General features: G+C 41.4%; 5 protein-coding genes and 1 pseudogene across 9 annotated transcripts; 2 read left to right on the top strand and 4 right to left on the bottom strand.

Annotated features, from left to right (window-relative positions):
• The first annotated feature begins 16,502 nt into the window (after window positions 1-16,502).
• LOC133895847 (glucan endo-1,3-beta-glucosidase 6-like) lies at window positions 16,503-20,385 on the top strand. Its single transcript, XM_062336369.1, has 2 exons — window positions 16,503-17,625; window positions 19,155-20,385. Exons 1-2 carry the CDS (start codon window positions 17,276-17,278, stop codon window positions 20,257-20,259), a joined length of 1,455 nt encoding a protein of 484 aa, XP_062192353.1. The 5' UTR covers window positions 16,503-17,275; the 3' UTR covers window positions 20,260-20,385.
• An 18,970-nt stretch (window positions 20,386-39,355) lies between these two features.
• LOC133895411 (YTH domain-containing protein ECT1-like) lies at window positions 39,356-43,624 on the top strand. 3 transcript variants are annotated; one of them, XM_062335710.1, is made up of 10 exons: window positions 39,613-40,012; window positions 40,147-40,328; window positions 40,497-40,570; window positions 40,650-40,821; window positions 41,123-41,199; window positions 41,270-41,573; window positions 41,697-41,764; window positions 41,945-42,430; window positions 42,586-42,798; window positions 42,904-43,624. In XM_062335710.1, the coding sequence occupies exons 3-10, from the start codon at window positions 40,502-40,504 to the stop codon at window positions 43,258-43,260; spliced, it is 1,746 nt and encodes a 581-aa protein (XP_062191694.1). In that variant the 5' UTR covers window positions 39,613-40,012; window positions 40,147-40,328; window positions 40,497-40,501; the 3' UTR covers window positions 43,261-43,624. The 3 variants fall into 3 exon arrangements, with proteins under 3 accessions (XP_062191692.1, XP_062191694.1, XP_062191693.1); XM_062335708.1 differs by lacking the exons at window positions 39,613-40,012; window positions 40,147-40,328 and adding an exon at window positions 39,356-39,554; XM_062335709.1 differs by having other exon boundaries at window positions 39,613-40,328.
• A 437-nt stretch (window positions 43,625-44,061) lies between these two features.
• Window positions 44,062-50,476, bottom strand: LOC133895412 (serine/threonine-protein kinase STY13-like). 2 transcript variants are annotated; one of them, XM_062335713.1, is made up of 3 exons: window positions 50,274-50,476; window positions 48,673-49,679; window positions 44,062-44,737 (listed from the first exon to the last, which is right to left on the bottom strand). In XM_062335713.1, exons 2-3 carry the CDS (start codon window positions 49,596-49,598, stop codon window positions 44,398-44,400), a joined length of 1,266 nt encoding a protein of 421 aa, XP_062191697.1. In that variant the 5' UTR covers window positions 49,599-49,679; window positions 50,274-50,476; the 3' UTR covers window positions 44,062-44,397. The 2 variants fall into 2 exon arrangements, with proteins under 2 accessions (XP_062191697.1, XP_062191696.1); XM_062335712.1 differs by lacking the exon at window positions 50,274-50,476 and adding an exon at window positions 49,916-50,243.
• A 19,677-nt stretch (window positions 50,477-70,153) lies between these two features.
• Window positions 70,154-84,252, bottom strand: LOC133894856 (cycloartenol Synthase-like; annotated as a pseudogene).
• Window positions 84,253-86,231: 1,979 nt separating this feature from the next.
• On the bottom strand, window positions 86,232-89,079 carry LOC133896118 (mitochondrial pyruvate carrier 4-like). The gene is made up of 6 exons (XM_062336635.1): window positions 88,942-89,079; window positions 87,843-87,962; window positions 87,357-87,455; window positions 87,209-87,261; window positions 86,637-86,710; window positions 86,232-86,552 (listed from the first exon to the last, which is right to left on the bottom strand). The coding sequence occupies exons 2-6, from the start codon at window positions 87,895-87,897 to the stop codon at window positions 86,501-86,503; spliced, it is 333 nt and encodes a 110-aa protein (XP_062192619.1). The 5' UTR covers window positions 87,898-87,962; window positions 88,942-89,079; the 3' UTR covers window positions 86,232-86,500.
• Window positions 89,080-102,894: 13,815 nt separating this feature from the next.
• LOC133895519 (probable protein phosphatase 2C 44) lies at window positions 102,895-107,315 on the bottom strand. Of its 2 annotated transcripts, none has more exons than XM_062335915.1 (5): window positions 107,061-107,315; window positions 104,653-104,904; window positions 104,216-104,498; window positions 103,974-104,128; window positions 102,895-103,473 (listed from the first exon to the last, which is right to left on the bottom strand). In XM_062335915.1, the coding sequence occupies exons 1-5, from the start codon at window positions 107,208-107,210 to the stop codon at window positions 103,333-103,335; spliced, it is 981 nt and encodes a 326-aa protein (XP_062191899.1). In that variant the 5' UTR covers window positions 107,211-107,315; the 3' UTR covers window positions 102,895-103,332. The 2 variants fall into 2 exon arrangements, with proteins under 2 accessions (XP_062191899.1, XP_062191900.1); XM_062335916.1 differs by having other exon boundaries at window positions 104,653-104,897; window positions 107,061-107,301.
• Window positions 107,316-122,153: the final 14,838 nt, after the last annotated feature.

The following is a 122,153-nucleotide window of genomic DNA, read 5'->3' as shown; positions in this document are numbered from 1 at the left end:
TATTGACTTGCAATTCGGAAAAGGGTTTCCGGATAGCGGCCGTTTACACATGAACCTAATGGGTCACACACTTAAGGGGATGGAATATAAAACTTGTACTGACTCTAGTGCAAGTGGAAGATTGTTGGTGATATGCCCTAGAGGCGATCAAGTTTGCAGATTGGATCTGCTAATGGGCTTTAATGTTGATTAAAGGACCATTAGGGTTTAGAGTCATAATGGGCTTTAATGTTGATTAAAGGCCCATTACCGTGCTCTATATAAGAATAGGCAGGGGCCAAGGCGCATTGAGTTTTTCCTGGAAAAACAGATCTTGCCACCAAAAACCCTGGCCGCCTCCTATTCCCGAACTCCCTTCGAAACCCTAGCCGGGCGCGCGGTGCTAGCACACCGGCGCACGGCGATTCCATCCTTGTACGCGTGGATACCGTAGAGGCGCTGCTACTATTGCGGCACTGATCTGCTCGGGAGTACTCGGGACGTACTCGTGAATACTCGGAAGGTGCTCGGGACGAGGTTGACGATCGACTACTTGACGCGCACGACATTGAATTGGTCTGCTCCAACTCTTCTTCCGCTGCACTGCTCGTCAAGTGGTAACGATTCATGATCCCCTACTCGCATGGCTTCCTGGTTGAATGCGGTAGAGAAAATTTATTTTTTGCTAGCGTAGCCTACCCGTTCCCCAACATGATGAAGACAATAACTTCACGGGCCTTGTCATCACCAATGACCTACCACTTTCTCCACCGCCTATGTGCCTTATGGCAAAAGGTAACAACAAGGTGTGTAGCGAGGAAGATGATAGTAGTGATGATGATAGTCTTTCTCCTAATTATCTATCTAAGCTTATGAATGACTATGCTACTATCATCTATAAGCAAAAGGCTAAAATCAAGTCTCTTGAAAATATTAAGGCTAAGCTTAGCTCTAGTCATGATGAGATACAACAATATACTTAAAAAATATAATGAAGTAGTTGCATCTAGCAAGTCTCTTGAAGAGAGCAACATGAAGCTAAAACTTCAGCATGTAGACTTAAAATGAAAATATCAAAAACTTGAGCTAGCTTATGATGCCACTGATCCTAACATTAATGAATTACCGACTATTAGTATTGTTAACATCAATGTATCTACTTTTTGTGATGATCTTCTTGATGTACCTTGCTCTTTTTCTTGTGATAATATATCATTTTCTTAGACTAACCATGAAAGAGAGCAAGAGCTCAAAGATGAGATTACAAGTCTCAATTTGTGTGTGACCTGGTTGACTAAGGGGAGTACAATCATAAGTAAATCCTTATGAAGGATGCAATGTACTACAATAAGAGAGGCAATGGGTGTTTCCCCAACCTGGTAGAGAAGATCACCAAGTCACTGGAAATCAAGAATTTCTTCATTAAGGAAGTTGATTTATATTTTCAACATTGTGAAGTCACCGACCACCACACAACGAAGTGTCCAATTCCTACTCAACCTCTCCCTACATTGACTTCTAACTACAAGTCCACTTTTAATGACAATAATTTCTTATTGCATAAGCTTAAGAGTGGTAAAATTATAGCAAATTCATTGGAACTCAACCTACAGGTAAGGTTCCTTGGCAACTTTGGCTGCATAAAGCTCTTGTATCTCATGTCCAGGGTACTAAACTTGTTTGAGTACCTAAAGAATAAGCTTGATCTCTTATGTTAGGTGAACTACAAAGTCGGTGGTAAGCATTGGGTACTTGATAGTGGATATACATAACATATGACTGGCAATATAAAGATGTTCACCTTACTAAAAGATGAAATGAACGATCATGACAAAGTCACATTGGGTGATAATTCTAAGGCAAATGTGGTAGGTTTGGGTAAGGTGTTAATATCCAATAATCTTTCTATCTCCAATGTTATTTTAGTTAAGTCTTTTAGTTTTAATTTACTTTCCGTAGCTTAACTATGTAATTGAGGCTTCACATGCTTATTTATTAATGTTGATATTGTTATAACTAGCAAGAAGAAAATGATCTAATCTTTAAAGATTTTAGACATGGATATATCTATCTTGTTAAATTTTTCTCTAATGAAGCTAGCTTGACAACGCGCATCTTCATAAAACTTTAATGGGTTGGCTTTGCTATCATTGACTTGTTACACATTGGAATGCACCAGCTCATGAAGGTGTGAAAAATAGAATGATGGTTAGTTTGAAGGATGTTGTATTCGAGAAGGACAAGTTGTGTGGTGCTTGCCAAGCGGGGAAGCAAGTTGAAAGCTCTCATCCATACAAGTCCATAATGTCTACATCAAGACCTCTAGAGCTTCTACACCTGGACCTTTTCGGACCAACTACCTACAAAAGTCTTGATGGAAATCTCTATTGCCTTGTAATTGTTGATGATTATACAAGATACACTTGTACTTCTGCAACACCCCAAATTTCAATTTTTTCAATAATTTAAAATTTTGCTAGAAATTAAATAGGTGTTGTAATTTATTTTAATAGAAAAATTAATTTCTAAATTCAAATTGACCTAGGTTATAATTGTGCTTGTTGCATTCATGCTGTCTTAGTTGCAATAGGTTTTTGTGCTTGAAAAATATTTGCAAAAGTCCGCTAGAAATCGCTCGTTTAAAACTCTTTTGAAATTGTGTTCAAATCTTAAAAGGAAAATGTTTTCAAAATTGGAAAACTCCTCTCGGACCCTATCTCCTCGCTGGCCCAACCCCTTCCCTTTCCCCCGCCCCACTCTTCCTCCTCCCCCTCTCTTTCTTCTCCCACCCGAGCGGGCCGCCCCTTCTCTCCTTGCGCTGGGCCGCGCCCCGAGCCGGCCTTCTTGTGCGCTGAGCCGCCGCCTCCCTCCTCTGTTCTGCCGCCATGCAGGCCCCACCCGAGCCGAGCCTCACCAATCCGCCGAGCCGAGCTGCGTCAACCAGCCCGGCTCCGCTTCTTCAACCTCCGGCGTGCCTGATCCCCTCCGCCAGCTCGCCACCAAATCACCGCCTCCCTGCACCCCCCCCCCCTTCCAAAATTGGCCGGATTCAATGCCATAACTCCCCATCTAGTGATTCCGCATGTTTCCCCCTTCTCTACCTCTCTCTATTGCCCAATCAAAGCAAGAAAACCGACGCCATTGAAGGCCACCGCCGCCAGCCATTTCTCTCCTAATTCCGGCTGGTGCCCTCCCCCTCTCGTGTATTTAAGCCCCAATCCATCTCTGCATTGAGGTTCCGCACGTTTTCATCCCACTCACGCCCCTTTTCCCGCTTGGATTTGACCTCGGCACCGGCTTCTTCTTCATTGCCGGCCACCAAGCTCCGCCGTGCGCCAACTGCCGTGTCCGTAGCCTCCCGGCGACTCCGAGCCCACCACTAGCACCGCAAGAGCACGGGGAGTCTTCTCCGCCGCTCCTCAACGACTCTTCGATGTCGGAACCCGACGCCTCTTCGACCACCGCAACCACCATTGCCGTTGCCCGGCTGCCTCGCCTTCGCTCCGTCGCTCTTTGCGCTCGGGGTAAGCTCGCTGCCCTCCCCTCTCTCTCCTCCACCGCTCATCGTCGTCTCCCGTGCCCAACGATGAGGCCCCGGGCCTTCTCCGGCAAGAGTGCCACCGCCACCGAGCTCACACCGCCGCCTCCTTTATGTAGCCAGCCGGCCAAACACCTCCCTTAGCTCTCCACCGTTGGATTCAATTTGGATGGCCCAGATTAGATCTAACTTACCTCTTCACCGGACCAATCATGTGATGACACGTGGCCACTTAATCCCAGTCAACACCCTTTGCCATGTCAGCCAACCACCTCAGCAAAAGAGCCTACGTGTCAGCCACATCATCGAGCCCTTTATCCACTCATTGTTTCTATTTATTTTAATTCGGGAATTGTGGCTTTCTCAATAGAGAAATAATTCAATAAATCTTTATTGTGTCATAAATCCATTTTTTCAGTATAAAATCAATTCGGTATTACTCTGAAATTCAAGTAAAATTTACAGAATAGCCCCTATAACTTCAAAAGCTCAATACTTTTTGCTGGTAGCTCCGATTTGGGCGATTTTCACGTTCAAATGTTCGTAGCGACGTGTAGAATCTTTTTATAGGGTTTTGCATAGTTTTAGTACTGTTTGATGTACTATTCTTAGAGGTTTCTATTGTGTGCCTTTTTCTGTTTATCGATTAGGAGGTGAGCAGCTCGAGAATCTGCAAGATCAAGGGTTTGAAGACTTTGAGCAACCCTCTACTGAAGGCAAGTGCCCTTGAACATTTTTACCCTGTTTTAGGATTTACAGGTGTAGTTTTTATCCTTCATATGCATGCTTGTCTAAATATGAATCCCATGCTAGGGTTTATTAATTATGAATGAATATTCCTTGTCGCCATTGTTTAGTCATGAGATAAAATGGGTAGTCATGCTAGTGCAGTCAGGGTTGGGAAGATGTTAATCTTGACTAATGAATTATGGAACAAGAATTGGGAAAGGGTAATTTTGCAGCAACATGGTATAGGGATCCTATCAGGATGGATGGTTTGAGGTGGTGCCTATGGCAGGCTTGTGTTTGTTCTTGTGTAGGGTCCTAAAGATCGGTTCTTGGACATGTAACCAAGTTATACCCGCGCAACCACGAGGCCTATGTGGGTACGATCTGGCCAACTAATTAGCCACCCTCCGGTTCTGTGGGTACCATTGGTCGAGTAAGTGGCACAAGAGGGGGCTTCTGCAGCGACTTAATCCTCTGTTAGCGATGAAACCTTAGTGGGTACCTACAAGTCGGCGGGAGCTTTGTAAAGGTCTTATAGTGAGACCCCGACTCCTTACCCCAGAAGTATGGAGCAACATGGGAATCACGACTCATGGAGCTATGCAAACTCTGCAGAGTATCAATCTGGTCGATCAGTCGTGCTCACAGACAAGAGCGAGCTTAGACTTCTTCAAGATTAGTTGTGATCTGGGTTTGGTATGATTGGTTGGGTCGCCAGGTAAGGGGATTACCTGGTGAGTTTTGGGTAACCGGATATGGGATATCTAGTGAGTCTTGGTAGACGATGGAATCCGATAAGTCAAATCCTTGTGCTACAGTTGTGTCTTCACTCCTAGTAAATAGGATGCTTGTTGTTGGAGTCATAGGCAGGTCATAGTTGCTTAGTATTGTTAACCAGTGTCAGCCCTCTCCCTGTCTCAAGCCCCATATCGTGTTTTCCCTACACTTACTGAGTACATTTTTGTACTCACACCCATTGCTCCCTTTCTTTCTTGCATCCTGCTGCTGTTCAGAAGCTGTCAATGAAGCTGCTACCTTCGACGAAGATGTTTTTGATCTGAAGTTGCTGTTCTAGGCTGGCGTGCCCCCGGTTGACGCCTGTGGAAGATGGAAGTACCGCTGGCGCTGAAGATCTCTTTAGTTCCACTGTGCTTTCTTTTCGACCCTCGGGTCCTTTTGTAATAGTTATTATTGTTATTGTAATTTTGACACTATAATGATACACTGATGATGTAGACGCATGTATAAAATTTGATCCTGGCATACATGTGTTGTGTCTGGTTTTGTTCCTTTAAAATCAAGTGTTACAGAAGTGGTATCAGAACCGTGTTGACTATATGATGCAGCCTAGATAGAATGGTCGTGCCATAAGGTCCTATTTTTGTACCTATTTTGAAAAAAAAAATAGCTGTTGAACCAATCTCGGCTACCCTGATCAAGGAGGATGCTCTGAAGATCTCGCTCGGTGCTTCTACCTCGTATGAATATTTCGATGATGAAGTGAAGACTCTCCGTTGTGAGGAAGAATCATCTGCCATAACACTGAAGGAATGAAGATCTGCCTCTGTGCCGCTCTTAGTTTTAGTTTCTGAGTCATAGGAAGACTTTCCCTGTTCTTCAGAAACGCTAGAGCATTGTAGTAGTGTGCTTTGGTGTGGTGTGCTTTGAGTGATTTGGATTTTCTATTTGAGTGCTGGAATGCGTTGAGGGATGCTTTAGCATCTGGTAACAGCAACATTTCTTATATATCTCTATAGTTTAGAGTATAGCTGGGTTTTCTCCTTCTAGTCCTTTCCCTTCTTGCTTTAATCTCCTTCTTCAATCCTGACCGGATGGTGAACACAAAGGAAGACCAGTATGGTGAGGACGCTTTGAGTGGAATATCCATGACGTCCCACATGTGCAACCAGTTCAGACGAAGGCACAACAACAGGTACATATGTGCCATCTATTGCGCCTATTCAGTTATTGAAATGAGGCAAAAAAACGCGAATCTTCAAGTCTAGAATGCACCGTTCTGAACTCTGAATCTCTTGGTTTGATAATCTCTGCTGTAAGGAGATTGATACTCTCTAACACTTCCACAAACTTCCTACTAATTGTTTCGGTTGACCTCTTGAAGATATTTTTAACTTGGATGAATGATTGTGGAGCCCCAATAATCCATAAAAACACACCTAAACATTCAATAGAACTCATAACTCTAGTTGACTTCAAACCATAATTTGTCACCAACAAGTCATGTAGCCTATCAAAAAGTGGCCTACTCATCCTAAACATATTATAACATTCTCTTGGATCATTCAAGTTTTCCATAACCCAAACATGACCTGAAACACCAGATTCCCTCCTTTCAGATTTGTTCAAGAAAGTATCACCATAGGACGTACCAAAAATGCATGCTAATACTCCATATTGTGCAAGGCACTCTTGTTGACTACGAGCAAGCTCAAATATTACATCATCATCATCACTTGCCACATCATCAGAATTACCACTTGAACTCATCTACAAATAAATATAAAGATAGGTTACACAACGATAATAGCACCATTGTTCCATGCAAAATAACAAAACGATAATAGTACCATTGTTCCTAGCAATATTACATAACGATAGTCGTAATACTTCCAAATTAAACAACTACTCCTTTTTCTTTTCCTCACACCATCTTTTTAGCCAATTCAGCCTTCCTTCTTTGGTGGTTAAAGTGAGAAACATATGACGGTTTTTGGCTTTGACAAAAAGCTTGGTAGCCATAAAATGTTCGTCACTTCCTTCAATTACTCCAGACTCGACAGTCAAATGCATCACTTCCTTAATTGACTCATACCTCATTTCACCTTGCAACACCTTGTTGGTTACAACACTAGAAGACTGCATATTTTTAATTATGTCTTTCATTATCTTAATCATAGGGTTCTTTCTATACTTCTTTGGGCTATCATTGTTAATAGAAGCACTTTGCTTCAACATATTGGCACCCTTCCTATTGATGTTGTTTTCCTCAACACCTACATCACCCATTGTTCCTCATTATTGACATTTGCTCCCACTTCTTCACCAGGAACATAAGAGGAAGAACCATTGACATGACTGTTATCAAACATCCTTTCTAGTTTTGAGAGATTTTTAGGGGGACCGTTCCGAAGTTTCTTCCATTCTGCATGTCCCTGGAAATCAAAAAAGGTAATTTTATGTTAAGCTTGGCTATAATAAAATTAAAAGTAACAAATGAGGTAAAAAGTGATTACCTTTGTATTGTCTTTCCACCAATTGTCACTTGCTACAACCGTTCCTTTAGCATTGTCCCATCCAAGTCCAGTAACTTTATTAATGGTTAACCAAAAATTGTACAAACCCTTCGGTGCATCCCATCGGTTTTTGAGCTGCAGTTTAGTGTGTTTTCTTCCCGTCCTAGCGAAGAATTTCTCATGCAGTTATACTTCCAAGGGGCCTATTCCCAGCATCTATTTCCTCCACACAAATTTCACAAAACACCCTATTGTGAAAAGCGTCCCAATTGGCTTTATCCGGCACAAAGTCCTCCATCTATTTTTTATACCAGTAGGTAAGCTAGAATCGAACGTCACATAAAGCTCTATGCAAATTCAATAGCCAAAAAAAGTTCAGTTAAATAGCTCAAGCATGATATAACAACTATTCCAAGGCTATAGACCTGAAAGATGATTGTTGCCAGGCCTATTAAAAGGACATGCTGAATTCAGAGCGAAATTGATGGTCTATACAATTTTATCGTTTGATTTCAAAGCCAAGAAGGACACGAGAACTTTATTTCCAAAGATTGAACATTTGCAAGATGAAACAACTACATATCTCCATAGATGATACGCTTGGCAAAAGAAGCAACAGAAAGATCAGATCGATTACCTAGGCGTCGGGGCCGGGGCGGGCTGGAGGGGCGGTCGGCTGGACGAGCGGCTGCTAGATGGGCGCTGCTGGACGGGCACCGGCTAGAGGGCACCTGCTGGAGGGAGGTAGCTGGACGGGTGCGCCGGCTGGATGGGCAGGGCGGCTGGACGGGTGGGCGCCGGCTGGAGGGAGGCGGTAGGACGGGCGGCGGCTGGACGGGTAGGGTGGCTGGACAGATGAGCGCCGGCTGGAGGGCTGTCGGGGAGGGAGCGGGCGGAGGGCTCCAGCGGCTGCAGATCGGCGATGGGAGATCGGGGGAGAGGGGGGAGCCGATGAGAGATAGCTGATTAGAATAGAAGGCTGAAAGAAAACGTTTCGGAGAACATAATGGCATTGGTGGGTAATTGCATGATGCTTGTGTGGGTATTTTTATTTTTTCTAAAATCACAATCTGCAAAAAAGCTGGTTAAACACATTGTAGATTGTGGTAGAAAAGGGGACCAGATTTTGAAAAGCGGATTGTACAATCTAACTGTTTATTTTAGCTTCAGCTTTTAAAAGCAACTTTTCAGAATTCAAAGCTAAAACAAACAGGCCCTTAGTCTCACAAATATGAAGAGAAATATATGCATTACAATAAGAACAATTAATCATATCATCATAATAAATTGGTATTTTTACACTAGATGATATGCAAGAGTTAACAACACTAATAGATATAGAAATTTCATTGCAAGTGTTGTTAAAGTCCAAAGAGATTGGACACTTACTTATCACACTCATCATTTTATTACCTTGCTTGGATTTGTCAATTGGTGAGGTGGATGACAAAGTGACATCCTCTTAGACAAAGGAGGAAATCATTTGCTGCTCTTCATAATGTGATGAAGTAGAGCTCTCTCCAAATGACATCTCCAGAAGAGAAACCTCTTCATCCCATTTAGGCTTATCATATCTTTGTTTAAGCGTTGTCCAAATGAGATGAGCGTCCTCAAGTGGCATCATCATGTCAAATACATCTTCGCTCAAAATATTAAATAAAGCATTAGTAGCTTGAGCATTGAGATATATGCATTTCTCTTCCTCATCAAATGATACGAATTTATCATTATGAGGAGAAATACTCACATCTACAACTTGTTCTATTTGAGGACCCAAAGTCCTAAAAATTAAGAGCATGCGAGTACTCCACTCAAAATAATTTAGGACATCTAATAGGAGTGGTTCTATATGTAATAATCCACTAGTCGACATCTTTACTCTCTAAGCGGTAAAGCCCTAAAAGAGAGACATGACTCTGATACCAATTGAAAGTAAAATGATATTGCCTAGAGAGGGTGAATAGGCGTTTTTACAAAAGTTCATCCCTTTTATAGTTGATCTAAACTTACAACAGAAATAAAACTAACGTATTTTTCATAAGTGAAAAAATTAAATATGCTAGGTTCAACTAGTGCACAATCACCCTAAATAAGTGTGAAGGTTACAATCCTAGGATGACAAAGATTATTCAATTCTAATAAGGTATACAAGAAACCCAGATTGAAACCAATCGAATGATCTGATCCTAGTGATTGGATATTACGATATGTTCAGAACAACTATAATGAATATCACAAAATTAACTCAAAGCATGTACATATAAGCATGCAAGTGTGGATATCAATGTAATGCATAAGAGTAAGGAAACATATTGATAAATGATTTATTACCGAAGTTTAGATATCCATTGATATCTTATGTCTTCGTTGAGGAAGTTCGATCACACTTGAGCCAGGTCTTTTTTTAACCCTATTCCTCACAAGGTTGCACACATACACTCCTCGTCTCCACTATGACCAACCCTTCCTCCACTCCGGAGATGGTGAGTTCCGCTACCACTTCCAGACCTCCTCACAATCTTCACTTGAGGAGATCACCGGTAATCCACCACCAAACCGTCTAGGAGACAATGGTCTCCAAGAGTAACAAACTCCCGAACTTGTGCATGATCAACGCTAAGTGCTCAAACACACGCAACTAATGCGACACGTACGGGCAATTTAAGCTGCACACACCTCACTATCCTCACTAAACCATAAAGACTTGATTCTCACCAAATCTTGATAGAGAGGGAAAGGGGAGCACTCAAAGGTGGACCACCAAGTTCAAACACCTCACACAAGCAGCACAAAGCTAACCAAGCAACCAGCCCCATGAAATAAGGCTAAGGGGTCTTTATACCCCACTCTAAAAAACTAGCTGTTTGACAGATTCTCTACTAATCGAAAGTTTTGATCCCCAGATCGGAACTTTTGATTCCTAGAATCCTAGTCGTTACAGCCTTTTTTTAGCACACATCAGATGTTTCAATCTCCACGTCAGAACTTCCGATTAGTTCAAAACAACATATTTGAACTTCACAGACTAGATCTGGCAAAAGCTACACATCGGAACTTATGACCCAGACATCAGAACTTCCAATTAAAAACAAATTCCTAACCGAGAACCCCAACCTTGCACAAGACCAGTCCAATCACAATCGAAACTTTCGATCACCACATCGGAACTTCCGATTAACTCCCACACAGCAACATCAAGTTCTCAACAAACCAGACTATCCGACTCATGTCGGAACATCCGATCCACACATTGAAACTTTTGATACCTATCACTCAGCAACCCAAGAATACCAAGTTCTAAGAGACCGGACTGTCCGACCCCAATCAGAACATCCGATCCTAACATCAGAACTTCTGATACGCACAGACTTTCAGAAACACACATCCGATACTTCCACGAGTTTAATCACCAGAGATTAAACTAGATGTCACATGACATACCACATGCCACAAAGGCCAACAACAATAACAAAGAGTTAATCTAAAACACCTTTCAGGTATCCCAAACTTAAAAATTGAACTCTCAACACAAACACATCCCGCGCTAAGCATATGGTTTGAACTCTTAATAGTACGACTATCAATCCTATAATCCGATCTCCCACCAAACTCCTTGAGACTGGAAAAACTATAAAACGTATTCTAGTTATACCTTTGCCTTGAGAAATCCCGTTGTACTTGACGAACACATCATCCAAGCTCTGACGCTTCTCATAAGTCTTCAAGGCTTGTCGTCAACTCTTCTTCTCTTGATGATGATGATCATCCTCGCTTCCATTTTGATCTTCACTTGATCTTCCAAAAACTTGATAAAGTTTACTTGATTGCTTCTCATGCACCAAGCATAGAAGACTTCTCTCTTTTCATCATCTTCATCCGGTTCACTACTTAGGCATTAACCACAAGCATCAAACATACAAGTTATCCACTATGCTTGTCTTGATCTTGTTCTTCCAACTTGGCATATTGAATATCTTAATTTAACTAATGTCTTTTTATGAAACCTAACTCCAACTCACTCTCAAGCACAAAACACATGAGTTAGTCCATAGAACTCTATTGACAATATCATACCTTTAGTCACTTAGTTCCATAAGTAACTTAGTCTTAATGCTTATTGTCAATCTTATTGAGACCATACTCAACTTTTGAGGTCTCTTCCACTCTAGCTTCTTCTTCATCATATGAGCATCACTTAGAGCTCATTGATCTCGATGTATCTCTCTTGATCTTCATGGCATTCATTAATAAATCCATGCTCAATCCACCATGCATCACCTATAGAACAACCTATTAATAATTCTTAATATAATTGTTAGTCCATAGATATTGTCATTAATTACTAAAATCATATTTAGGGCTAGATGAACCTTCAGCAATCAACACGGTGTGTCATACATCCAACCAAGTATATTTCCACCGACTTTTGAAGAAGACGTCATACGAGCTTCTCATTAGGAGAAAACTCAATATCTCATACTTTCGGATGTTCGGGTGTAAGTGCTTTATCTATAAGAAAAGGGAACCTCTAAGAAAGTTTGAGCGTTGTTGTGATATTGGTGTTCTTGTTGCTTATGCATCAAACTCCAAAGCATATCGAGTATTTTACATTATCACCGATTTTGTTGAGGAAACATGTGATGTGGAGTTTGATGAATTTAATAGCCCCTAAGGAGAAGATATTTCTTATGACGATATAGGTGATGAACCTTTAAGAGATGCGATGAAGAAGATGACAATTAAGAATATCAAGCCAAATGATGATGATGAAGATGTACCTTCTACTTCTACTTCCACTCCACACACCTCTATGGCGCATCAAATTGATCAATATGATGAGAAGGATGATCAACCACTTCCATCACAAGATGTCCATATCTCTCAAGAGAAAGCTCAAACTCAATCTCAACATGTTGGACCACCTCAAGATACAACTTAAGAACCATAAGTGAAGCAAACACACATTTCCAAGGATCACCCAATTGACTTGATCATTGGAAGTTCATTTAAGGGAGTAAAACACGATCTCTTCAATATGTTGTATTTTGTGAGTATTATTCATTTGTCTCTTTTTTAAAGCCCACACATGTAGAGAGAGGCTCTTGAGGATTTGGATTAGATGATTGCAATGAAAGAAGAACTCAACCACTCCACCCGTAATGAGGTATGCATTCTTGAAAGGAGACATCAAGATAAGAACGTGATTAAAACTAAGTGGATCTTTCGCAACAAGCAAGATGAATATGGTGTGGCGGTATATAACAAGGCAAGACTCATCGCACAAGGATTTACACAGGTTGGAGGTTTAGATTTTGGCGAAATATTTGCTCCCGTGGTAAGGTTTGAAGTCATTCGTATCCTTCTTGCATTTGCTTCACATCATAACATTAAACTTTATCAAATGAATGTGAAAAGTGTATTTTTAAATAGCTTCATTGATGAACTTATTTATGTTGAACAACCTCTCGGATTTGAGGATTCTAGATATCATAATCATGTTTATAGGTTGCACAAGATACTTTATGGACTCAAGCAAGTCCTAAGAGTTTGGTATGAATGCCTACGTGACTTTCTTATCAACCAATGATTTAAGATCGGAAGGGTAGCCACTACATTGTTCATAAATATCATCAACAATGAGTTTTTCTTATGTCAAATTTATATTGATAATATAATATTTGGTTCAACTAATAAAGAATGTTACAAATAATTTGGTGACATGATGTCTACGGAGTTTGAGATGTCAATCATTAGTGAGATTAACTACTTTTTTGAATTTCAAATCAAGCAATTAAAGGAAGAGACATTCATCCATCAAAAGAAGTACGCGAAGGACATTCTTAAAAAGTTCAAGATAGATGATAGTAAGCTAATCAAGACCTTGATGCCTACAAATGAACATCTCAACATGGATGAAACAGGTAAACCGGTTGACCAAAAGCTTTATCGTTCTATAATTGGGTCACTTCTTTACGTTACCGCATAGCTCTGATATTATGTTTAGTGTATGTGTGTGCTCTTGTTTTCAAGGCTAATCCTAAAGAGTCGCATCTTAGCACGGTTAAAAAGATCCTTAAATATCTAAAGTATACATCTAGCATAGACTTATGATACCCTAAAGGTGCTAGTTTTCTACCTTTGGGTTATTCGAATTCGAACTTTGCTAGATATCATATGGATTGTAAGAGTACTTCGGGCGAATGCCGTGTTATATTGTCAACATTCCAACCTAATTCATATCTTGTATCAAGTGGCCAACAAAATCAATTGATGCAAGCGATAAGTTTCAAAGAGCATTCTTATGACACAAATGAAGTCTTATTGCTTGGCCTTTAGTGCTGCAGCTAAAATGCCAAGGATTCGAGGATTGTGTGTCAGAGACTTAAATTTACACACCAAATATCTCATCTTCAAACTGCTTAGTAAACTTTTATCAAACTCGGATGGCCTTGTTTCAGGTGGCTAAGCAACAACTATCTGCGCAATGGCATACCTCACTGTTGCTCGTGCTCTGGTACTCTGCTACAAGAGCAAATTAAGACGGTATAACTCTCCACGAAATGCATTTTAGAATCATGAACAAAAAATGCTGTATGGATCGACAAGTGGACAAAATTTGGACGGTTGTCACTTCTATTCCCTACTACCTTCACCTTCGCAATCGATGAACATTGTACTTTGGCCCACACAGACACATGTAGGATTTAGATTTGAATCCGAAGACCATCTCTAACTATATTCCTTTCATTTCGTTTTCTTCCCGAATTTCTTTTCTATTTCTATTCCCTTTAATTTCTTTCATCTCCAACAGTTTCTCTTCGAGGAAGATCGTGAAGGGAAAGGAGAGAGAATCCCGTCCTTCCTTCGTTACGGGAACGTGAAGGGAAACCGTTAGAGTACTAAAGAGAACAAAAATTCCATTGTAAAGAGATTCTGATCTCTAAAGGTAAATTGTTGGAGATGATCCAGCATCTCTATAGATCTAGAGAGAATGAACTTCAACAACTCCTCACCATGATACATGGGTTGCTCCTGCAATCAGTCACAAAGATAATCGTTGTATGATCAACCACACAACTGATCCATCCCCTGCGTATTTCTATCGATCATTTGCTATCACTAAGGGGATTTCAATGGCCGGCATATAATCTATTATGGAACATTATAATTTCCAACAAACATAGAGTATTTTATGGCTAGGATAAACTGAACACAAACGAGAATCAAACATGCAAGAAATAGATGAGTGATCCATTCTGCGATTGAAGCCCGACCATGGAATCCACTGCCCTTTTTTTTTCTTTGCACACATATTCTTTTACATTGTGATCTCGCCTCTCAGGTTTGGCACAAGCTCAATCTTTAGCAGACGACAATCCTTTCCCACGGTCGTGCTGCAATTCATTGAAGAGGCTGATACAAAGGTGACTGCACCGCTGCATCGGACAAGTCGATTTGTTTCGCTGCCTATGCCTATGAACTCTGTCTAGCCGGAAATCTACGATTTTAAGATGGCCCATTAACAAGTAGTCCAGAGATCTTCTTGAAGATCAGATAATCAATTATGCTTTGGAGCAACGGGTCAAAGGGGTGAATTGCCACAATTTGCTTGATTTGCCTTTACTCTCTATGTTTCTCTTGTATTTTAATTTTTCTTTTCGTTTTCAGCTTTGCTGCAGTTGGTTTTGAATCACGTAACTTGTTTCGATCGCTGCTTTGCTATTATCAATGAGATTATATGGTGGAGAATCCTCTACCTTTTGCTTCAATTATATACATATATATACTGGAGCTCGCGAGTATCGCCGTCCGATCGACGCCGAGTGTTTGAAATAGTACATGATTCTTGATCACTTGTAGTAACTCAATTAGATTTCCAGGGATGTATGCTTGCATATTCAGATCATGATGTGACATGATGATTGGGTGTGGTATGATGATACATGTACTGAAAGCCGTTACTCATAATTCACTTTTACATGTTTAAACACAGTTTACTGTAGACTTTTCCAGTTTAAGACAGCTACTAGCCACTCCATTGCTCCCTTGGCCTGGCCCCCACCTTGATACTCCTCTCCCCTCTCCAAGGCAAGAATTTGATGGACAGATTGGGGCAGCTTTCGTTGCTTGCTCTTTTGCTGCGTGTGTTTAGTATATGGTTTTGCAAAAGCCAAACACCCAAGCAGAAGATACTTGAGCTCCCTTGCCACTCCAGAACCAGATTCCCACTCAATATTCCTCCAGCCTGCTTTGCATGTACGAAAAACTGCATGCTCTCTAGCTCTGTTTCTCCGGATAGTCAAGAGCATGTTCAGTAAGGTAGGAGTCTTTCATGGGAATTTCATAGAAATTAAGCGTTTCAACTCTGGGAATATCATGGAAGATATCAGCGACCTAAACGGGCCTAAAGCTATTTTCATGTGGGGTGTTCAAATACATTTTGATTTTTCACTTGTGTTGATTTGAACCCAACATTTTCTTTTAATTTGAACCCAACATTACTAGTGCACTTGATGTTTCCCTAGCTTCTGTTTTGTTCCATCTCTTAGGGAGTGTTAACTTGAGCTTACAGAAGTAAACATTCTCAGCAAAATGATGGTAGAAAGGCCAGTGATCCACAAATGGTAGAAGAAGCAAAGCTGGATGTTTGTGCAATGTAATAAGTAAGACTACCAAATAATTCTTTTTTCTCCCGTACCGCGTATATGTTTATCTTGTTCCTACGTTTTTTTCATGATCCCTCCATAATTAACAATTTGAAAGGATTACCTAGCTATCCTTCGTCCTTCTGGTGAGCAGCTTTCTCATTTTTATTTATGCGACTGTATTACACTATTATTTTATATTTATGTAGTTAGTCATGGGTGCGGATTTTTCTCTCGTAATCCTCCTAACGAAGCAATTTCCTTAAATCGCACGAACATGCCGAAGGTACCAGGCATCCAGATCCAGTAGTACGTGGCGAGATTTACCTCTTTTTCTTTTCACTTCCATGTCATGTCAATTCTCTTTTCAAGGATCTGTTTCGTCACACCACCAGCACCGTCCATGGCATCATGCACTGCACCACCTTTAGTCACCACAATCTTTTGCCTAGACCTGACAAATTAAACTCCCCATTCTCCTCCACGTTTTTGAAATACCTCCGCATGCCATCTCTTGCAATGGAAAGCGCCCATTGCTTGTTCTTGTGATCTTCCTCTAGCATACCCTATCGTCCCAGGGCATAAGACACCCTGTTCTTCTTCCTCCAGCTCCCTTTTGGTTGCTCTTTGTAGGGTTCTTGCTTGAAGGAAAGCCGTACTCGGTGACCTATTAATGCCTCCCTCTCCTGTCTCTGTCGTCCTCTTGTTCCTGTGATTCATCGGTAGGCTTGCTCTCTGACCCTTCTTGCTGCGTTCTTTGGCCCTTCTCCATGCAAACGCTCCAGAAAGAACATATGCCTCCTGTGATTCGGGCTCGATCCTGAAGTCATTTTTTATTGGGAGCACATGTTTTTTCGTTGTGTGGAAACAAAATATTTTCTTTTGGTTTCAGTTAGTTTGATGAGTTCTTGACTGCGAAGGCATGCTCTGTTCTGTTTCGTTTTTGGAGGCCATCGATTCGAGCTGATTTCTTGCCCGCTCCTCACTTCGATTCTTGCCCTGAAGCGAAATCGACCTCCATATGATTTCTGTTTGATCGGTCGATTCCTTGTTCAGAAGAGATTCTGATTAGCGAAATTCTCGTACTTGCCGACCTACTCCGATCATTTCTTGATCCAAGAACTGCATACATGGCGGCGCCGGTGCTCGCCGCCGCCGGGCGCGCCCTTGCGGTGGTGCTGGTGGCGCTGTCGTGCATGGCGCGGCGGTCGTCGGCGGTCGGCGTGAACTGGGGCACGCAGCTGAGCCACCCGCTGCCGGCGAGCACGGTGGTGCGGCTGCTGCAGGACAACGGGTTCGACAAGGTGAAGCTGTTCGACGCCGAGGACAGCATCCTGGGCGCGCTCAAGGGGTCGGGGATCCAGGTCATGGTCGGCATCCCCAACGACATGCTCGCCGACCTCGCCGGCAGTGGTAAGGCTGCCGAGAACTGGGTCGCCAAGAACGTCTCCGGCCACGTCCACGACGGCGTCGACATAAGGTCAGCAAATTTTTACCTTTCCACATATGCATATACTGCCGTTGTGAGTCCGCTACGTCGTCGTCTGATTTATTACATTATTAAAAAGTGAGTACATATTACACAGTTAAAAAGTGTAACCACTTATTAAATTATTAAATTACATGTACCGGCCAATTAACCTTGAAAGTCTAAGTTGACCAGAAAAGACGGTAATTCACTTACATTTTAACACCGTCAATTTAGGTTGGTCATCTAAAAATGGCACTGTTAATATATTTGTTCTCAAACTTACTTTCACGTAGTTGAATTTCCAATATTTTTATACATACACTTGGAGAATGCAACGACGAAAGGTATGTGTTGATCATTGCACTCATGTCAAGAAGCTGTAGTAGATTAGTCAATTGTTTTTCTCTTTTGGTTCTTTGTACTTTGTAGTAGGCAGCAAAGCTTAGCTAGGCTCTCCTCCTCCTCTTTAGGGGAAGCCCACAGCTGCAAGCAAACTGAAATTCTGTCTCAACCATTTCCCAATTCCCAGGCCATATGAAAGTTGAGGATGGATGCTTTTTTCTGCTTTTTTGCCCGGTGCTTCTGCACACATAGCACAGCTTTGAGAACAACCCAAACATATTATTCCATTGGCAGTGACTAGAGAGAAAAAAAAAACCCCTAATCATCCACTCTAGAGTTTGAGAGCGTTTGACACGTTTGTCATTAGGCTCACAACATTTCTAGACCATTCTTTCTTTTCTTGAGCATCCAATCCATCCAGAAAGATCATGCACCTGTCTACGTCTCCATGAATTAATCACGTGTCCTGCCATGGATATCTTCCATCTTCAAACTTCCAGAGTGATCTCTCTTGTTGCTACTTTCGCCTTTACTATCCTTATCTTTTAAAAGAGTCATGTTTACAGCGTGCTATTTTCTAATTTCTATGGGAGTGGAATTGTTCCTATGGAATTTCTGCGTTCCGAATGGGGGCATTTAGATGTTTGTTCGTGATGCCAGGATTCTTGGGTGATTATGTGGATAGGTCTAGATGATACTCCTTGGTGACTTTAATTTCTGACTTGGTTAATGAAAATGTGGAGGTGATCGAACAGATAGTCGCAATCACAGTCCTTTGCGGTTTCTGACTTTATTAGAGCCCAAATTCAAAGGCCCTTTGGATTATTGCAGAACCTGTGGAGGCCGTAATGAAATGTGACGATCACATAAACATGGGACCATGCCACAGATCCAGATTTTCTCAGGCAAATTCCTGCCGCATCTATGTCAAGATTTTCTTTCAGTCATGCTTTATCTAACTGTACAGCAATGGCCCTCTGACACCCATCTGCCGCTAAGATTTCCTTTTTCCTAAAGAGATTCTTTTGTTCAGGGGAAATCGTACGTCTTCGAAGTAGAGAAATCGATGATGAAATTCGCGGCCAGTTTTAAAGATTGTGATCTGAAATTTCAATCTCAGTTGATTACTGTAGTTTATTCCACATGGTTGCAAGCATGCAGCACGTCGGTAAATTCTTGTTTCCGTGACGGGGCAGGTACGTGGCCGTGGGGAATGAGCCGTTCCTGGAGACGTTCAACGGGACGTACCTCAACACGACGTTCCCGGCGATGCAGAACATCCACGCGGCGCTGGTGAAGGCCGGGCTGGGAGACAAGGTGAAGGTGACGGTGCCGCTGAACGCCGACGTGTACCAGTCGCCGACGGGGAAGCCGTCGGACGGCGACTTCCGCGGCGACATCCACGGGCTGATGCTGACGATCGTGCAGTTCCTGGCGTCCACGGGCGCGCCGTTCGTCGCCAACGTGTACCCGTTCATCAGCCTGTACGCGGACCCCAACTTCCCACTCGACTACGCCTTCTTCCAGGGCTCCTCGTCCCCGGTGGTCGACGGCGGCGTCACCTACCAGAACACCTTCGACGCCAACCACGACACGCTCGTCGCCGCGCTGCGCCGGAACGGGTTCGGGAACGTGTCCATCGTCGTCGGCGAGGTGGGCTGGCCGACCGACGGCGACGCCAACGCGAACCCGGACTACGCGCGGCGGTTCAACCAGGGGTTCCTCACCCACATCGCCTCCGGCCAGGGCACGCCGCTGAGGCCGGGCCCCGTCGACGCCTACCTCTTCAGCCTCATCGACGAGGACCAGAAGAGCATCCAGCCGGGCAACTTCGAGCGCCACTGGGGCGTCTTCTACTACGACGGCGCGCCCAAGTACCCGCTCAACCTCGCCGGCCGCAACGGCACGACGCTGAAGCCGGCGAGGGGCGTCAAGTACCTGGACAGGAAGTGGTGTGTGCTCAAGCCATCGGCCAACCTCGCCGACCCGAAGATCGCCGACAGCGTCAGCTACGCGTGCGGCCTCGCCGACTGCACCAGCCTCGGGTACAAGACCTCCTGCGGCGGCCTCGACGCCAAGGGCAACGTCTCCTACGCCTACAACAGCTACTACCAGATCATGGATCAGGACGATCGCGCCTGCAACTTCAACGGCCTCGCCGCCACCACCACCGTCGACCCGTCCGCCGGAACGTGCCGCTTTATCATCGAGATCGCCGTCGGTGCAGCGGCGCGCTCCGCCAGGGGCGTCGCCGGCGGGGTGGCCGCCGTGCTGGCCGCGTTCCTGCTGTCCATGTTTTGAACTGAAGCTCTCCCATCGATCGTCCGCGTCTGTCTTTAGCTTCGAGAGGACTCTTGACAAGTACTTCGTTGTTCATCTTATTTGTCATTGTTGTTTTTGGATTAATCTTTCTTTGATTTGAGAATGTCACATGTGTAACTGTGTATGATTAACTTGTTCTTACACTAACAGAAGCGATTTGTTTCAAATATGTTTTTTTCATCATAGTGATGATGTACACCACCGCACATGCACACCATGAATACGCATGCTATCCAAACAACGATTCTCCGGCCGATTCTGGTGGAAGCGTTTTAGAGAAATGGGCCGAATCGCGAAAGGGCCTGGGATGTGTTTCTCCCGTTTCACGCCCCATTCGTTCCCAGTTTGCCCCCACGCCAGAGCCTTGCCGCGCCCGACTCCCCGCCGCAGTAGCTCGACGTGCTCGGATCGGAGTCGCCGGAGTTGGGGAAGAACGGTGCACGGAAGGTCGATTGGGCCTGGGAAAAAGGAGGATTCACGCGGGAAACCGAGGAGAAAGCTTTGCGCGACGTCTCTCAGCGTGTTTTGAGGCTTGGTTGGGGCGGATTCGAGCTCGTGTGAGTGGGATTTGAGTTCGGCAGTGCTGTACTCAGGCTTGCGGTTGAGCGAGAGATAGAGCAGCGAGGGAGAGAGAGGGGAAAGGAAGGCCAGTAGGGAGGAGGATAAGGCCGAGATGGGGTGCCAGCCGTGGGGCAGGTGTCGTAGAATCTTCGGCATGCATGTCTATTCTAGGGTTAAATTTATCGTCGGTTACCGGTCGGTAGTCGTGATTACCGTGCTTATCAAAGCACACCGTATTTGTAGACCAAATGGTTTTTAAATTTAAATTTAAAAAAATAAACATAAAAAATCTATAAAATACTAGAGACAATTCTAAGATCTCCAATGAAAATAATAATAATAATAATATCATTTGTATCATATTTTATAGGGAAAAAGTTTGAAAAAAAGTAAAAAGTTAAAGCTTACAGCTCATTTATTAACTTATGTTAAAAAAAGCTTAACATGTAAACACATATTTTTTTATATCTTAAGAGGATCTTTAAAATTGGTTTCACTTTATTTAGAGTTTTTTAATTTCTCCATGATTTTTACAAAGTTCACACGCATAAAGTGAATATGTTAAGAAACAACATTGTAATTAATTTTTTATATCTACCATTATTTTTCATACATAAAGAATAATATAAGTAAACTAATAAAAGTGGTTTTTAATTTTGGAGGTGTGATGGGTTAGTTATGAGTTAATCTAGTTGCAATACATTTACATAATCCTGCATGTTACAATAACTATTTGATGAATTCATATATTTTTAAAAGATATAGGATCATGTAAGAAGACTAATAAAATTGGTTTCATGATTTTTGGATTAGCAAAGAGTAAACTATGCATTTAACTTGATTTAGCAAATACATTTTCGCATAGAAAATATTCAACTTTTTTATGAGTATAAATACTTTTATCATGTAGATCATGTTACAAGGGAACTAATAAATTTGTTTAGCTTGATTTGAAGCTAAGATGAATTAGTTATGATTTTACAAGGTCGAGTCATTTTTTTGGTTTTTTGTTGAATTTTACTAAAATTTGAGAAAACCACTCAACAAATCGCTAAAACCGAATGGTTACCGACAAGTTTGAACGGTTACCAATAATATGGAAAATGCAAAAAAAAATCGATCGATAAATCATCGAATGCGCTGAGTAACCAGTGTAATTCGACTGGTTACCGAATATCTATTCGGTCGATTTTTTCTCTAAATTTCAAATTTGGTCGAGTGAATTTTGAGCGGTTTTCGTGATAACCGTAAATTTTCAGTTACCACCGGGGACTGGTTTTCAGAGTCCAAACGGTTTTGTGAATCTTGGTCTATCCTCCTCTGTTCTATGTCATGAGGTAGAAGAAAGGAGACAACAGACCTATGTGTGGGCCCAAGATGAATAGTGAACCAATTTTTAATATTTCTTACCTTCTTTCTCAATTTAAACTGAGGCCTTCCCATTGCCCAAAAATTCTAGAAGTTTTTGAAAAGTTACTATAATTCACGTACAACTCATTTTAATTAGTTTGACCTAGAAAACTTGAGCCGAACTTGAGAAATAGAGGATAGTTGTGCAACTCATTTTAATTATGATTCATTAGAGAAGTGTTTTCAGGAAGAATCCAGAACCGAAATGTTTCTGGTATAATATGGATTCCTACCGAATGGGCCCTAACATTGGCAACACTTGTGTGTGTAAATTGTGGGCACAAAATTTTGATGGGTGAAGTTGTGTTGTTTTCTATGTCTTGAGGCAATGTTGAGGCGTTTATTCTATTTTGTATTTCATACGTTCGTTGATGTTATTGTCCTACTAAATTCTAGGCATGATTGGAGGAGGTGAATTGCTCTAAAAAAAATTAGAGTTTAGTTTAAGTTTGTACTAAACACTAAGGATTTGGATCCCAAACCCCCCTTCCAAACAGAACCTAAGACAGTGAAGCAACCAGGGTATGACAAGACTATACGTGATCAAAGGCCGAGCTAGGTCAGGCTTCAGACCGAGCTTTGAAGAGCCTGATGGGTAAACCACAAGCTCGAGTCTGACAACGATTTTTTCGGGCCGAGCTCGGGATTTTCTAGGTTTTTTCAGTTTTTTTGGGCTTTTTCGGGTTTTGGGCCTATTTTTGAAGCCCGAGACTGGCCCAAAAAAAATCCACGAGCTGGGAAGTTAAGCTTAAGCCCAGCCTGATGCACTGGTCAGGCTGGGCTGCCCATGATTATGACTAGGCAAGACTGATGGATGACAACTACAATTCTGACTAGTTAGGAGCAGTTAGAGAGAAGGCAAAGGACTGGGAAGAGGGTTAGTGCGACCAAGCAAAGAGGTCACACCGTTGCCACCCACCATTGGTGGAAAAATAGGAACGGAACATAGAAAAATGCCTACATATGCATTGTAAATTGAGTAAATTTTAAAGACCTACAACTATTTTGACATATGTTATAGAAAACTACAATTTCTGGTGTCTATTTCAAAAACCTACAACTATTTTGACACATGTCGTAAAAACTACAACTTTCTCACTGTGGGCACATTTGTCATCCTATATGACATGTAATAGGAGGATTAACCATGGGTCCACCTGTTGCTAGAGGATGACAGGTCGGCCCACGGTGAGAAAGTTGTAGTTTTTTTGTAACATGTGTCAAAATAGTTGTAGATTTTTTAAATGAGTACTAAAGGTTATAATTTTCTATAACATATGTCAAAATAGTTATAGGTTTTTGAAATTTACTCTTGTAAATTCTGTCACCCATAGTGCTTCACTGATGTTATATAGCATGAAACACTTCATGCACATCTCTCGCTAGATCTTACGTCCTTGGACTAGCCACCAATGGAGGTAAAAAGTGCAGTTCTGAAGCAAATCCTTCTCTCTATCGGTGTTTACCCAAGGACTCTATTTCCTATACCTTCCAATTACGAGCCGCTTCATGAATCATCTGTTAGGGAACGAGTAGGATACGTTAGCGCAAAATAAAATTTTCTACCACGTTCGACTAGAAAATCATACGAGTAGGGGATCATTGGTCGTTACCACTTGACGCGTAATGCAACGAAAGAAGAGTTAGAGCAGACCGGTCCAATATTGTGCGCATCAATGTAGAGGAAGCAATCGAACTCAGCAGGGTTGTCGTAAATGATCGACCTCTAGTTGGGATCAACTTCCAGGTTTGACTTCCTTGTCAGGGGTGTTCCGACTAGTCGGGATCGCCTTGTCTGGAGCAACTTCCTTGTCTGGATCATTCCAGTCTCCAACCTAGAATCAAATAGGAGTCGAATCAGCAGCAGCTTCGAGTTCTTGTCGTCGAGCCGATCAACACCACAATAGCAGTAGTGTCTCTACGGTATCCACATGTTTTGGGGTAGAACATCAAACGTTGGTGTGCTAGAACTGCACGTACGACTAGGGTTTTGAGACATCAAGTGAAGAGGACGCGACTAGGGTTTTGGAGCGGCTCAACTTTACGTGTCCATCCCCACGTCTCCCCTTATATAGATCCTACTATATGCTCCTACGTTGGTATCCCATCAGCACTCTAGTCCCTCATGGATCACAGTCCGATCAAACCCTCTTATAGATTCAATCTGTGTGTCATGTTCCAACCCATTAAATGTGTGACTTGTTAGGTTCATGTACAAACGGCTACGACTCGGAAACTCTTTTCTAAATCAAAATCAACAGGGGTCCCTGGTAGGGCATATGGATTCCCGAGTATGCATAAAGATCATATTGGCTGAATCTTGATATATACATGCACCAATCTCTTTGCCTCACAATACCAGCTAAGCTCAAGACGAGATACGTGTTATCCTTGTGATAGCTTGACTATTCACTCAATCTTGTAGGGAATTACTCAACTCGTGATTAACTCTTTAATCATATTGGCATGATCAAGCACTTTCTAATCCAACCACATTGAGGAGGCCAGAGATATCTCTCTTATTATATAGGAGGGACAAATTCTATTTTGATCGCTCACTCCCCATGACATGTTTTATGGCAAACCTGAAAACTACCTTTATGACTACCCAGTTAAAGAGTAGCGTTTGATAGCCCCAAAGTGTGCCACTACATATTCTGGAAATTAATAACGATCTCAGATCTAAGGATCCTACAGGTATAACATTTTAGATTACAGCTAATAGTACATCATATAACAATCTCATGTGTCTACATTATTGATTTGATATCTCTATATCTATGATCTATGAAATATGACCATCAATCAATATATGTGCTAGTCCATGAATCATTATTATCTTTCATAATGATATAAGACTATGGATCATTTAGAATAACATCACAATAAACAAAAGGCTTCACAAACAAATCACATAATTGCTAATCAATATACATGATAATTATCTAAGGAATCGAATAACATATTATTCAAAAATACATAAGCATAGACGTAATATAATCATCTATATGATTGCCTATAGAGTATATCACCAACATCATCTTTGCTGTAGGGGACATAAACTTTAATTTCTCCATCATCTAGGTAATGGCCACCTATTACCTGCTTGCCCAACTGCAGCAAGATCATTAGTGTCTCCTTCGTGGTTCCAACTTCACGTACGGTGAGATAGAATATGCTTTTCCTTATCTCCATCTAGTTCTCATCCATCTGTGCCCACCCCACTTTTGCTTCCTCCGATGATCCCACCATGGCCTCTAAGATGAACTTGGTCTACACCCAAGGCTTTGGGGGGCAACGTCTTGAATCACTTCTCCAAACCGAACCAACCAAATTAGGATTTCGGAGACTTTGTGATTGAATTTGAAAATCCAATCACATAATCAACCAACATTCAAAGAGGAATCTACGACTCTAGATCAATATTTCACATCGATGGGGACTAACTCCGATACCAAACTATAATGACTCTGTGACTTATGATCATTGGGATGAATCCCAACAACGTAAGTTCAGAAATTAGAAGAGAATTTAGGGGTACAACAAGAAGAACTAGGAAGAGGAACATATAATATATTTTGGGGGTTGAAGCCCTGTTATTAGGAGAAGTGAGTTTCTAATTCATTATCGTTGACTCATTAACCTACATGGTTATGCACTTAATTATAACAACAAATTTGGATCGGATCCGTTTATAGGTTAATTTGGATACGGTGTAGCAATCCATTACTGAGCTCCATGTAGAGATGTGAGGCCTATGGGCACAGGTCGCAAGTCACACCAAAATCCTAGCTGCCACAAAACCCTAGCCGTTTGCAATGGCGCTAGCACAACAACCCAATGTGTGGACTACAATGGACACTGCTGTTATCATTCTTTCATCTATCGACTTCGCCGTGACGAGATGAGGTTGTTCCTAGGACTAGTGTTCTAAATAGCTAGATATGCTATAGCTATTTTTTTTGACATTGATGCAAAGCCACAAAAACCTTAAAAACCCTATCAGCTTTCTAAATAGCTAGCTATAGCTTCACTATAGCTTTTTTTTACTCTACCGTGAAGACATGAAAACCTTGATTGAAAGCCTTGGATAGGATGATCGCCTACTTCCACACGAGGAGGAGACGTTGGCCCGCCATGTTCGTGTTGTGCGGGAGTGGTAATGATCAATGATAACTTACCCTCATTTATGGATGCACATGCTAAACGATTCGACCTCGGCTTACATAGCCTATCCCTTCTCAACACAGGGGACGGACCAGGGGTGGACCCACATGGTAGTCCTGGGCCAGGACTACCCTGGTCCAGCCCAAAAAGATCGATTAGTAAGCCCGATTGTCAAAACTCAAAAAAAACAAGCCCTTTGGTGCTCGCGTAGTCGTGTGCTGGGTTGGCGTCCTCCTGGGCTCGTGTGCGACGGTTTCAACCTTCGATCTTCCTTGCCAAATGCCAACTCGATGCCTCCTCGGTTCACACGATCAGCCGCCAACGAGGCAACGAGGAGTCGAGGATCACGCGATCAGCAGTCACCAGGGCTCAGCCAAAACCGTCGCTCGATTGCCGAAACTGCTCGTCGAGGTCGTCCACTGAGTTTCATCGCAGCTGCAGACCTCGAGAGGTGCCAATCTTCCTCTTTAGATACTAGTTTAGAACGCTGAATTTGGCAAATTGTAGTTGGAGTGGAGCACTGCTGCTGATTGGAGCTTTGCATTGACTGAGTACAAGTTCTTGGCTTCTTGCCCCAGCCTTCACGTTGGCACTTCAAGATTTATCAATCCTGAGTAAATGGAATTCGATCACATCTCAGTTGCTTGGATAAAACCTGACAAAAGGAACAACTCTGACTCCAGTGATTTATCCTTAATAGCTTTCTTGAAAGGAAGCTTTTGGGCTTGAGGTGTGTGCATTTCTTCCCAGTTGGTCTTTGGCTTTTTCCCTTAGTACAATATTGTATAAGTCTGGTTTGATGTGAAGTCTCGACCTCATTGTAGTGTTCTAATTAACCATATAGGAGGCTGAGAGCAACGAGTAGCCAAGGGTCCATCTAATCCACTGTTTGGAGGTTTTAGGGACCGGCTTAGGCTTAAAAAGGGATGCTGGCCTTCGGAACATGCAGCTCTGGTACTTGGCATGTCTCATGGAAAAGCCTGGTAGGAAAGGTGTTTGGAGAGTCTCGATATGATTCGCTCCCCCTCCTGCAACGGATGGAGACTGAGCATATCATGTGGTTAAAGCTGTACAACCTCTGTAGAGTGTAAAACTATTCGAATAGTCGTGTCCACGGTCATAGACATGCAAAGTATGACCCCAATTGACTAGACTCGGGGTGCGTGTGTCTTGATGAGTGAGTGTGTGGAGTAGATGTCCGTGTGATGAGGTTCTTGGCTCAATCCGTCAGAAGCTGTGTGGTACTAGAGGTGCACCAGATGTGACAAAAGGGACTGCAGAGTGAGGTATAGCCCCTCTCAGGACCGAAAACCCCCAGATATAACTTGTTACCCTGGTTCTGGTTTTAAAACTATTCCGACAGTTTTGTTACCAGGTTACCTTTTAATACGTTGGGGACTTTAGGTGATACTCACTACCAACAGAAGATGCATGCATTTGTTACTTTTTAAACTGTTTTCAAAAGCTTTGTTACATTGATTTAAAAAGGTTAACAGTGGAGAATATACCTGGATACTTGCATAAAACCTACTTTACGCTCAAAACTATGCCGTAAAACCTTATCCTTGAAATATCCATTATGCATCTATCAACCCCTTGAAGTATTATAGGGCTTGTTGAGTACCTTCCGTACTCAGTCTTGTTGCTTTTAGATTATTGAGATAGAGATCAACCTCAACCCAGATGAAGTCCAAGATCGCGTCCACACCCGAGTTGCCTATGGCATTGGGTTGCGCCATCGTTTCGCTCCGCTGCGCTGTAGGCTCTTCTGCATGGTTGGTCTGCTGTGGATTCTTGTCCACTAGACTATCTTTTCTCTTTTTAGGTATTTATTTTAATTATTTTATTTGAAGTATGTATTTGATATCATTCTGTTGAATTATGTGCGTATCAGCTACTTGATCTAGGGACTGATATAGGAGGCACAGAGGAACCCGGGTCCGGGGTCCTGACAGGGTGGTATCAAAGTCGTACTTGGCTATAGGTTGCAACCTTAGCATGGATGTTACTTAGACTTAGTTTTACTATAAACTATTCAAAGAAAAAATTCTTTCTTATCCTATCTACATCTTATTGATCTTACATTACCTTGGCACTCTGTTGCAAAACTTGTTGATTCCTCTTTACCCACCTCTTCTCAAAACTTAACGTGGAGAACCCTGACAAGATGAGGGCTTAAATAAGAAGTTGTGTCAAGCATGAACCCTAACCCCTATTCTCTATCGTATCATAGTAACGAGAAATTAATTGTGATTGTTTACATTGTAGTGCTGGTTCTTGTTGTTTGCTTGTTGTGGGTTTCTTGGTTGTGTGCTTTTGTTACATATCTACCAAAAAAAGAAATTTGAATCTTAACTCATCTTATGCTTGCTACCTTATCCCGAAGAACAATAAGCTACCTGATATGTTATTAAAGAAATCAAGCGAAGATGATCAGCGCCTAGAGCTTAAAACACAAGCTGCAAGACAGAAAGCTATAGGCAGCCCATTCACAAAGTCCGTACAAGACAACAACAATCAGACATGTGACAATGTCAAACCAACTGAAGAAGACACTCGAGGCACTGAAAGCAATCCAGAGATATAGGAAGTCCCTGACGGACAGGAACTGAGTAAGGAAGAAGAAGATCAGGACAACAAGGATGAACATCACATGACATTGGCACCTATTGCTGGAGATCTTCTTGTAATAATGACTAACCAAACCCAACTGATGCAAACTATTGCTCAAGGACTCAATAACATCAGTCAACCTCTAGGCATAGGAAATGTTGACCAAGACCACTGAAACACCAAGAAGAGAAAATCTAGACTCGGTCAATGCCATAGGGCCAAGAGATGAAAACTAGAAGACCAACATTCTATGTAGAATGAAGCCCCATGATCCACCTCTAACCAAGCAAATCCAGTTTTCTGCAACCACGATAGTGAAAACCTGCGACAGAAATGAACTCTAAAGACGTCAGACCCCAACAAGATCTGCTTCTTATGTAAGCAGCTCAAGCAATTTCATAGCAAGTTGTCCAGTAGTGACCCAGTGCAACACCAAAAGCACCCAAAAGCTTTGTTAGAATTGCCAGTAACCAGGACACTTTACAAGGAATTATCCCTAGAAGTAACTGACGTTGCAATACTCTACATCATCGAAGTATCACATCAACAACCAGAACTACTGTGGAAGATTATGCAGACCCTTGGAAAGGATTCCCATAACCGAAAAACCCAGAAACCAATGGATATCAATCCCAGTGGATACCCTAGCTAGTTCAACTTGAGATGTTGTTTAGCTTTACATTGGAATTGCTCTTTTGTTCACCCTTCGGAGAGTACCTCCTATCATGGAAATTATGATAGCAAGACTTTTGAGATCCGTGTATTCAGAATAAGTATCAGATATCTTTTGAAAACCCTTATGCTGGAATCTTTTTAAGTGGGGTAGTGTTTTTAGCAAACCCTATGACCTTGGAAAGAACGACAAGCTATAATCTCGGAATTAAGTGTTGACTATCAATGAGGCATGTAGCCTATGAAAATTGGAAGTTTACCTTGGTAAACCCCCTAAAAGATTGAAGAAAAATCTTGATATCAATGATATGAAAACCCGAACTCACAGAAGTTGCAAAATTCTCATGAAAGAAAGGACTTATAGTAACGTAAATAGAAGTACTCCTAGATGAACAACCCGATAGCCAGAAGACCCTATCGAATGATAGTAAAGGATCTACCTGTATATTATCATAAAGGAAATTTAGTGGACAAGACATAGGACAAAGTGATAATCCATGAACGGATAAAGGACTATAGTGTCGCATACCCTATGGAACACCTGAAATCATAACCACTTTAAGTGGGGTAGCCCCACGTGACATGGAAATATTAGAATCTCTTGGAGTCATGACGATATTCAGTGGAAACCCATAAGAAATTGTACGACATGACAAGATAAGTTTACTAATGACAGAGTGGTTCAGAAACGGAAGATAACCTAGGTTAACGTTGTATTGGAATATATTGGATATGACAGATCGTCTAGCCAAAAGGGATAACAGTTACGTTCGACAAGCATCACAAAATTTTGACATAAAGGTTAAAGTAACAGTTGATCAAGAAGAAAATCTGATAGAAGATAGTATTTCTCTGATCCCTTAAAAAAAACCTCTCGAATCTCGGGGTCGAGATTCACTTTAAGTGGGGTAGATTTGTAACACCCTAGGTTTTAGCATTTTAGAAAATAGCAAAATTCGCTCCAAATTAAAAAAATTTAATTATTAAACCAGTATAAAATCGAGGAAATATATATTTGAATGTTTATATACCTGTATGTATATATTCAAATATATTATTTGGTCTAAGTATTGCAAAGAGCACTAAATTAATTTCTAAATAAATCGCTACAATGAATTCATCATATGCATTTTGGTTTATATTTTTTTATGGTTCTTGTGTGGTGATTCGAATTTGAATGTCTCTCAAATTTGAATACGTTTAAGTTACTTCGGTAACTTCCTTTTCCAAATCAATCCGTGAAAATCAATGTTTCAATCCAACTCAAATCTATAATTCAATTATTCAATTGAATTATCCCCATTTAATTTTATTCTACTCGAATTGAGTCTCTGTCCAATTCGAATCTCAATCTTGTTTCAATTCACTGACATTCAATCGACTTCATATATTCTTTTCGGATCAACCACAAATCATATCCAAATCCCGATTCAATCAAATCTTCATCAATTTCATATTCGAATGCAATTCTAATCATTCGAGTATAATCCAAATCTTTCAGTTCAATCATTTCGCAAATTCAATTCAAATCATTTCCATAAATTCAAATTGAATTATTATACATCTCTTTTCAATTCAAATATATTCATTTGAATTTAGCCAATCTGATTCAACTCAATTTATTCAAGTTGAATCTTTACAAATGCATTTACAAATCCATTTCAATTCAAGTCATTCATTTGAATCATCATAGATCTCAATTCAAATGCAATCATTCATTGAATCATCCATTCTGATCTAATACGATTTACTCAATTTGGACATTTACAAATTCAATTCAATTACATTTCGAATTGAATCATACAAAATCCAGTTCAAATTCAAATACATCTATTTGAATTATCACACATTCCGTTTACCATTCAAATACATCAAATTGATTTGTCACACAAATATCTCTCTCATCTCTCTCAGATCTTTTGCCTCTCGCATTCTCCCATGCTCTGCTGATCTCTCACTACTGTCTCTCTCTCTCTTTGATCGCCGTTCACACCAGCCCTCACACCCTCTCCTCTGATCTTTTCACCATAGAGCAACAACCCATGCTCCCATGCTCTTCTCTCTCTCCCTCGCTGATCTTTCATCGGGACGCAAAAGCCATTTCCTCTTCCTCCACCTGCAAGCAAGCATCCCCCATGCCATATACAAGCCTGTGATCATCCCCTCCCACTCCCCACATCAACACATAGGCTCAAGCATACATACACATGCATACAAACAATGGGCGCAAGCCTCACACAAACATGCTGCACTTCCTCCTCTTTCTTCACGGCTCAGGCATGCACAATAGCAGCATCACGGCGTTGCCCTGGCTCCTCTTCACGCCCCCTGCAAGCACCGTCAGCCTCTCGGTAATGCTCGCCGCCGCGCTCATCTCCTCCGCGTCGTGCTGCTGCCACCGTCCCGAGCCCCCGCGCTCCTCCGTTGTGGCTGTGCATGTTGCCGCCCGCGCGCCATCGCCGTAAGTCGCCGGTGAGCCTCCCTCTTCCCCATCTCATCCCCTACTCCTCTGTGTTGCGCCGCCGTATGCCCATCTCCCGGCTAACGTCGTGCGTGCGCCGTGTTGTCGTCGCACGTGCCGCGCCATCGCTCACACGCACGCAGCACACCCGTCTCCCGGCTACCGCAGTGTGCACCGTCGCTCGGCCACGCACCGCACCGCGCTGGCACCGTGCGCCGCCGCTGTTGGTCCGTCCCTTCTCTGGTCGGCCACCTTCCCCTTTTTGGTCGCCATCTCTTCCCTCCGGCGCTGCCTCCCTGTGTCTCTCCGCCGCGGTGGTCCCTCTCCGGCCTTCCCCCGCATGCGCGTCGTCCCGTACGTGCCGCCATGGCCGAGCCTAGCCGGCAATCTCTAGAGCCACCATGCCAGGCCGAGCCATCCTGCGCCGCCCACTCGTCATCCACCCGTGCTGCACGCACGCGTAGCCGCGCCGTCACGCCCTCACACCACCGTTCCGCGCCGCCCGCGCGCCGTCCACGCCCTCCGCGCCGCTGGCCGCCGCGCGTGCCATCTCTCTCTGCCGGCCACCTCCTCCCATCTCCGGCCGACCACCTTCCCTCTCGCGCCGCCGGTCATCTCCCGGTTCTAGAGGTGCACCAGATGTGATAAAAGGGATTGCGGAGTGAGATATAGCCCCTCCCAGGACCGAAAACCTCCAAATATAACTTGTTACCCTGGTTTTGGTTTTAAAACTATTCCGATAGTTTTGTTACCAGGTTACCTTCTAATACGTTGGGGACTTGAGGTGATACTCAGTATCAACAGAAGGTGCCTGCATTTGTTACTTTTAAACTATTTTTTAAAAGCTTTGTTACATTTATTTCAAAAGGTTAACAATGGAGAATATACCTGGATACTTGCATAAAACCAGCTTTACGCTCAAAACTATGTCGTAAAGCCTTATCCTTGAAATATCCATTATGCATCTATCAACCCCTTGAAGTAGTATAGGGCTTGTTGAGTTCATTCCGTACTCAGTCTTGTTGTTTTCAGATTTTTGAGATGTAGATCAACCTCAACCCAGATGAAGTCAAAAAGATGAAGTCTAAGGTCGCGTCCGCACCCGAGTTGCCTGTGGCATTGGGTTGCGCCATTCTTTCGCTCTGCTGCGCTGTAATCTCTTCTGCTTGGCTGGTCTGCTGTGGATTCTTGTCCACTAAACCATCTTTTCGCTTTTCAGGTATTTATTTTAATTAGTTTATTCGAAATATGTATTTGATATCATTCTGTTGAATTCTGTGTGTATCAGCTACTTGATCCAGGGACTGATACAGGAGGCACAGGGGAACACGGGTTCGAGGTCCTGACACCATCATTGAGAGATGAACATGCAAGGAGATATCGTTTCGCTTTTCCGGAAACATGAAGAAAAGGCAAAAAATATTGCGGCTTAAAAGCATGCTCAAACTCAAGAACAAGAACCTTCTCCGGTTCCGGCTGTGGTTGAAGAGCAATCTCAAGAACAATCACATCATGTTCCAATTCCGATAGTGGCTCAAGAGCAACCTCAAGAACAAAAACCACCTCCAAATTGTGATGTTGATCGTCTCGAACATGATTCGGGCTTAAGAGTGCCTCTTGCAAGCTATAATGCCAATGATCAAAATGCGGTTCGGAGAGGATATATTCTAAAAGGTCCATGCCAACCTTATGCCCATGATTACCGAGCCAGGAACATATACAGTAAAGATCGTCGCTTTAGTATTATTTGGTTCCATAAATATCCTTGGCTTGAATATAGTATTGAGAAGGATGCAGCATTTTGCATGGTATGTTATTTGTTTGGCAAGGGAGGTAGTAAATTTGTTAAGGGTGCTTGTAGAAATTGGAACATAGGTAATGATGCACTTGACAAACATGTGGGAGGTATAGATAGTGCTCACAAAGCTGCGCAAGAGAGATATGATTTATTTGTGCAAGGTAAACTAATTGATGATGTTATTCTGGAGGTGTCACCACATGATCTAAGTCTCTACAATGTTAGGTTGACCTATTCACTTAGATATTTGAGGTTTCTTTTGTGTCAAGGTTTGCCATGCCGTGGATATGATGAAAGTGAGGAATCTAGCAATAAAGGAAACTTCCTTGAACTTTTGGACTAGCTTGCAGGAAATAATGAAGAGGTTAATAAGGTTGTTCTGAAAAATGCTCCTAGAAATTGCATTTTGACTTCCCCTAAGATACAAAAGCAAATTATTAAATGTTGTGCCACAGAAACCACTAGACACATAATTGAAGAACTTGGTGATGATCACTATGCAATTCTAGCTGATGAGTCTAGTGATATATCACATAAACAACTAGCTCTTTGTTTGCGTTATATTGATAAACTTGGAAGGGTGTGTGAGAGGTTTCTTGGTGTATTTCATGTAGCTAATACCAGTTGTTTGTCACTTAAGGCAACAATTCAGTGTTTACTTGTTGTTCACCATTTGACTCTTAGTCAAATTCGTGGGAAAGGATATGATGGGGCTAATAACATGAAATAAGAGATTAATGGGTTGAAAACATTGATCACGAAAGAGTTTCCTTCTACTTATTACCTCCACTGTTTTGCACATCAACTCCAATTGATTCTTGTTGCTGTTGCTAAGGAAAATGTTGGTTGTGCTACTTTCATTGGACAAGTTTCTCGCTTGCTGAATATTATTGGAGTTTCTTGTAAGCGTCATGACATGCTTCGAGATGTTAGAGCTCAAAAACTTAAGACTGCCCTTGAGTTGGGTGTAATAGAAAGTAGGAGTGGATTAAATCAAGAGATGATGATAGCTAGGCGGTGACACTCGGTGGGGTTCTCATTACAAAACTATTTTACACATTATTGATATATATTCTACAATTTGAGAAGTACTTATAACTCTTGGAAAGGATCCCAAACAAAGGGATGATTGGCCGAATATACATACTATGGTTGATGTTTTGGAGTCATTTGAGTTTATTTTCAATGCACACTTGATGCTTATCATTCTTGGATACATAAATGAGTTGTCTCAATCTTTGCAAAAGAGGGATCAAGATATTATTAATGCAATGTCACTTGTGACTTTGGCGAAGGAAAGACTGCAACAAATGAGGTCTCATGGGTGCGAAGAATTCTTTCAAGGAAATGTTACATCATTTTGCATTAAACATGGCATTGATATTCCTGCATTGGATGGTAGATATGTGCCTTATTCAAGATCTCCACGGTTTTATCCGGTTCAAACAATTGATGATCATTATAGAAGAGAAGTGTATATTGGTGTCATTGATCAAATTCGGCAAGAGCTTGACAATCGGTTTGATGAGGTAAATATGGAGTTGCTTATTTGCATGTTGGCCTTAAATTCCTTCAATTCTTTTGATTTTATGATTCACATAAAGTCCTTAGGCTTGCCAAATTTTATCCCAAGGACTTTTTAAGTGTGGAATTGATAAGACTTGAACTCCAACTTGATAACTTCATTGATGACATGAGGAAAGATAATACATTTAAAGGCCTAAACAATCTTGGTGAGCTCTCTATTAGGCTTGTTGAAACGAATAAGCATGTTGTTTATGACTTGGTGTACTTGTTTCTTAAATTAGTCTTGATCCTACCGATGGCGACGACAAGTGTTGAAAGAGTATTTTCGGCATTGAGTTTAGTGAAGGATAAGTTGAGAAATAGAATGGGTGATGAGTTGTTGAAAGATTGTTTAGTCACATATATCGAGTGAGATATCTTCTCTAAAGTAAGTGAGGGTGACGTAATCGAGTCTTTCATGGTCATGAGAAAACGCAAAGTGAAGAATCTAGAATAGTATCATAATGATGTAATCTTCCACTTATGTAAGACTTTATGTCATGTTTGGATTATTTATATTATGGTTTTACAAATTTGGGATTCATTGTTGAATTTACGATATTATACCGAATTACTGAATTTGTATTGTCTTTTATCGATTTTTATACTCTTTTACCGAATTTGTGGTCTTAAAAATTTAGATGCCTACCTACTAAAAAATCATGGGTCCGCCACGGGGACGAACACACACACACATACATATACATATATACATACATACATACATATATACATACATACATATATATATATATATATATATAAGCATATTTGGTACTTTCGGGAGTACTCCCACATACGTATCTCATTATATTGGGAGTATCTCATGTGATAAATAGTATGTACATGGAGCATGTGAGTATATAAGATCATTCAAGTGATATGTATAGTTTTTTAGGTGGTTTGCACATATTTTTTCAGTGTATTACATTTTATGTACAAATACAAAGATATTATCAAAATTTAATAAAACTGATGGACTTCTTTTCTATTTTTTCATATAGTTTACATTGAGTATCTTAGAATAAGTATATAAGTATATTTATAATGGTAAAAGAGTATGTCTAATTTATTTATATGGTATGTTATAGTAAAAATATATCCAGCTTTTGGTCCTGCTTTATTGAAAGCAAACATACGGTTCCGCTGGGAGCTAAGTGCCATCTGTGTAAATTGTTTCAAACTCGAAGGCGCATAGTTCCAATAAAATACATCTCTAATTACTCCCACAATATCTAGCTAAGGGATAGGCAAACATTACGTGATCAGCCGTTTCTGTCATTCCACAAAAATTGCACCATTCAGCATCAGGCCAGTGTTTTTTCAATCATTGGTCAGCAGATTGGATCCTACCTTATGTAATTGCCAAAGAAAAACTTCTATTTTCAGAGGCAGATTAGATTGCCATATCTCTATCATTCGATCATCTCTAACCCGTGGGAAAGTTGCTTGCTTATACAGAGATGAAGTAGTAGCAAACTTCCTTGACATTTCCAAGTGCCCATCTAATTGTATATCTGTTACTATTTAATTGGACCGCCTCCACTGTACTCAACATCTCTTTTCCTATTCTGCTAATTCTGAAGGATCAAAATTTCTTGTAAAGTCTAAATGAATTTCACCCAATTCCAAAGCTTTTCCTACACTAATTTTACGGACGCGTGTATATATATACACACAAATGCTATTCTATATCCTAGATGTAGCATATTATTCTATACCTACTAAACAAAATTTTACTATTACCAAATAATACGTTACACCGTAGATATAAAGTAGCACTACGTATACACACATATAGAGCTACACTATTTAACACACTGCACCTTAAATAAGTATTTAAGGTGCCGACCAACCTAACCTCTTTGAATCAACCCACAATCGAAAAATCCCTATTACAAAACCAAAAATCACATATTATAAAGCAGAAAAACTAAAAACAATAAAATTATTAGTACAAAATAGGAAATCACACATTGCAAAACAGAAAAACCTGACAATTGCAAGATCTCAATTACAAAACAGGAAAATAATCATTCTAAAATCAAAAAACTGACGAAAAAAATCCCTATTTAACACGATGGGTGTTAAATAGGGATTTTAACGTGACAACACATATATCACTGTTTAACACGATGCGCGTTAAATATTATTTCACGTGCCGGAAGCTAGACCAATCTGACCCTGCCCGAGCAACCCAACATGATCGCGAGTGAGAAAGTAGAAAATTTCCATCCCACAACCAGAAAATGCTTATAATAAAACAGAAAACACACATATGTTGTCACGATAGAAAATATATATGTCATGACCAAAAATGTATGTCGGAGTGACCGAAAGATATATGTTTTTGTGATTAGGAAAATACATGTTGTCGTAAATCGGAAAATATATGTTGTGTGACCAGAAACCATATGTTAGGGTGATCGGAAAATATATGTTGACGTGATAAAAAATATATGTTACGTGACAAAAAAACATGTTGGCGTGGCTAGAAAATATATGTTGTGTAACCGAAAAATATATATTACAAAAAGGAAACAAAAAAATCGCACTTGTTGACTCGTCGATAATATTGCACCATATATGAAGTAGAAAGACAATAATATCATGCGAGATTTGCTCTCTAGACCAAGAAACTAATCACATAATTAGGGAGCAATCTCCAGTTAATCCAGAAAATAATTTCCAACTAATTTGGTTGGTAATAACAAACTACGAGATTTCCTCTATAAATAAGGAAACTAATCACGTAATCAGAAAAGCAGTATCTAGCTGATCAAGAAAATAATTAATTGGCAATAATTGTATGTGAGATTTTCTCACTGAATAAGAAAACTAATCACACAATCCAAGAAACAATCTCAAACTAATCAAGAAAGTAATCAGTTAAACAAGAAGATTTCATGCACTGACTAGAAAAGATAAACAATGTTACAATATAAGGTTCACCATATCTCTTTCTATACTATAAAATATTTCAGATTTCAATACGGATACGGCCAAATAGTGCACACACCCAGCACACCGCTATAGTTGAGATTGTCGAGTGGGTTGACTGTAGAGATTGTAGAGGTGTGAGCAATGAGCGAATGTGCTAATGGAGATTTCATGTGTACAATCACACTTGTATCGATAGACGATGTTTCGGCTTGTTGGTGAACGTTGGAGAGCGAGCGCAGCGAGACGGAGAGATTCATGACCCTCTCAAATCACCCCCACTGGTATTGGCTATAAATATAAATGTTGAGATCTTCGACGATTTATGTAGGATTAGAAGGGAGAGAAAGAAATAATTGTTATTTAAAGGTTAGTGGGATGGTCTTTTCCAATTGCAGCAGTAAAATTACTCGTTTTCTATCGTGGGATGGCTTTTCTCGTTTATGAGAGTGGAGGATGCGTTGATACTTATTTAAAGTTCTGGAAATTAAATATGAGTTTTATATGTAGGTGTGGGTTGACATACACGTGTACATAGAGACTGGGACTAAATTACCGACTGTCGCAATCGCATCATCTTGAGCTGGTTGCAGCAGCGCGTCAGCATCCCCGGTGGGACCGTGCTGTCAGGCTCACGCAGCAGGGCATATCCAAAATTCTACACTGCCCTCGGGGGCGATCTGCAACAAAAACACGGAGCACAAGCAAGGGCGGAAGGGCCGTACACCTCAAGGCTAAACCCGCACGTGCCGATCGACCACTCTAACCCGCAGGGCCCCTTTATCTGGGCTCGGACCCGACCAGGCAAAGATCCGGGCCGGGCCGATCCGGGCCGGGCCGGGCCGGGTTCCTCTCCACGAAGCTATTATAAAATCATTGGTGGACACAGCAGCTCGTCGTTCCCCCCTCTCCTCGCGACCAATAAAAAGGGGAAAAACTTTTTTTTTTGCATTCCCTTCCTCCTCCTCCCCAAATTTGATGCTTAAACCCTCGCCGGGAGGACTCCAATCCCGACGCACGAGTTCGCCACCCGCCTCCGGATCTCGGCCATGGCCGCCGCGCCTCAGCAGGCCCAGGGCTCCGCTGGTACGTGCGCTCACGGTAGCTGGAGTGGGGTTTGACTATGTTTTTTTTTCTTTTTCTTTTTCTTTGCTCTTGCTGTTCTTGATTGCGCTGGGTTGGTGCTCGAATTCTCTTGCTCCGGGGGCTACGGGGGCCGGATTCGGTGGAGTTGGCGACGGGGGTGCGATCTTGGCAGGAGTTGTTGGTGTGGAATCGGGGCGGGGTCGCGAGCTTTTCTTTGGGGCACCTAGGTCAAGATTGATTCGGGCGGCGCGATTGGTTCGCCCGGGCAGAGTCCAGGAGCTGCGATTTCGTCGTCTGGGTTGCGTTCTTGCAACAAGCGGTAGAAGAAAACGCGCGGAGGAGAGGTGTTTGTCGAGCTGCGATTTGGCCCTGCTGATTGCGTTGCGTCAGGCTCTGCTTAAGGGCAAGAGCGTCTTTTTTTAACCAGGGTACGAACACCTACAGGACGATTTCGAAAGGTTAGTGAACATGCCATTTTACACGAGCTGGCGCGGTAAAGTTGGCGCTGGTACGAGCAGTGTAAAATAATCAATAACCAATGGGGTTAGAAGTTTCAGGAGAGCTCTGAACTTTGGTTGATGATGTGCTGTAGGTTGGAGGAATTCGAGTAAGCTACTGTTCGGTGTAATAAGAGCTTGCTGGTGATGTCCTGAGCATCGCAAGCCTATTCGCACAGTGTGCTGATAGTACGACTTGTGGTGGATTCTGAAGGGGTGTGATTGGGGAGCTGTACAGCTTGTCCGCTATTATGAACACCTTCTTGTTTGTATTTTGGTAATAAGTGCTTATGTTTGTCCTAGAACATGTTGCTGATGTTATTCTGGGTTAAGGTTTATACGATGTAGTCGGCTTAACAGTATGCAATTCCTTTGTTATTTCTAAAGTTTTGATTATGAACCATGACAATGCAACTTTCTGCAATTGCACGTGTATGTTCTGTAGATAGCATGATTCCTCTGCAGTCAGATGTTGTGCTCGAGAATAACCCCTCCAAGAGTTCAAATAGTAAAGAGCAGGTAATTTGCTGTATGGTTTATCTTCCCCTGTTTTGTGCTTTGAATGTTGCTCATGGATGGTTCATTGTTATTGCATCAGATTCTTTCTAGTACAGAGAATACGACTACAAGCAATGTGCGTGGTGGTAGCTCCTTAAAATCGCCAAAAGGTGCACTAGAGAAGGCTAGCTCTGTCGGAAAAGGTGGAGAACAACCTTTTCTGTACCAGCACAATGTGTATGCACCGCAGCCACAAGCACTCTATCCTGGAGGTTAGGTTATATTCATTGTCTGTGTATTAATGCTAGCACAAATATATCCGTAGTTACTAAACGATCATGTTTCTGTTGTTTTCCTCTACATTTGTTTTTTACCCGTTCTAATTGGTCATAGTTTCACTAGTCTGCTTTGTTCGCCTCGATTCGAATTTATTACTGAAGTATATATATCTTGGCCTTCTTATGAGGGCACAGAGCAAATTATTCGATTCTGGACCTGGTTCTGTAACAAGGCAGCATCTTCTCACTTCCATGGAGTGCTGTTTTAAATTTGATGTTCTTCTTTCCACTGTAGGATACATGAATCCTTCGGGACAATGGGAAGAATATCCCCATTACATGAATATGGAGGGACTCCATTCAGTATCACCTGTAAGTAGCTGGATTACTGAATTTATTTCATTTTTCTTGATAAAATTTTCTAAATCTTGTTTTTCTGAAGGGAATCTATAATGACAACCAGTCATTCATGCTATCTCCTGGATATGCAAACAACCCCCAAATGATGTATGGAACTTACTCTCCAGTTTCAACCGTTGGAGATGGCCAACAATACTTCCCTATGCACTTTCCCTTCTCGAGTCCTTACTACCAACCACCGGCTTCTCCTAGCATGGGATATTCAAACTCTGCGCCTGGAATATCTCAAGGAGACCCTATGCTGCAGCAAGAGTACTTCCTTCCTGATGGCCTTCTATATTCACCCACGGCAGGGTATCATCAACCGTTCAGTTCGTTCGACAGAGGTACCATTTCTCCTTTTCAATTCCTTGTTCTGCTGCAGGCAAACTTTCGATGATTGCAAGCAATGAGTGTTATAATATATTGGTCAGAGCCATGTCGAACTAATTTTGGACCTTCTTTTGCAGCACCAATACAACAAAATAGCACTCCTGGATTGTTTGGTCAAGGGAATGTACCACTGGCTTCTGGAATGGTATGCTGTCATGCAATTGGGTTCTGTCACATACATTAGTTTACTGTATTTGATTATTTGTTATTAGGATTCAAGTGTGGTTCAATATAGAATGTCTAGGTATTAGGAACTCAAATTTGCTTGTTGCTTATGCTAACTGTACCCCTTACTTTTTAATGCTAAGAGTGCATCTTTTTGCAGCATCATGGATCACTGTATGGCCTTGGATCCTATAAGGCACGCCAGCAAGGTAGCAAATTTGGAGGGACTACTCCAAGTTGGAGTTCTGTTGGTCGCAGATTTGGTACTTTTGATTTGAGTGCCAATCAACAAAGGGGGAGCATGCCATTTGGTAGTCACAATGGCTCTCTGGAGTTTATGAATGAGCAAAACCGTGGGCCACGTGCTACAAAACCGAAGATACAAGACACAGAGAACTCAGGAGATGAAAAAAGTGAGAAAACTGTTCCGCTGATTGATAGCCAACTGTACAATCGCCCTGATTTTGTCACCGAGTACAAGGATGCGAAATTCTTTGTAATAAAGTCCTACACTGAGGACCATGTCCATAGGAGCATTAAGTATAATGTTTGGGCCAGCACAGCCAGCGGAAATAGAAAGCTGGACTCTGCTTACCGTGCAGCCAAAGAGAAAGAAGAGCATTGCCCTATTTTCTTGTTTTTCTCGGTAAGGACAGCCCCTCTTGTTTTGTTGTTTATTTTCCTATTTAAGGAAAAATTAAGAACAGTAGAAAATAATGGGTCCTCTATTAGCATATGTTGTGGTGTTCTACAATTTTGGTATTGTCTTCTGATTTGATAGATAACTACACGTTTTTATAGGTTAATGGTAGTGGCCAGTTCTGCGGTGTGGCTGAGATGATTGGACCTGTCGATTTCGACAGAAGTGTTGATTACTGGCAACAGGATAAGTGGAGTGGCCAGTTTCCTGTGAAGTGGCACATTATTAAGGATGTTCCGAACAACCTTCTGCGGCACATCATTCTTGAGAACAATGACAACAAACCTGTTACAAACAGCAGGGACACACAGGAGGTAAAGTTTGCATAATTTTGGTCTTTTTGTTGGTTGAATGTTTAAGCTTCTAGTGACTAGCTTTTCTGAATAAATTCACTAACTCTTGAGGAACAAAACATACAGGTGAAGCTGGAACAGGGCCTCCAGATGTTAACCATATTCAAGAGCCATGAGACTGAGACGACAATTCTGGAGGATTTTGACTTCTATGAGCAACGGGAGAAAGCCTTGCACGAGAACAGACGTCAACAGCAGCCTGCCAGAGCTGATCCTCAGAAGCCAGCAGATACTAAGGCTCAAGGTCTTGTGGCTGATATATCAGGCGCATTTGCTCAGGCCGTCCAGTTGAAGGAGACTGAGAACAATGGGAAAAACCCGAAAGCTGAGGGCGCCTCAGCTGGAAATGGATCCACTGCCATAATCAAGGTCGAAAAAGGCAATGCAAACTCAAACACAGGCCCTGTGGAGGAAACCAGTTGATTTATCTGTCTCCTGTCTGCTAATTTGGAGCAGCAGTTGAATAGTATGCTGCTATGTGAAGGTGGGAAGGGGGAAAGAGAAGGTCGATTGTGTTAAATATGGTCGTGCTGCTTCAGTTGTACAACATCATAGGCTTTGTTTCATCTCCATTTAGGTTATAATTTCAATTTCATAGTTCCAAAATTATTGTCTGCTGTTCTCTTATTTCCTGTTCGCTTTACTTTATCGTCTTCTGTTCTACTCGTGTCGCACCATGAATGCTGTTCAATTCTAGTGGTTTAGCCATAAGAAGCTGCAGAATTATGCTGCGGGAGCTTTCCATGTTCTGCAGTGGGATAATGATGCTTTCATGTCTCTCTGTCTCCATCCTTTTGTAATTTCAGAGAAAATCCTTCTTCTTTTTTGTGTATTTCACTCTTCAACTTGTTATGCTCTCATACTGTAGAATTATGTAGTTCCCTTGGTCACACTTTTTCACAGTCCCAACACCTAATAGCAACGTGAAAAATAATAATTGTGCATCTGTTTCGCACTTTCTCAAATCTAGACCATCCAAACTCCGTTTGCAACACTGACAGGTTCGTCCGTTGCAGTAGCAAACCTGAAAGCATTTGCGAGGGTTAGCGGATATAGCTTGCAAAAATTAGCAAACTTGAAAGCAACATACTGCACTTACCAGGACCTGCTAAAAAATTGCCCAGCTCACAAGAGGCAAACTGATGCTCACCAAGGCTAAGTTACATGACTTCGTTACACAGAGCATGACATCATTCGAGACTACGGGACAGGAGCAAATCCATGCTAATTAATTATACATATTATATACCTTGAAGCATCGAAGCTTCCACATGTCGCCGCAAGATGATGAGCACACAAACAGGGCAGCAGGAACATGCACTTGTTACAACAGAAGGATGGGCATCAAATCAAGGATAAAGCTATCTCTAATAGTCACCCTGATGACGACAGAAGCTAGGTGTAATCTAGGATAAACATGTCAAAGACAGAAGGGCCTCGTTCTGAGTATGCACGCACACACAGGTGGGCTATCTGCTTCTATGCACAAGTCTATTAATATGATAAATACACAGGATTCAACCTCTCTCCAGGTTCATTTTTTCCTGGATTCTGCCTGTCTCAGTCTAGAGTCATCGGTTGGGAGATGCAACAGCGGAACCGGGCCTTACGGACAGTGTTCATGACCTCCATCTCCACCTGTTCCAGCATCCTGACAACCTCGGTGAATGGAGGACGCACTTCAGGGTTTGCGTCCCAGCACCTGGTCATGATCTCCCCGAGGGCGGGGAGGCAGTCATGGGGTATGGTTGGACGGACACCCTTGTTCACCACAGCAAATGCAGCTTGCACCGCGGTCATTTTTGCAAAAGGAACGTTCCCAGTCATTAGCTCCCACAGGACAATGCCAAAACTGTAGACATCAACTTTCTGGTTGTATGGTCTATGCTGGATCATCTCGCTGCAAGTGGCAAAATAGGAAGTTAGCACAACAGAAACAAACAAAACAATACAGTAGAAGCAGCAGTTGGTTCAAGTATTGTACAAAGATATGAAGGAAGCACATAGTCAATAGTCGAAGCGTCCAGGATAGGCACTGTAATATATATATTTCATTGAGGATAATATGACGGCCCAATCTGATGAATAGAAAAAACGACCAAATTTACATGTCCTATGCACAAAATATTTTCAAGGTATTCACTAGTTGTCTAGTTCTCAGTTCCAAAAAGCTCACTATGTTGTCACTCAGAAAAATCTAATATGATACCAAGTATGATGAACTCCAAGATTTTTTTTCCCGTGATATCTGACAGAACGCCTTTAAAATGCTACCTACAGACAAGGCTTTAGTGAAAGGGAAAATGTAGTTTATATGAATAGACAAGAGCATCAGCATTTCAGTGTTACCAAAATTAGTCACATAACGAATCTAAACATACAACCATGGACTCTTTACTTGGCTCTTCAGTGGATTTAACGTTTACATTATGCATGCCTGCAAATATATTATGACGCAAATGGCAAACGAGAACAATTGAAACATGTCACATTGCCGCCGTGCTCCCTGTAATCTAGCTATTTCTCAGGCTCCACCTTTACTTGATAGTGCCACGCTTGATTATTTCACACTATCCACCTACCTAACAATAAAGTCATATCATTATTGTAGGAGGAAATTTTATAATGGTTTTTAGTAATTTTTTGTGATATGAATATCTCTATGGGCCAAATCCATGGGCAGTGGGCTCTCCACTCTGACACATGGAGTCAAGAGTCGGGTTCAGGTCACGTAATCCAGGTAGTTTGTGGGCGCAAACGTTTGGATCTTTTGCGCCCTTCATTTGGTTAGGCAAGATCAAACTTGCCCATTTAGAATATTGAAAAAAAAAAACATTGTTCCAGTAAGCTAAAAAGGATTTTGCTTTTGCCATTGAGTTGTCTCAATGGCATATGACTCATTGAACAACATCAATGCCTTAAATGCATAAAGAATGACTCGCCAGGAACATGTTGACAATGGTAGGCTCAACATGGGGAATAGGTGACAGTAGCTGGCTAGCCAAGGAAACGGATGATAACAACAAGCTCATATGGGGTGCAACTTACCGAGGGCTTAGATTCATTACCATGTGGGTGTAATCAGTTTGAATATTTCCCGACCGACTGATCAATCTAGGGGGATTTGGGAAGCCCTATTTGCAAGATTCGAAATCAAAGTTGAATATTATTTTGTCAGCTTTGGGGTCTGAGTTGAAAAGATATGGAAACAAATAATTCTTAGGTTTTTCCTTGAATAATTTTGAACTGGGACCTAAGTATCTGGATACCAACATATTTGATATTATTGTTGCTTGACATCTTTGTCCGAACATACAATTAGGGAAAATTTTATTTTGTTAGTTCGACGAGTCTTCAAGATGGCAGTTTCAAATCCATGATTTGAAAACTGCCAACATATTTGATATTATTGTTGCTTGACATCTTTGTCCGAACATACAATTAGGGAAAATTTTATTTTGTTAGTTCGACGAGTCTTCAAGATGGCAGTTTCAAATCCATGGTTTAGAGTAATTGTGGTTTATGAAACTTCTGTTGTTGCCACCTAGACCTGTGCAATGTGTTTATAAATGTTATAAATACATTATATATGGTCTATATTTTTCACAATATTTGGTCAATTTGTTACAACATTCGATTGATTTATATATGCTCCGCAGTCGTAATCAAGACAATTTGCTTTCATTTTGATGCCCGACTATCCGTGTGACTATGTCTTGGGAAAAAATAGGATAGGATACAGGATGAGCGATATCTGATCAAATCCGGCCAGGTTGCAGACTTGTCAAAGTGGCTCGTTGAGGAGTCAAGAGTGTAGCCGTCACCTTTAATGTTGCTCGTGAGCTTTGGTGCCACATGGAGCCGAGTTGGCTCTCTTCTAAGGGCAAATATAATTGCGTGTCATCGAGGATTGTATTGCGTATTTGCATGAAGTATAACTCCTTTCCTTCCACATTGTTTAAGAGCTTCCCCCTCTCGGAGTAAGTCTTTCCAAGTAAGGTTAGAATAGTCAATATTGTGGCATATAGTCTTTGCTACTCTTCTACGAGCCAATGGGGGCAATTTAGTTAGTAGATTCGGTGAAGTGCCTTGGTTTAACCTGACTTATAGTTACTAGTATCACGAGGCAGCCATCTCAACACCCATCTAAGTGCTAGGCATACAAGGAAGCACGAGGAGAGAACATTGGAGGTCCACTCGCCCGGCCAACTCAAATGAAGAAGCAACCAGGTACAAACAAGTAGAGAAACCCTAAGCCAACGCCTCCCATATCGCTCCACCTCTTCCTTCTGTTGCCACCGCCAACCCTTGACTCTGCCGCCCCCTCACCTCTGCCTCCACCGCGACTTCTCGTATAGAGCGGCAATTGGGAGGAGCAGCCTATGGCAGGGTGGCAAAATCGAGCGCTAAGGTAGCATAAGCAGGTGGCAAGGTGGGCGGATCCATTGGCAGCCGGTAGGAGGCTTCAATTGGCAACATGGAGGCTTCAATCAACCACCAAGCCCAGTGAAAAAGCCACTAGCCTGCCAAGCCCACCACCACCCAATAGCTTGGCATCCGACTTTGACCATGCAGAACCACCTATGGGCATGCTGGCTGCCTGCCTCGCTGACTTTGGCAAAGGGGTGCTGCCCAGTGCCTATATGGGCATGTTACGTATCCTGGCACATAAAATGAACTGAATCCAAGCAGGTGCAAATAAAGTTGCCCTGCACCAACCTTCCATTCTCATAAAATTGGCTTTAGCCAGACCAGATATGATCATGCATCACATGATTGCTTAATTATTCTTCATAAGCCAACAAAATGAATTATTATGTCAAAGTGAGAAAAGAACAACCACCAGAAAATCATACTTCCATTGTATCATATTAGTAAAATAACTGTATGAAATTAAATAGCTCACATGTTCTGCAGTTAAGACGATCCAGATTAGTTCGGCCAACAAGTAGCAGCTAATATAAACTTCTACGTATAACTAAAAGAGTAAAATAGCATGTTGGATCTACAATCTCTACAAATGCTCCTAAGATGGTAATACTTCATTGACCCCTTGGCAGAAGAATGAATAGTGCATAATGATTTCAAAAGGGACGATGCAATAGATGCAATCTAATAATATATTAGATAAAAATAGTTAATTAATCAGTAGCACCCACCTATTAAACATTAAAGCCTACAAGTGAAGAAATATATGGATTCCTAGAATCGCACCCTACTTCACTATGTCTAAATAGTAAGCAATATTTGAATCCATGAGGCCAAACCCAAGACCAGAACATCTCCGGCGGGTGCAATTTATATTTACATATACAAATGTTTGATCTGCCAAACCAGCACTTAGTGTTGGATAAAAAGTAAAAAAAATAAGGCAGCTACAAATGGATAATTCTGGACAGCAGCAGCATGGAAATTTTACATGCAAACGCACATTTTTGCACAATCAAGTATTCAATACATGTCAGGAAATGCTAATATCAAGTCAATTTTGGAGGAACGAATCCATAAAAACTAAAAATTACCAAGTTAATATAGACCAAGAATACATTAAACTATTAGGTCTAATACAGGAACGATGCATATAACTAAAATTTATACTTTTAGGGTACTGGTCATTAACATGTTACAAGTAAACAGTATAACAAAAAGAATAAGCAACCACATAAACTGCATATATCTTATTATCAAACAAAGGTATTGCTTGATAAATGGTTCTGTGTTATGGTCCTGAGTAATGGCAACGTGAAAAAAAAAAAGAAACAGATTTGCCTTATTGAGGATAACATAATGACTGACTGAAATAAGTAAGACAAAAGGCATGTTGGTTCAACTTACGGAGCCATCCAACGATATGTTCCTGTTTCAGGTGTCATCCCCTCAGTCTTTACTTCAATCCTAGCCACTCCAAAGTCAGCAATCTTAATCGACTTATCACCAGAAATAAGGAGGTTGTCTGACTTAAGATCTCTGTGAATGAATCCAAGGCCGTGAACATAGGCCATGCCACGTGCAACATCTAATGCCTGCTTCACTGCCAGCTTCAGCGGAACAGACCTGTTCTGCCTCCTATTCAAGAAATTCTTGAGAGATCCACCCTTTGCGTACTCTGTCACAATACACCAAACCATCGGCTTCCTGCATGCCCCAACAAACTTGACTATATTTGGGTGCCTCAATGTTGCAAGCATCATAACTTCTTGCACAAATTGCTGCTCCAACAATTGAGCTTTCTCAGGGTCAGCCTCTGGTCGCTCCAAAAGCTTAATGGCAACATCCATACCGTTGTATGTTCCCCTGTAGAGCTTCCCAAAGGCACCTTGTGCAAAGGGCATTCCTATGTGCAGCTTCCCCAAATCAATGGTCCACTCCTCATAATTCTTGAGCGTCTCAGTTGGGAACCTGCTGTCCATCAAAGCCTGTGCCAACGCATCCTCACTCAAGGCATGCGAAACCCGCCCAGGACGGAAAATGCTGTTCCCAACCGAGTAACTGCCCACAATGACAGGTCCCTTGAGACCAGGATGGCCAAGCATCCCAGTACGAGAGTCACTGGACCCAACACTGCTGTTGTCCACAGACATTGCAATGGAACCGCCATGCATGCTGGTCTGCATGCTGTTGAGGCTATCAATCGACATGTTGGAGCCCTCCCCTAGCTTCTGGTAGAACGCCATGTCGCAAAAGTTCCCACCAAAGTTGCCACCGCCGTCATGGCCACCCACGGCGCCAATGAACCCAGGGAATTTGGCGCCTTGCGCCATTCTTGGACAGCTAAAATCTTACGTTCCACAACCACTCCACTCTTCCCTGCTCCCTAACACAGCTCCCCGGAAGGGGATTATCTGCACAAAGGGAACACAACAGAGATCAGAAACAAGGAAAACATACTAGATACTACTAGAACAAAGTATGAGGACCAAAGGTTTCACTCCTACAAGAAGTACAATTTCCACAATCACCATGATGCAAGCATAAAAGCATCTAAGAACTGGTACTCAAGGAACCCAACACAACAGATGCTAGATGCTACAAACAAACATAGTACTTGAATAAACTACAAGGATCACAGGTTCCATACCTACAAGCAGTACAATTTCCACAGCCACCAACCAACATGCAAGCATAAAAGGCGACTAAAATTTGATACTCCACAACAAAGAAAGTTCAAGGAATCCAAAAGAAGAAGCATCAAATCCCCAACAAATTACCCCCCAAACCAAATCCAAAATGGCAGTCTTCACACCAATACGCAGCAACTCTGAACCTTTCCAGGACCAAATCGAACCCCAGATAGAAACTCCGAATCAAAGCAACCCCAAGCATGAAACCACGCCCGCTACCAAATCGACCTCGCCAACCCACGGCACTTGAACCCCCCCCCCCCCCCCAAAAAAAAAAGAGAGACGAAGAGACGAGCGCCGACAGAAAGCGCCCACCTTTCGCTCCCGGAACACGCCTCGCGGATTCCGGCGATCCGAGGGCCGATCGGAGCTGCGGATGCGGCGGCCGCGGAGCCGGGACCCCTCGCCGCCGGACCGAGGCAGCGGTGACCGGTGGGTGGGAGGGTGAGGGGAGGGGAAGGGAAGGGAAGGGGGAAAAGGTCGAAAAGAGAGGAGAGGTGTCACAGGGTAATTAAGGGCCGGTTGGGGATTTGAGCGTTGGCGAGGGGCTTCTGTGTAAATTAGGGGTCGTCGTCGGTGGCTGCAACGGGCCAACGGCGAGTACGTCGGCAAGCTTGGCCGGAGCGGCGGGTGCTCACGAGGGAGGGATGTGCGTGGGTGGGCATTGTCACATCGCATTGATGATATCCAGCACCGTTCCGTGCAGTTCTGGACACGCATTTTGCGCAAATCTAAAACTGTTTGTGCACGGGGATTTCTGTCAAAATTCATATTTTGTAACAGCACAAAATTGCCACTGAAAATTTCTCAAAAAAATAATGAATAAATGCCCCTAATGCCTTTTTTGCATAAACCAAATAAATGGATTAAAGAAATTGCAAGGAAAACAATTAGAGAAATGCATGGAAAAGAGGGAAAAGAAATAAAATGAAAAAGAGAAAACCCTCCTGAGCTCCCCTTCTCCCTCTCAGCCCATCTCTCTCTCTCCCTCCGGCTCAGCCCCATGCACCCCGGCTCACCGACCCACACCCACTCACGCCTCCCTCTCTCCCTCCCTCATGCCGGTCTCACGCGTCAGACCCATCTCCCTCCTCTCACCGTCATTTCCTTTTTCCCTGTGTTGTGGCAATCCAGCACCTGCCCTAATCAAGCACCCAAAAATAGAAGGAGATCACCGCGTGGGCACATATTTGGAATCTGCAACCGACAAGAAGGAAGGAGGATCAAATTTGCGACGTGATTGCAACTCCAGAACACAAAAACCATCACGATAATTTCCACCGGCCCCGAACCCTAATTGAACTTCAAATCTGCCACCTCGGGCTATATAAACCCCCCGAGACCCCCTTAGCATCCCCAACACCCACATACTCTTTTCCCCTAGTTTCCAGAGCAAAGGCGCCACTCGAGAGCGCTCCTACTAGGGATGGAAACAGGTACAATACCCACGGGTAGATGCTATATAAACCTATACCAGTGAGCTAATTCTCAAACCTACGCCCGCACCTATTACTCATCACAAGTAAAAACTGAAACCCGCGCCAGCCACCCACGGACATCACATACCCGCGGGCACGTACGTATACCCGCGAATATAATAAACAAGCATTGAACATAAGATCAAACATGTAACAATGATATCATCAATTTAAATATGCATCTCATCTAAGATAATGAGCAAGCATATCACAAATACATCATACATAACATGCATATCACATTAGTATATTACCACAATAGTTTACATATATAACATATTGATTCACAATTCAACCATGCTTAGTGCAACACAAATGAATATTGTTTAACAACACAACAAGTCTAACCATACAAACAAATATCAATAAAGCATGTGTGGAGCGTGTACAAGGGTGAACCAGGCACGAGTAAAATGTGCCCATTGTCATCCCTAGCTCCCGCCGAGCTCCAGTCCTCACCAAGCTCCCTCGCCGTCGTCACGCTGTTGCGAGCCCCCTTGACATCCACACGCCCCCAAAACGGACTCATCGTCGTCTCCGCATCATCTTCTACCGCTCACTAGAGCACCTTAGCTAGCACGACGCAATCTTTGCTCCTCTCCAACGACGCGCTGCCACCGGACCTCACTATCAACATCGAACCGAGCTGGAGCCAAGGTAGATCCCGCCTCCATCGTTCGATCTCACATATGCGGCTAGGATTAGATCGCCCCGTACCTCTTCGACCGAGCCCAGTCAACATCTCTTAATCCCAGTAAGCTGAGCCACATGTGTGCTTTTGTCCGACATGGCATCCTAGTTAGCATCGCCAAGCCCCATCAGCAGGTGCTGAAAGCTGACGCAAGCATACACAATAAATCTTTTTTTCTTTAGAAAAATAATTCATGAAAACCTGATAATTCTGATAATAGTTTTTATTTATTAGAAATTTCATATAAATTTATTAATAAATTAGATAAATGTTTTTAAATGATTTCTCAGTAGAATAAAATGTTTTTAAATTTTTATATGCTTTAATATCTTTTATTGATAAAATAATAAGCAAAATTTCCATAAATGATTTAGAAAATCTAGAATAATTATGTTAATGTTATCTTTAATGTTTAAATTCTAGAAAAATAGTAAATAATTAAGACATATGTTTTTCTTTATTAAAATAATTTTTGTTAGTCTGTTTTAATTTTTTTAGTGTTTCTTTAATTAATAATAGTTATTTTTAATTCCAAATAAGTGCTAGAAAATCTAAACAATTCCTAGAAAATTCTAGAAACATCTAGAAATTTTAGGAAAATTCCTATGCCTTTTTTTCCACCCTTCCAAGCCATATCTCCACTGTTGCAACTCCGATCTAATTGTTTCCTCCACATATAATTCACAAAAGTTATCAAAATAATAATTTGAGTTATTTGTGTGTTTTTGGCTCTTTCTTAGTTCTTGGAGTTTATTGCTTTGTTTTATTTTACGCTTAGTCACCGACATCTAGAAGGAGGAGTTTGCAAGTTTTTAGGACCAGGAGTTCAAGGAACCCGCTAAGCACCAAGGTGAAGGCAAGTTATCCTTTATGCCTTTTGCTCCTAAGTTTTCTAAATGTTTTTGTTTTACAAAATTGCATGCTTATAGTTGTTGATGGGAAACCTATGTTAGGCTATACCTTAGTTTTTCCATAGTTATCTTGTCGCCTCGGTTTTGATGGAATCAAGGGTAGTAATGCTTAGCCTTGTTTGGGAGTTTGATCATGACATTTGGTATAATAATTGTAACATCCCAAGTTTTAGCATTTAAATTTTAGCAAAATTCACTCTTTTTAAAAAATAATTTAATTAATTAAACCAACATAAAACACACACATGTATGTATATATTCAAATATATTATTTTGGCTAAGTATTCCAAAGAGTACCAAATTAATTTATAAATTAATCCCTGTAACAAATTGATCATATTCATTTTGATTTATTTGTTTTCATGGTTCTTTGAGTGGAGATTTTAATTTGAATATCTCTCAAATTCAAATCTATTACTTAGATTTAATTCAGCTAACATCCAAATAAATTCAAATCATTTGAATTCAAACTCTCCTAATTTTTAGGGCTTCAAATTCAAATCAAATCCTAATTCAAATATACTTATTTGAATTAATGCTAAATCCAATTTCAAATCTAAATTTAAATACTTCTATTTGAATCTTTCCCAAATCAAATCCAAATCCTTTTATTTCTTCTCAGGCTGCCCCTCTCCCTCTTTCTCTCTGCGCAGCCCACCTCCCCAGCCCAACCGGCCTGGCATCCTCACTTCTTCGCTTCACTGTGCATGGGCCGTAACACGCATGTTGGCCCATCTCCCGCACGCACAGGCGCAGCTCGGCTGTACCGCTCATCCTCACTGTCACGTGGGACCTGCAAGCCAGCGTCTTCTCCCTCCCTACCACACAGCTAACTAGCTCTCTCCCTCCTCTAGCTTGTCACCGCACTGCTCCTAGTCACCGTCACTTTCCCACCGTATTCAAAGCACGACAACTTGCCGCACTGCCCACTCCCCTCTCTCTCCCCTCGCACAGATGCACAGCCTAAGGCACCCCACTGACACATGTGACTTTGTGGACGCCGCACGCGATGGCCGGTGTCCACACTTCTGTCGTCGCATGATTTTCGGTAGGCGTCACCACCGAGAAACCAAGCCATGCCATCTCACCATCACCGCCTCTCTTTATCTCCCCCTCTCCCTATAAAAGGGGAAGCATGGGCCCCTTTACCCCTCTTCTTCCCCATCTGCAACGCCACCATCCAATTCACCACTGCCGTTGCAACGCCGTTGTTGCTACTTCCCCGTGAGGAGCCAAGGAGAAAGTGGAGCTCGTTTTCCACCATTGTGCCTCCCTTCCTCGTAAATAAGCCAAGAGGAAGTGCCCCTACGAGAGGTTGAGTTATCATCGCATGTGCTATGTATTGTGCTATCTTAACTACTTGCAGTAATTAAATCCTATCAAACAATTGCCACTCCTTAAATGTAATTATTCAGAATCCATGTCACCCTAGGATTACCTATCGTTATCTATATTAACGTCGGACGATGCCTTGATATCTAGAATGCTTAGGATTAAATACATCTCTTCGGAGATATCGCTTATGGGATACATCTCTTCAGAGGTGTCACTTGACTGCATATCAATTAAACTCATATGCCATAACTCTCTGATGATTGTGGAATCCTTGATAGAATGTGAGATATGGCGGGTGGTGTGTAAAATGGATGAAAACTATTTTGGCAGGGGCAAGTAGAGTAGTCCTTTGGTGAGGATGCTCTTGAAGGGTTGAGTTACCTGCATGGTATTCATTGCAGCTGAAGATGCATGCCTCAACCATTTAAGTACTGAATCATTGCACCATCATGCTAAGCTACCCTATTGCAACCATGCGTCCTGTTATGGGTAGGACTTGACTTTTCTATCTGCCTACCAAGCTGAACATTTTACTAGGAGGCCAGGAGAGCAATGAGAACCGAAGCATTTTTCAGGTGCTTGGTGGGATGTTCATGGAACCACACTCTTTACGAAGGTCCCAGTGGTACCCTGTCATCCCTTGCGTAGACCCGGAGCACTTGGACTCTTTACTAAGGCCCTAGATATACCTTGTTACCTTATTTAAACTGTTTCAAAGTTGACAGTAGAGAATAAAACTGGATATCTGCATGAAACTATTTTACGTTTAAAACTAAATTGTAAAGCATTATCCTTGAGTCATCATTTATGCATCTATCAAACCCTTACAATAGTATAGGACTTGTTGAGTACCTTTCATGCTTATTCTTGCTATCATTCAGATGAGGAGATGAATGTCGACTTTGCGGGAGACGAATGCGTGGATGAGTAGTAGATTAGCAGTCATGTTCACACCCTAGCTGCTTGTGGCTTTGGGTTGTTGCTCCGCTGTGCTTTTGTTAGCCGGTTGCTAGGCTTGTAATGTACCTTATGGTTTGAGACCCTTTATACTGTTGTAATCTTAATTTGTTATGTATGATGTATGATTGTGCTACCAAGAATGTTGTAATATGCGTATCAACTACTTGATCCAGAGACTGATACAGTAGGCATAGGAGATCCCAGGAAAGGAGTCTTACAATAATTTTGATAATGATTCTATGCAACTTGAGTTAAAATTGGTGATAATGTTTTCAGCAACATGGACTAAGAAATTGAGCAAGATGATGGTTTGGGTTGCATAGTGCAGTGGATGGTAGTCTTGCTCAATTTGATTAAGGACTAGTTCATGGTGTGATCAGATCGTGCGTTACAGTATAACCACAAGCGTGGTATGGGACGGGTCTGGCCAACTAATTGGTTTTCTCCCAACATAGTGTAGACTATATGATGGAACGGGGAATCGAGGAAATTTTCCTTGGATCTGTATGACACAATAGGGGGCTTCCACTGTTGAGGTACTATTCACGTGGTAGTAAAACCTTAGCGAGTAAACACTTATTGGGAGAGACTTTTTAAAGATCTTGTAGTGATTTTCCTAGCCGCACACCTTGGAAGTGTATAAGTGTTTGATCGACACGGGCTCAACGAATAAATCATGACTTATGAGTAAAGTGTACGACCCTTACAGAGTGTAAAACTGATTAATCAGTAATGCTCGTGGTTATGAGCGGTGAGGAATGCCACACATAATTAGAATGCATTAATAATGGTATGATGGTTCATTCATAGTTGCGGAAACTATGTTTGAGGTGGTCAACTTTGATTGAGGTATTATCCAGTCATTTACTTTCACTTTTATTAAATATTTGGTTAAGTTATGCTTTTATGCAAATGAACTCCTATCAGCCTTATTTTTTGAATGCCTTCGTTTCATACGTTATCACAACTTGTGGAGTATGAGACGTACTCATATTTGCTATAACCATAATACTCAATCGGGGATTACTCTGGGGATTATTTTGAGGACGGAGAATTCTAAAGTGGTGCTCTAAATTGACTGCCTGTGAGAGATGCGGAATAACAAGATCACGCTAGATGTGGTGTTTATTTACTTTTTGACCCTCGAAGGTTCCCTTTGTAATAACGAATATTCACATTAAATTATGACATTGTGTTTTGTTATTATCTATAAAATCTCTATATATATTAAGTTTGATTTCTAGCTCAAATCTCTATATATATTGAGTAGGTATTAGTCTTTTCTTAGACTGGTCCGACATATTTCGAGTGACGTGGAACCGTTAAAATGCAGGCATGTACTGATGGCTTGTGCAGCACCCCATTTGGCCATTTTATTTCCTCGAAACCAGCCCACAGTTTCTCACCTCCCTAGCTCTTTCTCTCTCACCTCCCTAGCTCCCTCCTCGCTATTTCCCCAAGACGGCAAGACCCCACGGGCCACGGCTTGCACCCCGCAGTGGGTGAAGTGCACCATCGGCGGCGTGTGTGGGACCACCACCTCGGCTCCTCGCACGGCAAGTCCCCACCCAATCGCAAGAGGTAGCATGAATCCGATTTTTTAAATATTATTTTTTACAGTAATTTCAGTAATAATGCGGGAGATCATGAAATTTCAAACATATCACCTGTTCACGTGACTGTTTAGCGAAAAACAAAAATATAAAAGTCGTAGCGCGAAAAATAGAGTTTTCGCACTACGATTAAAGAAAAAAAATGTTTTTTTTTAGACTATATAGTGAAAATAAAAAAAAAATCACATGACCATATCGTGAAAATAGTTTTCAAAGGATCATTGCGGGAAAAATAGTTTTCGTTGTACCGGATCACAAATATTATAATTTTCGCTGAACCGTCCAGCGAAAATTGGCGAGTCCACCCGTGACGCCCCACGCTTCCTTCATCTCTCTTTGTTGGTCAACGTCTTCACTGAGCGCGTAGGGAGGAGGAAGAGGCCAACACGCGCGCAGGAGAGGATCCGTCCGCGTGTTCGGTAGGGAAAGGGAGAAGGCCGGTTGCGAGAGAAGAAGAGGAAGAAGAGGGAAGAAGAAGGAAGAAGGAGAAGGAAGGAGGAAGAAGGGGGAGGAGGAAGAAAAAGGAAGGTAAAAAAATTCTTTGTAATTTTGTTTTTACTTATGGATTACAAAGATTTAATTGCGGATTCAATTATGGATTAGAAATTATGTATTTTGCTTCAAATGTATATATGTAAGATTTAATTACGGATTAGAAAAAATGATGGTAGGTTATATTTTGGGTCATGAAGAATTTTATTTTGAGTATTAGGTTAAGAAAATAAAATATATATGAAGAATTACCAGTCAAATTAAATACATGAATTTTCTTTAGAATTAAATATATGTAATTTCTTGTTATTACTAATGAGTATAGAAAATAATTGTATAATTAATTATATTATATCAGATTTATGACTGTAATATTGGTTAGATTTTAGGTATAGGTCACATTTTAGGGAAAATAATTGAGCATTACGTTAAGCAATTCTAAGTTAGTCACATTAGATAAATGTAATTTCTAATTAATAGGGAAAATAAGTTGGTAATTTATTTGATATATTTTTGTTAGGTCGCAGTTATGTCAAATCCTATAAGACTTGGAGTTTTCTATGGAAATGATCAAATCCGTAACAGTCCATCTGGTGTTGATTTGAGCAATTTTTCGTTTATCATCGTTGAGCACCTAAACCCTGAGGGTACAAGGATGAAGGAGATGAAAATGTGGTTCACCCAATATTTTCAGTTGGACCTTGAGATTTATTCCGTTACAGTGTAATGCATGTGGAGTCGTACGTCAGATCCTGTTTTTTGGGAGTTAAAACCAATGTATCGGACGAATAAGTGGTTCAAATGGTTGGAGTAGTGTAGGCAGCAATGGGCTGAGTTCAATATCCTGGTGTAGGCAATTCCAAGAGAAATGTATGATAGTAGCAATGCTATGACACTGATAGAAGAAGATGATAGGTGGGAGCATACAGTGTCGAGGGAGAAAGTTGAGCAAAGGCAGACGGCTGAGCCAGAGGTTGTTGTACATAGGTAGCTGAAAGTGCATCTAGCTCTTATGTGTGATTTTGGTAATTAATGACAATACCTATAGATTAACAATGGTGTTGAGTTTGTTAGTAGGTTGTTCCATAGGTAATGCATTGAGAGATATGCATGAGCTCTAGGTGAATAGGGAGATTAAAAATATATTAAGATGAATGAGCTCTAGGTGATGCTCGCGTAAGTGATGACAATACCTATGGACTAACAATTGTGTTAAGAATTGTTATTAGGTTATTTCATATGAGATGCAAAAGTGATGAATCATGGATTTCCTGAGAAATACCGTGTGAACAAAAGAAATGCATTGTTGTCATTGAGCTCCTAGTGATGCTCATAAGGATAAGGAAAAACTCAATAAGATTGACAATAAACTTGAAGATTAAGTTGGTTGTGGAGATCAAGTAACTAAATATATGACATTGTCAATAGAGTTTTATGGACTAATCTATGTGTTATGTGCTTGAGAATGAGTGGGGTTAGGTTCTATATGAAGATTGACAATATGCATGAAGGCTAATAAGTTACGTATGGAGATCAAGTAACTTATGGTACAAAAGTTGTCAATTAGGTTTTATGGACTAACCTATGTGTTTTGTGCTTGAGAGTGAGATGGGGTTAGGATCCATAAGAAGACATAAGTTGAATTGAATTTATATATGCCAAGAGTAAAGAACAAGAGTGGACTCCATATTTGATGAAGTTAATTTCTTGAAGATGTCGAATACAAAGTGATTTTCTATGGCAAGACGGTGAAAGGCAAGCAAGACTTGGCTGCGATGGACCATCCGTGGTGAAGGGCAAGCAAATAGCTTGGCACCGAAGGATCAAGGCGGTGATGAAGAGCGAGTGAAGACTTTGTGCCAATGGACCGTGTGAGGCTATGGAAACCTATGAATGTTTCGCACCAATCATATGAAGAATCAAGAAGAGATTGAGTGAAGATTATATGGAACTTGGCAACCCTCAAGGTTTGAATAAAAGAAGCGATACTTGAAAGTTATTCAAAGGCTCAAAGTGGTTCAAACGAGGTTTACATTTGAATTTGAGTATAGGTATTCCGCACTATTAAGAGAGATACAATGTATAGCTAATTGTCGTGTCTCAGTGCTCAAAAGTTTCTAACCAAACCCAAGTGAGAGTTCTTTTTAGAAATCCTGGTGCGGAAAGTGTGGAAGTGCCTAAATTTAGTTTCAGAGTGTTCCTATTTTTATCCAATGTGTTTGAGGTCATGAATTTAGTTTGGATGTGTAGCCCTCTGAATAAGCTTTCCATAGAGTCAAAAATAGTCAAAATCGGACTTCGGGATCAAAAGTTATCGCCGTTTTTAGAGAGCCAGCTGTGCTGAACCTAGATACTCCAGGTTGACCCGGATTCTCAGGGTTGTCCGGAGTCTCCGGGTGAGATTACAAGGGGAAGTCTTGGTTTGTGGCTGTTTAGTTCACCCGGAGTCTCCGGGTGGACTCGGATACTCTGGGTTCCGGAGTCTCTGGGTTGAGTTCTGGCCAGGATTCTCGGTTAAGCGTTCCTATGCCAACCCGGAGTCTCCAGGTTGACCCGGATATTCCGGGTTAGGCTAGAAAAGCCTGTAAAGGTTAGTTTTTTGAAGTGGGCTATAAATACCCTCTCACGCCCATCCTTTGGAGCTGCTGCAAGGGCACGAAAGAAAAACAGTTTAGAGCCAAAAGAACTCCTTCCCACTCTATTTTAGTGAGAGATTTGAGAAGAAAAGTGAGTTGGGTTGAGAGATTGGAAGATTGAGTAAAAGTGAGCTAAAGTCCAATCTGAGCACTTGAGTTCATCGGTAAGAAGTCCGTGAAGCATTTGTTACTCTTGGAGGTGAAGCTCCTATCCGGCTAGGCGTTGCCCTGTGAGATCCCGTGCGTGTGGTGAGCTGCGGGAAAGTTTGTGAAGGTCGATCTCGCCTCTGCAAGGGAAGAGATAAAGCTAGTGGATCGAGAAAAGTGGTTGAAAAAGACCCAGCTCGTTGGAGCTTCCTCAACGGAGATGTAGGATTTATGGTGGTGAATCCGAACTTTGGGAAACAAATCTTTGTGTCTCCACTTCAGTTTGTTTACATTTGAGTTCTTGCTTAATATTTGTGCATATTTCTCGATCTACTCATTTGTGTGTTTTTGATTGTAGATTTTCCGTGGATCTGCTTGGAATCATAAATTGGAACATATGACTTCATTTGGTTTGAGCTAGAATTTTTTAGGCACTGTTTAATTTCAGCTTCGAGCTCGTTTCTGTACAGACTCCGGAGATACTGGATTTACCCGGAGGTTCCGAAACTATACAACCTGGAGTATCCGGATTAACCTAGATACTCTGGTGAATAGGGTTTTCAGGGTTTTTCAATTAATATTTTCTTGCATATCTTTTGCTAGAATTGAATAATTTTTGTCACCCTAGAATTGTAACTTTCACGCTTATTTAGGGTGTTTGTGGACTAGTTGAGTCTAGCATATTTAGGTTTTTTACTTGTGAGAAATCCGTTAGTTTATATTCTACTGCAAGTTTAGACCAACGGTAAAAGAAGACAAATTCTTAGAAAAACGCCTATTCATCCCCCTCTAGGAGACATCATTGTCCTTTCAATTGGTATCAGAGACAAGTCTCTCTTTTCGGACTTTACCGCCTAGAGAGTAAAGATGTCGACTAGCGAATTAGTGCACATAGAGCTACTCCTATTAGATGGTTCAAATTACTTTGATTGGAGTACTCGGATGCTTAATATCTTTAGGGCCATGAGTCCTCATATAGAGCAAATTGTAGATGTGAGCATTTCTCCTCCTAGTGATAATCTCCTATCATTTGAAGAGGAAGAGAAATGCATATATCTTAATGCTCAAGCCACTAATGCTTTATTTAACGCTTTGAGTATAGATGTGGCTGAATCCATCTCGCCGCTTGAAGACGCTCATCTCATTTGGGCAACTCTTAAGAAAGTTACGATAAGCTCAAATGTGATGAAGAAGAACTTTTTTCGGAGATGCCATTTGAGGATTGCTCTACTTCATCATCACACCATAAAGAGCATCAAATGAATGTCTCATTTTGCTAAGAGGATGTCACTCCGTCATCCACTTCACCAACATTTAATAACGAGCAAGGTACTAAAATGGTGAGTGTGATAAGTGAGTGTCCAATCCCTCTTTTAGACTTTAACAACACTTACAATGAGATTTATATTTCTAGTAGTGTTGTTAATCCTTGCATATCATCTAGTGCAAGAATGCCCATTTATCATGATGATATAGTTAATTATCCTCAATGTAATGAATCTATTTCCATTAGTACATGTGAGACTAACTTTTTGAAGGAAATATAAGTCTATGATAGACAAAGCCTAGTTGAAGAAGCATCCACCTCTCCAAGATGCTCATCCTATCACACCGATTCTCCATTATGCCTTATGTCAAAATGTAAAAAGAGAGCGGTAAGTGGGGTTAATAATGCTAATGCTAGTTCTAGTGCTAGTGCTAGTGATGAGCTCAGGTTTGATCTTTTGAGAAAAAAGAATATACCTAAAATGATCAAACTAATACATATAATACAAGGCCATGAGGAAAGCCTCAAGAGGCAAGAGGAATTTCTCAGAAAATTGAAGAGCTTAAGACCTTAAATGTGAAATATGAAAACTTCAAGAGTCCCATAATTCTTTATCTAATCTTTATGGGGATCTTAAAATTAAGCATATTTCTTTGCTCGATAAATTAGATGCTATACCTCTAGTGTATTTAGAAAAATTATGTCCTAATTGCAATATTTTATCTAAGGACAAATCCACTATTTTTCCTATTGATAATGCTTATGCTACTAACTCTAATTCTTATGTAGCATCTTTGGAGAAAGAAAATATTGAGCTAAATGCTCAACTTGAATATCTTACGAGCAAGCATGTGGCTTTGCAAGAAAATCATGATGAGCTTGTGTGCTCTCATGAAAATCTTGTGGACTCACATGTTATGCTAGAAATAGCTCATGAGGTTATGGTAACAACGGTAAGATCCTACCTACCTTACATGCACAAATGTGCATGCTCACTGGTTCATATTAAATTGCCATGTGCTAACCCTTGTTGCTCTCAAGCAAATATTTTCCCGACTACATGTGACTTGGATCATATAGGTAAAAATGAGAAGCACAAGGATCATAGATTTGAAGTAAAATCTAAGAAGAATAATAAGTCCAACAATACCAAGATCAATGTGCAAGAACAAAAGAAGAACAAGACTCTCATCACTTGCTTTAAGTGTAAGAAGTAGGGTCACCATGTGAGAGATTTCTCCTTAAAGAAGGAAGAGAAGGACATGAGCAAGAGCCAAGATAAGAAGATGGATCATATCAAGTGTTTTAGGTGCTCAAGTATGGGACAATATGCCTCTATGTATTCCAACAAGGTTGATAACAAGACCACACTTTCAAAGAAGAAAATAAGAAGAAGCAAGAGGAAGTGCTATAGATGCAATGAGAAGGGACATGAAATTGCATCATGTCCCTACATGAAGAATGAAGGCCTTATATCATCCAGGAAGATGCTCACCGATAAGGAAGCAATCAAGAAGTAAGATGAGAAGGCATCTTGCAAGGATATGCACCGCATTTGCTACACTTGTCGGGCCAAGGGAAATTTTGGTAAAAAATTGTCCCAAATGTAACATTTCTAAGTCTAACTCTTCCAATAATGATCAATATTTGCTTAAGAAGGTTAAGAGTGGTACTTGTGTAGCTAAGGTAATTAATTCATCTCATGTTAATGTAAGGGTCATTTGGATGTCTAAGTCTCTTGTGACTAATCTTAAAGGACCCAACATAGTTTGGGTACCACAAAGTGCCTAATTTGCTAAATAGGTACTTGAAGATGCATTGAAAACTCACTTGAGAAGAATTTTCTTTCACATCTCATATCAAGTATCAGTTCAAGCTATATTTCTCATCTTTTGTGGAAAGGGCACCGAGTATGAAAGACCATACTTGCTACAAGCACAGAGGATTATTTACAATGAGTTGACAATTCAACCTCGTGGCTTCTAAGAGGTATATGTCGACGTCAAGTTAAAGATAAAAACAAGCCTGCTATTCGGGACCTCTCAAATCAACTCTAAAAGTAGAATCAGTAAAAGCTCTGTCAAACGGCAGTTTATAATTTATTTCAATCTCCAATGATATCTCGGTAACAAGTATCTAACTTAAGCTATCTAACTACTTAGCTTAGTATAGGTGCAAATGCTCACAATTTTTTGTTGTGAGCACTTAAAGTTGGCTAGGTAAAATTTGAGCAAAATTTATACTTAGTGTAATATGATGTTTTTAACGGCTCTCTAGTAGAACAAGATCTTGTTAATAATGTAGGTGATGGATACTTGGTGATGACTATGAAAAATGAACTTAATTTACATTATTGCATTATTGTAAGTTCATTCTTGCACAAGTATTTTTATCCGTAGAGGTGGTTGAGGGTGCAGATGACAACAACCTCTAGGAGAGGCCATGACGGTTCTCATTTGACCGTTCCCTTCTTTCGGCTTTGATGGACTGATAGATGTTGGAGACACACATGTTCCACATGCCGTTTGGGGAGATGACTGTCACGCTACAGGATGTTTTCATGCTCACTAGGTTACCGATTTATGGTGAACCAATCGGTCCCTCAATCACCCCACCTGGTTGGCAACAGGACTTGTTCGAGAGGTTTTAGGGAGTTCTACCAGAGGCACTACACTGGGGCGTCATGTCCATTCAGGTGGATCAGAGGCATGAGGCCAAGAAGCAGTGGCTGGAGCAGTTCAGGGCTAGTAATATTTTTTGTTGCTTCATTAAATTCATATTGCAAGTGGTTTGTGGATTTATTATCGATAGTAACAATCAATTGAATTATGCAAGTGGAGAGGATGGCATAGGATCCCACATAATACAAGGTTGCCCAACATCTAGAGGCTTACCTGTTCTGGTTGTTCGGTTAGGTGATGCTCACCTCCACCCACGGCAACATCGTCGATGCACGTTGGATAGCCTATGCCCGGGCTATTGTTGATGTAGATGTTGATGACGTTCCTCAGGTACCATAGGGTTAAACCGTTCTTGGTGTCATGTACCGCGCCATGTGCGAGGCCTACGTGAGGGTACACAAACATCCATTTTGGTGGGTATGTCTCTACTACTCCAGCTATGGTCCTTCGAGACATTCTTATCGATTTTTATATTCACATAACTTCTAGGGCTAACGATTTCTCATATACGACGGTCTTACTTGGGGAAAGAGATTCACGTGGAGACAACAAGTTCAGCTACTAGGCTGCGTGAGCATGGCACCTGTGGTATGGTGTTGGAGGAAATCGTTGAAGCATTCTCTTGTTTGGCCGCCAAGGGCCTACGTATCATGGAGTGCACATCGTCTCGGCAGTTTAACGCCGTTGTTCATGACCCATCGGCTGCGCGTTCCATAGATAGGCCCCCAAACCTTCCTCGACCTAGGGCTCGCACCTTGACCAGGCAGGAGGCTCTGGTTGGATCGTGCATTAGTATGTTCCTACGCCAGGTATGTCATGACTCTTTATTCCATAATGTCTGACGTATTACGCATTAAATGGGAATACTCACTTATTTCTGCATGTTGAAATGCAGGTACCTTCCGCATCAAGACCACTGCACAGGTTTTCAGGAGCTCACTGCACTCCAACGGGAACCTGTTCTTTGACTTCGGGGGCCTCTGAAGTGATCGCCCCCTCCTAGTTGTACGGTGCACCTCCACCCACTTAGGCTATGCAGTAGGAGGTGGAAGACACCTACAACTTCCAGTTGCCTAGATGCGACCGCTGCAAGCCTGATTGGTACACACCTTCCGCGTATGACCATCTTTAGGTGGAGGAGGAGGCAGACGTTTCAGCGTCAGCACGCAGGCCAAAGCGTGCCAGAGGTAGGGCACATGGTAGGGGTCATGCGCAGTCTGTTTTACTTGTATGCTTAGTCATGTATTTTGTTTAGGCTGTTGCACGACTATTTATTTTGTTTAGCTTTTCATTCCATCAGTTTAGACTATTGCTGTACGATGAAAAAGGAACCACTCCGTGTTGCCAATAATCGACAGATCAGTTAGAGAAGATGCTAGAGCACGTGATTCATTACATCGATAGCACCGGCCGCTACAACTCGCCTACACATATAGCTTGGACATATCCTCGCTCCACGCAGTAAAATGATGAGGAAACACTCGTCTGTGACTTTATCCCTTCTGTTATAGTAACACATAATGAAAAGGAACCAGCCTGTGTTGCCAATCATCGGTGGCCTTGTCAAAGAAGATGCTCGAGCACGTGAATCATGGCTTTAATGGCATGCACAATGAACATTCACTTGGTCAATGCACCGTCACTCGAAAATTGCACGCCTGTGATGTGTCGCGCCTCTTTCTCTCTCTGTCGGCCTCACACCATAGATTCAAACAGATGATAGGATTCCCTAAGACACACCTTGCCATCATTGATATTTGAAACAGGCCACGGCCACCTACTCTATATAAGGCTAACCCCAAGGACAAATATGCTTCAGTGCATACAAACCAACTACTTCATCTCCACCACAATACCATCCATGGCTTCCGTGTTTGGGTCCGGGTTTGGGTCCGACAAGGGTAAGTGCAAGATGGACCCTTACGAGATATGTCACAACATCCTTGATAGATGCAAGCGTGAGGACGAAGAGTGAAAAGAGACATGAAGACCTAGAGCAAAAGAAGAGGGAGATGCAGCTGCAGATAGAAGCGCGCGAGGCACGCATGCCATGGTGCGACTGTAGTAAAATAGCACACGTGAAACCATTCCCTCTTGCCACGATTGCTTGGCACCATTGTGGGTTAAGTATACATGACATCCTATCGTGCTATGAATGTCATCTAATTCAGTTGCTTCCCTCAAATAGTATAATAAGCTTAGGTGCAATTATGAATGGTACATGAACAAAGAAGACATCAACTATGGCTACGAGAAGGTTGAGGCAATGAGGCGCGCGGATGTTGAATGGCCAAAGATGAGGCTACAGAATCTCAATGAAGAGTAGTAGGATAAGTACCTCACTATATGCGGTATTATAACATGCAGATTCCTTTACAATGCGTGAGCGACCTACCGACTCTACTGGGGCCTGTGACACATGGATTGACAGAAGGGTACATGTGCAGCAAGCCCTACCCCTAAGGATGAAACTTTCAAGAGATCCGTTAGGAATATCTGGATGAGAAGCATTCATCTTTTCCATCAACCCAGCAGATATTTTCTTGCACCCAACAATCTATCTTTTCATAAGGCATGCTTCATTTAGCGATGTGATACTACATGCTACTGTAACTTGTTGTAGATTATGTAGGAATAAAGTACGAGTCGGTGCATATTGTATTACGTATTGTAGCCACAAACATGCAATGGATGCTTCGATGAGTCTTATATTTAAAGTAATTTACTTTTGTCAATGAAATGGGCAGGATTTATCATTCTACCAATATATTTTTTCTAAGCCCAATATTTTCATAGGATTTTCTGCCTTCTATACAGAGGCAATAATAACTCATTGCTGAACTTTTGAAAAATAAGATGACCATACCAAGCAACAACTTTCACAAAGAATCTCTACCAAGCATCAATGCCATAACTTTTCCAGCTTTCATAGGGAATCCCTGCTCATTTATCCTTGTGCACAATACTCCCATACTCTAGTCCCCAGCCATGCCCATGCACACAGTCCATGTACTAATCCCCAACCACCATAAATAATCCTACCCTAAACCATAGATAGACCACTCATTCATCAGCTCTCTCAACCGCAATGTCTCCCTCAACTCCACCAAGCCTATCCAAGAAATATTGAGGGACTTCCATCCCCTAGGGGGTTGAACCGCCAGTGTGCTTCTATGGTGACCTTTCTAGCCTTTGCGAGTCACAGGACATCTCCTACACCTATGATAGATGCTTCTTTATGTGTGCCAACTATCAGTACGATCCGCCTCAACATAGACCGTATGAGTACCCACCAGTATAGCCACATAGATTACTCCTATGGCAATTTTCATATGATTTTATGAACTGCCTTACTAATCTTCCATCTGGTTTCAATTGTTCAGTCTCCTCCACCTCTCTGTGACTTCATGGTGTGCCTGGACATGGAGCAAAATGAGCACAAGAAGTGGCGGGTTGATATGAACATATAATGGAGGAGGGAAGCTTATGAACGCCGTGAATACGAGCAACAACAGGAGGAACTACGGATCAAACGACAAGAGGAAGAATGCATGAGGAAGGCTACAAAGGAGAGCACCATGGCTTAAGCACGCGAAGCAGAGAGGAAAAGGAAGAGGGAGAGGGTCCATCACACTAAGGCAACGGGCCCCAATGCCTTAAGGAAGGGCAAATATCCTAGCTACACTCAGTAGAGAGCATCTATTGTAACTCGGACTATTTTCATTCTCTAAGGTATGTTAGGTTTAGTATCGATACGCTATAAGGTTAGTCTTCAGGCGTTCATCATCTCTGAATGGTTAGGGTCCATTCGCGCTACGACAAAAAACCCTACGTCCTATATAATATTGATCAGCGTATGTAACCTCCATGCCAGGTTTTATGATAACTATGTTTCAAAAATACTATTGTTTGAAAAATTATATTTTGCACCCTCCCCAAGTTACTTCACTCAAAATATTTGCTCACACAATTTCACATCAAATAAAAAAAAGAAATGTCAGTAATCGGACAAGTACCCGCACAAAATTACATCGAACGAAAATTAAAGAAAAAAATGTTCTCAGCAATCACACAAGTACTTGGACAAAATTACATCGAACGAAAAAATGAAGGAAAAAATGTTCTTCGCAACACAAGCACTTCGACAATTTTACATCCAACAAAAAGGATTTTTTGCATGTATAAATTATAATTTAAATTAATTTTTGCATTTACAAGATATTTTTGCTGAATGGTAAAGCGACGCAAAATTTTCGCAAAACCATATTGTAAAATACTATTTCCACACTAACGTTCAGTGAAAATTTGATTTTTCAATTTTCAGAAATGTGAAAATATTTTCGCAACTCTGTAGCATGAAAATTATATTTTCACAGAACGGTATTGCGATTTATGTAGTTTTCGCTTTAAGGTTGTGCAAAATTTATTTTCCGCTAAACGGTCAACGAGCAGGTGATATTTCTGAATTTTCGTGATTTTTTGTATTATTTCTGAAATTACCGTACAAAAAATAAGATTAAAAAAACTCGCATTAATCCTATCTCGATTATACTCACGTCAGCCCAATTTCTTTGTAAATTCCTGAGAATAAATCTGTTGATATTTCATTCCAAAGTAAAATGTGGCTTATGTTGATAGTTTGAATTTTCTGAAATGACTAGATTGTTTCCCTAATGCTATTATTGCATATAGAATTTTGTTGACTATTCCAATGACTATGGTATCGGTGGAGAGAAGTTTTTGAAAACTGAAATTGTTGAAATCCTACATGTGTTCTATGATGAAAAAAAAAGACTTAGTGGACTGGCTACAATAGCATTGAAAAATGATATTTTGGAGGAGATTTCATATGAAGATCTAATTGAAGATTTTATATCAAGGAACACTAGAAAGATGGCACACTTCATCTAGAAGATAGATTATTTAGTTAATAATGTTAAGATGTGTAGTTTAGTAGTTACGAATTCTAAGATGTGCTTTGTGGCAAGTTGTAATTCTTAGAAAATAATTGTATTGCTGATATGATAAATAAAAAACTTATTTTTGGAAGTGCGTTTTCTTATACATGAGGCCTTATTTTGAATTTCGCATCGGGCCTCCAATTTCTCATGTACAGCCCTATCGAAAATGCATCCCCATATAGGATATGAGGATTCTTTCTTGAGTTCATTCACTAAAGATGGAGTTGAACTGATGTTCCTGAAAAACTTCAAATGGAGTTGAACTGATGTCAAAAATTCATATTTGTTTTGTGGCTGGTCCTGTAAAACTTTGAGTTTGGTATCCACGTGGAGTTTTGATGTGAACTCAATGGAACAAGGATAGGAGAGATCACAGGTGGATCCTTATTCCAAAGTATCATTGACGTTTTTACCACTATCGCAATCTACCGTCCAAAATAGACATCTTGTCACAATTTCTGGGATGGTGTGCCCGTCTCCAAGGGGTGTCAGGTGCATGTGTCCTGGACTTAATCGTGGGACAATAGATGCATTGCATGGGCTTGCCTCTTTGTTTCCATTTGAGATTCCCTCTCTTTCGAAAAGATGTGTATACAGTGTGTTATTTCCTGAATGAGACTGATTATTATATAAGTCAAATAATTATTTTTATTGTTCTTAAAAAAATTATCTTCATTCATCTAACTGCAATGTATGCATGAAACTGCAATGTATGAGTGTATGACATACTTAATTAGCCACAGTATATTAACTCCCGATAATTTGGAGTTCTATTCGATACAAGAAACGTTGTAATTTTGTGCATTTGTCTTGCACATAAGATGTAAAGAATGTACAACAAATCTATATGATGCTCTTAAAATTGTCACAAATAATGCAATGAATTATGAATGTGGAATTTTGCTCTATCTTTTCATATGCACACCACTTATAATTACACTGGACGTATAAACATCTTTCAATAGATCAAGGTGGCACCACGCTCGCCAAATTTTGCGGAGTAGCGCTGCCAGCAGATGGAGCTGTATTCGATTGCTTTCGGCTAGAAGGTTGGAGTCTCAGTGAAGTACAAATTTCTGATACTGTCCAAGAGCCCAGATAGGAAATATGTTGCGATAAGCCATATAGCACAAGGGGCCATTTTTCAAGAAACTTCCAATCATTTCCTAGCATAATAAAACAAACAGTTAGTAAATGAGTGCTGACTTCTAAACAACAGTGAATCTTTGGATGAAGGTGATTTACATGGCTGCTAGCAGTTGGGTAATTCCTAAAATAATGGGACTACAGTGCAAATATCGTACTGGCAACTTCAGTTTTTGTTGTGAAGACTTTCCAACCAGTGGAAAACTATGAGGAAATCACTAGTCCAAATACGTGGGTTGGTTCTTCTGTCTAATTCTTAAGAGGGTACTTTGGAGGTTAAAGCCTTCAATTGTTTTTTCTAAGCAAAAGATCGCCCCCATCTCTCAGTGGAACATCCTGATTGCTCGATTGTGCTTAACTTAATTGTAGCATGGAAAGTTCAGACTGAAAACGGAAATATATGATGCTAAATGCATTATAGCAGTCACCTCCTGTGGAAAGTCACCATTACCGAGTTGCATGCTCATGATAAGTCTTGCTGCTTTGTGCAGTGGAGTAGGATCTCTTTCCACCTGAACTTAGTAGAAAATATGGAAAATACTTCAGTACTTTGTAAAGAAAAAGATGAACTATAACCTGAACCTTTGAGTCAACACTTCAGATTTGTTGAATTATTCTGGGGCTGAATATGTTTTCGCCCTATGACCCATAACTCCTTTGTAGTGTGAAACAAGTAATCACCTGTCCAGCTTTCATGAGTGCTAGCATTGCCCATGCAGTGTTCACTATATGTGACTTTTCCCCATCCAGGTTTGTGTATGCCTGTTTACGATTTGAACATGAGCTTGCAAATTAAAGATGCAGCAAGGCAAGACAACATCTATGAAACAAATCTTCAGCATAAATTGTGGCACGATGTAATTTTACTGAAAATTAAAGATGCATAATGTCTCTAACCAGCTAGTGTTCAGCTTTTACATTTTCCGCTCTCTAAAGTACATATGAAATTATTCATGAGGCATGTTGCAGTTGAAAGTCATTTGTTGCCATGCAATTGCATGCATTTTTGAATAACAGGACATATTTCACCTATTGTATCTATTGTTTGCCTTTCTTCTTAAAATAAGCCTGATAGCTAATTTTAATATTGGTACCTGATGTTCCTAATGAAGTTCCTATCTGGTTTTTAATTCTTAGAAAATACAGTATCTTATGTCTCTGACTTGTTTCAAGATGAACTGAATCAGGATAAAAGCATGTTTTCGTTGTCTGGACGCGTTGTTTGCTCTAAAATGTGGTAATTTATGGTCCGTCAACGTAACAAAGCATTCCAGAAATGATTACCTTGGTTCTGGATGAAAGATGGCTCTCACCCCATCCACCATTGCTTAGCTGCTTTGATAACAGAAATTTACAGGCCTTCCGAATGCTGGTACTATTACTGTAACTCTGTCCAACGGCAGAAAGACCCTCTATAGCAAATAATGTGCCGTATGTGAAACAAATACCCCATGATCCGAACCTGCAAAGCAATTTATTAATTCGATTATTATCAATTTCTCGATTACCCATCTAAGTTACATGATGTTTTAGCAATGTTTTAAATCCAGTTCATAGTATGATTTTGATTTTATTTAACCATGATCTAGTCTATTTTGATTTTCTATATAAAAGGTTGCACCTTTGGTTAATGTGGGTAGCAACTGATGCTGCTAAATATGTTTTGCTAGGATAGAGTAGTATATTATGTCATTTCTTGTTGTTTCCTCATATGTGTATTTTTAAGTAGGCAAAGTGGAGGAAACCGAGGATGGAAGCCTCTTCCGTTCTCCTCCCGCCCCCTCCTCTCCTCGGCGCTCCCCACCTCCTCAGCCCCACGCCGGCGCCTGTCCATGGCTCGGCGGCCACCTTCCTGGCCTCCTCTCCTTTGAGGTTGGCCTCCTCCCCTAAAGCCCGAGCGCCAGTTTCCCCTTTATCCCCGCTGGCCGGTCCTTTCATCCCTGCGGGGCGTCCGAAGGGGCTGAGGTGGTGTGATGTGAGCCCTTCCTCGTCTGAGTCCGACGGCTGCCTGGCGCAGGGAGGGGCTTCTCCCAAGTCCTTTCGTGACATGGTGCGTGGGAAGGCTCCCAAGTCCTATCGGGACGTGGCTTCTGTGTGGGCGGAGGTCCCTCCGGCCGCCCCACTGGCCTCGTCCGACGAGGTGCAGCAGCAGCCGCCTTTGTCCTGTGGTCGTTCTACCTCGGAAGTTCCTACCCAGGGCCGTGTCCCAGACGCGGAGGGGTGGTTGCGGGTGGAGTACAGGAGGTCTCGGCGCAAGTTTGTTCGTCCTCCTCGTCGGCCGCGCAAGCAAGTTCCTGAAGACCTCCGTGGGCGCTGCTTCAATTGTTTCTCCGTGAGTCATTGCGCGGCTCAATGCCGGAATCGAACACGGTGCTTCAGTTGCTTGTCTGCTGGGCATCGTGCTTTTGAGTGCTCGCGCGGGGGTCCTCGTCCGACATCAGCTATCATGATCCGCCGGCAAGCCCTTCCTGAGAAGCGGCGTTTCGGCTGGCGCCGCGTCTCGCCGCCAGTGGCTCCTGTTTTGGGCGAGGCCAATGCTCTGGTTGGAGGCCGCGGCGCGTTCTTGGCTGGTGTTCCGCATTCCTCCTCGGGTCCTGCGTCCTGCGTTGATCCTGGTGCGCCGGGTCGACATGGTGGGCTGGGTGGTCGTCGTCCTCGTTGCAGGCCTCGCCGGCGTCAGCTCTCCGCCGGGTCTGGGGCTCCTCCTCCGCCGTCGTCCTCTGGGGATGTCCCTAGATCGCGTGGTTCATCTCCTGTCCGGGAGGTGCCGGTGACCCGTGCGGAGGCCTTGGAGGGTTCTCGGCCATGCCTGTCTTGCGTGGTTGAGCGTTCAGCGAGCGTCTGTAGGGCTGAGGAGGACCTTCGTTGTGCGGTGTTTCTTTCGATTGCCGGCCCCAGGCCGGCGGTCACCCTGAGTGAAGCGGCGGAGGCGATCGCTGATAGGTTCGGTTTGCCGATCGAGTATCTGTCCATCCATTCCTCTGCGCCGGAGGACTTCCTTCTTCTCCTGCCGAGTGAGGCTTCAGCGGCGGTGGTGCTCAATGGGGGTTTGCCTATCTACACCCCCCGTTTCACGCTGTTGGCTAAGCGGTGGTCTAGACTGGCTCATGCCACCGGGAGGTCGCTACCGTTCAAGATTGAGGTTGCTCTCCTTGGTGTTCCAGCGCATGTGTGGGATTTGGCAACAGCAAGGCGGCTGCTGGGCTCATTTTGTTGGGTTCAGGAGCTCCATCCGGCAACTGCTAATCGCTCCGACCTCTCCGTCTTTCGTCTCACGGCTTGGTCTCACGATCCGAGTTTAATTCCAGCTGGCATGGAGCTTCTTGTCGCAGAACCGGCCATGCCTGTGGTGGCGGAGGGTCCGTCGGAGTTGAGGACTCTTGTTTACAAGATTTCCATCGAGGTCACGTGGGACCAGGCGGGCGTTCGTTCCGTTCCTGGTTCGCCGCCATCACTGGGGGATGATGATGATGAACCTCGGCGTCGGCGCCGTCGTACTGGCTCTTCACCAGAGCGGGACAGGATCGGCGATCCCAACGCCTCGGGTCCTGTTGCGGATTGCACACGGGGCCCGGTGAAGTTAAGACTGGGGCCCACCTGCGTTGGAAAGGATCACGTTTTGGCTGTCTTTAATGATGACGTTTCGGGCTCAGAAGGTGGTATTGATGTATCCTCTGCCGCCTTTGTCGAGCTCTCCCAGGAGGTTGCCGCGGAAGATGTAGAGGTCGAGGAAGACGGCGGCCATATTGGGCTTGAGTTTGCTGGGAGTGGCGGTCAATCCCGGGACACATGCGATTCTGTCCCCTCATTCTTGGGGAGGAATAAATCCTCCTCGACCGACTGCGTTGATGAGATGGTGGTTGGGGAGGTGTGTGCCGCTGCCCCTTCGTGCATGGTGGGGGACAAAATTTTCATGACCGCCTGCTTTGATGAGGACGATGTGCCTATAGCGGATGAGGTGGTTGGGGTGCTCCCTGGGCCTGGCACTCGTGAGGTGGTTGGGGTGCTCCCTGGGCCTGGCGCTGCCTCTCCTCTTGATGGGCTGGCTTCCGTTCACCTGCGGGTGTATTCTAGACAACGGCGCCGTCTGGTGAGGCCTAGTGCCTCTGTGACTGGCCCGGTCTCGGATGATCTAATTATTTCTCCTCATTCCCTGGCTGATGCACGTCTTCATGAGTTCGTCCTTCAGATGTCCAAGCCTATTGATAGTCTCATGCCTCTGCCTAAGATGCATAATAGAGGAAGGAAGGGTCCCCCGCCCGGTTCCTTGCCTCGGCGCAGCAGGCGTTTGGCTAGGGCGACGCCCTGGTCTCCAGGTCGAGATGTTCAGGAGACTCAAAGAAACATCATGAAGAAGCTGGGGTTGTCTTCCGACAGGGAGCATTTTTCTCTTCAAGATCAGGACACCTACAGTAAACTCTTTGATAGTGTTCTCTCTCGTGCGCACTTGTCTGCCCTTGCTGCCATTTTCGGATGGTCTCCTAATGAGGCAGGGCAGGTCAGATCAGCGGAGGATGGGCAAATGCGGTGTTAATATTTGCTTTTAGCACCTTGGTCGTTTCTGCTCTTGTTTTTTCAATGATTCCAGCAAACATTTTAATTTGGAATGTACGCAGCCTTAACAAGAAGGTGAGGCGGGATGCGGTCAGAGAGATGGTATTCTCCTCTAAGGCTGATATTGTGTGCATTCAAGAGACAAAGGTCGCAAATTTTTCTGTTCAGTTGTTGCTTTCGGTGCTAGGCTCTGAGTTTGATCATCATGTTACCCTATCTGCCAATGGCACAAGAGGGGGTGTTCTCATTGCTTTGAAAGGTGCAGTATGTCAGGCCTTGGGTACGAGGGTTGATTGCTTCTCTACCTCGGTTCAGTTCTCTCATCATGCTGGAGATAATTGGTGGTTCACTGGGGTGTATGGCCCCCAAGAGGATACTCAAAAGCTGATGTTCCTGCAAGAGCTTCGCGATGTCCGTGCTCTGTGTGCCGGACCGTGGCTCGTGGCGGGAGATTTTAATCTCATTTGCCAAGCGGATGACAAAAATAACATGAATTTAAACCGGGCTATGATGGGTCACTTTCGCCGCCTTTTGGATGATATTGAAGTCAAGGAAATTTCTCTTCATGGCCGAAAATTCACATGGTCAAATGAGAGACAATCTCCGACTCTGGTTAAACTAGACCGGGTCTTTTGTTCGGTTGATTGGGAGGGTGTTTTCCCGGATTCTTTTTTACAAAGCTCAGCTTCTGCAGCCTCTGATCATTGTCCTCTTATTCTTGGGCTCAAGACGAATATTCGTGGTAAGCGCCGCTTTCATTTTGAAAGTTTTTGGCCTTCTTTGCTTGGGTTTCATGATGTTGTCCAGCTTAATTGGGTTTTTGCGGTTACGGCTTCATGTCCTGTTGAGCGATTCTTTGTCAAATTACAAAGGTTGAGTAGGGGTCTTCAAAGTTGGAGCCAGAGGAAGGTGGGCAATATTAAATCTCAGCTTGCTATGGCTAAGGAGATCCTTCACCGTCTGGAAATTGCAAGGGATTATCGGGTTCTCTCTTTGGAAGAAGAGTGGCTGCGGAAAAAATTGAAGCTTCATTATCTTGGTTTGACCTCCTTTGAGCGCACCATTGCACGGCTGCGTTCTCGTGTCCTTTACCTAAAGGAGGGGGATGCTAACACTTCATTCTTTCATCAACAAGCAAGATATCGAAAGAGAAAAAATTTCATTCCCAAGCTCCAAGTGGCAGATCAGATAGTGACAAGCCAAGATGAGAAGCATGCTGCAGTTTTTGAGTTTTATTCAGATTTGCTGGGTACTGCTGTTCAGCGAGGTTCCTCTCTTGATCTCTCTTCCTTCCATCAGCAGCATCACGATCTGGGTTCTCTTGATGAGCTGTTCTCTGAGGAGGAAGTGTGGGCAACTATCAAAGATCTCCCTCCGGATAAAGCACTGGGACCCGACGGCTTTACCGATCGGTTTTATAGGTGCTGTTGGGCGATAATTAAGGGGGATTTGATGCAAGCTTTGTTGGCCGTTCAGCTTGGAAAAGGCACCAAAATGGGTCTTCTAAACACAGCCTTCATCTCTCTTTTGCCTAAGAAAGTGGATGCTCTGCAGGTCTCTGATTATCGCCCCATAAGTTTAATACATAGCTTTGCAAAATTAGTCACAAAGATCATGGCTAACAGATTGGCTCCGAGGTTATCTTCCATGGTCTCAGCAAATCAGAGCGCTTTTATCCGTGGGCGATGTATTCATGATAGTTTTCTGCTTGTCCAGCAAACAGCTAGGCAATTGTACAAGCTGAAAATCCCACATATTCTCCTCAAGTTAGACATTTGCAAGGCGTTCGACTCTGTCTCTTGGTCCTTTCTCTTGGAGGTGTTGTAGAGCTTGGGTTTCAGTTGTCGTTGGTGTAATCTTCTGTGCACCCTTTTATCTTCATCTTCCACCAGGATTTTATTGAATGGGGAACCGGGTGAGTTGACTGTGCATCAAAGGGGACTTAGGCAGGGCGACCCTCTTTCACCCATGTTATTTATTCTTGTTATGGATGTTCTTAACTCTTTGATCGGGAGAGCTGGCCTGGATGGTCTTCTGCAGCAGCTTCCTGTACGAGGTCTTAAGCACCGGGTTTCTCTTTATACCGATGACACGGTTCTGTTCATTCGGCCAGTAATCTCTGAATTGGGGCTGATCAAGGACATTCTTAAGATTATTGGTGAGGCTTCTGGGCTCAGGACCAATTTTTTGAAATGTTCTGTTTCTCCTATACATTGCCATGAGGGGGATTTGGAGATCATTCAGGACTTCATGTCGTGCGAGATAAAGCAGTTCCCTTGTATGTACCTTGGTCTTCCGCTGTCGGTCAGAAAGCCTTCTAAGGCGGTTCTGCGGCCTCTCGTGGACAAGGTCGCTGATCATCTCCCTGGGTGGAAGGCCTCTTTGATGAACCGTTCTGGGAGGCTAATCATGGTGCGGGTGGTTCTCTCGGCGACACCCATTTATCATATGATTGCTATGGATCTTCCGAAATGGGCACTTAAGGAGATTGATAAGCGCAGAAGGGGGTTTCTTTGGAAAGGGCGAGAACAAGCAAATGGCGGCAACTGTTTGGTTTCTTGGCCTCGGGTGTGTCGGCCTTTCCAATTTGGAGGGCTGGGTATTCACGATCTGTCGACCTTTGGTTGGGCTCTTCGGATGAGGTGGTTGTGGTTGCAGAAGACGGACTCGACAAGGCCTTGGGCTGGGTTGCAAATCCAGGTGCATCTGAATGTTAAGGCCTTGTTCTCAATAGCTATTATCACTGTGGTTGGGGACGGGGGTAACACAAAATTTTGGACTGAGCGCTGGCTTCATGGCCGTTCCATGGTTGAGGTGGCTCCTCATCTTGTTACCTTGGTGCCCAGACGAGTAATCAACCAAAGATCAGTTCAGCAAGCACTAGAAAATCGACGTTGGGTGGCCGATATCAAAGGCGCGCTTACTGTGCAGGCTATTAGTGAATATCTGCAACTTTGGGTTTTATTGGAGGACTTTGAACTCCAACAGGGTGTTCAGGACCATCGTGTTTGGAGATTTGCAGAATCTGGAGGCTATTCGAGTAAGTCTGCATACGGCGCTTTTTTTGTTGGATCCATCCTGTTTGCGCCTTGGAAGCACGTTTGGAAGACCTGGGCGCCGCTTCGCTGTCGTTTCTTTGTGTGGCTGGCCATTTTGGGTCGTTGTTGGACGGCGGACAGATTGGCTAAGAGAGGGCTTCCTCATCCAGCAGCTTGTCCTCTTTGTGATCAAGGCGGCGAAACCATCTATCACCTGTTGGTCTCTTGTGTGTTTGCTCGGCAGGTCTGGGCTGCTGTTCTTGCTAAGGTGGGGATGCAATCCATCTCACCTCAGCCTGGATTGACTTCTTTTTCTAATTGGTGGTGCCGGGCGTTCAAGTTGGTCGACAAGCAAAAAAGAAAGGGTCTTAATACCCTCATCATCCTTGTTGCTTGGGAGATTTGGAAGCATCGCAATGCTTGTGTTTTCAATGGGGACACGCCTAATCTGGCTGGGCTTTTGAGGTTGATTGCTGATGAGGGGGCGATGTGGTGCATGGCTGGAGCGGCAGGGCTCCAAAACTTGTTGGCTGGGTAGCCTAGGACCCTTCCTGGGGTTTGTTAGGGTCATTCTTCCTGAGTGGCGCGTATGTTTGTTTTTGTATTGGTTGTTTTGGCTTTGTAATTTTATTCTTCTTCTTAAATGAAATGACACGCAGTTCTCCTGTGCGTTCGAGAAAAAAAAAAGTAGGCAAAGTGCCAAAGTATGATAAGTTGACAACTTTTAGTTGTTAGCCTGCTGAAGATCTTGCATGTGTTGTTTGGGTATTACGCAGTTCAAAAATTTTACTGGGATGTCCTGGATATACTTTTTCCTAGATTTAGGTCTTACAGTGTCAAAACTGCAAAAGCAACCCAAACAGTAGCAAGCAATGTACCAAAATTAAACCTTTCTTCTCCGGTCCTTCCAATTCAATAACACTGTCAATTTTGGATAGATTTAGACTCCTATGTTCTCTGGTAATGGGTTAGGAGTACTAACCATGAGCCATCATCATTCTGTAACTTCTCAATGAATCCCGTCGCCCTCCTGACGCATTGATCTATTTCGTCTTTCCGATGGCCAGGGTACTTCTCCCCGAAACAATGCCAACGCTTGGATGACTGATGAAGTACACTCGACGTACCTGCTCTATGTATGCTTGTTACTAAGAAAGGTTGCTAAGAAAGGTTGTAAAATTCTTACTGATGCTCCACCATGATGTCTGCATATATCTCTGTCATGTTGAAAATCTACCATGAAAAAAGACAAGCCCCGTTATTCAGTGCTCTAAATGTGTGCAATTAGTTATTTTTAGGCTCTGTACAATTAGTTTCCTTAAAATATAGTCTTTTTCATATAACTATGCCAGGGAATTCGCCTGGATAATGATCACTTTTAGCCTCATTATTGTTAAGTATGCCTTGTGTTTTGCGAATAAATACCAAATCCACTATGGTTCATTTAATATGTTTCCCAGTGTCAGAAACTCTGAGCACATTTACTTTCGGGTTTCTTGTGAGTTGTGACTACAATGGCATGCAATGCTTGTGTTCAATCGAACTGTCTAAACAAATAAATATTAAAAGAGTATATGCTATCAAGATGCAACGATGGTCCAAAGATTTAGTTAACAGGTCAAGTGGGAACAGGGGGATTACCTCCATCCATGGATATGTGCGAGCTAACTCCCAAGTTCCATAGCCACCATTTGGATTCTGCATATAATTCAGGGTCAAATCATAGTTACTCTCTGCTATGCTTGACGTCGATTTTAACTGAAATTCTGTTAGTTAACATCCATATATGCATGTGCTACTAAAAGTGACGGTTATACGTTTCTCATTTCAACATGTCTGGAAAGTAAGCTTTGACTTCTGGTTTCAATACAGTATGCTGTTCAAAGTTACTGTTTTTCTTTAATTTTCGAAGCATATCAGGATCATTTGCCAAAGAAGAAAAATGTGGATTACTGCATTTGCATATTACATTAGGCTTTTGTTGCCATCTACACGCGTAATGCTAATAACCAGAAGATAGAACCATTTCGAGTCAGTACCAAACTCTATCATGAAATAGTATTGCTATTTTGCTATTACATTGCTTCAACTATCATGTCTCTGTCTAATTGCATGGGCCTAGAAATGGAATGCGAAGTAAACTATGTAGTTTCATGCCTGTAAGGATAATAATACGTTCACTGCATCATGGAAGCGGCAAGTTTCCATCTGATCGCCTGCAATGTCGAGTGAAAATTTTGACAGCAGTAACAAAGCCTGAAACAAGAAAAAAATTATTACTATGTGTTAAGATTTTTGTTTTTATTATGCATGTTTTGGGTCTGGTAATGGTGTGGTGAACAATAAGCACACTGATGGCAGATGTTGGCGCATTATATGGTTGAATAAATATTGTGAGGTGCACTCCTCTCCTCTTTATTCATTTTCTGTTTAGTTTGTGGCATAATCCGTCTGCACAAGGTAGCTCTAGTTTTTTGTTCACAACATATTTGTCATGCTTAGGAATTGAGCCTAACTTACTTAGTTGAGGGTGTGGATGTTCGTCTAGATCATCCAAATTTAAGTTCTCTTGGATGTGAATTTGAGTGCCTATTTTTTTTTAAAAAAATGGTTGTGTGCATCCTGAACACTTTAACCTCTTGTTGGTGCAGAGGCCGGAAGTTGTACTTTCATTATTAAAAAAATATATTTGTCAAGCTTAAGTTCGATATCACACCTTAAGAGCTTCTGCTGTGCAATCTGAAACTTGCCACCCCTGGTCTGCAACCTGGAAGGCCCATCCTCCTTTAGATATGTGACGATACTTTCTGCTGAAGTCACCAGAAGGATTGTCCATGATCTTAAAATTTAAGTTAGTACAGTTAAGCAAGTAAGTCAAGAGGAATATAACTAATAGAGCTTCGATTCTGGGCAATGATACCTGGGAAGCTTTTATAAAATGAAATGCTTTCTTGAGGGTACTTCCATATTCTTCTGCAATATTACATGCTAATATTGCTTGGACTGCGAAAGCAACATCCCATAATTGACCAGCACAGACCTTTGGATAAAAAATGGTACATACATATCAATTCTGAGCACACAAGGTGTTGTAGCTTGACAGAGTATGCATAAAAAGGATTCTAAAGACATGCTAAATTTACCCGCACTTTCATGCCATCTTCACCAACCCATAGGAAGTCTGCAACTCTAGCCAAATGGCGCTTGAATGCATCTGAATAGGGATTTTCAATCCAACAGCACAACATGGATAATGCCTGTAATGGTTAATCTTTGTGAGGACGTGAAATAATGTTCAGTAACACTAACTAGAATTTAAAATGTCTATTCATGCAAATATATTCCCTAGATTGTTCTTGCATCATTCCTTTCGTACCATGCATTGCCAAGAAGTGACTCTACACAAAGTGGAAAGTCCTTTATTAAATAATTCTCGTGGGCTGTTTTTTTCCTCCAAAAAATAAAATTCTTCAGTTGCAACCATGGATCATGCACTACATAGAGATTAGTTCGTGGGGATGCTTGTACAGAAAGTGCAATTGTTGCAGTATTTTCTGTGTCATCATGAGCTTTTTGTTTTATGCTTAACGTAAGTGGGTATTTCGGTTTCTCAGTTTATTCAAAAGGAGGAGCTGCCAGTTAGTAACTATAGGAGTACTATTCAACTTGAGCTTATTTCTGCCTTTCTTCCAGGATGTCTGAAGTAAGTTGCTGCGAATCTCTCATTTTGAGAAGAAAAAAGGTCTTACCTTCTGTGCAGCACCAATGCAGATATACTGAGAATTCTCATCTTCATATTTTAAGAACTCAGCAATTTGTCTTAGGGCTTTACTTCTCATGTAGGAAATTGGCCAGCGTGTGAGAAAAGGTTCACCAAAACCATAAAGGCAGTCGGACAGGCACTCCTGTAGCCATGTATGTGGATTATACGCATCTTCCTGCATTTGAAATTATAATTTATTTCACCGATTCTAAAAAATTAACATATGGAAAAGAAATATACTGACAGTAGATTCAGTTACAGGGGCTTGACAACTTCTGATATCTTTGTGTGCATTAGGAAATAGGGAATAACATCACATCTACAAATACAAAGCATGTGGATTGCAAGCACATACAGCAATGTACTACCAATGTAGACCTCAACATATGAAAATATGAACATGATTTAACATCGTTCGTTTATATCTGAACTCCTATTGCATCAATCTGAAATCATATAAAATGCTTGCTTATGTGTGTTAGATGTCTAACATACTGACCTTTGCACATAATTTGCGTGCTCTCTTCCAGTCAATCTTTTTATAGGGATGAATATGTAGCTCTTCCCTTAATGATATGACCAATCTTGTTATAGGGCCGACAAACTTCTTGCCATACAAATAGCACATGGGAATGAAAGCCATTCTGAAGTGACTCCACAAACGTCCTGCATTTGAAAGGAAAACACACCAATGATATCTATCTTGCCCTACTTTACAATTTACATAATTATTATACAGATACAATAGCATTATTGGCATGCAATGGATGTGATAGATAATTATTCTAATACTAACTACTAACTAATGAACTTCACTTCAGTGTTGTTGGCAATGATGGTGATCACTTGTACTTCGCCTGTCAAAGTGTCTATAGTTTGGCGGACTTGTAATTCTTGACTTATGAGTCAATAATTGCAAGAAAAACATCATAATATTCGAAAATATTAACTAACATAAGAGGTTTTGAGTTCTAGCTGACTTGGTCCATGCACAGTTGTTGTGATAATTATTCAGTGCTCGATAACCAAGTAACTGTGCTAATGTAATTAATTACACGTACCAGGGAAGAAAATCTACCTGGTTGAATCGGAACCAATGCTGGCAGAAGAAAAAATTCTGGAGGGATTGGATTTACACCTGACCATTCGAAAACTCCAAGCACCTGCAGTACCAAATATACAGTTCGACAATGAAGATGGGAAAGCAGGTTGGTTTGGCATAAATGATTGTTTTAGAATTATTTCTTATAGTTGTTTTTTCCTAATTGAGACCATGCTTCCAAGAATTATTTTGATGCTCTTGAAACTCTGCTTCCCCATTTTGCGATGTTTTGAATAGCTGCCTAGATGACTACACTGTAAATCATGTGATATATGTATCTCATTAAAGGATTAGTAAGTCAAAGTTCTTAAAGTTCAGTGTCTGAGAGGACTGTTACCGAGAGCCACACTTTCCCCAAGATAGGTATCATTGTTGCACCACCATGGTCATGTACCCATTTTCTTGCTTTAGGCATGGACATATCTGGCCCATCATCAACACTCTCACCAAGTAGCCTCAGGGCAGTATAGTTGAGAGTCGTGCTGAGCATGGAGCTTTCACCTTCCGCGTGTAGCCCCCATCCTCCATCTACGTTCTGGTTCACAAGATCGATTAAAACACTTGTTCTCATCTTGACAAGATGGAATGTTTCTAGGTGTATTGCTTCAATAAAATTGTGCACAATTTCATGGTGATTTAATTTTCAGCCTACCTGACGGTTGTACAAGTAACGACAAATCTCCTTGACGTGTTCTGATGATAGTGCAATACTTAGTGACTCTGTGACATATAGAACTATAATCTGCAGTAGGAAGCAGAAAACATTAGAAGGCTCTGTCAAAGTTAATGAATGACAGCGATATACTAGGCATAATCAACTAAATAGTGTTTGAAACTTTTTTTGAAGAGAAATAGTGTTTGAAACTTGATAGTGATAATTTCAAGAAACATGAAGTTGATGATGTATCTTACCATGGTTGCTGTGGTAAACAATGGCCCTGGAAAATCCCCTGGCCAGTGCCCATCGTGTGCTTGTATTGCTGAGAAGTAACTGAGTGCCTTTCTCAGTACCTCTGATACTGTGTTTGGGTTTATATCCACTGGAGTTTCATCTTTTGTTTTCTGTAGATCAAGACTGAAGTTGTTCTCCTTTGCTAACTGCAAAAAATAATTCGGGTGGTATTTCAAGTAAATTGTGGTACTGTTTTATTGCAAATTACTGTAGTCATACTAGTTTCATCTTTTAGGACTCATCTCATTGCTGATTACACATCATTTATAAATGCATATACATGTAGCATATACATCAGGTCTTGGAAAGATAAGATCTGATACTCTGTCACACAAGCTCTGAGCAATAATCTTACTCTATTCTGCATCTTACCTGCATGCGAGCCAAAATATCGGAGCTGTGCCTCATTCTGAACCTGTTCTTCTGGAATGCCTCCCGTGCAGAGTCAACTGCCTCCCTCTCTTCGTTTGATCCAAAATTTTGATCAAACTCCCATGTTTCTCTTCCAATGTGACTGTTGCCACTCTTGAGCCATGGTCCACCCTCGGCAATCTTGAGCTTCCACATATTTTATGGATGAAAAGAATAATATTTTGTGCCTCTACTCTTATGTCTTACCTGCTGCAAGAAAACCTGGGTTTTAAGATGAATTAACTTGGTATAATGAACATAATATTATTTAGGAAATTTCCGGAAAGATGTCTGCATATTGAGGTTATCTTGTTTACTGTTTTTACTTTTACTCTTCGAGGTTTTGCCAGCATGCAATATTCAACCTTAATTTGATGTACCTCAATGCCTTTGACCAAATCACTAATTTTTTTAATGTAATTCTTTTTTCCTCCAAAACTATTACCTATGATCCCAAATATAGACCCATTTAGGTTTGTCCGAAGTCAAGTCTTTTTAGCTTTGATCATCAATAGCTAAAAAATCACATAGAATGACAACATGGGGTTGATGTTACTAGATTCATCGTGAGAAATACTTTCATAACATACAACTCTTTCTATTTGAAATAATAATATATTTTTATAGATACCATTAGTCAAAGCGTCGATTGTCGTAATGGAGTTATATTCGGGGGTGAGAGGAAGTAGAATGTTGGAAATTGCATACAGGTCACTCTGACTGTCTGATTCTAGCTTCTCCATGAAAGTAGGAACACATTATGCATGCAAACGAACACATAGATGTATCAAAGGAGTCACACTCACAGAAATGAAATCTCTGCGTCGCTGTGCTTGTTCACAGGTACAATCATCGCTCAGTGCTGGAACATAATCATCATCATCATCAGAAATCGCGGTTCAGAGCTGGGTGACGCGAGGAACTGCCGAGCGATGAGTGCCAGCGCGCTGAATCAGCGGAGGCGCGAGCCCTCTATTTTATCCCCCGGGGCGCGGGGCATCACATCACACGGAAGCCATGAGCTCGGCCTCGGGTTTGCGCGACACGCCACGGATATCTCTGCCTGCGCTGCGTGTGCAGTGCAACCGCGAGCCGTGTGCTGGAGGGAGGCTGCATTGCTTGGCAGCTGAGAACCCGGGGGAAATGGCTTCTGTGTGGCGGCTTCCTGAAGGGAGAGACCGATCATCGATGTGTTGTTGTTCGTCCGCTTGTGTCGCTGGCCGTCTTGCGTTGATCACAGGAACTGCATGCTGACTTCCAGTAGCTGAGTTCTCTAGGCGAGTCTGAATTCACTTCGACTTTGGGTTCAAACCTTTTGGAACCTGCGCGTACTAAGCAATTCTCGGATTAGTTTGGTTTTGAGATTTAGACGATACGAGATTGTGATATTGATAGATCGCAGATATATATGATGCAGGATGTAACAATATTTTGAACAAAACTTTGATGATGTATAATACAGTATTTTCAAGCTTCCCACATAATCTGGAGCGTCTGACAATGGAACTGTATTACTCTCAAGAGCGACATTTTGGATCGTGGTAGTCAACTTATTAAAACTTTTATTTATCAATTACTTTGTGCACATTGAGATTCAACATTGAAAACGGCACAGACAGAATTTTTTGTGATTTGTAAATATGTTAAAATAGAAAATTGATAGTCAAAGATGTGTTTTGAGACCAGGCAAAAGGTAACCAACTGTATACAGTTTGAAGCAGGTGACGACCCATCACCGTCTCAAGCACGCCAAGGTAGGAGGAGACCCGATTATCTGCATGTGCAATTTCCAACGTGAGGGTATTTCTGTCAAAAACAAGGGGACCCTTACGATCGTAACAAGATGAGTGAATATCCTCAGATTGTGACGGAAATCGACTCTTTGACAATCAGCTTAGCAAAGAAAAGAGAGTTCCCAAATATATATTTGACCGATTGTAACAAGCACCATACACGCACAAGTGACACACACTCGCACATACCACACCATACACGCACACCGCACCATTCACAGCCATAAACGTGGCCCTATCACCACACCTACAAATTTTACTGTTTAAGCAGTCGGGTGTGTGTAAACAACGGGCAACTGGAATTCCACCAGGAGATGGTTACCGGGGTCTTAGCAAAGAATATTGAATTCCCAAACATAGATTTCGACTGAGCAACAGCAAAACATTTAAAGATACATCTGTATGATTCCTCTTCTTCTCCACAAATGCACAAGAAGATTATTTCATGGATTTGTTTTGGCAAAAAATTTTACATTGGTATTCTCACGACTGCAGAAGAACATGGAAACAAACAACAGATCCCTGTCCTGGATTGAAAGCCATGCCTTTCCAGCCCAGAATGACTCCCAAGACTCTAGATCGTTTTAATCAGTTATTTGTGTCGGTCGTCGCTACCCTTCCAGTTGTGCAGCAGCATCCTTCTCATCAGAAAAGTAATCTTGCCTGCAAAGGAGATCGACATAATGAAGCCATGCCATCTTCTCATCAACAACAAATGAGGAAACATGGCTTGGTTTCGTCACAGACCTTATCTTCCGTGAAAGCTGATACAGGCCTGTACCAGCCATTGCAACATTAACACTGAAGAGGTTCCAGTTTTTCTGCAACAATATCACATTTCAAGGCAACAAAATGAGCAGTAATTAAAATGGGGAAACATCACAGAATGACAACAATGCATGCTCTCAGAGAAAACCCCTCTTTCAACCCAAAAATAATGAATGCAGAATTTCACTGACAATATATCAGCTCATTTCACTTCAGGAACTATTTCAGAACAGGGTATGTAAAAATAAACCAGTAAGGTGGAAAGCTTTGGTCATTTTTTGATATTCTTAAGAAACAGATTGTTCTTTCCTGTGATCAGAAGTTCCACTGGGGAACTCAACAAGTTGGAAGGAGAAGGCACAAGTAGTATCAATAATAAAATCAAAAATACATTTTCAGAAGTTTCATATAACTAAACCAATATCTTCGCAGAAAGAAATGTTAAAATCTAAAAGGTGCATATAAGATAACATATAATCAACATCACCTTATAAGTTTCAGTGCATAATAATCAAAACGATAGTACCTATGGACAAGTACCGATGGCTTACCGGTGTGATAACCAGGCTGTACCTTGACCAAACTATTCCAGTGCAGGCAACAGCTGCACACAATACAAAAGAATAAGCAACTGTAAAGTAATGGCTGTGTTATCTAAAATGCAGGGATAGAACTGACTGGGCAACTACTTAAACATACCAACTTGCTGAGGATAGGATATCTTTTCAGGTGGCTTAGCAAAGTCAGCAATGTTGGCAATGCTGATACCCCATTTAAATGTTGGCGCCCAGAAATGAACTGCAAGGATGGTCAGATTAAAGTCACATGTTATAGGAATAACTTGGTAAGTGAACAATACATTAGATGTTCATCACATTATCCTATAAATGAAAGTCAAAGCAGTATGGGCCATTCGAGTTGGTCCATGCTTCACAGTACCAAAGAAATAGTACCTTTTCCACAATACAAACTAGCGTAATGTTAAGTTGTACAATATCAAATAACACCCAAGGAGGCAGATCAATCATGATAAGAAATATGCACAGGCTATGATGACATCTGTGGCAGTCACTAGAATCCAAAAGTGACGACCAAAATCAGCAATGACAAACATGATATTATAGCAAAACGGGGATGTCACTATTCATTATTTTGCAAGAAGAAAGCTTAAGGGCAAAAAATAACTGGTTTTAGGGCCAGCTGGATGGTTCCAAAAGGCCTGGAGCTTTGAAGAAGCCATTCAAACTAATGCACAATTTCCTGTCCTTTGGGCAATTTCACCCACTTAATCCTTCTGCTGCCCCCCTACAAGCAGGGAAAGAAATAATGTCGGTGAGTAATCCATCATCAATACACACAATACACACATGAATGCTTCAAGAAAGTTGATACGTCACTGAAAGAACTATTGTCCTATTCAACTACAGGACATGGAGAAAACTCATCCAGAACATGCTAGTACAACAGTTTGGCAGTTAGATAAATTGATGATAATGAGGTCCAATTCATGCAATATGTATGGAGTCTGAATATCTGGATACAATAACTCAAAATATATCCCGATGTCAATACCCAACAATTCCAACCAACAATGACAACAGCCAAATGATTTATGTATAGTTAAACCTTCTTGTGCCACTGCTAGATTTAGTGATGTACACCACAAACTTGTTAGAAAATAGGCTATCTGAACATAACATAGGTTATGTAAACAAATATGTACCATGGAAACAAAAGTAGTGCAATAAACACTTGTAACAAATAGATGGAGCATTCCATCCACCGAGAACAAACTAGAATGAATAGTCAACTGGGCTTGGATCATGAGAAGGGAAACACTGTTTGATGGCTGTTAAAGTCTTATCACTATGATATAAGCATAATTTCACAGGCAATCCATGTTAATTCTACAAAGTCAACGCAGGGCACAATAACTCTGGCCACGAATTGGCACCAACAACGCTACAAGTCCAGTAATTTCTCCACGCTCAGCCCCGATTCAACACGCCACATGCCTAAGAATTAGGGGCGGCAATGAAACTGGACCTCCGAAATGTTTGGGGGGAAACAAGCTGCTATCGCAACAATGGAACCAGATCAAATCCGCAACGAGCTGGAATGGCTGGAATCCGGCTGCCCAGCGAAACGAACGTGGCCACACTCCCGGAACGATCGGAGCAGGCCGCGCACGCTGGGGCTTCCCCACCAACACAAAAGAAACTCCTCCCCTCTCCGCCCGCGACAACCCAATACAGACCAAACCAGCGGAGGAGAGAAGGGTTACCTTACGATCGCTTCGTCTTCGGGGACGGCGGAGCGAGTCGGCGAGGGCTCGGCGGCGCCGGTCTCCCTCGGGGATCTGTTTGGTTGGTGGTGTGGATGTCGAGGGTGGGTGGGAACGGGGAGGGTAGGGTAGGGAAGGAAGTGGGGCCCATCTAAGCCTTCGTTCCTCCTCTGGTTTTCTTTTTTTTTTCTCTCTCCGTAGCCGTTGGATTGGTAAAAGACTCACAGGATCGGTCTAGATATGCCCCGCACTGGATAGATACTGCAGTTCCAGTTTGGCGTGTCTGATCGTGTCTTGTGGTCTGTCTGGGTTAGGATTTACTAGCCCTTTTTTAATTATAATATTTTAGTAATAATCCATAAACTCTCTACCACTTAAAAAAACACGTTCTGTGATGTGCCTTCTGGATTTTCCGTCGACCCCCTACGTGGGCCCGAGTACAGTGTCTCCCGCGCGCTCTCGTGCCCTCCGTGTGGGCCTGCGTCCCGCGTCTTGCATCTCCTGCGCCCTCCTATGTGGGCTCGTGTCCCGCTTCCCGCACGCTGCTGTGTGCTCCAACGCTTTCGCGTCTCCCGTGTTACGGGCAAAGCACGGGCTCCACGACTAGTAAATAGTTAGAAAGTGGTTTTTTTTCCTCTCACCGAATGTAGTGACATGACAAATCAACTCTGTCACGGCATATGCAGTGGCTTGACTGAGCATGCCATGCTAGAATGACCCCGAGATCTTTTACATGTTGCGCCAATGTGGCTACAAGGGGTTACGCCAGACGCCCTGTGTACAGAAGCTGCCCGCGGTCCTCCCTCCCTCCCTCCCCTCCTCCACTTGTTTGGGCTTGAGTTCAAAGCAACCCGGCACCACCTCTCTCCTCCATCCTCATCAAATCCACCTTAAATCTGACCTCCAATCCCATAAGATTGGAGAGGGCATTTGTGGTGGCTTCCCGGTAACTCCTCCATCCCATTCAAATTTTTCCAGTTAATTTTGTATATTTTGGTGGATTTAGTCAGATGTTCAATTTCTTGGAATTTGAATAGGTTGGGCTCAATCGGAGGCAAGATATCATCACATGAGTATATGTTACGCCTATCTAACTTGTAGAATGTGTTGCATGCACGTCTTTAGGTGTAGGGAATTATTTCATACATATGTTGGTTATGTATAGGAATGTTGAATATTTGTTTAATATTTGAACATTTTGGAACAGAAATATGAAATAGTCGGTTGTGTTTTGTAGATGGATCATGTTGTCCGTATTTATTCCGGTGGCATGATTAATGAGAATAGAGAGTTTATTAAAATCAAGAATTGTTAGCATTTTTTAATTCTCCATGCTTTGATGATCTAGTTGCTCGGATTCGATTGGAGTTGAAATGTGGAGTGTCTGATGGTGAAGTCCGAATGCAAGGTTGTTTTGATGCCTGTGGTGCTGGGGCACACTATGTGTTCATGAAGTTGGCATCGAAGGGTGATTGAAATTTGTATAAGGCGGTTGTTAAAGGTTCACTAGTCACTTGCGCGGAGGTAGTTGTTGAAGTTGTTTGGAGGACAAGAACCATTTCAAATGTGGTGAAGGGGGGATGTGGCGGTGTCATGCCGACAAGGCTGATTGAAGAAGAGACCGTTGAATACTTGACCCAAGAGGGACCATCGTTGCAACTAGTGTCAACAAATGTTCAAGTTGTTCTCGAGGAGGCTGCATGAAATTGTAATTTTGATGTAGCAATTGTAACCAATGACTTTGATGATAGGGCCATCGAGATTAGGAGGCGAAACTAGATGTTGACACAATATCTACAGTCTCATCAGACGGTGAGTCCAAGGATACAGGAAAAAAGGAACAAGGAGTGGAGACAGAAGATATGGGTGTTAGTGCGGAAGAATAAGAGGAAAGTGAAGATGGACCGCAAGATGTTGATGATTGGTGGAAGTCATTTTACACAGAAGATGCAATTAAAGCACTAAAGGCGGTACATGTGGAGCTACCCCACCTACCCTTATTTGAAGACATTATTTTGACCAGGAAGGCATTATATGACAATAGAATTATGAATAGGGAATATATATTTATGAAAGGGAATGATTTTTAAAATTATGATAGAACTAAAGCTTTGGTTGCAGGACTATTCCGTGCGGCACCACAAACCGTACGACGTGGTTCATTTATATACGAAGATGAGGTACATGGTTTGTTGCTGGATGAGGTGTTTGGGCCCAATTTATTAAAACTGATGGGCGAAGATGGAAGATCATGAGCATGCAACAACCTCACACCTGTGGATAGTGCCAGCCTTGGAGGGCTAGCCTACTTGTTGTAGGTGTGGATGTGGAAGCGTTTCCCAGTTGGTAGACGAGCATTATATCCCTGAGGTGTGTGTTATCCTCATTTAATTACTTGGCATTATGTTGAGAGGAAGCCAATTATTTACTCTTTCACTTGTTTTATTGCAGCCTTGGGAGTTCCACGATGAGGGTTCGATGCCTACAGTTGCGTACCTTTGGAAACACATAGGAGGAGTGCATGGTAATAACAAAGGCGGTACATGTACTACACAAATGAGTATGAGTGCATTTTGTAGACCAAGGTTAGTAATACTTGTTTCACACAGTTTTTTTGTTCTTAGTCGTTATATATGTAAATATGTAATGTACCATGTTACCCTTTTTGCAGGTGACTTGGAAGCCCTACGAGCACAATGGCGTACAAAATATAGCACTAAGCCCATTGTGCACTCACGACAAACACAATGCTCATCTACTACTACATCGTGGAGTTTCACCTACCGCACTGTGTGATGCGTCAATTTAGGAGGTTGCAGCATCATGAAAGTGCATCTAGACCCCCTATGTGGGTTTTGATGATTGACGACAAGCGATTAAGGGACTAATATGTTCAATGAGTATTTGAATAGGTAAAAGTCCTAATGATAAAAGCTAAATGATATTAGCAATCCCCAAAAATGAAGAAAGAAGACGGTGGTTGAATATTCCTATGGTTATAGCACTTTATTTTATATTGAGTACAGGAATGTCGTACTATTAAGAGGGATGCAACGTTGAAGGCTTTGCTATGAACTTAGTGCTCAAAGTTTATCCTTAGAATGAGAGACAATTCATAACACAGACACTTGGGTTGAAAAAGTTTTGGTCTGATCGGATGTTCTGATTGCTTTATCGGAAGTTCTGGTCTAAGTCAAAATGTTCGATGTTTTGGGTACTTAAGGCTCTCGAGTTCCTATTTTTGATTTAATCAGAAGTTCTGATGTTTGGGTCGGAAGTTCCGATGTGGATCGGAATATCCGGAGTTTCTCAACCTCGGGTTCTCAGGATGGTGTTTTTGTTGCTAATCGAAAGTTCCGATGTTTGGATCGGAAGTTCTAATGTGGATCAGAATGTCCGAGTTTCCTCAAGTCTCGAGCTCTCAAGTTAGAAGTTTTTTTGTTGCTAATCGGAAGTTTTGATATGTGAGATCGGAAGTTCCTATTTGTGTTTTCTTCTAGTTTTGGTTTGGGTGGAGTAGATAGATGTTGTTACTTTGTATAGATCGAAAGTTCTGATATGAAGATCGAAAGTTCCGATATGGGCTGAAAAAGCACATAACGGCTAGTTTTTGGGGGTACTCTATAAATACCCATTCACCTCTCCCAAATCGGCTGTTGCTCCCTTTGTCTTGTGAAACACATCTAGAGCAACTTTGCACCTCTCCTCTCTTCATTCTAAGTGATTCAATCTTTGTTAAGAGTTTTGAGAGGAAGATTTGAGTGCTAGTGATAAGCTTTGCAATCTGTGAGCACTAGGGTTCATCTCCAAGCATTCTTCATGCGCATTTATTACTCTTGGAGATTGAGGTCTCCTAGACAGCTAGGAGTTGCTCACAATTCACTTGTGGTGCGTCGTGAGAAGTTTGTGAAGGCCGGATTCTGTCTCCAAAAAGAAAGGAATACTATGTGGAGCTGAGGAGTGCTTTGTGCAACCTCAGGAGGGAAAGGGTTGAAAGAGACCCGACTCAAGTGCTCTCAACGGAGACGTAGGATCCCTTCAAGTATCTGAACTTCGGGAACAAATCCATCTTGTCTCCGCCTTCGATTATTTCTTACCTCTTTTGTGATTTCTAGCAATTCATTTATTATCTTGAGTTAAACTTTGTGCTTGCTAGTTCTACTTTAAATTGAGTAGCATCATACCCTACTTCATCTTGCATTTCATAGTTTAACTCATCCTTGCTCGTAGATCTAGCTAAGTTTTAATATCAAGCAAACCAGAAGTTCCGATCATATCAATCGGAAGTTCCAGTGTTGGTCAGAACATCCGACCTGCTTCCGCTGTTCTGTTTTGATATTTGAAAATTGTCTATTCACCCCCCCCCCCTCTAGGCTGATATCTCGATCCTTCACATCCACTAGACGCTATTCCAACTCTCAGACATTACACAAAAGAGCTCATTGTGTTTGTCAACTAGTTTTTAATTGTCTCTTTGTCGTCCTTGTAAGCTTGATTGCCTCCAAGGTGTAGAAGCTCACGTCTCCAACTTTGAAGCATCAAACATGCATGCCATCGTTTCTTTCACAACACCTATTGCCCGGTACGTACTCATATATTGTTCTCATCAGTACAACAATTTGCAAACCATACTAATTAACAATGATTTTGTAGGGCGAAATGGGTCGACCATCCTGTCCCTCACCACATCGCCACCTACGTAACAACTCTTCACTGAGAGATTGACTCTCTCCATGAGCAATTCATCAACACAGTTGCAAGTGGCCCGTTGCCTATCCCCAGACCGAGCCAGACATGGGTAGCTGACATCACATCGGAGTACCTACCATGGTGCTACTACATGCATGAAGATTGTGATTGCCCATGCCGCACCAATGAGTGGCAGCCTAAACCAAGGAGGCTAGGTTAGAGTTGTGTGTTACCAACGAAAAGGAACGTGCCACAATTGTATTTTATGTTTCTTAGTCCCATGTTTTCAATTACTCAAAATGCAGTTCTCACCCTGTACTTAAGCAAAGACGAGTTTCAAAAAGCTCCAAATGCAATGCCTATTTGTCATGTAACCATTCAGAAATGAATTGTAGTCGGCCTTAAATGTACTACAACCACGATGCACTTATACAAACAAATATAAAGTGGTACAACCATCTGATATAAGACACGACATAACAATTTATATTACAATAATTAACCAAACAATGCATCTGTAGGCACCAACACAATGAGTTCATCAAGTTCACATAATGTAGAGTTCATATTACAATCCATAGCATAACATTCTAGACATCATGAAGTTCAACGCAACAAAGGCCATCAACAAAAGATTCACCAAATAATATACATCAAGTTCAGTTAAAAAAACGCACATACATGAAGGTTCCAACATACAAATCCTCGTTGTTATCATATAGCAACTCATCATCATCATCGAGGATGATTACATGCAAATTAGTCATAAGTGTCTTCATTGTCTCCATTTGCACCTCTTTAGCCACCTCCTCTTTCTTTGCCACTTCCTCATTTCTCTTTCCTGCTTCATATTATCCACCTTCTTAAAATAGGCCTCCCACAAATTTGGATCATTTTTCCTAAAGGGTAACCTCACTAGGGTTGGATGAAATCCTTTTGCTATTTTCTCATCCTCCCACTTAACCCTTTCTTTATGTTGCGCTTTTCTCCAATTTGCCCAATCAATTCAAGGTGAAGGGTACATCCTTCTATAGAGTTTATGGGTTTCCTCCTTCCGGCACCTAAGATAATCAACTTGCCAGCACCTCCGGATGACGATGATGACGCCAACTAATCTGATGCAACACCTCACCTTTGTCAAGGTAAACTCAAAGGCACATTTTCGGGTACTCTATATGGAAAAAGCATAATCAAATTAGCGGCTATAGAACAATACATAATGGATAAACCATGAAAAATGGAAAAGGAGATGAATTTAACCATGTCATTGCCAACCACAGTCCCACAATAATATCCAACATCAAGCTTCAATGGAGACAACACTTAGTTGGCGACTTTATGTACTTCTTCTTCTCCTTTTCTTTCTCTTGTTCTAGCCAGTGTGACTTTGGACCAGAGATATTGAAGTTGCACTTGTGATATCCGTTCTACACCCATGATCAAGTAAACATATTAATTAGGAAAAGAAATACACAATAAGATTCAACTTTGTGATAAACAACTTATTTCACGATTGGGTCAATTTTGTGATAAACAAACGCTGCAGTTTTGATGGAACACCACAATCGCACAAGGGGGGGGGGGGTTGCTTCCTCCTTCTCTGTCATTTTTGGTGGGTTTGGCAGATGTGAAAGTGCATCTAGCCCCTATGTGTAGTTTTGGTAATTAATGATAATACCTATAGACTAACAATGATGTTGAGTTTGTTAGTAGGTTGTTCCATAGGTGATGCATGGATGAGAGATATGTATGAGCTAAAGGTGAATGGGGAGATTGAAAATGCATCAAGATGAATAAGCTCTAGGTGATGCTCGGGTAAATGATGACAATGCCTATGGACTAACAATCATATTGAGAATTGCTATTAGGTTATTCCATAGAAAATGCATAAATGATGAAGCATGGATTCTTTGAGAAATGTCATGAGTTCAAAGAATTGCATCAAAAGTCATTGAGATTTTAGTAATCCCCATAAGAAGAAGAAGAAGAAGCTCAATAAGATTAGCAATAAGCTTGAAGGCTACGTTACTTGTGGAGATCAAATAACTAAATGTATGACTTGTTAATAGAGTTTTATGGACTAACCCGTGTGCTATGTGTTTAAGAATGAGTGGGGTAGGTTCTATATGAAGATTGACAATATGCATGAAGGCTAATAAGTTACTTGTGGAGATCAAGTAACTTAAGATATAAATGTTGTCATTTAGGTTTTATGGACTAACCCATGTACTTTGTGCTTGAGAGTGAGTTGGGGTTATGAAAGTGCATCTAGCCCCTATGTGTGGTTTTGGTAATTAATGACAATACATATGAACTAACAATGTTGTTGAGATTGTTAGTAGGTTGTTCAATAGGTGAAGCCTAGGTGAAGAGACATGCATGAACTCTAGGTGAATGGGAAGATTGAAAGTACATCGAGATGAACGAGCTCTAGGTGATGCTCGGATGTGATGCATGGAGGAGAAATATGCATCTAAATAAAGGAGCTCTTGGTGATGCTCATAAGAAGAAGAAGCTCAATAAGATTAGCAATAAGCTTGAAGGCTAAGTTACTTGTGGAGATCAAGTAACTAAAGGTATGACTCGTCAATAGAGTTTTATGGACTAACCCGTGTGCTATGTGTTTAATAATGAGTGGGGTTAGGTTCTATATGAAGATTGACAATATGCATGAAGGCTAATAAGTTACTTGTGGAGATCAAGTAACTTAAGGTATAAATGTTATCATTTATGTTTTATGGACTAACCCATGTGCTTTGTCCTTGAGAGTGAGTTAGGGTTAGGATCCATAAAAAGACATAAGTTGAATTGAAATCATATATGCCAAGAGTGAAGAACAAGAGTGGACTCCATATATGAAAAAGTGAATTTCTTGAAGATGTCGAATACAAAGTGGTTTTCTATAGCAAGACGGTGAAGGGCAAGCAAGACTCGGCTGCGATGGACCATCCGTGGTGAAGGGCAAACAAATGGCTTGGCGCCGAAGGACCAAGGCGGTGGTGAAGAGCGAGTGAAGGCTTTGCGCCGATGGACCGTGCGAGGCCATGGGAAGCTATGGATGATTCACATCAATCATATGAAGAATCAAGAAGAGATGGAGTAAAGAATATATGGAAGTTGGCAACCCTCAAGGTTTGAAAGAAAAAGAAGCGGTACTTGAAAGTTTTCAAATGCTCAAAGTGGTTCAAACGAGTTTTATCTTTGAATTTGAGTATAGGTATGCCGCACTATTAAGAGGGATGCAACGTGAGCTAATTGTCATGTCTCAGTGCTCAAGAGTTCCCAACCAAACCCAAAGTGAGAGTTTGTTGTTAAGAGTCCGGAGCGGAAAATGGGGAAGTGTCCAAAATGGGTTTTGGAGTGTTCCTAATTTGATCCTTTGTGTTTTAGGTCATGAATTCAGTTGGGATGTGTAGCCCTCTGAATAAGCTTTCCATAGAGTCCAAAATCGTCGAAATCGGACTCCGGAATCAAAAGTTATCGCCGTTTTTCGGAGGTCAGCTGTGCTGTGGCCGGAGACTCCGGTGTAGGTCGGATACTCCGGTACCTGGAAAGGCCGGAGACTCCGGTGAAGTCCGGATACTCCGGTACCTGGAGTGGCCGGAGACTCCGGGAAGTCTCCGGGGCTGTTTTCTGGGTTAAGTGCCGACCGGAGACTCCGGTGTAGGCCGGATACTCCGGTAAAAGTCCAGAAAAGTGCGTAACGGCTAGTTCTGACACATTCTGTGACCGTTCTGACGCCGTATTTGGATTTAGGGCCGGATACTCCGGTGTTCACCGGATACTCCGGCCAGTTCTGTCAAAAACAGTAACGGCTAGTTGTTTGGAGTGGGCTATTTATACCCCACTCACCCCATCCTTTGGGGCTGCTGGAAGGGCACGAAAAGAACACATTTCTAGAGCCAAAAGAACCTCTCCCACTCCATTCTAGTGTGTGATTTGAGAAGAAAAGAGAGTTGGGTTGAGAGATTGGAAGATTGAGTGCAAGTGAGCAAAATCCAATCTTGAGCACTTGAGTTCTCGGCAAGAAGTTCGTCGTCGTGTTTATTACTCTTGGAGGTGAAGCCTCCTAGGCGGCTAGGCGTCGCCGACGAGCACCCAAGGTTGTGGGTTGCCGCGGAAGTTTGTGAAGGGCTCGATTTCGCCTCCGCAAGGGAAGAAATCAAGAGTGGATCGAGGAAAGAGGTTGAAAGAGACCCGGCTCGTTGGAGCTTCCTCAACGGAGACGTAGGATTCACGGTGGTGAATCCGAACTTCGGGAAACAAATCTTTGTGTCTCCTCTCTTGTTTCTTTACTTTTAAGTTCTTGCTCAAATCGTTGCGTATATTGCTCGATCTACTTGTTTGTGTGTATTTGAGTGTAGGTTCTTCGTGGATCTACTTAGAATCATCTCCGGAAACACACGACATCACTTGGTTTGAGCTAGAACTCTTCACTCATTAATTTTATTCAGTTTCAGGCTCTGTTCTGTACAGAAACCGGAGAATCCGGACTTTACCGGAGTTTCCGGACCTGTACACACCGGAGTATCCGGACTACACCGGAGTCTCCGGTGAACAGTGTTTCAGGCATATGAACAGTATTTTCAGCCTTTTTTAATTTAAGTTTTATTGCATATCTTGCTAGAATTGAGTAATTTTTGTCACATTAGGATTGTAATTTCCACACTTATTTAGGGTGATTGTGCACTAGTTGAGCCTAGCATATTTAGGTTTTTCTCTTGTGAAAAACTCGTTAGTTTATATTCCGCTGCAAGTTTAGGCCAACGGTAGAAAGGGTTGAATTTTTGTAAAAACGCCTATTCACCCCCCCTCTAGGCGACATCATTGTCCTTTTAGGTTAGGATCCATAAGAAGGTATAAGTTGAATTGAAATCATATGTGCCAAGAGTGAAGAACAAGAGTGGACTCTATATTTGATAAAATGAATTCCTTGAAGATGTCGAATACAAAGTGGTTTTCTATGGCAAGACGGTGAAGGGCAAGCAAGACTCGGCTGCGATGGACAATCCGTGGTGAAGGGCAAGCAAATGGTTTGGCACCGAAGGACCAAGGCGGTGGTGAAGAGCGAGTGAAGGCTTTGCGCCGATGGACTGTGTGAGGCCATGGGAATCTATGGATGATTCACATCAATCATATGAAGAATCAAGAAGAGATGGAGTGAAGAATATATGGAAGTTGGCAACCCTCAAGGTTTGAAAGAAAGAAGCGGTACTTGAAAGTTTTTAAATGCTCAAAGTGGTTCAAACGAGTTTTATCTTTGAGTTTGAGTATAGGTATGCTGCACTATTAAGAGGGATGCAACATGATCTAATTGTCGTAGCTCAGTGCTCAAGAGTTTCTAACCAAACCCAAGTGAGAGTTATTTTTAGAAATCTGGAGCGGAAAGTGTGGAAGTGTCCGAATTGGGTTTTAGAGTTTTCCTAATTTGATCCTATATATTTTAGGTAATTAATTCAGTTGGGATGTGTAGTCCTCTGAATAAGCTTTTCATAGAGTCCAAATTCGTCGAAATCGGACTCCGGGATCAAAAGTTATCGCTGTTTTTTTAGTCAGCTGTGCTGAATCCGGATACTCCAGACTGTCCGGAGTCTCCGGGTGAGACTCCGCTAGAGAGTCTCGGTTTGGGTTGTTTCAGTTGACCCGGATACTTCGGAGTACCCCGGATACTCCAGGTCAGGCCTAAAAGGTCTCCAACAGCTAGTTTTTTGGAGATGGGTATTTATACCCCCTCAACCCCCCTCCTTTGGGGACAGCTGGAGCACAAAAAAAGAACACTTCTTAGAGCAAAAAGAACTCCTTCTCACTACATTTTAGTGAAAGATTTGAGAAAAATAGTGAGTTGGGTTGTGAGATTGAAAGATTGAATACGAGTGAGCTAAATCCAATCTTGAGCACTTGAGTTCATCGGCAAGAAGTTTGTGAAGCATTTGTTACTCTTGGAGGTGAAGCCTCCTAGCCGGCTAGGTGTTACCCGGCGAGCTCCCGAGCTTGTGGTGAGTCATGGGAAAGTTTGTGAAGGCTTCGATTTTACCTCCGTAATGGAAGAAATCAAGAGTGGAAGCCAAGCTCAAGTGTGACCGAGCTTGGAGAGGAAAGTGGTTGAAATAGACCTGGCTCATTGGAGCTTCCTCAACAGAGACGAAGGATTCATGGTGGTGAATATGAACTTTGGGAAATAAATCTTATGTCTCCTCTCTTGTTCCTTTCCTTTTGAGTTCTTGCTCAATATTTGTGCACATTGCTCGATCTACTTGTTCGTGTGCATTTGCTTGTAGGTCTCCATGGATCTACGTGGAATTATCACTTGAAACACACGATATCACTTAGTTTGAGGTAGAACTTTTTACCTGTTCTTTAAATTCAATTTCAAGCCCAGTTCTGTACAGAACCCGGAGAACCCAGAGAATCCGGACCTGTACAACCCGAATACTCTGGATGAACAGTGATTTCAGGTGTGCGAACAGTATTTTCAGCCTTTCAATTTAAGTTTTATTGCATATCTCTTGCTAGAATTGAATAATTTTTGTCACCTTAGAATTGTAATTTTCACACTTATTTAGGTGATTGTGCACTAGTTGAGCCTAGCATGTTTAGGTTTTTCACTTGTGAAAAATCCGTTAATTTGTATTCCGCTGCAAGTTTAGGCCAACGGTAAAAGGGAACGAATTTTCATAAAAATAACTATTCACCTCCCCTCTAGGTGACATCATTATCCTTTCAAAATGAGGCACCCAACACTCAAACTTTTCATACAGATGAGTCTTTTTTGAACACATGGATCCTTGGGCCATACATCTTTGGCCCATCAACCCATTGAAAGAAGTAGCATCTCTCCTTCTCCTATAAAATTATAAACAAAAGTTCAACAAATATAATGTCATTCTTCTTCCTGGCCAGTGAATATGCACTTACACCATAATCTTTGCACATGTAGTAAGCTCAGGCAATCATGTCAGTATATAGCGACTGAGTGATGTTGGCATGTTTACCACAATCACAATTGGGGACTGGAAGAGCAGGAGAGACTAAGGCATCCATGTGAGACACATTAGAATATATTTCTTTGGGACCGTGCACTCATTTTTGCCAATTCTACATCCCTCCCAAGTCCACCGTACCCTACAACTGTAAACTCACTAAGTCATTAGGAATTGGACATCCATCAAACAAAACAATATTCGCTCGTCTCAAATGTCACAGCCTAATTTTGTGATATAAAAAATTCTCAACAAAAATATTAAATAATGTCCTAATGTCCCTTTTTCATAAACCAAATATGTAAATTGATGCACATAAATAGGGGAAGGAGTAAAGAAATGAGAAAAAGAAAAGGAAAACAAAAATCTGTCTCAGGCTCTCTCTCTCTCTCTCTAAGCCCAACACCCCCCTCATCTGAATATTGTGGCCAAGATAATGATGATGAATTTCATTATTTTGAATGCGTCTAATGTGTTCTTGCATCACAAAATCAAATTCAGCAATCATTTCAATTATGCCCAGAAAATTACCATTGTTATCCTGATAAAGTTTTTCATTTGATCATCGAAAGGCCAAATTATATTTAGCAAGAAACTTCACAGCAGAAACTATTCTTACCAAAACCTGTCTCCAACGCTCTTTTTCCTTTGCAATTTATCGTTGCAAATCATCATCAATTGTCTGATATTTACTTAACCTCAACCTAAGTTCATTCCAAGTATTCATGTTTGTTATATGCTCAACAATGTTCTCATGCTGTTTGAGTCTCCCACTGAGATGCTTCCAGTCCCTCAATTCATCATATGCCAACAAAGTTTTGGTCTGATTTGATTTGAACAATCGGCAGCAAAAAACAGTAAACTTTATCCACATGCTTAGAGTAAACCAACCACTTTCTATCAACAACCTCGCCATTACTTAACTTTCTGGAGTAGTAAGCATATGAAAAATGTCTACCACTGCTATCTGAAGGGAACTGCAAATTTAATTCTCTCACAGGCCCTTTTTCAATTAAGATATCTCTTCCCCTATTGTCAAGATTGTCTCATGTTCTAGGATCATAGATAGCTAACAGAGAATCTTTTTGTTCATCAGCATTTGAATTTTCAATATCAGATGAAAGCGATAAATTTTGTTCCCCTGTAGCATCCTCATTGACATCAACTTCTGCATTTAAATTATGATTAGGTTACTGCCCTTGATCTTCTGTACTACAATCATCTACCTCTTTAGGATTATCACCGGGAACAACATTACTTGAAACTGAAAAGAACTTATGTATAGCACCCTTTTGCGATTCAATAAACTGATCTTCTCATTTTCTTTTTTTCCTTTTCTCAGTACCCGACAAATGCTTCTTAGGTAACATTCTAACACCTAAAATTAGAAAGAAAAGTAAGCAACAAGAACTCTAACGACCTAACCAATGGGGAATGGATCATCTATTAGTTAATGAATAACTTAATTTGCGGACTAAATAGATAACAATCAATAGTATTTTCTGAGTTTATACTATAGTTATACTAACCGAGTAACCGTACAAATTAAGTCTAGACAAATGAAATAAGCAAACAGGAAAAAGATGATCTCACTAGTCACGCGGAAGACGATCCCCGACAAGGCAACAAGCGCGAGGGCGAGGCAAGGAGAATCAGCGAATAGCCTAATAGGCGATCGGCGGCACAGCCGCACGGCACAAACGCACGGCGCGACTGTTGTTCGATCCGGCTGGCAACTGGCGGCTGTCCCCTTCTGCGTTGGCACTGCGATGTGCCGGGTGCAGTCTGCGGGCTTGTGATTTGCACGGAGGGCGACTGGCCGAGGCAAGTAGGCAACTGGCAAACAAAATCACGGCTTACACGAGTCATCAGCCCATCGCGGTATCACTGCATGTGCACAACAGCTTGTACTGGCCTGCTGGCCTGGCTGCACAGGAGACTGGGACAGACGGAAAGATATAAAGTGCAGCAGGAGCAAACTTGGGCCCCCTCTGGCTTGGGCCCTAGGCAGTCACACCCCTCGCCCTGGCCTAGAGCCGGTCCTGGATTTGTCACACCATTACGTTCGACATGATGAAATAAGCTCTTCCTAGCAAACAGAAACTCAGTCCAACCTGTCTAGATAGATACAACCAATCAAACACTCTTCTTTTTAAAAAATATGATAACACTCTATCTACATATACAGTTCGTACAGGTAAGACCCCATACAACCAATCGCACCCAAGCTGACCGGTACAAACACCCTTATTGAGACATATAGTCCCTCATTGGAACGAGCGAATGGCAAAGGAACAATCTTTTATATCTTAAGTGTACATATATATACACAGAAGAGTTCAACGCGCACACACGGGGCACGAAAAATCATCACCAAATTATTACAGCCTTACACAATCTGCACCGTCTGTGTATCAATGGGCGGTGTATTATTTCTTCTCCTCAGCCCGACAATATATTTTGCTTCTAAGTTCTAACGTGTATATATATATGCACATAGAAACGGACATCCTTCACACACAGAAAACACCCAGGCCCAACATTTCCAGACCTTGATCGCTTGAGAGCCTGTCCAGTCCAGTCCTGTGTTACTACTGTAGGTCCAGATGCCAGCAGCCACAATTTACAGAGATCTGGCACGCAGGAGGAAACGAGACAGCAGACGGCTGGGCCATGGCGTGAGGGGGAAGATCCGGCCTCTGAGCACGAAACGATGTGAGACTCAGCATCGGAAACGGATGACGATGCATGAGATATCGTCCTTGCTCATCCTTGTGAGGGCCTGGGACGTTAATCGCTTTGCTGCTGTTCGCGGGTCCTTGGTTGACTTCACCAGATCAACAGCTTCCTGGTTCTTCATTACCTTTACACAGCGAAGACAAAGCCAAAGAACTGATTTATAAGCAGACTTTTAAAAATGCAAGTCAGAATTATAGATGGCTCACTGTGTTGATTTGTCAGTTGGGCATATAGATTTGTATTGAACATTTGAACATAAAACAAGAAACTGCAGTATTTTAACAGGACCACTAATTATAGTGTTTGGAGGGATGCATCATGCATGATGTAACTTCTTGACGAATATGTCATCACTCATCAGAGACTTCATTTACTATAAGGTCAAGAGCTGAACTCTAGGAACAAGACAAAGCTACACCGAAGATCAGTCACATGGGTCTTAGGAAGTCACAAGTTTTCTGATCTTCCTCAAAGACAAAGGTAAATATAAACTAGGGGAGAGACATAATTAGGAAAAAGGAATTCGGATTGGATATCCAAAATGAAATTACCATACATGGTTACAAATTCTTGCACTATAGAAAGTGACTAAAATGAAGTAAAATTGGCAAGGAGAACACATACCTTCCATAATCCATCACTGGCAAGTATGACAAATTCTATACTTGAGTTTATATGTATATGCTTAACATCGGGTTCAGAGCTCAAGTGCGCCTTGAGGCTCTGATCACCAAATGCTCTTGCAACAGCAAGTTGACCATTTACACGAGGAACATCACCTATCAGCAACTAGAAAATGCATTGAGACACTTTACATTGCAATTGGATAGAACAATGATGAGAGAATTAGGAAACTAGACACTTACCAGGGAAAGTAGAAACAAAACCACCTTGCTTTTCTATCCTCTTTCGTTCATTAGTGGTATGGGGTTCATGATCAATGGTAAGTTGATTAGCAGTACCTCTTTCACACACAACAGCTCTTGAATCGCCTATATTTGCTATCCACATATCTGTACCATCAACTACAATAGCAGTAACTGCTGTTGAACCACCCGGTCCTAGTTGTTTAGAATTTTCCAGAATATATTTGTTTGTAGAGCTGTAAGCACTTTTAATAGCTTCTTGAGGATCCGACCAGAAGAGAGGCTGCAAACACGACAGAAAGGGAATTGGATGCGTATCTTTGTAGTAGAAATATCAGAAATAGATATTTCATTACAATAATGCTTCATGTATAGATGTGATCATGAACACATTTCACGTTTTACAGGGGCAGAAAAGAACAGAAAGTAAAGCTTACCTCTTTCAGTATGTTGTTAAAAAGATTAGCTTTCAAATAACTGGCCACACTATCTCCCAAATGACCATCATAAATGGCAAAAAGGCCAAGTTCGTGATTATTTTCATATCTATATTCCGCCACATGGTAGTCTTCCATGTCATGGCCAGATCGTCCTTCGACTAAGTGAAATCCATGTGTTACTTTGTTGCTTGACAACTTACTCCGTCCTCTTCCAGTGTCAGAAGATGATGCATTGAGACATGCTGCGCTCTTCATCATACATGTAGACATGGTTAAAAAAATGACATCAGTAGATTCATTTTAACAAAATACTGGCAATAGTTATAGCATAGACCAAACAAAACCAACAAAAGGATATGTAATCCAAAATGTCATAAGATTGACATTTACAATGGTAATGAAGTTTACCATGTCATAAAAAAGAACCCATAAAAATGAATAACTTAACTAGTATACTACTGAACTAAAAGGATTGAATTGCTAACAGTTGTGCCACTTATCACCACCACCAACTCCCTTTGCCACTACTCTAACATCCTCACTGCCACCCAATATTGTCGTCTTCACCATTAGATTTCTATCACCATCAAATATCAGCCATCACAACTCTCCTACCACGAAATTCCACCCTTCACCATTAGATCCCTGTCACCATCCAATACCCACCATCACATCTCCCCTGCCGTGAAATTCCACCTACCACTGACATCCACCTAGTATCCCGCACCCCCAACCTACCAGAGGTCATTCTGCCACTAACAAGCTCATCATCACCCGGGAGCTTGTCGCCTTGCTAGTTTTGGAGAAGGAGCTCGAAAGAGTATGAGAGTAGGTGGGAGAGGCAAATCATCGAAGAATGAAGATGCCCAGTGCTAGTTGGACAAGATGGCAAGTGGGAATGGTATGTTTTCGAAGTGTAAAAGAAAAACTTTGATAGCAATGCTCCTATATTAAAGGAGCGTGATCTGATAAAAGGAATACGCCCAAAAGAAAGCACACAACTGGAGAAAAAAGGATGATCTAGAGAGAGTTGGTTATAATTCTCTATCTCCAAAACAGTGGACATGGCCAAATCCTGATGGTCATGTGGACATTCCCATGCTTCCATGTAGACAACACTTTGGGGCATAGGGATCATTACATACACAACCTATCTTCTATATACTTAGCCATGTGCATAAGTCTGGGGAAAATGGGCTATCTTTTGAAAACGATGCGAATTCTTTGAAACAATACGTCAAAGTTCTCAATATTTGTAGCTACAGTTAAGAACACGGTCCATAACCTATCAAAATTTCAAGAACAAATTAAATCTCATTTGCGACATAAAAGAAAAACAGATTGCTCCTGTAACAGTTCCTAATAATGTGCATTGGTACATTAGCAATTTAGCATTGTTATACACTCACAAGTTGCAATTCAGCTTTTTGTATCTCACAAATGGTGTTGACTTTGTTCTCAGAATTATGCATGTCTGTAGAACATTTCGTTACCTATAGCTCACAGTTATTTAAAACATTTTGGAGAACTTCTACATGTGATTTTCAATGGATTTGCGATTTTCAAAAGTCAACCCACTTCCACATGATACGCTCTCGCATGGATCCTATGCATTGGGCTGACTAACATTTGTGTGGCATTCGTCAGAATCCAATGATCCATCATAATTCAATTAACCCACGTAGACAACTACTGAAAATTGCGATATGACATTCAGATTGAGAATTGTTTTTGTCTGAGACCAAAAAGGGCAATGTTCCAGTTCCACTTCCACAGACCCTGAAGGGTCGCAAAAGTATAGAACAAAAATTTATAAAAGGCCTGACTTTAGCATTCCCTGACTTGAATAATCCATAACTCACCAAATCCACCTCACATGTTTTTTTTTTTCTTTTTTGGGGTTAAATTCACCTCACATATTACCACTTGCGCGCCTGTGCCAAACCCTGCTTGCATCCACTTCTAATTTACCCAGCCCTCTCCTCTTCTACCGGCCTCACCATCAAACAAATCCCCACGCTATCTACACCTTCCAACACTGTGAGCAACCCAAGAGAAAGTTGCATCCTCTCCTGTAAGGCACGGATCGCCTTCCTTCTTTTCCATTCCGCTTCCCCTATTGTTCTTATCAATTCCTCTTCCTCCTTCCTTCTTTTCAATAGGAAGAACTGGGAGCCAGATGATCGTACGTATCACCCAGCACCGGAAGCAAACGCTAGCAAATTTAACTTGAAGCAACTATGCCCTGATTAGTGTTCATAATTCACAATAACAACAGGCTCGTTAACTAAAGGCTCTTATCGAGCATCGGCGAGGCCGCCGGACGCCACCGAATGGCGAACGAGCCAGCCTGGCTCGCCGGCGTCGAGAGATCGAATGAGAACGGAACAGTATTTGCTTGTTACCCGGAGGATGCTGAGGATGTCGGGCCGCCTCCTGCCGCCGCGGTGGGGCCACCCGGCCGGCGGGGCAGACGGCGAGGACGATGAGGACGAGGAGGAGTAGGACGCCGACGGCGGCTGGATGTCCGCCGCCTTCCCGCCGGTCATCGCCATGGGGCCGCCGCCGCCGCCCGGGTTTGGTCTCGCCCTCGGTTTCCTCGTGCCTTCGCTTTACTTTGGTCTGGTTGTCCTTTTTTGGCCTCAATTATTTTTTCCCTTTCTTTCTGCGAGTTCTTGTGGTTAATGGGACGGGACGGTATTAAACAAAAATCAAATTTTTATTTTCGAAGAGAAATTATATTAAAAAATTACAATATAAAACATAAGTCTGTTCTCGCGTTAGCTCTTCTCTTACTCCCCTCATATCTAATAAAAACCTTTAAATTTAAATATTTTATTCACTTTTGATATCCACATTCTTTCTCTGGCCTCTGCGCCTCCTACCGGCTACGAATATATAAATTATTTTACTAATGATGAAAATAAATAAAGAAATTAGGAGAAAAATTAATAGAGGATTATCTACTAATTTTTTGGATCCTATCTGTAATCAAATTACGGTATCGCTCCTGACGTATTCGTTCGGTAGCTCTCCTATGTGAAAGTGCATCTAAGCCCTTTAATGAATTTTGGTAGTTGAATGACAAAATAATTAAAGAACTAGTAAATTTATTGAACTTAAATAGGTTCCTACTTGCAAATAACAAAGTCAAGCTCATGTCATATGAAGTATGTAAAAGTAAAAAATGACAAGCAAAGATTAAAATGGGCAAAAGAGGCAAGGATGCAAGTGCAATTATATGGTTCTATTGGTTGTTTGCTTGCATAATAAAAAAAAGATTTAGTTGAGAGCTTTGCAAATCAAGGTAGATTTAGTTGAGATCTTGCTTAGTCACAAAGTTGGTATCTTGATAAGAAAAAAGATAAGTGATCAAAGGTTTAGTTAATCAAGAAGAGTTTATATGGAAGCTTGTTTGTTCACATAATTAATATGAAGAAAGATAATGAAATGTAGATTAAGTTGAAGAAATATAATACTTGAGTGCATATTGATGATGAAGAGATATGTGATCAAGAGCAATGATAAATCAAAGGGAATTGTAATGATAGGTTACTTGGTCACATGAATGATATTCTTAATCAAGAAAGAAGAAAGTTGATCAAGGGCTTAGCAATTCAGAGAAAATCAACATATAAGCTTGTTTGATCACAAGATTGATATAGAAACCAATATTCAAGAAAATATCATGTTATTGAAGAAATGGAATTCAATGAATGCATATTGTTGATGTGAGGCTATGTATGACTCAAGATGGCAAGATGGTAAAGGGGTGGTAATGGCTTGGCTATGAAGGACCATATAAGTGGATAAGGGTAAGCAAATAGCTTGGCGCTTAGGGACCTATGCAATGGAGAAGGAGCAAATATTGACCTAACGCCGAGGGACCGATCAAGGTCATAAGCAGTCATATGCTGTCAAGCATCAAATCATTGTTGAATCATAAGGTTTAAAGTGGTTTGAGGATGTCAAGTTGATTTTTGACTATATGTGTTTAAGAATTCCAAGTCATAAGCTCAAGGAGGATATGCTAAAAAAAAGAGACAAGAAAAAGTTGCACCCTTATAAAGTGAAATTGAAAAGAAGTGATGAGTTGAAGTTGACCAAGCTCAAAAGGTTGAAATAGATTTCATATTTGACCTTGAGTATAGGTATACCACTCTATCAAGAGGGATACAACATAGAATGGTTTGACAAGTCTCAGTGCTTAAACTAACCAAACATAAATGCTAACTTGAGAAAAACACATATCACAACACTTGCACCTGGTGATCTTGGAGCTTGTTTTTGGTTGGGATGGATAGCTCTCCGAATAAGCTTTCCGTAGAGTCTAAGATCATCGAAATCGGAGTTCGTAGTAAAAAGGTAGGTATTTTTATTATGGTGACCTGGTCTGTTTTGTTAAGCTGCGGAGTGTCCGCACTTTTTTGCGGATAGTCTGCATTTTTACTGAGTGTCCGCACCTTTTTGCCAATAGTCCGTATTTTTGCGAAGGGTTCGCAAATTTTAGGTCTAACGTCTAGTTTTTTGCGGAGACTCTGCACCTTTGTGACTGTAACGGCTAGTTCTTGTGTGTGGGGGTATTTATACCCCTTCCCTTCATTTGCAGGGGTGTTGATGCTAGTGCTGGTATTTCTCACGTCCACAACTAAGACAAAGGCTTATAGAGCCCTTCACAATCCCTCTTTGTGAGATGTGTGCGTGATTTGTGAGAAATTCTAAGAGTTGGGTTGAGAGATTGGTGTTTGAGAGCACAAGAGAGAGCAATCCGTCCTTGAGCACTTGTGGGCTTCGTCAAGCAATTCGTGAAGCATTTGTTATTTTTGGAGGTGAAGCCTCCTCGGCAGCTAGGTGTCACCTGGTGAGCTCCCGTGCTCGTGGTGAGCCGTGAAAAAGTTTGTGAAGGTCTATCTCGCCTTCGCAAGAGAAGAGATCAAGCTAGTGGACGCCCAATGAGTTCCCGTGCTTGTGGTGAGCTGCGAGAAAGTTTGTGAAGGTCTATCTCGCCTCCACAAGAGAAGAGATAAAGCTAGTGGATCGAGAAAAACGGTTGAAAAAGACCCGGCTCTTTGGAACCTCCTCAACGGAGACGTAGGATCACAATGGTGAATCCAAACTTCAGAAAATAAATCTTTGTGTCTCCACTTCAGTTTGTTTACTTTAGAGTTCTTGCTTTGATTTGTGCTTTCCATAAGATCTATTTGGTTGTGCGTACTTATGAGTGCAGGTGCTTTGTGGATCTACTAGTTGACACCTCTAGACTCATATCACCAAGTTTGGTTTGAGCTAGAACTCATTAGACGTAGTTTACATTCGAGCTTCCTCTATTTTTGCGGAAGGTCCACAAAAGTGCGGAGACTCCACAAAATTTGCGGAAACTCCACTTTTAACTAATCCACTGCAAGTTTGTTTGAATTGTAAGGAATCACCTACTCATCCCCCCTCTAGGTGACATCTCAATTCTTTTAATTGATATCAGAGCCAAGACTCTCAATTTTGGGCTTAACCGCCTTGAGAGAAGATGTCGACTATCGGTGATGAATCTTTAAAACCTCTTTTATTAGATGGTTCAAATTACTTTTGTGGTCTGCTCACGTGCTTAGTATTTTTCGGGCCATGGGTCCTCAATTCGAGCGGATTGTAGATGTGAGTGTTTCTCCTCCTAGTGTTGATTAGTTCAACTTATCCAAAGAGGAAGAGATATGTCTGTATCTTAATGCTCAAGCTACTAATATTTTAATCCATGCTTTGAGTGAAGATGTGTTTGAAGATGGTAGTATGTTTGAGGATGCTAATCTTATTGGACAACTCTTAAATAAAGATATGACAAGTCCAATAGTGGTGATGAAGTGCTCTCCGATGGTGAAGATGACTTTGCCATATTCACCTCCTCACCAATATATGATTATTATCAAGATAATAAAATAGTGAGTAGGAACAATAGCCTTACTTACGGTACCTCTACTTCCTCTAGTTCTTCTGAAACTAACCTTTTGAAAGAAGAAGAAGATTATGGCCGCCACCAGCCAAGTGAAGAATCAACCTCACCTAGTTGCTCAATTTCCTTTGTCGAAGCCCACATGTGCTATATAGCAAGAAACAAGAAGAGGCTTACTAAGGAGGTGGAAAGTGAGAGTGAAGATGAGAGTGAGGATGATAGTGATGATAAGAGTGAAGATGAAGACCTTGATTTGATCACTTGAGCAAGAAGGACAAGCTAAAAGTGATGAAGCTCTTAAAGATCATCAAGAGACAAGAGGAAGATCATGAGAAGAAAAAAGAGTGTCTCATTAAGAAGTTTAAAGAGTTGAAGACTTTGATCAAAGAGCATGAAGAGCTTAAGTGCTCTCATGAATTCTTGGTCCATAGATATGAAAAATTATCATTAAGCATACTTATGCTACTAACTCTACTTCTTATGTAGCTCAATTGGAGAAAGCAAATTGAGAGCTAAAGGCTCAACTTGAAGATCTCACTAGCAAGTATGTGGCTTTGAAAGAAAATCATGATGAGCTTGTGTGCTCTCATAAAAATCCTGTGGACTCACATGCCATGCTAGAAATAGTTTATGAGGTTGTGTTAACAACGGTAAAATCCTACCAACCTTACATGCACAAGTGCACATACTCACTAGTTCATATTGAATTACCTTGTGCTAACTCTTGTTGCTCTCAAGCAAACATTTCCCTAAGCACTACTTGTGACTTAGATCATGTAGGTAAAAATGAGAAGCACAAGGATCATGAACTTGAAGCAAAATCCAACAAGAAGAACAAATCCAATAATGTCAAGATCAAAGGACAAGAACAAAAGAAGAGCAAGGCTCTCATCACTTGCTTCAAGTGCAAAAATGAGGGTCATCATGTGAGATATTGCTCCTTAAAGAAAGAATAGAAGGACATGAGTAAGAGCCAATATAAGAACAAGGCTCATGTGAAGTGCTTCAAGTGCTCAAGCATGAGACACTATGCCTCTATATGTTCGAACAAGGTTGATGACAAGAGCACACTTCCAAAGAAGAAAACAAGAAGAAGCAAGAGAAAGTGCTATAGATGCAATGAGAAGGGACATAAAATTGCATCATATCTCTACATGATATGATCAAGGAAGAGGCTCACCGGTAAGAAAGCAAGCAAGAAGCAAGATGAGAAGACATCTTGCAAGGATATGCACCGCATTTGCTACACTTGCCGTGCCAATAGACATATTGGTAAGAATTATCTCATTAGTAACATCCCTAAGCTTAAATCTTCAATTGATTATGATTTATCGCTTAGGAATGCCAAAAATAAAACTTGTGCTACTAAGATGATTAGTTCATCATTTGCTAGCACAAAGGTCATTTGGGTGCATAAGTCTTTTGTGACTAACCAGGAAGGACCTAACATAGCTTGAATACCAAAATATACTTAAAAGGGTTAAATAGGTACTTGGAGTTATATTGAAGACTTAGCTTGCTTGAGAGGAACTATATTGGATATCTCATCTCAAGATTCTTTCAAATTGGGCTTTCTCATAATATTTGGAAATAAGTGCCAAGAGTGTGGATTATTGCTTTATTTCAATCTTCAATAACATCTCAGTAACAAGTATCTAACTTGAGCTATCTAGTCACCTAGCTTAGCATATGTGCTAATGTTCATAATTTTTCATGGTTGTGAGCAATTGAAGGTGGCTAAGTAAACTTTGAGCAAAATTTATACTTTGTGTAATATGATATTTTTAACTGGTCTCTAGTAGAGCAAGATTTTGTTAATAATATAGGTGATAGATATTTGGTGATGGCAATCAAAAAGCTAGCCATTGAAGAAGTGAAGCCACAAAGAAGCTCAAGATCAAAAGAAGGATGAAGAAGATGAAGAAAACGATCAAATTCCTTTAGCTGTGATAAAATACGGAGAGTCTGCAAATAAGTGCGGAGAGTCCACACATTGCAAGAAGAGTGGCCAAGTCCGAGTTCATGATCAAGATCAAGGTCAAGATCAACCCAATGAGGACTCCAATGAACTTCTAGAAGAATGATGAAGAAGGACCAAGTCAAGATCAATCCAAAAGGGCCACATCCAAGAATCCAAGAGACTACCTTGTCAACTATATTCATAAAGATATTTGAAAAAGAAGTGCCACTTAGGATAAAAGAAACACTTGAGGACCTACATTGGTTGATGACCTTGCAAGAAAAGTTAAATGACTTCAAATGAATGAATTGGATCATTGATGGGAAGACCAAGTAAAAGGTCATGATTGGAATCATATTGATATTCCATATTAAGCAAGATATAGATGATACTTGGCTCACATCATTGAAGAATAAATTGAATTTCAAGCCAAAGAAGCCAAATGTGAAGATCAAATGAAGTGGAAGAGCACACCATTTAATTCTAGAGTGTTCCACTCATAAAAGCTCATATATGCTATATTGTCAAATCATCATTCACATCTTATGGTACTCTACATGCTTTCATAGTTGTAAGTAGTTCTTGGCACAAGTATTTTCTTTTTTTTTTAAATCTCTTTTGTGCTTTGGTCCAAAATATAGGGTACACTCCTCTTGAGTCTTAAATGAACTCGTGCATGTTTCAATAAATTCAAATACTTAGATGCACATATTTTGGGGGAGCTTATCCTATGTTTTGTGATCTTGAGACTAACTTGTTTACAAGTGAAATTTACGTTTAGTCTAATGAGAAGTGAAAACACCCTCGAAGCTATGCAAAATTCTCTCTTTTAATTGGTACTTCATTGTATCTTTTTGGCTACCTTCCATAATATAGATTAAATTCCTCTTGTGGCTTAAATGTCTAATGGTGCACATAAACTTGCCTTCCATCATATGTATGCACTACTTTAAGGGAGAATTTAGTCTATATTATGAGGCTTCATGAATAATTGATTCACTTACCTTCCACATCCAAAGGATTATTATTCGTAAAACTCTCCCTTGTGCTTTTAATGCTTTCTCTTTTCTATGTGTTGCATCAAGGTTCTTCTAAGTACTTTCAAGTTGACTTCAAAGTTCTTATATATTAGTCATGATCCCATTAAGTGTGCTCCTCTTCAATTAGTGTCACCTCAATTGAGATCATAATCGGGACCGAAGCAAGTAAGGGATAATAATGGATCAAGGGGGAGTTGAATTTTCAAGACAACCAAACAATGAGGATAAAGTGGGATAAAATCATTTAATCTCCTTCATTGTGAGGTTTGAGGTTCATGAATATATGCTTTACTTCCCAATCCTTAAATTTCTTTCTTTTGGTAAAGTTTGCTTGCTTGAACTAAGATATAGTGTAAACTTCTCTCTTGACCTCTTTTTGAAAATGTGCATGAGTATACTTTGTGTATTCTTGTATGCACACCTTGAGGAGAAGTTTAGTCTATATCTTGTGGAACTAATGCTTTTTTCCAAGTTTATGTTGTATAGTTTTACTTGCTGAAGAAAGAAAGATATCAAAGGAAGAGGAATGGTTCCCTAGGAATTTACGGATGCTCCAAAATTATTCTGGGAGGTCCCGATCTTTATAAATTGGGTACTCTAGTTTAATACCAGATGGTCCGATTCCTACCGTGGAATTGGGTTTGACTGAGTTGGAGGAAAAAAATGGAATTTAGTTTTCTAAACAAGCCCTCCACTCTAGAGCTCATCTATCCAAGAGATCATCCCATTGATCATCCATAACCATATCTTCAAAGGATGGTAACTCCTAGTTCACAATTTGCAAATTTTATGAACTTTACCTTGTTTTCTCCTTGTAAGTTGCTTTAGGTAAGAAAAAGAATTAGGAATTCAAGTTGGAGCTTGGACATGCAAGAGAAACTCAAGTTCATCACAAGACATCGAGTGAAGGAATTCATCACTCAAATCAATGAAATTTCACTTGATAAGAGCATCATATAAGGATTATCAAAATTACCTATATCATATGGTGATCTACATGCCTATGTGACGGTAAGAGTTTCTTGGCATAATTTCAATTCTGCAAATTTCTTATGCCTCGACCAAGATGTCGGGTAAATTCATCTAGACTCTAAATTAAATCAAGTGCATGTCCCAAGTAATTCAAGTACTTAATGCATATATTAAGGAGAGAGTCTATCCTATGTTTTGTGTCTTTGAGCATATCCTTTTCTTCTAGTGAATTTGTGTAGTCTCTTGGTGAGAATGAGTTTCTCAAGGATCTGCTACCTTAACTCAATCCAAATTGGTACAAGTATCTATCAATTTCAATTGGATTGCATTTTTATCTCTTATATAGCTACTCTCCATAATATAGCTTAAGTTCTATTGTTTGGACTTAATTGATCAAAAGTGCATATGTACGTGTTTGGCATATACATATGTATGTATTATCAAAAAGGGAGAACTTAGTCTATGTTATGAGGTTTCACCATTTAATAATCCACTTATCTTCCACATTCAAAGGGTTACTAAATGTGAAACTCTAGCTTGTGTAATTTAATACTATCTCTTGTCTTTGTGAGTAAATCAAGGTGATATCAAAAGGAGATAGCAGATGGGTATCAAAATTGATCATATACAAGCTATTGAGTTGTCTTCACCTAAATGAAGATTGTGAGGCTTAGAATAAAGGTATATCATTATATGAACTCTTGTATTACCTTTATGCATTTAGGCCCTAACATGCTAGTGTGTGCATGTGTATGTAAAATTTTGAGTCACCATGAGTTTGTCTTTTGGTGGTGATTAGAGAATTATTTAGATAATTGGTTGATACCTCTTGTTATGATGATGATATGAGTTTGTCTCGTGTTAAAAATGTCATCTAAATGAGGTATGAGCTAAATTTACTGATTTCTCAAAATCTTGTCTTAAGGTGTTGCATACTTTATTTGGTAGAACAAATAGGGGAGAAATCATATATGCTAAACAATTACCCCACTCTTGCCTTCACTTGTTTATCTTAATTTCTTCCTTTTGGTGGAAAGATCTTTTGGAGATTGATTCCAAAGGGGGAGATATTTTGGGGGAGAGTGTAAGGGGGAAACATTGATTCGTAGATTTAAAGGGGAAAGGGGAAGGTATATAAGTTTCTTTTTCAAATTTGCATGGTGTGTGCTAAACTTGCTGGACTTGTTTATGAACTTAGATACTCATCATGTTAGTATGTGGTCATATGTTTTGTGATGTGATGTCTTTTTAGTTTCTGCGAAATTTGTGGAGAGTCCACAAATTTGTATGGAAATTCCGCACTTTTGGAGTTGCGGAGGCTCCGCATCTGATTGCGAATTGTCCGCAGTTTGACAGAGACCCAGCTTTCTATTGTTGTGTATATTTTGTTATATGTATCACGGATACTTTTATTCACACACACCTTATGCACCACACGGATGCTAAGATATAGGGGAAGTTCCACACTTACCTTAAATATGTGCATTTGGCATTTGAGGCAAAAATTTGAAACTCATTCAATGAACATATTTAAGGGGAGCTCTTTATATCATAGAATTCAAAATCTTATTTTTATCAATCATTTGTAAACTTTAATTGTGTTGTCATCAATCACCAAAACAGGTGAGATTTAAAATGCATCTAGGCCCCTTAATGGGTTTTGATGGTTGAATAACAAAACAATTAAAGGACTAATAAGTTTGTTGAGCTTGAATAAGTTTCTACTTGTAAATGACAAAGTCAAGCTCATGTCATATGAAGTATGCAAAAGAAAATAAATGACGAGCAAATATTAAAAAGGGCAAAAGAGATAAAGATGTAAGTGTAATTATTTGCTTCCATTGGTTGTTTGCTTGCATAATCAAAGGAAAATTGGAAGTGCATAAAGATTGATCAAGATTGCAACGCTAAGAAGAAAAGTGATCAAAGTCTTAGTATTTCAAAAGCTTTGCAAATCAAGGTAGATTTAGTTGAGATCTTGCTTAGTCACAAAATTGGTATATTGATCAAGAAAAAAGACAAGTGATCAAAGGCTTAGTTAATCAAGAAGAGTTTATATGGAAGCTTATTTGTTCACATAATTAATATGAAGAAAGATAATGAAATGAAGATTAAGTTGAAGAAATATAATACTTGAGTGCATATTGATGATGAAGAGATATGTGATCAAGAGCAATGATAAATCAAAGAGAATTGCAATGATAGGTTGCTTGGTCACATGGATGGTATTCTTAACTAAGAAAGAAGAAAATATCGTGTTATTGAAGAAATGGAATTCAATGAATGCATATTGTTGATGTGAGGCTATGTATGACTCAAGATGGCAATATGGTAAAGGGGTGGCAATGGCTTGGCTACGAAGGACCATATAAGTGGATAAGGGAAAGCAAATAGCTTGGCGCCGAGGGACCTATGCAATAGAGAAGGAGCAAGTATTGACCTAACACCGAGGGACCGATCAAGGTCATAAGCAGTCATATACTGTCAAGCATCAAATCATTGTTGAATCATAAGGTTTAAAGTGACTTGAGGATGTCAAGTTGATTCTTGACTATATGTGTTTAAGAATCCCAAGTCACAAGCTCAAGGAGGATGTTCTAAAAAAAAAAGAAGAGACAAGAAAAGGTTGCACCCTCATGAGGTGAAATTGAAAAGAAGTGATGAGTTGAAGTTGATCAAGCTTAAAAGATTGAAATAGATTTCATATTTGATCTTGAGTATAGGTATACCACTCTATCAAGAGGGATGCGATATAGAATGGTTTGACAAGTCTCAGTGCTCAAACTAACCAAACCTAAATGCTAACTTGAGAGAAACACATATCACAACACTTGCACCTAGTGATCTTGGAGCTTGTTTTTGGTTGGGATGGATAGCTCTCCTAATAAGCTTTTCGTAGAGTTCAAGATCATCGAAATCGGAGTTCGTAGTAAAATGGTAGGTATTTTTACTACGGTGACCTGGGCTGTTTTGTTAAGCTGCGGAGTGTCCGTACTTTTTTTGGATAGTCCGCATTTGCTGAGTGTCCGCACCTTTTTGCCGATAGTTTGTATTTTTATGGAGGGTTTGCAAATTTCAAGTTTAACGTCTAGTTTTTTGCGGAGACTCCGTACCTTTCTGAATATAACGGCTAGTTCTTATGTGTGGGGTATTTATACCCCTTCCCTTCATTTGCAGGGGTGTTGATGCTAGTGCTGGTATTTCTCACGTCCACAACTAAGATAATGGCTTGTAGAGCTCTTCACAATCCCTCTTTGTGAGATGTGTGCGTGATTTGTGAGAAATTCTAAGGTTGAGAGATTGGTGTTTGAGAGCACAAGAGAGAACAATCCGTCCTTGAGCACTTGTGGGCTTCGTCAAGCAATTCGTGAAGCATTTGTTACTTTTGGAGGTGAAGCCTCCTCGACGGCTAGGCATCACCCGGTGAGCTCCCGTGCTCGTGGTGAGCATGGGAAAGTTTGTGAATGTCTATCTCACCTTCGCAAGAGAAGAGATCAAGCTAGTGGATTGAGAAAAAGGTTGAAAGAGACCCGGCTCCTTGGAACTTCCTCAACGAAGACATAGGATTCACAATGGTGAATCCAAACTTCGGGAAACAAATCTTTGTGTCTCCACTTCAGTTTGTTTACTTTAGAGTTCTTGCTTTGATTTGTGCTTTCCACTAGTTCTACTTGGTTGTGCGTATTTATGAGTTCAGGTGCTTTGTGGATCTGCTAGTGGACACCTCTAGACGCATATCATCAAGTTTAGTTTGAGCTAAAACTCATTAGACGTAATTTACATTCGAGCTTCCTCTGTTTTTGCATAAGGTCCACAAAAGTTCGGAGACTCCACAAAATTTGCGAAGACTCCACTTTTAACTAATCCGCTGCAAGTTTCTTTGAATTGTATGGAATCACCTACTCATCCCCCTTCTAGGCGACATCTCAATCCTTTTAATTGGTATCAGAGCCAAGACTCTCAATTTTGAGCTTAACCGCCTTGAGAGAAGATGTCGATTATCAGTGATGTATCTTTAGAACCTCTTTTGTTAGATTGCTCAAATTACTTTTGTGGTCCGCTCGCGTGCTTAGTATTTTTTCAGGCCATGGGTCCTCAATTCGAGCGGATTGTAGATGTGAGCGTTTCTCCTCCTACTGTTGATTAGTTTAACTTACCCAAAAAGGAAGAGAAATGCATATATCTAAATGCTCAAGCTGCTAATGTTTTAATTCATGCTTTGAGTGAAGATGTGTTTGACTCTATAATGCTCGAAGATGGTAGTATATTTGAGGATGCTAATCTCATAGCACTTTTATGTTTAGGATAACTCTATTAGGCTTTATAAACATATTGTAAACTGATAGTTGAAGTAAAAAATGCTGGTGTCCAAACTACTAAGTATTTGTAAAATAATAGAGTACATGGGTTAAGTAACATTTACTGAAGCACCAAGGGACATGTAATATTATAAAAGGATGAAAAAGATCACTTTTCAATCTTCAAATGTGTTCATCTGTGAATCAAAATTATGTTTGATAAAACTCCAGTTTCAAGATCCATACAGGATTAAAGTTTATAAGGTAAAATAAAATGGTTTAAATATACGTTTTCAATCCAAAATACGAACACACTATCTCTGCCAAAGACTATCAATCTGTCCATAACTCCAGCTCTAAGAATTTATAGAATTAAAGATAACCAGCTCCAAAAATTTTAAATCTAAAACTCTGCAAAACAGACTTAAACACAACTCAGATAGAATGCTTGTAGTTGAACAAACTAAAGATGTCCAAATGGGCCATGCAACATGGGCCGGCCCGAGGCACGACACTGTTGAGACGGTACAGGCCCGGCCCGGCCCGAGCGTAGATGGGCCGGACCGGCACGGCACGAAGCCTCGGGCCGTGCTTGAGCATAGCGTGTGGCACGGCAGGCCGACACGGCCCGACCCGGATATTTCGGGCCAACATTGGCACGGCCTGGCACGACATGGCACGGCACGGGCCGGCACGGCATGGCTCGGGCACGTGACGGCTCGTCACGGCACGGCCGGCCCGGCACGGCATGGCCCACCGTGCTGGCTCGGTATGCGGCGGCCCACGACACGGCACGGCCCAGCGCACACGCGGGGGCACGACGGGCATGCGAGGGTACCCGATATTTTTGAATTTTATAGCTGTTTTGTGACCGTTTGAGCTCCAAAAAATTCGATTTTTTTTTTCAAAAATCACCATTTTTCATCAATAAATAGAGGAGCACCCTGCCCTTCCATTCCACACCAGCAACACTATTTTCTCTCTTGTTTTCTCCTCTCATTCTTGTCTCAAAGTTCTTGAGAATTAGCGATAATTTGGCAAAATTAGTTTGAATTGTTGCAAAAATATCTGAGAAATTCCAAAACCGTCATCCTGCTGACTTGCTGCCTTGAAGTTGAAGAAATCTTGGTGATTTTTTTGCATCGTCGTTGAGTCTTATTTTATTATTAGTTTTATTACTTGATTATTTCTAACTCTGAATATTTGCAATTTTTGTAGTGTCATTCGACATTGATCATGGATGCCGGTGATCATGATACATCCATAGATTATGATTTTTTTTCTCCAAGGACTCACAGGGGACTACAGCCCCTTTCATACAAGTGCTGCAGGTGATGATGGACCCGACGGTGAACCTCCGGTTGGTTCACATGCAGGTGATGCAGCAGCAATTCCATCGTCAGGCTCTACAAGTGCGCACACATTAGTAAGCACCGGGTCTAAAAGATCAAGAGCCGATACTTCCGAAGTTTGGCAAGACTTTTAAAAGTTCTACAAAGAGGAAGATGGGGTAAGTGTCGGGTATGTTAGGTATTATATTTACAAACATAAATTATCTGCAAAGCCATCGGGTGGAACGGGGCACTTGAAGAGGCACACCACAAGTTGCAAGCGAAAGAGTGGAGCAACCATGAAGCAGACGGTGTTGCAGTACAACCCCGACGGCTTTGTTCGTCATTGGGAGTACGACTCTGCCAATGCTCAAAAAGAGATATGTCGCTTCATTGCAAGAGCAGATCTACCACTCAATATCAGTGAGTCTGCTGCATTTGAAGATTACATTAAGCAAGCTCATAATCGTAGGTTCGCGCATGTTTCTAGACAGATAACTAATAGGGATATAGTAAAATACTACAATGCATGTCGTAGTAAGCTTAAAAAAATGTTGCAAACATGTACATTTTTAGTTGCTTTGACCTCGGACATATGGGCAGGTAGGGCTAGAGAAGATTATCTTAGTGTGGTTGCTCATTTTGTTAATAATGATTGGGAATTAGAAAAGGGAATAATATGTTTTCGTTTGATTGACAATGCGCATACCGGTGAAAATATTGTTGAAAAAATATCTCAAGTAGTTGCAGACTTTGGTCTTATAAATAAAATATTTTCTATCACTTTAGATAATGCCGGTGCAAATTCTAGAGCAATGGATATTCTTACTCCGTTGTTTAGTACCTATGCTGAATATTTCTTGTTACATCAACATTGTGCTTGTCATATTATCAATCTTATAGTAAAATCCGGTTTGAAGAGGTTGTCGCAATACCTATACGATTTTTGTACTGCAATATCTTTTGTGAACTCCTTTAACCAACGAATTGCAGCATATAAACAATATTGTGTTGCAATGGGTGTGCGTCCATGTAAGTTTGCTCTGGACATGCCGGTGAGATGGAACTCTACTTTTTTATGCTTAAAAATATTATACCATATAAGAGCACATTTGGTGTGTTTATTCATACACATTACCATCAGCATGCTGGTCAAACTTTACTCATGGAAGCGCATTGGTATGTTATCGAAAGGATATTGGAGTTTTTGAATTTTTTTATGATTCAACTGTGAGTTTATTAGGAGTTTATTATCCAGCATCTTGTTTAGTAGTGCATAATATTGTTGAAATTGCTACTCATTTAAAAAAACTATGAAAATGATAATCTTCTAAGAGATTGTGTAGTTCCTATGAAATCTAAATTTTTAAAGTATTGGAAAGAAATTCCTTTGTTGTATGCCTTTGCCTTTATTTTAGATCCTAGAGCTAAACAGCTTTCTGTAGAGTTCTCGCAATTCTAGGTGATACTTTTGGTCATGATTATTCTAATTAATATACTAATATTCATTCTAAGTTATTCGATGTTTATAGTAAATATGAAACAAAGTATGGCGGAGTTCGCCTGCAACGACCTCCACTAGCACCCACAACAAGTAAGAAGACAACAATGTGGGGGCAAATATTGGGTGCAGGTTCTTCATCAAGAAGTTCAGACTCTTCGTCACGATCGTCTACGAGTACCAGAATTTCAACATCCGGAGGGGAGCTAACTACCTTCATCGTCAGTGACATTATCAGCCATGAACAAGAAAACATCAACATACTGCAATGGTGGCATGAGCACAAGACGAATTATCCAGTGTTTTCACTGTTAGCGCGAGATTTGTTAACGGTTCTTGTATCTACAGTTTCTTCTGAGGATACCTTCAGTCTTACTGGAAGGATAATCGAAGAGAGAAGAACAAATATGTCAAGTGATATGGTTGAAATACTCACCATAGTAAAAGATTGGGAACAA

This window comes from Phragmites australis, chromosome 16 (genome assembly GCF_958298935.1).
Source record: "Phragmites australis chromosome 16, lpPhrAust1.1, whole genome shotgun sequence".
Classification (NCBI taxonomy): Eukaryota; Viridiplantae; Streptophyta; class Magnoliopsida; order Poales; family Poaceae; genus Phragmites; species Phragmites australis.
The sequence above is the reverse complement of the archived record's forward strand: the minus strand, read 5'-3'. Positions and strand labels throughout refer to the sequence as shown.

What these genes read in the sequence shown, in the direction of transcription:
- LOC133895847 (XM_062336369.1), top strand. Translation starts at nt 17,276, where the DNA reads ATGGCGGCGCCGGTGCTCGCCGCCGCCGGGCGCGCCCTTGCGGTGGTG. An exon ending in CACGACGGCGTCGACATAAG is followed by an intron (nt 17,626 to 19,154) that starts GTCAGCAAATTT and finishes GTGACGGGGCAG; the next exon opens with GTACGTGGCCGTGGGGAATG.
- LOC133895411 (XM_062335708.1), top strand. Translation starts at nt 39,518, where the DNA reads ATGGCCGCCGCGCCTCAGCAGGCCCAGGGCTCCGCTG. An exon ending in GTTCAAATAGTAAAGAGCAG is followed by an intron (nt 40,571 to 40,649) that starts GTAATTTGCTGT and finishes TTATTGCATCAG; the next exon opens with ATTCTTTCTAGTACAGAGAA. An exon ending in TACCACTGGCTTCTGGAATG is followed by an intron (nt 41,765 to 41,944) that starts GTATGCTGTCAT and finishes ATCTTTTTGCAG; the next exon opens with CATCATGGATCACTGTATGG.
- LOC133895412 (XM_062335713.1), bottom strand. Translation starts at nt 49,598, where the DNA reads ATGGCGCAAGGCGCCAAATTCCCTGGGTTCATTGGCGCCGTGGGTGGC. An exon ending in ACATATCGTTGGATGGCTCC is followed by an intron (nt 44,738 to 48,672) that starts GTAAGTTGAACC and finishes TGCCACTTGCAG; the next exon opens with CGAGATGATCCAGCATAGAC.
- LOC133896118 (XM_062336635.1), bottom strand. Translation starts at nt 87,897, where the DNA reads ATGGCTTCTTCAAAGCTCCAGGCCTTTTGGAACCATCCAGCTGGCCCT. An exon ending in ATCCTATCCTCAGCAAGTTG is followed by an intron (nt 87,262 to 87,356) that starts GTATGTTTAAGT and finishes TATTGTGTGCAG; the next exon opens with CTGTTGCCTGCACTGGAATA. An exon ending in ACAGCCTGGTTATCACACCG is followed by an intron (nt 86,711 to 87,208) that starts GTAAGCCATCGG and finishes ATATTGTTGCAG; the next exon opens with AAAAACTGGAACCTCTTCAG.
- LOC133895519 (XM_062335915.1), bottom strand. Translation starts at nt 107,210, where the DNA reads ATGGCGATGACCGGCGGGAAGGCGGCGGACATCCAGCCGCCGTCGGCG. An exon ending in TTAACAACATACTGAAAGAG is followed by an intron (nt 104,499 to 104,652) that starts GTAAGCTTTACT and finishes TCGTGTTTGCAG; the next exon opens with CCTCTCTTCTGGTCGGATCC. An exon ending in CCAGTGATGGATTATGGAAG is followed by an intron (nt 103,474 to 103,973) that starts GTATGTGTTCTC and finishes CGCTGTGTAAAG; the next exon opens with GTAATGAAGAACCAGGAAGC.